This window comes from Corella eumyota, chromosome 7 (assembly GCF_963082875.1).
Source record: "Corella eumyota chromosome 7, kaCorEumy4.1, whole genome shotgun sequence".
NCBI classification, from domain to species: domain Eukaryota; kingdom Metazoa; phylum Chordata; class Ascidiacea; order Phlebobranchia; family Corellidae; genus Corella; species Corella eumyota.
In genome coordinates, this window is record NC_137496.1 from 9,222,461 (window position 1) to 9,363,335 (window position 140,875).

Consider the following 140,875-nt stretch of genomic DNA (forward strand, 5'->3'; position numbering starts at 1 on the left):
CTTTGTGAAAATACAATTTTCTTTTTTTAATAAAAAATTTTACGTATAAAATTGTTAAAATATTATTCTGGTTAAATTTTTAAGTTCCCGTGGTAGGAATTTTCGTAAATCAAAACATTTATGTTTTTTTCTATACCTGTAATGCATTTTCAATACTTATTTTTGCCTTCATAAAAATGACGTAACAATCCGGTTTCGTCAATATTTTTTATACTTTTTTCTCGTACTAAGCGGAACGAAAACAAGTTAAGTTTACGATGACAGAAAAAGGTGACCTATTTATGTCTAAATATTTAATTGTCAATATTTTTATAACTTTTTATCCTTTACTAATAACTGCAACGTACATAAAAAATTGTACTTTAATGTAAGAGGTGGACTAAAAAAAGTTAATATTAACATGAATCAAAGCTAATTGTTTAGACAACTAAATCACCCAGGTGGTAAAGGAAAACATTTTTTTAAATATATTGTAACGTTCGAGTCTTTTATTCTTTCGTATCATAAGCCGTATTATAATTTATAGTTTATTATATCGAAAAGATACACATACAAAACGTTCACAAACTCGTCACCCGAATACTACCCCCGTTCAGCCTGCTCTCAAACTTAAATCAATCCCGTGACGCCCTTATCAGCGGGTGTAGACCAATCATTAATTTAAAGGCAAATTAAGTGATAACGCTATTTGTTACATTCCTACCTTTCCGATGAAGGAATGCTTTACAATATAACAAAAACATACACAGTAAACATAAAAGCGGTAAACATTAATAATAAATCAGAGGATACAGAACATTATACGTTTAAAGTTAATACTAATAGGATTTGCCAGGTAATTCATGAAATTTAATTAACCTGATGTCTCTAACTATGTGATAAGACATAAACTTTACAGATCGGATTAAATATGTTATATCGTTAATACGTTTAACTACTTTATATGGGCCGCAAGGCTTATCCCCAAATTGTCTTAGCCATACATTTTCACCATTAAAAAAACATTTGTATGAGTTCACGTTGTGATTATAATTATATTTTTCTTCTTCCACAGTAAAATTTTCTGCTCTTAACAATTTAAGCACGTCGGACCTACTAAAATACCAGTAGTACCTTCTGTGCAGATGTTTTAGCGCCATTTTAGGCGTGTGATAATTTTTAATGGTAAAGTTCAATGCAGATTGTTGAAGAGGTCGTGAGACAATCAATTGATAAGTTTCAGATTGATTGTAGGGTGAAATCCATCTTCTATATAATATACCATCCTGCAGTGTAAGGTTGTCCCATTGTTGATAATAGGAATAAGCGGTTTTGCTCAATGAGCCATAGCAAAACGTATTTAAACTTGGTCGTTTTAAACCGGCGTTCTTCCAATAAACAATGCTTTTTATATCTTTGTCCAGATTTTGTTCTTTACGAATTAAGCTTGGCGTCTGCAGGGGAATTTTTTGTGGCGTTGCAATTATTCTTCGTATGTGCACTATTTTCGGCTTATTTTTCATTTCTGTTTCGATCATTTCCTTTTTCTTCCGGGAGTTGTTATCTTTTTTGTCCTTTTTACCTGTAGGCCTATTGAAGTTTGGCAAAACGGTTTTCCCTTCAGGGTGACTAACTTTCTTTGCAGTGTCTTCTTGAATTTTATTTTGGTTTGTTTCATTACCAACAGCATTTAATTTAATCAATTTTAAAACTTCTGTCCTTAAATCATTAATTGATAGTGACATTGTGGTCTTTAACAAAGAAAGCTCTACTTCATTTTTATTCTTTACACTTTCTTGTTCATTTTTCCATTCCTTGAACAGATGTAAATCTTCCTGTAATTTTTCAAACTGTTTCTTCATATTTTCAAAGGTATCCATCACTTTAACCATGACTTTAATTTCAATTTCCTTTTTAATTTCTTCTAAATCGTCATAGGTTACTAGATCGTCGCATCGGCTAATGCTTTCATTTCCATTATAGTATTCTTCAGGTGCGCCAATTTCACTTGAAGTTGCACAATACATTTTAATTTAATATTCTACACAATCTCGGCAGGACCTCCAATGTAACGTTCGAGTCTTTTATTCTTTCGTATCATAAGCCGTATTATGATTTATAGTTTATTATATCGAAAAGATACACATACAAAACGTTCACAAACTCGTCACCCGAATACTACCCCCGTTCAGCCTGCTCTCAAACTTAAATCAATCCCGTGACGCCCTTATCAGCGGGTGCAGACCAATCATTAATTTAAAGGCAAATTAAGTGATAACGCTATTTGTTACAATATCAATAGAAAAGTTATGCCGCTGAAATAGTAACTTGTTATAAATGTTTAATAGTGCCTGGGTTGAGGTAACAAAAGTTACTTTATGTTTAGGCCATGAAGTCGTCCTTTCCTTATCGAGAATAAAAAAATCCAATCAATTACTCTAACATCTTTTTTATTATGTACACAATTTATTCCTTTGACCAAATACGACATAAATGTATATACAAAATTTTTCTATCATCAGGAGCAAAATTTGCAGATGACAAAATTATTGCACAGTTTTTTGATCCCATCGTATTAGCAAGAACAATTTCACAAACATATATTTTATTTAAAAGCGTAGAATGGTCTATATAACATCCAACACATGTAGTAAGTATTAAACAGAAAACAATATAAACTAGATTGATAAAAATACATAAATTTTTTTAATTTAAAGTGAAATTTAGTACCAGAATTCCAAAATATATTAATTTAAACAAATTGTTGATTTAAATTTTTTTAGCTCTCTACTATAAGTTTATAATAAATAAATTAGGACAAGAATTTTCGGTTTTCGTTTTTGCCGAATAGAACTTCACGGATTTCAGGCATCATCTATAAAGTAAAAGTGTTAAAATATATATATTTATCCTCGATGTAGGAAGGTCGACTTTACATGACTTAACATAGAGTAACAACAGTAACCCCAACCTAGTTCCGATTGCCTATGACAGTTTGAAATATAATAGATTATAATTGTCCGATATTTAAGCTGCTGATCAGGTGCTGGTTTGGCAGAAGTCTATATACTCAAGGGTGCTAAAGCATAAGAGAAGTAGGGATCGAACCAAGAACCTGATGTAGTAAAGCCAAGCGTTTTGACAACAACACTACACTGGCGGCAATGGTTTATTAATGAAAGGCTTATGGAATGGTAGCACTGGGAATCAAACCACGGATCCCATGTTGGTCAGAGCCCTACCCACAGCCACTTAAAAAATGTCCCAAAACTCAACACAATCTTACCTGAGTGCCAACTAAGTCAAGCCTAGCGTCCAGAGTATTTCGTACTCGAATAGACCCGGTCACACTACTCATGATAACCCCACCACAAGTGTTGGCTGACAAATAGTCAGTATTGGATATTGTGACTTTAACATCACGTTTGGCCGATTTTGTGTAGTTGGCCACAGCTGAAGGGATAGCTTGCTAAAAATTAAATTTTTTAAATTAAATGATGCCAATAAATATCTATGCCTACAGTTAGAGTGGCTGACTTTATGGCTTATACATAGCGTAACATTTGTTACCCTGACCTAGTCTCAAGTTGACTTTAACAGTTTAAAAAATTGTTGAATAAAATTGCTTAATAATTAATATGCTGATTGTTTTTTGACTAATTAGGAATTTATACCACATAAAGCACATTACTTAAGGGCACTACAGCATGAAAACAGTGGGAATTTAACTGAAGACCACTACAACATGCTGCTAGTCTTCTTACAAAAAAGGACGATTCGTTAAGGGTTTAGTTAATACACCTTAAATTTACTTAATAAAGTAAGTATGCTAGTCTAATTACCTTGACAAGGTCCACTTCCGATTTGAGACATTGAATAATGACCTCGTCTTCTAAAATTTGAAATAAACCCTGGCCAATTAAACCGGACAACAATTCAGAATATTTTTTCGTGTTTCTTTGAATTTCACTTAATCTCTCCTTTGCTTCATCAATAATACCCTGCAATTAAAAGAATATTTTTATGTAAAATTTATCTTCATGGTGTTATCGTTAGAACACTTGGCCTTACTACACGAAGTCCTGGGTTTGATTCCCACTGCTTTCATGCTGTAGCAGCCTTAAGTAAGTTAATATAAACTATATGTACGTCTGTAAAGCCCAAATTCCATTTATATAATAATTATATATTAAACAAAATCCCAAACTGCCAAAGTCGAGACTGGGTTGGGGTAATTGATGTTACTCTATGTATAGGCTGTGAAGTCAGCCTTCCCACATAGAATAAAATGCATTTAAAAATGTATAAGTAATGTGTTTACCTGAATATGGTCTTCTCTGTACTTCAAAATCTTTAAACGAGCAGCATTAACAAGCTGAGATTGCTGACTAAAATAAAAATATAAAATAAATGAAATAAAAATCGCCCAAAAATGGTACATGTTACATAAATACATATATAAGAATTTTTTTTGATTTTATAGGTCCTGGGTTTAATCCCCACTGCTGTAATACCAAAAAACAATTAACAAATGAATTATCGGGCTAATATAATCAATTTTAACACTAGTACCAAAGTCAACTCAAGACTCGGTTGAGGTAACAAATGTAATTTTAAGTTTAGGTAGTAAATTCCGCCTTCCCACATCAAGGATAAAAAATAAAAAAAAACATTTTTTTTGTATTGGTAAAAGCTTTAATAATATTTTATTTTAAAGTGTTATGTTACAGAGTTTTGTAATTTTGTAAGTGATGTATATAGCACGTTAGTATGGTTGACAATGAATCACCAAATGGCTTTAGAACCTTTAAAAAATGTCTGTGGTACTTACAATTTAATTTTCAAAAATACTGGAAAATGATTAACATAAAAAACCAGGTTACCATATTTTTTGTGTGACGTAGAAAGTACTAAGTAGCGTAGTGAATGTATACAAGCTAGTACTTTCTACGTCATCACAAACAGGGCTTCCCTTTTCTTTTCTTTTTTTAAATTTAATTTTTTTTTTAAAGTTGTAGAACTTAAAAAGTAGGTAAAATTATTTAAAGTTAAAATCATTTTTGTGTTAAGTGACACCAACTTTATTAATTTTTGAGTATAAAAATATCGCTAATATATGACTTTAAATTACATTTTCTTTTGCTGATTAAGCTGCTTTTCTTTTTTCTCATAATAAGCCTTAATCTTTTGTCGCTGCTGTTGCACAAGTCGACTTTTTTCAATTTCAAATTCCTCTTCAGCCTGTATTAAAAAAAGTAAAAATATTATTTTTCAAAATCAAATAAAAATAGAATTTTAAGCTTTTCTAAAAAAATTTAGATTTAATAAATTAAAAAAAGTTTTTTTTTTAAATATAAATATTTAAAATATTTATTAAATTAAAAGTTTTTTAAATAAAATATAAAAACTGTCGGCGATAATTTACTGTGCACCACAAATAGCAGTTTTTTTATTTAAAGGCCTATTTAACTGAAAGGTCTATACATTACAGTCAATATATTTACCTTGGCATTTATTTCTTCCACCTTTTCATCTGCTTCCTGGTCAATAAACGCAATCATATGCTCAATCTAAACAAGAAAATGTTATTCAATTAATTTAAAGAAATAAAATTGGTAGGCTATTGTTTGTGCTTTACTTCTAGAAGCAATGAGGATCAAACCCAGGACCCTATGCAGTGAATTTAGGTGTCTAAACTATGGCACTATCCTAATTTGCAAATTTCGGCAGCATGGCATGGCTTTATTACAAACCGGCAGCGTGGTGTAGTGGTAAGAACTCTTGCTACACCACACACGGGGTCGTGGGTTCAATCCCCACTTATTTCATGCTGTAGTGCCCTTGAGTAAGGCGCTATAAACGGTATGAACTCCTGCTGAGCCAGCACTTAATCAGCAGCATAATTATCGGGCAATATTAATCTATAATATCCCAAACTGCCACAGGCAACTTAAGACTGGGTGAAGTAACTTATGTTAAGTCGCGCATTCAACTTTTCCACATCGAGAACAAAAAAAAATACATTAGATTCTGGCTGAATCAAAAATCAATTAGCAAAATTTTTATTGGGTAACTAGAATGAATATTATCCCAGACTACCAAAGTCTACCGGAAACAGGGTAACAAATGTTACTCTATGTTAAGGATAAATAAAAAGGAATTAGTAAGTAATTACCTGTTTTTTAACGTCTTCATCATTTAGGCCCATCTTCATAGTTATATGTTCAACTTAATTATAGAATCTAAACAAAAATGAGAAAGTATTAAATAAACAACGCAAAAAATAAAACTGTTCAAGGTAAGTTTAATAATGCACCAATAATGTACAAATAAGCCGGTATTTTAATATCTCAAAAAATACCTGTTTAAAACACAAAATTTAACTCTTTTTTGCAAAATAACCAATAATATAGGCTATATAATTTAGATTGCTAATACTTTATACAAAGTATAGCCAATACATTTATTATATAAAAATATCAGGTAGTTTTAATGTCGATTTATTAACGAAAAAATGAATAGATGGTTTTTGTAAAAAACAATAAATATTAAATTTTTTTGCGATATTTTAGTAACGAAGTTTAATAATAAGGTCTTCTTGGATTATTTAAAGGATTTGGACGAAATCTATACGCCAACATCATACGTTTACGATACGCTGAAAAATCATCATCGTCTCTAGACAGTTCAGCTGGTTTTTCGATTCCCAAGCCACGTCCATCAATCGATTTTTGGCCTTGATTGACAGGTAGTTTAATACCCTGGCCTTCGTTACCCAGGCCTTGTCCCTCGTCCCATCCCATTTTTTGAAGCATTTTGAAACCGATGTTGTCGCACTGGATTTTAAATTCTTTGTAGTCAGAATAATCGGGGGTTCGACCTTCTTTGAGTGCTTTAAATGTTTCCATAAATTTCGCTAATTCAGCGGGGGGTAGAAAGTCGCCGATGAAATGCTTTCCAGTTGCCTCGTCAGTTAATTTCTCGGCTAGTGCTTGAGTCTTTTCCATTTCCTGTCTCCTCTTAACATGCTCCCAAGTTCCTCCTTTTTCATCGATCTCTTCATCACTGTCATATTCATGTTGAACTTTCATTTGCTTCGGAGTTGCAGCAAGCTGTTGCTGAGTCCTGTTAGCCATAATCAACGAATACATAGCTTGCATTTCTCTTTGTTCGTCTAATTGTTTTTTCTGATCAGCACTTAAAGTCTGAAGCCCAACTAAACCAGGAGGTCTATAAGCTTGCAGGAGACCGACAGGCTGAATCGGCATAGTTGGTAGATCAGGGACACCTGCTATGCTGGCCATTCCGACAGGCGCAATTTCAGCCAAATCTATTTTCTCCCCCCATCGATTTTTACGAGGTTTAACCTTGGCCGGAGTAACTTTAGAGTTCGTGGCCACGGCACTATTTATTTTAGCTGCGGCTGCTTGAATCCTGTATTGGATATTTGCTGGGCTTGTGATTAACGCAGATGGGGCTGGTTTTTGTGGCAGAGAGTTCGGAGATTTTGCCTTTGTTCCAGAAGTTTGTGGTATTTTTGTTTTATTTGATTCTTCGTCACTACTGCTATTATCATTTCGGAAACAAGTGGCTGTTACGGAAGTGGGTGCCTCTACTTTTACAGGTTTAGCTTGAGTTTTCTTCATCTGTTGAAACATGCTCGAAAATCTGGATTTTTTACCGGCCAACCCCTTACCCGAAGATAAAGGGCCCGCCCCTCTTTTAAGACCCAATTCCGTTTTACCCTGCTTCGATTTCAGAAAATTTTCCATAAAGTTTCCATCGTTGCTCGGATTTTTTGTTGACGACGTCGGTACCTCAACATTTTTCTTTTTTTCACTTTTCGCTTTTATTTCTTCAATTTTTTTAGCCAACATTATTTCTTGCTGATTAAGCTGGTCAAACTTGGCCCCCGCCGACTTTGCCCCAGACATGTTACCCCGCTTTTAATAGAGAACTAGGACATAAAATTAATTTTCCTATAACATTAACGCCGCCCAAACCTACGGTACACTCAAGAAAACATTTTAATTTTGGGTCGTTAACTATAAACCTTAAGTTACAAACCTTCATTTTCAGTGGTAAAGACGCTTTAAGAACAATTAAAAATTGGTAATAAATAGTTTTTTGGCAGTACAATTAAACTTAAACATTTTTTAAACAGGAATTGCACGCAGACAATATAACCGCAAAAAATATATCTTATTAGGCAGTCAGGCAGTGTGGGTACCATATCAAAATAAAATAATCGGAAAAATTGGCAAAATAAAATTTAATTTATGCTTTTAATATTTGAATTTAATATAAAAATGTATCAACTATATTTGGAGCTCTATTAGCGTCGTCAGCTAAGTTTTTAAAATACGCAAAGGACTAAATTTTTATAACCTTATCCCAATTTTCCCTTGAACATTCTGTCATTTCCGCATTTATTTTAGTACTACTCGTTTAAGTCGGCGACGACGACGCTAGAGCTCCAGTTTTTTTATTCTTTAGGGATACTAGCAGTCATTTACTTTTGGTTTTTATCTAATTACGTTAAACTTTCTGAACTTTAGCAGGTTAAATAAATTTTTTTTTTAATTTCTAAAATATCTTTTTTTATTATTAATCTTTTTAATAGAACCCTTAAAAAACTAAATTAATATAAAAATGTACACAGCATAGCCTACGAAATGTCATAGTAATTTAATTAAGCCACATTAGAATCATAATTCCAGTTTGTTAAACAAAAATAAACGAAACTTTTTTTGTTTACGGAAGAATAAATTCGCTCAGTCACAAAATTCGTGACATCACGTGATTAATAATCACATCGATTCAAGAAATGAGTCAACAAAATTTTAAGTTTTATTTAAATATTTATTTCAATATTAACACATTAGTTTTAAAATTACTAAATTAAACTAAGAAATATTTATTTTTAACATTAACTTACCCACAATGGACGATTAAAAATAGTGTTATTTAAGGCTGCAGGTCCTTACTAACAAATTCTGTTAATACAAAAAAATAAATTAATAAAATATAATATTACTGTCTAAAATAATAGTTACAATATAAATTTAATAAACTTTACTACTCGGCCTGATTTGGATAATCAATTTTTTAAATTAGGAGGAATTAAACTAAAAATCATTAATCACAAGTAGTCCCATGACCAAAGTAGAGGGCGTTAAAGAGCTTAACAATTTTTTTATCCTCAAAAAAAGGCTACAGACTATTAAACACCAAAAAAAAAAATAGAATAACTTTTTAAAAATAAGTTTTGTAAAACTTTTAATGAATATAATATACATGAAAAATATATATATAACAAATAACACTGCCATTTTAACAACGAAAAATAGACATACAAAACAATTAAAAAAAAAATTTAAAAAAACTTTGTGTACATATTTAAAAAAAATACAAATATATTTTAATCTTTTCAAGGCAGAATTTTTAGTACGCAGGAAGAGAACTACTGCTAATGCTATTAAATGGTACATAAATATTGCAAAAAAATCTAAGAGGTAATATATTGCAATTTCAATTCAAAAAAAAAACAGAAAACCCAAAAATTTTACAAAAAAAAAAATTTAAGGCAGTAGTGGGCAAGTTTAATGTAAGTTAAGGCAAGTTTATATTTTGGTTGCAAAAAAACATCAAAATTTACAAAATTAACACAAGCAGCATAAATAATCTATTGCATTTTTAAAAACCTACTTAAAAATTTTAAATACAGACACAAAAATAATCAAAAAATACAAAAAAATGCTTTTGGTTTACAAATTTACTTTTAAATATACTTGAATTTACAAAAAAGACTGATTTGACAAATATAGTGATTCTACAAATACAGATGTTGGCAGTAACAATATAAATATTCGGTAAAATTTTTTTAGTAAAATCCGAGACGTGCGATTGTCATTTCCATTCTCAGTCTCACTACCTCAGAATATATTTGTGAAACTAAAATACAAAAAATATATAAATATATATATGTACATGTAAATAAATTTTAAAAGTACAACTGGCAGCATGGTGTAGTGGTTAGAACTCCTGACTTTACCACATGAGGTCCTTGGTTCGATTCCCACCACTATTATGCTGTAGCACTCTTAAGTAAGGCGCTATAAATATTATAAACTTCTACTGAGCCAAAAAAAACAATCAGCAAATTAACTATCAGAAAATTATGTTTAATAATATCCCAAACCACCAAAGGCAACTCAAGACTGGGTCAGGGTAACTGATGTGACTCTATGTTTATGGTGTTAAGTCAACCTTCCCACATTGAGAATACATATAAAAAATGATGCTTTTACTAGCAAATTTAGAAATTATAAGAAAAAAATTTTCTGTCAAAATTTACAGTTGTAACTATTAGATTAAAATGCCAGAAATATTTTTGTTCAATTAAAATATTATTCTCCAAACCTTATTTTATAAAATGTTATTTAAAAAGTCATTTACAATATACTTACTGTTGTGCTTTACAATTCCTTGCTTCAAGTAACGAATATATTGTAAAAAATCGCAGACTGTTGTAATCTAAAAACCAGAAAATATAATTAAGGATGGTAAATAAAATAATTTTTTATACACCATTGTAAACATGCTTTGCGATGAAGACAATAATGTGGTCTAAACTGGCAGCGTAGTAGGTAAAACAATTGGTTTAATTGCATAAGATACTGGGTTAAATTTTTGCTTTTTATACTGCTAGCTTTTGCAAGATATTGGTAAGTTATGGGTAACACAAGGTGTAATTAAGGGCAATACAAGGTATGGGTAAGTTATGGGTAACACAAGGTGTAATTAGGGGAATACAAGGTATGGGTAAGTTATGGGTAACACAAGGTGGAATTAAGGGTAATACCAGGTATGGGTAAGTTATGGGTAACACAAGGTGGAATTAAGGGTAATACCAGGTATGGGTAAGTTATGGGTAACACAAGGTGGAATTAAGGGTAATACCAGGTATGGGTAAGTTATGGGTAACACAAGGTGGAATTAAGGGTAATACAAGGTATGGGTAAGTTATGGGTAACACAAGGCGTGGGTAAGTTATGGAAAACACAAGGTGGAATTAAGGGTAATACCAGGTATGGGTAAGTTATGGGTAACACAAGGTGGAATTAGGAGTAATACCAGGTATGGGTAAGTTAAGGGTAACACAAGGTATGGGTAAGTTATGGGTAACACAAGGTGGAATTAAGGGTAATACCAGGTATGGGTAAGTTATGGGTAACACAAGGTATGGGTAAGTTATGGGTAACACAAGGTGGAATTAAGGGTAATACCAGGTATGGGTAAGTTATGGGTAACACAAGGTTGAATTAAGAGTAATACCAGGTATGGGTAAGTTATGGGTAACACAAGGTCGAATTAAGAGTAATACCAGGTATGGGTAAGTTATGGGTAACACAAAGTGGAATTAAGGGTAATACCAGGTATGGGTAAGTTATGGGTAACACAAGGTGGAATTAAGGGTAATACCAGGTATGGGTAAGTTATGGGTAACACAAGGTGGAATTAAGGGTAATACCAGGTATGGGTAAGTTATGGGTAACACAAGGTGGAATTAAGGGTAATACCACGTATGGGTAAGTTAAGGGTAACACAAGGTATGGGTAAGCTATGGGTAACACAAGGTGGAATTAAGGGTAATACCAGGTATGGGTAAGTTATGGGTAACACAAGGTGGAATTAAGGGTAATACCAGGTATGGGTAAGTTATGGGTAACACAAGGTGGAATTAAGGGTAATACCAGGTATGGGTAAGTTATGGGTAACACAAGGTGGAATTAAGGGTAATACCAGGTATGGGTAAGTTATGGGTAACACAAAGTGAAATTAAGGGTAATACAAGGTATGGGTAAGTTATGGGTAACACAAGGTGGAATTAAGGGTAATACCAGGTATGGGTAAGTTATGGGTAACACAAGGTGGAATTAAGGGTAATACCAGGTATGGGTAAGTTATGGGTAACACAAGGTGGAATTAAGGGTAATACCAGGTATGGGTAAGTTATGGGTAACACAAGGTGGAATTAAGGGTAATACCAGGTATGGGTAAGTTATGGGTAACACAAGGTGGAATTAAGGGTAATACCAGGTATGGGTAAGTTATGGGTAACACAAGGTGAAATTAAGGGTAATACCAAGTATGGGTAAGTTATGGGTAACACAAGGTGGAATTAAGGGTAATACCAGGTATGGGTAAGTAATGGGTAACACAAGGTGTGCTTAAGTTATGGGTAACACAAGGTATGTGTAAGTTATGGGTAGCATAAGGTATGGGTAAGTTATGGGTAACACGAGGTATGGGTAAGTTATAGGTAACACAAGGTATGGGTAAGTTATGGGTAACATAAGGTATGGGTAAGTTATGGGTAACACAAGGTATGGGTAAGTTATTGGTAACACAAGGTATGGGTAAGTTATGGGTAACACAAGGTGGAATTAAGGGTAATACCAGGTATGGGTAAGTTATGGGTAACACAAGGTGTAATTAAGGGCAATACAAGGTATGGGTAAGTTATGGGTAAGTTATGGGTAACACAAGGCATGGGTAAGTTATGGGAAACACAAGGTGGAATTAAGGGTAATACCAGGTATGGGTAAGTTATTGGTAACACAAGGTGGAATTAAGGGTAATACCAGGTATGGGTAAGTTATGGGTAACACAAGGTATGGGTAAGTTATAGGTGACACAAGGTATGGGTAAGTTATGGGTAACACAAGGTGTGGGTAAGTTATGGGTAACACAAGGTATGGGTTAGTTATGGGTAACACAAGGTGGAATTAAGGGTAATACAGGGTATGGGTAAGTTATGGGTAACACAAGGTGTGCTTAAGTTATGGGTAACACAAGGTATGTGTAAGTTATGGGTAGCATAAGGTATGGGTAAGTTATGGGTAACACACGGTATGGGTAAGTTATAGGTGACACAAGGTATGGGTAAGTTATGGGTAACACAAGGTGTGGGTAAGTTATTGGTAACACAAGGTATAATTAAGGGTAATACAGGGTATGGGTAAGTTATGGGTAACACAAGGTGTGCTTAAGTTATGGGTAACACAAGGTATGTGTAAGTTATGGGTAGCATAAGGTATGGGTAAGTTATGGGTAACACCAGGTATGGGTAAGTTATAGGTAACACAAGGTATGGGTAAGTTATGGGTAACATAAGGTATGGATAAGTTATGGGTAACACAAGGTATGGGTTAGTTATTGGTAACACAAGGTATGGGTAAGTTATGGGTAACACAAGGTATGGGTAAGTTATGGGTAACACAAGGTATGGGTAAGTTATGGGTAACAAAAGGTATTGGTAAGTTATGGGTAACACATGGTATGGGTAAGTTATGGGTAACACAAGGTATTGGTAAGTTATGGGTAACACAAGGTATGGGTAAGTTACAGGTAACACAAGGTATGGGTAAGTTATGGATAACACAAGGTATGGGTAAGTTATGGGTAACACAAGGTATGGGTAAATTATGGGTAACACAAGGTATGAGTAAGTTATGGGTAATACGAGGTATGGGTAAGTTATTGGTAACACAAGGTATGGGTAAGTTATGGGTAAGTTATGGGTAACACAAGGTATGGGTAAGTTATGGGTAACACAAGGTATGTGTAAGTTATGGGTAACACAAGGTATGGGTAAGTTAATGGTTACACAAGGTATGCGTAAGTTATGGGTAACACAAGGTATGGGTAAGTTATGGGTAACACAAGGTATGGGTAAGTTATGGGTAACACAAGGTGTGCTTAAGTTATGGGTAACACAAGGTATGTGTAAGTTATGGGTAGCATAAGGTATAGGTAAGTTATGGGTAACACGAGGTATGGGTAAGTTATAGGTAACACAAGGTATGGGTAAGTTATGGGTAACACAAGGTATTGGTAAGTTATGGGTAACACAAGGTATGGGTAAGTTATGGGTAACACAAGGTATTGGTAAGTTATGGGTAACACAAGGTATTGGTAAGTTATGGGTAACACAAGGTATTGGTAAGTTATGGGTAACACAAGGTGTGGGTCAGTTATGGGTAACACAAGGTATGGGTAACTTATGGGTAGCATAAGGTATGAGTAAGTTATGGGTAACACAAGGTATGGGTAAGTTATGGGTAACACAAGGTGTGGGTAAGTTATTGGTAACACAAGGTATAATTAAGGGTAATACAGGGTATGGGTAAGTTATGGGTAACAAAAGGTGTGCTTAAGTTATGGGTAACACAAGGTGTGCTTAAGTTATGGGTAACACAAGGTATGAGTTAGTCTTGGGTAACACAAGGTATGGGTAAGTTATGGGTAACACAAGGTATGGGTAAGTTATGGGTAATACGAGGTATGGGTAAGTTATAGGTAACACAAGGTATGGGTAAGTTATGGGTAACATAAGGTATGGGTAAGTTATGGGTAACACAAGACATGGATAAGTTATGGGTGACACAAGGTATGGGTAAGTTATGGGTAACACAAGGTGTGGGTAAGTTATTGGTAACACAAGGTATAATTAAGGGTAATACAGGGTATGGGTAAGTTATGGGTAACACAAGGTGTGCTTAAGTTATGGGTAACACAAGGTATGTGTAAGTTATGGGTAGCATAAGGTATGGGTAAGTTATGGGTAACACCAGGTATGAGTAAGTTATAGGTAACACAAGGTATGGGTTAGTTATTGGTAACACAAGGTATGGGTAAGTTATGGGTAACACAAGGTATGGGTAAGTTATGGGTAACACAAGGTATGGGTAAGTTATGGGTAACAAAAGGTATTGGTAAGTTATGGGTAACACAAGGTATGGGTAAGTTATGGGTAACACAAGGTATTGGTAAGTTATGGGTAACACAAGGTATGGGTAAGTTACGGGTAACACAAGGTATGGGTAAGTTATGGATAACACAAGGTATGAGTAAGTTATGGGTAATACGAGGTATGGGTAAGTTATTGGTAACACAAGGTATGGGTAAGTTATGGGTAACACAAGGTATGGGTAAGTTATGGGTAACACAAGGTATTGGTAAGTTATGGGTAACACAAGGTATGGGTAAGTTACGGGTAACACAAGGTATGGGTAAATTATGGGTAACACAAGGTATGAGTAAGTTATGGGTAATACGAGGTATGGGTAAGTTATTGGTAACACAAGGTATGGGTAAGTTATGGGTAACACAAGGTATGGGTAAGTTATGGGTAACACAAGGTATGGGTAAGTTATGGGTAACACAAGGTATGTGTAAGTTATGGGTAACACAAGGTATGGGTAAGTTATGGGTAACACAAGGTATGGGTAAGTTATGGGTAACAAAAGGTATGGGTAAGTTATGGGTAACACAAGGTGTGCTTAAGTTATGGGTAACACAAGGTGTGCTTAAGTTATGGGTAACACAAGGTATGTGTAAGTTATGGGTAGCATAAGGTATAGGTAAGTTATGGGTAACACGAGGTATGGGTAAGTTATAGGTAACACAAGGTATGGGTAAGTTATGGGTAACACAAGGTATTGGTAAGTTATGGGTAACACAAGGTATGGGTAAGTTATGGGTAACACAAGGTATTGGTAAGTTATGGGTAACACAAGGTATTGGTAAGTTATGGGTAACACAAGGTATTGGTAAGTTATGGGTAACACAAGGTGTGGGTCAGTTATGGGTAACACAAGGTATGGGTAACTTATGGGTAGCATAAGGTATGGGTAAGTTATGGGTAACACAAGGTATGGGTAAGTTATGGGTAACACAAGGTGTGGGTAAGTTATTGGTAACACAAGGTGTGCTTAAGTTATGGGTAACACAAGGTGTGCTTAAGTTATGGGTAACACAAGGTATGAGTTAGTCTTGGGTAACACAAGGTATGGGTAAGTTATAGGTGACACAAGGTATGGGTAAGTTATGGGTAACACAAGGTATGGGTAAGTTATGGGTAATACGAGGTATGGGTAAGTTATAGGTAACACAAGGTATGGGTAAGTTATGGGTAACATAAGGTATGGGTAAGTTATGGGTAACACAAGGCATGGATAAGTTATGGGTGACACAAGGTATGGGTAAGTTATGGGTAACACAAGGTGCGGGTAAGTTATAGGTAACACAAGGTATGGGTAAGTTATGGGTAACACAAGGTATGGGTACATTAGGGGTAACACAAGGTATGGGTAAGTTATGGGTAACACAAGGTGTGAGTGAGTTATGATGGGTAACACAAGGTATGGGTAAAAGTATTTAATAAAATAATTACCCTATTTCTAGAAGATTGTGAGATAGGATACCACGTCTCATTGTCCCCCAGTTTTATTCTATGTTTGCAGTACGTCTTAACTCCAGAAAGAGTACATTTCCTAAAAAAAGAATCGATTTTAAACTTTAATAAATATAAAATTTGTTGAAAAAACATTGGTATTAATTAGCGGGCAGGGTGGTGTAGTGGTTAAAACACCTGGTTGTACTACAGAAGATCTTGGGTTCAATCCCAATGCTTCCATACTGTAGTGGCACCCTCAAGTAAGGCGCTATAAACGATATAAACTCCTGCTAGCCTGAAAACCAAGCATTAGATTCTCAAATATAATCATTAATCTTTTTATTTGCCAAGTCAACTCAAAACTGAGTTAAGGTAACGGATGTTACTCTATGTTTAGACCAATAAGGCGTCCTTTCCACATTGAGGATAAAATTAAATAAATACAAACAAAATTATTAAAGTGTTATGTTACAGAGTTTTGTAATTTTGTAAATGATGTATTTGGACGTTAGTATGGTTGACAATGAATCATAAAATGGCTTTAGAACCTTTAAAAAATGTCTGTGGCACTTACAATTTAATTCTTAAAAATACTAGAAAATGATTAACATAAAGAAACAGGTTACCATATTTTTTCATGTGACATAGAAAGTACTAAGTAGCGTAGTGAATATATACACGCTAGTACTTTCTATGTCATCACAAACAGGGCTTCCCTTTTCTTTTTTTAATTAATTTTAATTTTTTTTTTTAAGTTGTATAACTTGAAAAGTAGGTGAAATTATTTAAAGTTAAAATCATTTTTGTGTTCAGTGACACCAACTTTATCAATTTTTGAGTATAAAAATATCGCTAATATATGACTTTAAGGGAAAAAAATAACATAAAAAAAAATTGTAGGGCAATAATTTAGGCCGATACTTTAGTTTTGAAACTAGTTCAGGAAACTATATTATTGTTTGATTCTTGATTAGTCATAAGATTCATTTATGCTTTTTTATGATTTCCTACTTTATATTGCCCATTAAAAAAAGATTTTTTTAAATTGTAAATTTAACAAAAAATTGAAAATACAAAAAAATAGCTTTTTTTTGATAAATGAATTTAATTATCGAGCATAGATAATTTACAATATCTAAAACTACCACAGTCAACCCAAGACTGGGTTGGGGCAACAAATGTTACTCTATGTTTAGGCTGTGAAGTTAACCTTTCTACACAAAGGATAAATAAATAGGAAAAAAAATTGACTAAATTTACACTACTTTAAAGATATGTTAGAGTTATTAATCCAATATCATAAGTCAATCGTGCCAACTATGTTTTTATAGTCATGCTGACACAGTATGTAAACATGATTAATTAACATACCAATCATTAATCATTACATGATTAAAAAAGGTTTAAGAATATTTAATTTTAGAAATTTATGAATGCACAATCAAAATAATTTTTCCCTAATTTAAATAATAATAGTGAAAATTTAATTGCGATATATAATTTAACAGTTTTTTTATGAATGAAAAACTTAATAAAAAATAACTTCAGTTACCCCGACCCAGCCTTGAGTAGACTTTGACAGTTTGGAATATTATTGATTATAATTGTTTGATAATTAATCTGCCGATTAATTTTTGGCTTTGCAGGAGTTTATACCATCTAAAGCGCTTTACTTTTTTTTGTATATATCTTTATCCTTAATGTGGGAAAGTTGAATGCGCAACTTAAATATAGAGTAACATCAGTTACTCTGACCCAGTCTCGAGTTGCCTGTGGCAGTTTGGGATACTAGAGATTATAATTGCCCAATAATTATGCTGCTGATTAAGTGCGGCTCAGCAGGAGTTCATACCGTTTATAGCGCCTTACTCAAGGGCGTTACAGCATGAGAGCAGTGGAGATTGAACACACGACCTCATGTGTAGACCACGCTGCCGTTTTTTTTAACTTAATGATATTACACCATTAAGGTGGTAGGGATCAAACCCAGCACCTCTTGTAGTAAAGCCAAGTGTTCTAACCACAACATTATGCTTTTAGCAAATGTATATCCATGTGCCTTTATTAAAAGATTACCATATTTTTGGAGGGTACTAATTATTGATTCAAAAATTTAAAAAAAACTATAACTCACTCAGGTTTTTCAAGATGCGGCAATGCCTCCACGCATAAATTATTCTGATGTATACATTTTGAAATTTCGGGCAATATATCAATATTACAAAAAGCCAGGCAGGGTAGGATATCTTGATGACAAACTCTGTCGAAAAAATCCGACGTTTTAACTGTAACGCATTCGCTTAAATCCAATTTTGGAAGCTGGTCGTCATCACAATCGCAAAAGTTTTTATTTGATGTTGTGTTTAGGGATGGTAAGTTGTCGAACCATTCTATTATTTCTTCGTAAACTAAAAAGTCTGTCTGCAAAATTAACACAATGAAATTTTTTGTATTTATTTATCCTCGATGTAGGAAGGTCAACTTCACAGACTAAACATAAAGTAACATTTGTTACCCCAAACCAGTCTCAAGTTAACTTTGGCAGTTTTGGGATATTGTTGATTTTAATTACCTGATATTCAAGGGTACTACTGGATAAAGGCAGTAGGGATTAAACACAGGACCTCATGAAGTTTGGGATATTATTTAATATAGTTTCCTGATAAATATTCTGCCTATTTTTTTGGCTAAGCAAAAGTTTGTACCATTTTTATCATAAAAGTTTGTACCATTTTTATCATTAAGGGTACTACTGGATAAAAGCAGTAGGGATTAAACCCAGGACCTCATGTAGTAAGGTCAAGTGTTCTAACCACTACACCATGCTGCCAGTAAAGTAAGCAATGTTAATATAATTAAATAAAAAAATAAACACATTCAAGTTATTAATAAACCAAACATATTTGTTTCAATTTTTATGTAAAATTGTATATATATATCTTCTTCTTTATCTTCGATGTGGGAAAGTCGAATGCGCGACTTAAACATAGAGTAACATCAGTTACTCCGACCCAGTCTCAAGTTGCCTGTGGCAGTTTTGAATATTATAGATTATAATTGCCCGATAATTACACTGCTGATTAAGTGCTGGCTCAGCAGGAGTTCGTACCGGTTATAGCGCATTGCTTAAGGGCGCTACAGCATGAGGTCAGTGGGAATTGAACCCACCATCTCATGTGTGGTGTAGCAAGTGTTCTTACCACTACACCACGCTGCCGGTTAATTAAAAAGTATGACTTAAATTTTGCTATATTTTTTTAAATTAAGATGTATATACCATGTATTAAAAATATTTTCTTACCTCTTTACTCATTTTTGAAGTTGTTTTAGGAGTTGGATCGGTTTCAACTTTAGGTTCTTCAACAATCTCTGGCGATCTCTTTTTTGGCGTAAACTCAATGCTGTTGAAATGTTTACGAAGCGAAAATCGCTTCGGCGAAGGAACTGATAAAAAAATAACTTCATTAAACTGTTTGGTATCATAACATGAGATCAAGGGTTCGATCCCCAATGTTACCATCTCATTAAATTTACTGGTAAGACACTAAATGTGTTTTTTTTTGCCAAATTTACTGGCATATTACCAAAAAAATGCATTTTTATATTAAACCCCACCCTAACCCCAACCACTCTTCTGGGAAATACCCTTTTAATTTTTCAAAAAAAATTGACCTGAATTTTGGTAAATTAATAATTTAAAAAAAAATATTTAATTAAAATATATATTTAGTATTCTTGAAAAAAATGTGTAACAGTTTATTAAAAAAGGTAAACTTAAATAAAAAAATTTGATTGCCAAAAAAAGTATAATTATAAAATCAAAAAAGTTTTCACCTGCTTTCTTCTTTAATAATTGTGGATGGGAGTTTGGATTTGGACAACTGGGCGTAGAAGTTAAAACAAGAGACTTTAATGCATTTACCTCTGTTTGTAAAGCTTCAATCTAACATAGTATATAACTTAAATTTAAAGGGGAACTCAGATAATATATATAGCAATAATTAAAGATTTAAAAAAAATAATAATAAATAAAAAATACAATTATAGTAACTGGCTGCGTGGTATAGTGGTAAGAACTCTTGGCTTCTCTACTTGAGATCCTAGGTTTAATCCCCAATGCTCTCATGCTGTAGTGCCCTTAAGTAAGGCACTATAAACGGTATGAACTCCTGCTGAGCCAACACTAATCAGCAGCTTAAATATTGGGCAATTATAATCTATAATATTCCAAATTGCAAAAGGCATTTTAAGACCGGGTCAGGGTAACAAATGTTACTGTATGCTTAGGTTGTGAAGTCAACCTTCCCACATCAAGGATAAACAAATATTAAACCTAACTAATATGACCAACAGTTGGAAATTCAATGACTTCACCTAAAAATTACTAAACAACAAGAAAACAACAAAACAAACAACAACAACAAAAAAATGCCCACACAGTTATTTTGTTAAATCATTTGCACAATTGATAAAAACAACAGACAAAATATTAAGGATGGGCCAATCGAATCCGAGTTCGAGTACTCGGTCCGAGTATTAAGAATATTTTAATACTCGTGCTCGTCTAGCATTTTTTATGCATAATAAATTTGAGACTTTTACATTTTCATTTAGACTTAAAATGATATTGCTATCAGTGGTAGGTAGTTTTGCCAACGTTAAATACTTTATAAACCATAAACGTGTTTTTTGGCAAATTTTGCAGTTTTAAAATTATGCGGGAAAGATTCTCGTAACCAGTTATATACGTTCAAATGACGTCATAACCGAGTACTCGGACTCGGCCGAGTATTGAGACAAAATACTCGGGCTCATCGAATCCGAGTAATTTGGATTTCAGCCCATCCCTACAAAATATATTTTAGACCATATTATAGCAAGAGATAAAAAAAAAGAATACAATTTTTTTACCTCTCCATTGGCCTCTGCTAATTTTTTCTCCATTTTATGACGACCTAAATTAGCGTCGTACACCATTTTGTTGGCTTCCTCGAACAAACTAACTGTTAAATCTTCTAATTCTGATTCGACTTTTTCACGAATATTTCTTAAATTGTCGCATTCTGTTTTCTTGGCTTTTAATTCCTAGAAAAGTAAAAAAAAATCAACATTCATAGAGTAATTTTTTGTTATTTATAATTTATCTTTGATGTGGGAAGGTGAAATGCACAACCTAAACATAGAGTAACAACTGTTACCCCGACCCAGTCTTGAATTGCCTGTGGCAGTTGAGATATTATACATTATAATTATGCTTGTTTCTCAGGTGCTGGCTTAGCAGGAGTTTACACTGATTATATTGATTTTCTTAAGGGCGCTTTAGCATAAGAGCAAAGGGGATTAAACCCCTGACCTCACATGGTGTATCAAGTGTTCATACCACTACACCACGCTGCCAGTATCTTAATCTCATTTAGATAATGTAAAAGTTTAAAATCATTTATTTTTTAGTGTTCTTAAAAAAAAGAGGACCTTAAGCCAAAACACATGACACCCTTATTTTTTACATATATCTTTATTTTTAATGTAGTAATGACATTAAGTACATGGCCTTAACATAGGGTAAAATTGTTACACCGCCCTAGACTCAAATTGTCTTTTTTTACACATTCATTAACATAAATAACAAGATAATAAATATTACATTAACGCATCAGAAAAAAATTACAAAATCAATTTTATAATTTAAAACATGCCATAAATAATAATATTTACATAAAGATTTTAAACAACCAGTAGCGTGGTGTAGTGGTCAGAACACTTGCTACACCACATGAGGTCGTGGGTTCAATCCCAACTGCTCTAATGCTGTAGCGCCTTTGAGTAAGGCGATATAAACAGTATGAACTTGTGTTGAGCCAGCACTTAATCAGCTGCGAAATTACCGGACAATTATAATTTATATAATATCCCAAACTGCCACAGGCAACTCGAGACTGGTTTGGAGTAACTGATATTTCTTTATGTTTGTGTCCACATTCGACTTTCCCAAATCGAGGATAAAGATATATACGAAAAAAATGTTACGGCATAGTCAACAAACCCAGGCCTCAGCAATATGATATGAAATTTGGCATTTAGTATTTAAAAATGATGTTAAAAACTGTAAAATGTCAAAAAGTTAATTTTAATTTTTGTTATTCTATATGTAAAAAAATTTACCTAGACAAAACTTCAACAGCACGAATAGAGTAACTTGGCAGAAAATTTTACCAGTTAGTGTCTTACTAAAAAGCACTACAGTAAATTAATAAAAAAATAACAACAATTTTACCGTTTTAATTCGTTCCAGTTCTTTCTGCAAACAGTTAGCATTTTCGTCCAAATTCTCCGAAATTTCGCTGCTACAACCGCTTGTTCCTGACAAAGACACGTTACATTCAACATCTTTTACTTGTACATTATTCGAATCTCCCATATTAGGCGTACAACTATTAGAGACTATTAATATTAAAACAAATATTAACGTAAACAACAAACGACATGTCAGTTTTTCGATGACTAAAAACAAAAATAGACTGCGCGTCCTTTTTCCTTTTCGGGCGATTCTCTTTTTTCCCAACTCTCTCGCGTCAAATATCTGTGTCATTTTACCGAAAAATAATTAACCGGGATATAAACCGAAAATCTTATGCACGAATACGCTTTTTTAACAACCAATCCTTTTTTTAAGACCTTCCCACCCCGTCCTTTATAAAAATGCTCTTTCATTTCTAAAAAAATTCGACCTAAATATAGTGGTAAACCAGTTATGGCGTCGGACTACGAGCCGAAAGGTGTCTGGTTCGAGCCGTTTCAACGTCACGGTATCCGCCCTGAGCCCGGCGTTCACGGATAGCTTAGTCACGTCCCAAACCGCACACCCTTACCCGATAAAAATATTTAAAAAAAACTATCCCCTTAAAGGGATATGGGGAAAAACAACTAAGAAACACTTGCTACACCACAGAAACACTTGCTACACCACAGATGAGGTCGTGGGTTCAATCCCCACTGATTTCATACTGTAGCGCCCTTGAGTAAGGCGTTATAAATGGTACGAACTCCTCCTGAGCTAGCACTTAATCAGCATTATAATTATTGGGCAATTATAATCTATAATATCCCAAACTACCACAGGCAACTCGAGGCTGGGTCGAAGTAACTAATGTTACTCTATGTTTAAGTAGCGCATTCGACTTTCCCACATCAAGGATAAACATATATACAAAAAAAATAACACAATTTAAAATAAAAATCTTATTTTACAAGCGTTTATAAATATATAGAATTAGGCAGGCAAATATCTCAACCTAATAGACAAAAAAACTAATTTTTTTTCCATTCTGTTTATTCAATCTCCAACGAAAATCCACCAACACATTTTACTGTGAAACAATCAGCATTTTTTACAATTTTTTATTTTTTTTTTAACAAACTCAAACCAAAGAACTACCAATGTAGAATCTGGTAGGCAAAGGGCTTAGAAAAAAATCCCAACAAAAATTAAATCCCCCAAAAAAGTTTTAACAAAAAAAGTTGGGTCTTATTATATTTGTTTTATTTTTTTTCGAAATTTTTCCAATTTTTTTAAAAAACATTTTTGAATATTTTGACTGGCAAAAAGCCGATACTTAATCTTTAGCAGCGAAAAAAATATTTTGTAAGGATGGTTATCTTTAAAATGGTGTAGCAACAGCAAAAAAAATTCCTTTAATTATCGAGAAAAAAAATTGCTAAAATCCGAAACCCCCCAAAAAAAAAAAAAATTTGATTTTTAATTTATTCCTGAGCGACAGCTACTTCTTGTTGCCCGGGAACAGTCTGTCGGGACTGCTGTTGTCGTACTTTGACCTGATGCGCTTGCAAAACAGCGACAGCTTCTTCTACCTTAGCTTTAAGAGATTCACGAGATTCCAACATGTGCAAGAGCTCGGAGTTGTCAATTTCCAGCAACATCCCAGTTATTTTCGAAGCCAAATCGGGGTGCGTTGACTCGATAAGAGGGTACAAGCGTTCACCTAAATAACAAAAAAAAATTTTGTTAATTAATTTTACAATTCTGGAATTGAATTATTATTTTTAAGCAAGCAACATAATGTAGTAAATAGATAACACTTTGCCTTACAACATGAGGTCATTGGTTCGATCCCCACTGCTTCCATGTTTTTAGCATCAGTTAGTTATGCAATATAAATACTACGAACTTCTTAAAAGCTAAGAACTAATCACCAATCATAATCAGTCCGGCAGCGTGGTGTAGTGGTAAGAACACTTGCTACACCACACATGAGGCCGTGGGTTCAATCCCCACTGATATCATGCTGTAGCGCCCTTAAGTAAGGCGCTATAAACGATATGAACTCCTGCTAAGCCAGCACTTAATCAGCAGTATAATTACCTGGCAATTATAATCTATAATATCCCAAACTGCCACAGGCAACTCGAGACTGGGTCGGAGTAACTGATGTTACTCTATGTTTAAGTTGCGCATTCGACTTTCCCACATCGAGGATAAAGATATATACAAAAAAAAATTAATAAATCATTTTTTTAGCAAAATGACCGAAAAAAATGTGCTGCACTGTAAAAAAAAGACAAGTGGAAATATTAGATATTCTTTAAAACTTACCAAGCATTTGTTTTTGCTCTTGGGGTTGTGCAGCAGCAAGCATTGTAGCAGTAAGAGGTTCTTGGCCTTGAACGTGGACAGCTTGTTGAATAGCAGCCTCATTCTGTTGTTGTTGCGGCTGCCCTGCCTGCGCAAATCCCATGGACGGGTTTCGAACACTCTGGGTGTATTTAAACGGCTAGAAAACAAAAAGGTGGAAATTTATAACATAAAATATGGACTACAGTACAGAAGACCCTAGGTTTGATAACCCTCTGCTTGTAATTTTAAAAAATGCCAAAAAAAAAAAACCAAAATGTTTTGGGTTCGAGCCGCACCAATGCCACACTATTCGCCCTTGCCCCCCTGCAACTCGAGACTGGGTAGAAGTAACAGATGTTACTCTATGTTTAAGTCGCGCATTCGACTTTTCCACATCAAGGATAAAGATATATACAAAAAAAAGGCAATTTGGATTAAGGTCAGGGTACTTCAAAAGTAGTTCAAAAAGAAGACAATACCTGCATAGCTACTGGATGTTGCATGATTTGATGTTGAGAACCGTGAATACCTCCTCTTGCCCCAATTGGTGTCGTCATGGGTCGAATTGCGGGACCAGATGGGGCCCTGGGACCTACCGCACTTCTCATATCACCCATCTAAACAATAAAAACATTTTTTTACGTCAAATACAAACATTTTTTTTCACGTTTTTGTGTTTTTTTTTAAATAAAATTCAGACCTGGAATCCAGCTTGTGGGCTGTGCTGCCATCTTGGGGTTGCTCTAATGAGCTGACCAGGCACGTACGTTCGCTGAGCCCCTTGGAATGGCATAAAGTACCCTTGAGCCCCAGCAGTCGCAGGGAAAGTCTGCCCGATCATCTGATTCGGGGCAGCGACCCGATGAACCCCCATTGTACTTGTCATTCTCTGCATGTACTGCGCTGTAAGATGAGCCTTTCGGTCTTCACGGCGCTGTGCCAGTGCCACGTAGAGCGGCTTCGAGCCAAGAATGCGGCCGTTCATCTCTGTGACAGCCTTGGTTGCCTCTTCTGGACAACTGAAGCACACGAAACCGAATCCTCGAGATCGTTCACCATCAGCCATGATCTGTATATAAAAATATAAATGTCATCACCTTTATTCCTTACAATATGACTAAACTACAATTTCAATAATAGAGCAAATTTTCTCTAAGTAGTCTTAAGATACAGGGTACGAATTAACGGTTAAAAAACAATTCGCTAAAAAGGAGGTCGCATTTTTAGAGCAATAGTTAGGTCCAAGTCATGATCTTCGTTTTTTTAAAACACTTGACGCGTTGCATGGCATTTTTAAAATGTAACATATTGTTAAACAATCGTTAATTATTTTTTGCACAAAAAACAAGACATCAAGACTGTTATGTATATAAAAAATTGCGCAACTACTTAACTAAACAAAATGCGAGAGTGAAAAATACGCGTTGTGAGATCATGAAAAGTTTTTGTTATTAAATGACCTGTAGTAACCTACATTTACGCAGAATTATATTGATGTAATTATAAATGTGTGGAACCATTAAAAAAAAATTGAAAGAATACACAAATATACACGAAAGTTTTAATGTCGGTTGAATTTTTTTGGTTGATTCGCTAATTCTAATATATTTGTGAAAAATGATTCACAAATTTTAAAAAACGATTCAAGGCTTCACTAATTAAGGTCTTGGGTTTGATTTCCACTGCCTCCATGTTGTAGTTCCCTTTAGTAAGGTGCTAAAAACGACCCGTTAAGCCAAAAACCAACTGTCAGATTAATTAGTGAGCAATCATCTTTAAAAATATCCCAAACTGCCTTAGCTAGTTCAAAATTAGGTTGGTGGAACAAATAATATTTTATGTTAAGGCCGTAAAGTCTGACCTTAGCACTTGTGATTGTTCCATATTGAGCGAATGTCTCCCTCAGTTCATCATCCTTCACATGGTCGTCCAAATTTTTAACGTACAAATTCACGCCCTGGAATTTCTGGATTCGCTCCTGTTTCTGCTGCTCAAACTGACCGCGAAGTTCTTGCTGGCGTTCAGTTTTCTTCTGCGCACGTCCGACATAAAGAAGATCAGTGGTACCTACGCAAAATTAAAAATTTATATTTATGACTCATACACAGAGTAACAGCTGCTACCCTGACCAAGTGTTGATTTTTTGTTGCCAGTTAGATTTATTATTGACTGTAATGGCCGCTAATTAATCTGCTGATTGATATTCAGCTTGATAGGAGTTTGTATTTTTTATAAGGCCTATTTAATTTTTTTTGTATATATCTTTATCAATGTGGGAAAGTTAAATGCGCAACCTAAACATAGAGTAACAACAGTTACTCCGACCCAGTTTCGAGTTGCCATTAGCTGTTTGGGATATTAAAGATTATAATTGTCCAATATTTAAGCTGCTGATTAAGTGTTGGCTCAGCAGGAGTTTCTACCGTTTACAGCGCCTTACTCAAAGGCGTTGCATCATGAGGGCCGTGGGGATTGAACTCACGACCTCATGAGGTGTAGAAAGTGTTTCTTACCACTACACCAGGCTGGTGGTTCAAGCCTAACAATGCTACAGCCCGAAAGCAATGAGGATCAAACCACGAAACTCATGTAGTGAATGAAGCCAGGTGTTCTAACCACTACACCTCATTGAGTTCCATTTTATGTTTGTGTCTTATCTTACCTTCTATTTCTGTCTGGTTGAGATTTTCACAAGCCAATTGAGCTTCTTCATGGGTGTCGTAAGCAACAAACCCGAAACCTCGCGAGTTTCCGGCAGGATCCTTCATTACAGCAACGCTACGAACAGTTCCATATTCCTACAAATAAAATATTTTTGACATTTATTAGTTTTAAATTTATTTTTTTTTAAATTTACCGAAAAAGTAGCAAGAACAATATTAATTATCGAGATTTTTAAATAATAATAACATATCATTAAACAAACTAGTCAATGGCCTGCCCTTAGGTCGGCATTATTTTTGTCATAAAATGACAGCAACTAATATTTGCCAGCGATAATTTACCCGTGCACCACAAATGGCAGTTTAATATAATTTTAAGGCCTATAAATTGAACATCATTCAAAAATAAATATCGTCCACTAAGCTCCCTTTGTATAGATAACATAAATTCAAAAAAAAAACATCTTATTTACTGTTTAGGTTTTAGTGGATTAAAATAGAAAAAAAAGTTAAAAATATAAAATAATGACAGTTCTTTTTACCTCGAACATGGTACGAAGGGTCTCTTCGTCAAGTTTGTCACTAAAATTCTTGATGTAAACGTTCGTAAACTGACGAACCCGTTCACCCATTTTTTTGACCCTTTCGCCACGAGTCAAAAACTTGCCGACAAACACCTTTTTGTCATTGAGCAACATACCGTTGACCTATAAAAAAATTTTTAATGATTATTACATTTTTTATTTTTTTTGTTTTGAATTAAAAAAATTTTTATAGGTTTTTCTTAAAGGGAATTAGTTTAAAATCAATTAAGTAGCATGGAAAAAATTGTACAGATGCTAGTTCTATTAACTAGGTTATAAAAATAACAGCTTTAAAATACAGCTGTTACTATAATTTTATTTATGTTAAGGTAGAAATACGAGAGAACTTTTAAAACAATTTTAAGAAATAACATGCTATCAAATAAGCTACCTTTTCAATAGCGTGAACAGCAGCTTCTTCAGTCTCAAAATGAACGAATCCGTAACCTTTCGATCCGTTCTCATTTGACGATACCTATAAAAAATAACTTTGTTTTAAAATAGTGTAAAAGCAGTTTTCATTAGGTTGAAAATATTTAAAAATGACAAGTTAAGCAAAAAGCATGTCTATATGAAAGCTTAGCTTTTACCAACAATATGACATTTTCTATCAAACATTTTTTCGTCCCCCCCTTTGGGTATATATATAATTTCTTTTGATTAAAAATAATGTTAACGTGCTATATCAGAAAATTTTGAGATTTTGTAAGTGATGTATATAGCATGTTAGTATGGTTAACACTGAATTACAAAATGGCTTTAGAAACTCTAAAAAATGTCTGTGGCACTTACAATTTAATTTTTTATAAATACTGGAAAATGATTAATATAAAAAAACAGGTTACCATACTTTTTCGTGTGACGTAGAAAGTACTAAGTAGCGTAGTGAATGTATACAAGCTAGTACTTTCTACATCATAACAAACAAGGCTTTTCTTTTTTTTTTAATTAAATTTTTAATTTAAAGTTATGTAACTTAAAAAGTATATAAGTTAAACTATTTAAAGTTAAAACCATTTGTTGTGTTCAGCGACACCAACTTTATTAACTTTTGAGTAAAAAAATATCGCTAATGTAGGACTTTAACTCTAATTTTAGTAAAAAAAGAATATGTCAAATCAGTCAAATAGTTAACCCTGTTATAACTAAAAAAACAAAAAGACTTAGACTCACCTTGCAAGAGAGAATGTTTCCAAAAGCAGAAAAAGTGTCGTACAAGGCCTTGTTGTCGATGGACTTGTCCAAGTTCTTGATAAAGATGTTACCAACTCCAGATTTTCGAAGGGAGGGGTCACGTTGGCTCCACATGATCCTGATTGGCCGCCCTTTGATGGGGTCGTAGTTCATGGTATCCAAAGCACGCTCAGCTGTAAAACAAAATTTTTTAAGTTTTATAAAAAAAATATTAAATCGATATTAGGTTTTTGAATATGCTTATCCTTGGTGTAGGTAGGTTGATTTTGCAGCTAAACATAGAGTATATAATATTTGTGACCCCAACCCAGTCTTAATTGACGTTGCCAGTTCGAGAAATTATTAAGAATAATTCCAAATAGTTAATCTGCTGGTGGTTTTTTGGCTTAAAAAAAAGTTTATATTATTTATAGCGAGCGGTTGGGGAATCTACAGCATGAAAGTAAGGATTGAACCCAGAAACTTTTGTAGTAAATCAACTGTTCTAACAAATTTCACAAAAAAGTGCTTTCACTTGCTTCACCACATGAGATCGTGGGTTTTATTCCCACTGCTTTTATGCTGTAGCGCCCTTGAGTAGGGCGCTATTAACGGTATAAACTCCTGCTGAGCCAGCACTTAATCAGCAGCACAATTACCGGGAAATTATAATTTATATATAATATACCGAACTGTCAAAGGAAACTAGAGACTGGGTCAGAGTAACTGATGTTACTCTATGTTTAGGTCATGCAATCGACCCTTCCACATCAAGGATAAAGATAAATACAAAAAATAAAGTAAATTGTACCATCAGCTGGTTGTTGGAAATTGACGTAAGCATAGCCCAGCGATCGACGGGTGATAACGTCACGGCACACTCGAATAGAGAGGACGGGCCCAGCCTGGGAGAACTTCTCATACAACATCGCCTCGGTGACATCTTGGTGAAGATCGCCGACGTAAAGTGAGGCCATTGGGTAGCTCGATGCATTCGTATTGGTGTTCATTTTTTATCTAAAGAGGTAAGTTTTAGAGGGTGTGATGAAAGTTTTTTTTAACACAAACACTTTCAACTTTTGGGACCTTATCTGTTAGCGTACCAGTCTGGAAAGTAGGGCGGTTTTCGACGAGATCTTGTGCGTGCAAGCGAAAAAAAATGGCGTGATCGCACGTGCACTACGATTTTCGGTCTACGCGTGCACGCATGATTTATGTTGGCGTGCTTTACTTAAATCTCGCTTAAATTTACAAGGCGTCAGCATTGCCCATGCACAAATTTTTTTAAAAACCAGGTGTGCAAAACGTTAATTTCGAGCAAGCATTTTTTTCACCGAAAAAAATCTCGTACGTGCACGCTGCCTTACTTCACAGACTGGCCTATCGCAACCTGTTTATTAAAAAGTTAGAATAAACTTTTAACAACAAAAATTTGTTGAAGTAATCTTTTTATAAATTGGTCATATTTAGTCACAAATTTTATTTTGTTTTGTCCATAATGCGATACGATTATATTAAATTTTTTAGGATTTTTACAAACTTTAACCAAACTAATAAATGCTTAAATTAGATTGTAGCTCTTAAACTAACTAAAACATAAAATTATTAGTGATAATCTACAAATTGCGAATCAATTTCATGACTTTTACTTCTAAAAAATTAAACTTTTTTAGAATAAATTAAAAATCGTTTTTCACTTACCGTTTTGTATCCTTTCTTTGCAGAAAATCTCGAATACAAATTTTTTTAATGTTTTTAAATTTTTTTGTACGTTTTTCAACGATTTTTTATAGTTTTTATAATTTTTTTTGTACCTTAGTAGTAATCTACAAGACAACAAAATTTTATTCTGAACTCTACACGCTGCGAGAGACAGAATAGCGGAAATTAGTCTCGAAACAGCAGTAATCAGCATTACGCAATAATATGGTAACCGCAAATAATTAAGAACAAAAGAATTAATTTTTTAAACATTATTTGACACTAATTTTATAACTAAATAAACCAAAAATTTATTAAAAACTTAGTATAATTTAAAATTTGATTATTTAATCCTTAAAATTGATAAATTAACAGTAAAAAATGTTTTTTCTAAATAACTTTACAAAAAATACCAAAGTCAGTTTTAAAATAAAATAATTAACACTAAAAGAATTTTAGGTTTTAAACCTATACACAAAAAGACCTAAAATTAAATTAATTCTTGTTTTTAAGTCTAGTAACGTTTCCGCTGGCCTGTTAAACTTCCTTTATCTTAATAACAGCAGTTGCTTAAAACATGTTTTTAAATTCCTTGCACATTGACATAACCTTCTAACTTATAAAAAATGATATAAAAATCAAATATTTTTATCTTTTGTGTAATGTTCTTGTATTTAAACAAAAATGCAGCTTTTTATGGGCCTTAGCTAATATAAACAATAATACGAAAGGCAACGTACTTTTCATAGTATCTGCTCATGGTACCAAAAAACAAAATTTTAAAAACAACTTTTACCAAAAGCTTAGTCAACAAAATCAAGATTTTTTTTTGTATATATCTTTATCTTCAATGTGGGAAAGTCGTCAGCATGAGATCAGTGGGGATTGAACCCACGACCTCACGTGTGGTGTAGTAAGTGTTCTTACCACTACACCACGCTGCCGGTTAAATTATTTTTCAGAGATCAAATTTAAGTAAAAGAATATGTATAATTATCCGTAAAATGGCGTATTCAGTATAACGTTTTCTGGTAAAATGGGTTTCGGTGATGTAAGAGTAAACCAATTAAATATAAGTAGTATTTACATGTTTATTTCAAAAGTTATTATACACGCTTATCGAAGCTTTTACAATAAAAAATACGCAAAAATAAGCATTTAAAAAAAAATGAATAAAAAAAATATTTAAAGTTTAAAAAATACAAAAGGTTATGTATAAAATAGATTATAGGGGTTTAATCCCCGCTGCTTCCATGCTGTAGCGTCTATAAGTAAGGGGCTATCAACGGTACAAACTCCTTCTAAGCCAAAAACCTATTGGCAGTTTAATTTTAAGAAGTTGTAATCTATAATAACTTAAACTTCCCAAGTCAACTCGAGACTGGGTTGGGGTAACATATGTTTACTCTATGTTCAGGTAGTAAAATCGTCCTTCCCACATCAAGGATAAATATATACGAAGAAATATATTTTACAGTTATGTTGTTGACGTAGAGTACCGCTGTAGGGCCGATTTTCTGTTTTTTACCGATTTTCGATTGCTAATACACACATGGTGTAACACAGCTGCCCTTGAAGTAGTGCCGCTAGTACTACTATCCTTACTATGACTGTTGGTTATTTCTGTGTCTGGTGTTTTCGTTATTTTGCAACCGAATAGCTTTCGAATAGACGACGTCCAAAAAACGAAAACTGGTCTTTTTTTAATGCAGAGAATGTAGAAAAGAAAAGCACCCTAAAAAAATTTAGATTTTTAATTTTTTTTATTTTGTAATTATTATTTTTTTGGCGTATGCTATATTCCTTAATTTGAGAGGTCGACTTCACAGCTCAAGCATTGCAAAAAACATAAACATTTGTTACCCCGACCCAGTCTCGAGTTGCCTGTGGCAGTTTAGGATATTATAGATTATAATTGCCCGATAATTATGCTGCTGATTAAGTGCTGGCTCAGCAGAAGTTTATATTGTTTATACTCAACGGCTCCAGCACGAGAGCAGTAAGGATTGAATCCACGACCTCATGGTGGTGTAGCAAGTTTTCTTACCACTATACCACGCTGCCAGATTGTAACGTAATTAATTATAATTACTAGATAAATAATACGGTAATTGGATTTTGGCCAGCTTAAATTTGTACTGTCTACATCGCTTTACTTAAGAGACTTTTAGCATTGAAAACGTGAGTATCGGACCAATGACCCCGTGTAGTGTATATCTGGGTGTCTTCGGGTTGGGGGGAGGGATTCTTGGGGTAACAAATGTTACTCTATGTTTAGACCGTAACGCTGGCCTTCCACATCGAGGATAAATATTTTAAAAAATTAATGTAGCCTCAAACCTACTTGAAAGGCGTTGAAAATCGAAAACACCCAGCTAATAATCAAGTTGTAAAACACATCGTCGCAAAATAAGAAAAGAATTCCCGTTATCCATGTTAAACCCAAACAGATGGAAAAAACAAAGGCCATTTTTAAGTGGTCTATTGTATTATGTTCCCTTGCTGTAGACCTTACCTTAAAACAAAAAAATGACAATACAAAACGTTATTTATTTTCGTATATATATATATTTTTTTTGTATATATCTTTATCCTCGATGTGGGAAAGTCAAATGCGCGAATTAAACATAGAGTAACATCAGTTACTCCGACCAAGTCTCGAGTTGCCTTTAGCAGTTTGGGATATTAAAGATTATAATTACCTGATGAGTAAGCTGCTGATTAAGTGCTGACTCAGCCCGGGTTCATACCGTTTATAGCGCCTTACTCAAGGGCGCTACAGCATGATAGCAGTGAGGATTAAACCCACGACCTCATGGTGGTGTAGCAAGTGTTGTTACCACTACACCACGCTGCCCGTAACTATCTTTATCCCTTTATCCTCAATGTGGGAAGATAAAATGCGCGACCTAAACATAGAGTAACATCAGTTACTCCGAATTAGTTTGGAGTTGCCTGTGGCAGTTTGGAATATTATATACATTATAATTGCCCGGTAATTATACTGCTGATTAAGTGCTGTCTCAACAGGAGTTTACACCGTTTAAAGCGCCTTACTTAAACGAGATACAAAACGAGAGCAGTTATTTATATTTTAATTAAAGGTACCTTAATCCAGTCTCAAGTTGACTTTGGTAGTTTGGGATTTTTTGAATATAATTGCCCGATAATTAAACGGCTGACTGTTTTTTTAATTCAGCATGAGCTTATACCGCTTATAGTGCCTTACCCAAGGGTGTTACAGCTCGGCAGCATTGAGGATCGAACTAAAGACCTTATGTAGTGTAGCCAAGTGTTCTAATCACTACACCACGCTGACTTTCAATACATAAAAAAAATTTACAAAAAAAGTTTTTATACCCGGTTCCGATTACAAATATTTAACATAACCCTGCACATCACAGAAATGTTGTAGAGTAATATTAAACCAATCCATAATAGGAATCCGAAGTAAAGCGAATACCCGTGCAGCCAGCAAAAATTATCGGCCCGGTAGTAAGACTTTAGATGATTCGCTAAAAAAATAATAGTTAAATATTTTATGTGCTTATTTATCCTAAATGTGGAAAGGTCGACTTCACAGCTTAAACATAGCGTAAGATTTGGCAGCGTGGTGTAGTGGTAAGAACACTTGCTACACCACCATGAGGTCGTTGGTTCAATCCCCACTGATCTCATACTGTAGCGTCCTTCAGTAATGCGCTACAAACAGTATGAACTCCTGCTAAGCCAGCACTTAATCAGCAGCATAATTACTGGGCAATTACAATCTATAATATCCCAAACTGCCACATGCAACTTGAGACTGGGTCGGAGTAACTGATATTATTCTATGTTTAAGTTGCGCATTCGACTTTCCCACATCGAGAATAGAGATATATACAAAAAAAAACTTGTTTTTTGAAATTAATTTGTTTTTTGACTTAGCAAGAGTTTATTTTGTCTATGGCAACTTAATGAAACGTTTAACAGCAGGGAAACAGTGGAGATCGAACCCAGGACCTTCTGTAGTAAACCCAAGTGTTTAACCATCACACCATAGGCTGCAAATTTCAATAAAAAAATTAAAATAAATTTTTTTTTTACTTTTTGAGTAACAAATTAACGGATTCTCAAAATGATGGTCAAAATATCCAAGAGTTATTCCACAGCTTATGACAACTATTAATAAAGGACACCCGTAAGCAAATAGCATTGAAGTTCTCATAATACTTGCAGAACTGCTATCAAAAACCTAAAAAGAAAAACGATATTTTAGATTCAAAGACAATGTTCCGATTCAGCCTTAAGTTGACTTTGGCCGACTTGAGTTGCCCTAACCAAGTCTTGAGTTGTCTTTGGCAGTCTTAGGTTGTCTTGACCAAGTCTTGAGTTAACTTTGGCAGTCTTAAGTTGCCCCGACCCAGTCCTAAGTTGACTTTGACCTCTTGAGATGTTTGACCCAGTCTTGAATTGACTTTTGCCAACTTGAGCTGCTCGACCCAGTGTTGAGTTGACTTTGACAGTCTTGAGTTGCCCCGACCAAGTCTTGAGTTGAATTTGACAATCTTAAATTGCTCTGACCCAGTCTCAAGTTGACTTTTTCAGTCTTAAGTTGCCCCGTCCCAGCCTGGAATTTACTTTGGCAATCTTAAGTTGCTTCGACCCAGTCTTGAGTTGACTTTGGCCGTCCTGAGTTGCTTGACCCAGTCTTGAGTTGACTTTAGCCGTCTTGAGTTGCCCTGACCCAGTCATAAGTTAACTTAAGCAGTTTGAGGTAATATAGATTATAAATTTGACGAAAAATAAAACTACCGACTGGTTTTCGGCGTAGCAGGGGTTTATACCATTTAAAGCAATTTACCAAAGGTCAATACAACAAAAAACGGCAGGAATCGAACCCAGGACCGTAAGTAGTAAAACCAAGTGTTGTTACCATATATTCTTACCTTCACAAGAGCTGAATAAAGCTGATTGCTATACACAGCAATCCAAAACCAGCCGGAAAGCATTGTGAACTGAAGGCAAGCTGTTATAAAAGTACACCAGGCATGTTGGTCAACTAGTTCAATCCCAAACAAAAATATGATGTTTCCCAGAAAGAGATTAAGGCAAATATGAACTTGGATTTGAGCCGGTATTTTTGTACGTGATTCTCTAAAAAGTCATATTTTGCATCTTTAGAAAAGAGCTGGTGGCATGGCTTAGTGATTAGAACACTTGGCTTTACTACATAAGGTTCTGGGTTTGATTCCAGCTACTTCTATGCTGAAGCATTTTTAAATAGGGGGCTATAAACAGTAAAAATTCTGCTTAGCAAAAAAACAATAGGCAGAATAAATACCGGGCAATTATAATCATTAATATCAGTTTTTTTGTATATATTTTTATCCTCGATGTGGGAAGGTCGAAAGCACGACCTAAACATAGAGTAACATCAGTTACTCCGACCCAGTCTTGAGTTGCCTTTAGCAGTTTAGGATATTATATAGATTATAATTGCCCGGTAATTATATTGCTGATTAAGTATTGGCTCAGCAGGAGTTTATACAATTTATAGCGCCTTACTCGAGGGCGTGAGGGGATTGAACCTTCAGCATGAGAGCAGTGGGGATTGAACCAACAACTTCATGGTGGTGTAGCAAGTGTTCTTACCAATACACCACGCTGCCGGTTAATATCCCAAACTGTCAAAGTCAACTTGAGACTGGGTCGGGGTGAAGAATGTAACCCTAACATTAAAAATAAATATATATAAGGCACTCATAGTTACTTGTGCAAAAGCAAAATTAATCCAGATAGAAAGAAACCAGCAGCAGATAAAGTTGATCCAATATCTGATACCAGAGAAAGATAAATATCAGCTGGCACTTCATCGTCAGACTATAAACAAAAATAAATTTAAAATTTAACATAAATATTGATTTTTAGTGCAAGTTGTAATTAAGAATTAAAATTTAACATTTATATTTCCCTGATGTGAAAAAGACGACTTTATGGCTTGAACATAGAGTAACATTTGTTACCCTGACGCAGTCTCAAGTTGACTTTGACAGTTTAGGATATTTTTGATTAGAATTGCCTGATAATTAATCTGCTGATTGGTTTTCGGTTTAGAAGAAGTTCATACCATTTATAGTGTCTCACTTAAGGGCGCTACAGCATGAAAACAGTGGGAATCAAACCGAGAACCTCATGTAATAAGTTTACTTTAACAGTTTGGGATATTATAGATTATAACTGCCCGGTAATTATGCTGCTGATTAAGTGCTCAGCAGAAGTTTAAACCATTTATGGCAACTTACTCGAGGGCGCTACAGCATGAAAGCAGTGGGAATCAAACCCAGGACCTTATATAGTAAAAACCAAGCGTTATAACCATTACACTATGCTGCGAGTTTTCAAGAAATAAATAAAAAATAGAAATAATTACCACTAAAATAGAAAAGCTTGTTAAATGATCACATTTACAGAGAGGTGGAAAGGCATCGATATCTAAACAACATCCTTCATGAGACCAAATGTTTTTCTTATCGTCCCAATAAACACAGGTTTGTGTAACAAATTTCACCTTTATAAAACAACTATTGTTAAAATTATTTCTTAAAATCATTAAAAAACATATTTTTAAAACCAGTAAAACCATTTTTGCACCATTTTAACCATTTTTTAAAACCATTTTCCACCATTGTTTAAAACCATTTTTCACTATATTTTAAAACCTTTTTCCACCATTTTTTAAAACAATTTTCCACCATTTTTTAAAACCATTTTCCACCATTTTTTAAAACCATTTCCCACCATTTTTTTAAACCATTTTTCACTATATTTTAAAACCATTTTCCACTATTTTTTAAAACCATTTTCCACCATTTTTTAAAACCATTTTCCACCATTTTTTTAAACTATTTTCCACCATATTTTAAAACCATTTTTCACCATATTTTAAAACCTTTTTCCACCATTTTTTAAAACCAATTCCCACCATTTTTTTAAACCATTTTTCACTATATTTTAAAACCATTTTCCACTATTTTTTAAAACCATTTTCACCATTTTTTAAAACCATTTTCCACCATTTTTTTAAACTATTTTCCACCATATTTTAAAACCACTTTTACCATATTTTAAAACCATTTACCACCATATTTTGAAACCATTTTTTACCATATTTTAAAACCATTTTACACTTTTTTCAAAATTATTAAAACCATTTATGCACCATTTATTTAAACCAATAACACAATTTTTTAACCATTTTCCACATTTTTTTAAAACCATTTTACACTATTTTTTAAACCAATAAATCTATTTTAACTATTATTTAAACCATTAAAACCATGCTTTAAAACCAGTAAAACCATTAAAACCATTTTTCATGCAAGTTATTAAACCGTAAAAAGTCGGCAACGTGGTGTAGTGGTTAGAACACTTGGTATCACTACATAAGGTCCTGGGTTTAACCCCCAATACTTTCATGCTGTAGTGCCCTTAAGCAAGGCGCTATAAACAGTAATCAACTTCTGCTGAGCTAAAAAACAATAAGTAGTTTAAGTATCGTGCAATTATAATCTCTAATATCCCAAGCCAAAGTCAACTTGAGACTGGGTCAAGGTAACAAATGTTACTCTATGTTTAGGCTGTCAAGTCTGCCTTCTTACATCACGAATACAAATATAAAAAATAAATAATACCTTCATATTAGATTGCCTATCTTTCATTTTTCCATATTTTGTTGTTTCCATGACATGTCTGATTTCAACAGGTTTTGTTAGATTTGTTATCGAGTTCTTGCCCCCAACAACAGCAGAAACAACCTAAAAAAATAATAATATATTTATCCTTGATGTAAAAAGGTCAATTTTACAGCCTTAACATAGATAGAGTAACGTTTGTTACCCTGACCCAGTCTCAAGTTGCCTTTGGTGGTTTGGGATATTATAGATTTTTTTTTTTATATATCTTTATCCTCGATGTGGAAAAGTTGAATGCGCGACTTAAACCTAGAGTAACATTAGTTACCCCGACCCGGTCTCAAGTTGCTTGTGGCAGTTTGGGATTAATGCCGTTTATAGCGCCTTACTCAAGAGCGCTACAGCATAAGATCAGTGGGGATTGAACCAACGACCTCATGTGTGGTGTAGCAAGTGTTCTTACCACTACACCACACTTCCGGTTTAGATTATAATTACCCGATAATTATGTTGCTGAATAAGTGTTGGTTAGCGGAAGTTTATACCATTTATAGCGTCTTACTAAGGGTGCTACAACATGAAAAAGGTGGGGATCGAACCCAGGACCTCATGTAGTAAAGCCAAGTGTCCTACTAAAAAAATTATTAAAACATTTAAATTTAGTTTCGAATTTACCCATTTCGGAGTTTGTTCAGCAGGGTATAATCCACTCCCATTAAAAACAGTAAAAACCACCCGAACACTTTCATTCTTAGTTTTTTCACTGATTTTGAATGCTTCTTTTGGAACAGAAATAAGAATAGGGGTAGTTTTATTTAGTTCAAATGTTGGTTTATATTCCACGTTGTCGATAATGTCTTTCGTATTCACATCAGCTATCTAAAACATAAAAATAAACTTTATTTACAAATTTATTTTTGTACATCTCTTTTTTTTATAGCGTAAACATAGAATAATATTTGTTTTTCTGAAGTGACTTTGGCAGTTTTTTTTGCCAGATATTTAAAATGCTTATTGGTTTTTGGCTCAGCAAGAGTACAAACCATTTGTGGTGCCTTATTTATAGGTTTTACAACATAGAATCAGTTGGGATCAAACCAACGACCTAATGGTGTAAAGCCAAATGTTCTAACCACTACACTAACTGTTAAAATTTTTTATTTTTAAAGAAAAAATTTACAATATGTAGTGCTTTAAAAAATGGTTTTACTACGTAAAGTCCTTGGTTCGATCCCTACTGCTTCCATGCTGTAGCTCCCTTAAGTAAGGTGCTATAAACGGTATAAACTTTTACTAGCAATAAAACAATCAGTAGATTAGTATAATCAATAATATCTCAAACTGCCTAATTCAACTCGAGACTGGGTTGTGATAACAAATGTTACTTTATGTTTAGGCCATAAAGTCATCTTTCCCACATCGAGGATAAAAAATACAAAAATAGCAAAGTTATTTTGAAATTGATAAGTTTTTATCTAAAAGCCTACCTGTAGTTGGATATTGTTCGTTGATATGTTCAAAACAGTAACATTATTAAGATCTACTTCTAGTGTTAGGTTGTCCAAAGCATTTACGATTGAATAGGATTCAGAAATTGATTTTCCCAGATCAGTTTTCAGTTTAGTAAATGAACCCGATATTATAGAAGCTGTGTTGGTAACCTTTTCTAATAAATTTGAAGAAACCTAAAAACAGTTAATTATAATTAAATAAAGGGTGAAAAATACTCATATTTTTGGGCTGATTTTATAACCTAAACATTGAGCAACATTTGTTACCTTGACCCAGTCTTGAGTTGACTTTGCCAGTTTGAGATATATATTTTTTTTGTATATATTTTTATCCTCGATGTGGGAAAGTCGAATGTGGACTTAAACATAGAGTAACATCAGTTACTCCGACCCAGTCTCGAGTTGCCTATGGGCAGTTTGGGATATTATAGATTATAATTGCCCGATAATTATACTGCTGATTAAGTGGTGGCTCAGCAGGAGTTCATACCGTTTATAACGCCTTACTCAAGGGTGCTACAGCATGAGATCAGTGGGGATTGAACCCAGAACCTTATGTGTGGTATAGCAAGTGTTCTTACCACTACACCACGTTACCGGTCACTACACCACGCTGCCGGTCAAATTATTGATTATAATTGCCCAATAATTAATCTGCTAAATGGTTTTTGTCTTTGCAGGATTTCCAACTGCTTATAGCTCCTTACTTAAAGGCACTACAGCATGAAAGCAGTGGAAATCAAACCTATGGTCTCATTTAGTAAATTCAAAAAAAATAACAACACAAAAAAATTTTAAAATTATTTAAAATGATATTAAAACTTTACTGATAAATTGTTGTGCTGAACAGCCGTTGAAATGTGTACAATTTGATTGGAGATTATAACTGTATTATTTTGAGTTATATTTTTTTGACGTATACTAGTTACTGCACCAAGTTGTTCCACTGCCAATGTTAATTCCTTCTCAGTTTTGGCTTCAAACTAAAATTTTTAAAACAACTTTATTACTAAACTGGCAGCATAGTGCACCGGCAGCATGATGTAATCGTAAGTACTCCTGCTACACCACACATGAGGTCGTGGGTTCAATCCCCACTGATCTCATGCTGTAGCGCCCTTGAGTAAGGCGCTATAAACAGTATGAACTCCTGCTGAGCCAGCACTTAATAATTACCGGGCAATTGTAGTCTTTATAATATTCCAAATTGCCACAGGCAACTTGAGACTGGGTCGGAGTAACTTATGTTACTCTATGTTTAAGTCGCACATTCAACTTTTCCACATTGAGGATAAAGATATATACAAAAAAAAGTGTAGTAAATTAAACACTTGGCTACCCTACATAAGGTCATGGGTTTAAACCCCACTGCTTTCAAGCTGTAGCAACCTAAAGAAAGGCGGTATAAATGATAAATACACCTGCTAAGCCAACACTTAACCAGCAGCTTAATTATCAATCAATTTTAATTTATAATATCCCAAACTGCAAAGTCAACTTTATAGACTACGTCAAAGTAACTAAATTTACTCTTATGTTGTGAAGTTGACTTTCCTTGACTTTTCCTTGACTTTCAAGTTGAAATTATAAAATATAAAAAAGGATTCTGTAGAAATATTAAAAATAACCAAATAATTTATTTTTATAAAAACAAAGAATTAACATATCATTAATTAAATATGCCTTGCCCACTTAAAATTATGAATTTTATTACCGTATCATTTTCAAAATGACAAGTTGACACGTTGACTTGACCAAATTTTGTTTCATTTGAAATTTTTTCACATGCAACTTTAGCTGCAGGTCTACCTAAAAATTTACAAATTATTGGTTTTAACGTAGAGTAATATTTTTCCCCAATCCAGTTTCGAATTAACTTTGGGAGTTTGGATTATTATTAATTATAATTGCCTGAGAATTAAACAGCCGATTGGTTTTCCGATTCAACAGAAAACCCGCAGTGTGGTGTAGCACACGGCAACGTGGTGTAGTGGTAAGAACACTTGCTTCACCACACATGAGGTCGTGGGTTCAATCCCCACTGATCTCATGCTGAAGCGCCCTTGAGTAAGGCGCTATAAAAGGTATGAACTCCTGCTGAGCCAGCACTTAATCAGCAGTATAATTTTAATGCAAGTATAATCTATATATAATATCCCAAACTGTTATAGGCAACTTGAGACTGGGTCGGAGTAATTGATGTTGCTCTATGTTTAAGTCGTGCATTCGACTTTCCCACACCGAGAATAAAGATATATACAAAAAAAAAACAGAAAATTTGTACCGTTTATAGCACCTTACTCAACGTAACTACAGCTTAAATGCAGTGGGGATTTAACACATGACCATCTGTATTATAGCCAAAAGTTTTAACCACTACACCATGCTGTCAGTTAAATATATTTTAGATGCTTCTAAGTCACGTCCTAAAGTAAGGCACTGAAGGTATACAGTAGATAATGATTACTGCCAATCTGACATATTAATGATCAGGAAATACAAGTAACGTCAATTATATCAAAAAATTTATAAAGGAACTGAAAATAGGGTCAGAATAACAAAATTAGAAGGCTATATATAAGATTACTAAAATTTAAAATTTTTTTTTTTTGTTAAAAAATTTTTTTTATTAAGTTTATACCATTTTTACATTTTTCTTTAGAATTTCGACTGTTGTTGATTAAAGTTTCGTTAAAATGAAATCCAATTATAAAATCAGCATTACATTGATCTGTAAAAGTTAAAAATAAATTTAAAATTAGTGTTAAAACCAGCCAAGTGGTGTAGTGGTAAGTGGTCTAGTGGTATATCTTTATCCTCGATGTGGGAAAGTCGAATGCCCGACTTAAACATAGATTAACATTAGTTACTCCGACCCAGTCTCGAGTTGCCTGTGGCAGTTTGGAATATTAAAGAATATAATTGCCCAGTAATTCTGCTGCTGATTAAGTGCTGGCTCAGCAGGAGTTTATACCGTTTATAGCGCCTTACCCAAGGACGCTACAGCATGAGATCAGTGGGGATTAAACCCACGACCTCATGGTGGTGTAGCAAGTGTTCTTACCACTACACCACGCTGCCGGTATGTATGATCTCCACTGCTTCCATGCTGTAACATCCTTAAGTAAGGTGCCTTAAACAGTTTAATCAGCATCCAAATATATTCAATAATATCCCAAACTGCCAAAGTCAACTTGACACATTAAGTAACAAATGTTACTTAATTTTTTAAGTTGTCCTTTAAACATTTTAATTAAATAAATTGCTATAAACTTTTACTGTAAAAATACAAAGAAAAATACCTTTTTTTTTGATTTCCTGGCAAATAAATCCAAACATTCGAATTTTCTTTGGAGATGTCATCCATTTTCCCAAATTGACAGCACTGGAATTTGACCTTTCTGCAGCTAGTATATGTACTCCTACCAATTCCCCATTTAGAGAAGAATTCGAACAGTTTTTTTCTAAATGGTTTGAATAACCTTGCTGGTTCGACTTTGGTATTGTTGTATTATCTGACCATTTTAAAGGACCATTCTTTTTTCTATTACCACCTCCTAGCCAATAACTTAGACGAATTGTAGATGTGTTATCATGCGCAGAAATAATTGATTTGGACATGTAGTCTGTTACAATTTTTTGAATTTCAGAATTTTTGATGATCAACAGTTCGCTGTTTTCAATTTCACATTTTCTCTCAGCTTCGTAATGAGTAGCACCATTTAAGGGCGTGTAGAATGTTATGTTTAAGCCATTGTATTTAACAACAGAAAATTCTGGAAATATCAAAAAAAAAATTACTCTTACATTAGGAATAGTTTATTTTGTTTTTATTTATCCTCGATGTGGAAAAGTTGACTTTAAGGCCTTAACGTAGAATCATTTTTGTTACCCTGACCCAATCTTAAGCTGACTTTGGAAGTTTGGGACATTATCGTTTATCATTGCCCGATAATTATTTTGCTGATTAATTTTTTCATGTGTCAGCAAAAATTTGTAATATTCATAGTGCTTTTCTTAAGGACACTACAGCAAGGATGTAGTGAAAACCAAACCCAGGACCCCAACCTAGTTTTTTAACTTCCATACCATGCCGCCGGACAAAAAAGATGGCTAATAATATGGTACATTAACGCAACCTTGCTTATCACAACAAAAGGACCTGGGTTCGATCCTTACTGTGTTCCTTGTGTTTTAACTCCTATACTATGTTACCAGACAAAAAAAAAGGCTGACAGTATAGTACAGTAAACCAGGCCTTAACTATCACCACCAAAAGGACCTGGGTTCGATCCTTACTGTGTTCATGTCATAATATTAAAGCTGGCCTTTTTAAAAACAAAGATAAATCTTAAAAATACTCGGAAACCTAATAATTCATACCTGATGTGCAGTTATCATCATAATATCCCTCCAAACAATTACAGGAATAAGTTGATCCATTTATAAAACAAGTTCCGTTGTTTTGACAGGGACCCAATCCACAAGGATCTAAACAACAATAAAACATCAACAATTTTAGCCAGCTTTGAAATAGTTTAATTTAAATTAATTTTTTTTTCTTATATTTTTCCATATTGCCTTAGGTGATAGGTTTTTATATTTTTTATTGGGTAGGGGTGTGATATTGTAAAGTGTTTGAGCTATCCGTAAACGCCGGGCTCAAAGGCGAATAGTGTGGCAATGGTGCGGCTTGAACCCGAAACCTTTCGGCTCGTAGTCCGCTGCCATGACCGCTTAACCACACTAGCGGACTTAATTTAAATTTATTGATAATGGAACTTGGAAAATAATATAAAAAGATGCATGTATATTGAATTTATAGGCTAACAAAATAAATAAAACTGCCATTTGTGGTGCGCAGTAAATTGTCATGAACAAATTTAAGTTGAGAGTTGTGACCATATTATGACAAATAAAATCGCAACCAATTTGGCTATGGATACTAGGCTTCACCACATTTTTTTTTGTATGTATCTTTATTCTCGATGTGGAAAAGTCGGATGCGCGACTTAAACATAGAGTGACATCAGTTACTCCGACCCAGTCTCGAGTTGCCTGTGGCAGTTTGGGATATTATGGATTATAATTGCCCGGTAATTATGCTGCTGATTAATTGCTGGCTCAGCAGGAGTTCGTACCGTTTATAGCGCCTTACTCAAGGGCGCTACAGCATGAGATCAGTGGGGATTGAACCCACAACCTCATATGTGGTGTAGCAAGTGTTCTTACCACTATACCACGCTGCCGGTAAAAAAAAACTCCGTTTCAAGAACAGGTAACTTACCTTATTCAAATAGAATACTTACCAGAACTATTAAAAACCCTTTCCTTTTTTACACAGGTATAACTTCCCACAGTATTTACACAATTTGAATCAACTAATGAACAACGATGAGAATTAGTTGAACACTCATCAATATCTACAAATAAAAATATACATATTTTTTTTATTTAGTGTTTATGTAGGGCCTTAGTATAAAGTAATGCTGGCGACATGGTGTAGTAGTTAAAGCACTTGGCTTTACTTTGAGAGGTTCTGGGTTAGATTCCCAATGCTTGTATGTTGTAGAAATTTTGAGTAACATGCTTTAGACAATGTAAATTACTGAATTTCAAAACCAATTAAAAGATTAAGTTTTAGGTAATTATTATCAATAAAATCCCAAACTGCAAAAGTTACTTTATGTTTAGGTTGTAAAGTCAACCCACATAAAAAAATACTTTTGACACTACGCCCCAGTTGCCTTCACCATAAAAAACATGACCTGCCAATCATGCCTTTAACATTTTTAATTATAAAATTTTTTTTTTTTTTTTTTAGTAATTAGTTTTCCTTACTTAGGCGGATATTAGTTGTATTATTACAATCTTACTAAAATATGTTAAGACTTCAATAAAGTACAATGTTGTCTTTTTGTTGCGCAAAGTTTTATAACAGCGTGGTGTCAAAGTTCTATAACACCGGCAGCGTGGTGTAGTGTTAACAACACTTGTAACGTCACCATAAGGTCGTGGGTTCAATCCCCACTGATCTCATGCTGTAGCACCCTTGAGTAAGGCGCTATAAACGGTACGAACTCCTGCTGAGCCAGCACTAAATCAGTAGCATAATTATCAGGCATTTATAATTTATAATATCCCAAACTGCCACAGGCAACTCGAGACTGGGTCGGAGTAACTGATGTTACTCTATGTTTAAGTCGCGTATTCGACTTCCACATCGAGGATAAAGATATATACTAAAAAAAAACTGATAAGATTTAATTCCAAAATAGCAGCACAAGTTTTGAATTTTAGTCATGCAACTTTAAAAAAATTTACCTAAAGAAATTTGATGCAGAATTATCCGAAGAACTCCTTCAATTTCTTTCTTTGAAATCCGTCTTAAAGAAGACTTTTTACTTCGTAAATATCTTTAAAAAAATACTTTTTTAATTAATTTTTAACTGCCAGTTTTTTTTTAGTATTCATTTATTCTCGATGTAGAAAGGTCAACTTCACGGCCTGACAGGTTTTATTTGTTACCTTAACCTGGTTTTGAGTTATCTTTGACAGTTTGAAATAATATCGATTATAATTGACTAATATTTAAATAGCTGATTGATTTTTGAGTCAGCAGGAGTTCATGTCGTTTTCAGTGTCTTACTTCAGGACAGCATAGCATAAAAGCATTGAAAATTAAACCCAGGACTTCATGTAGTGAAGCCAAGTGCTTTTTAAGGTTTTATTAATAAAAGTAACAAAAAGATATAAAATACATAATTTGATGACCATGCCATAATGTACTATAAAATCTTTGTATAAACATTATTACTTTTGGCATGTTTTAAATCATTAAATTGATTTTGTCATTTTTTCCCATCGCATTGTTGAATTTAATTACTAAAAACATGCCATAAATAGTTTAAACCACTTCACCACTCTGTAGATTTTGGTTTACAAATCTATATTACATAGAAAAAAAATAACATTACCACAACCTGATTTAAGGCCCTGCGTTTAACCCCACCTTGTTACAACATGACTTAATCTCTAAATTCAGAAAAATAAAAGACCAGAAGTGTTACTAACTTTGACAGCAGAGTATAGCCCAGCAAATTTCCTTTAATATTTTCTCCCTTCAAAACCATGATGTTGTCGGTTGAATCTAGAGACATGTCACGAACATCAAACTGAAAGTCAGTTGCTGATGATTGCCACAACTAACAGTAAAAATATTCATTTTTATATATCTTTATCCTTAATAAGATGAAGCCTGACTTCATAACCCAAACAGAGGGTAACATTTGTTACCCCCATCCGGTCTCAGTTTGGATTTGCCAGTTTGAGATAATATTAAATATATTGGCAGATAACTAATCTTTTGATAGGTTTTGATCTTAGCAGGTTGTCATACCGCTTATAGCGCCGAACTCAAGAGCGATACAGCATGGGAGCAGCGGGGATTAAACCCATAAACTCAAGTTGTAAGGCCAAGTGTTTTAATTACAACACTTTGTCGCCTGCAAATTTTAAATTATAAAATACAAATAAAATATATATATATACAAATCACATTAAAAAAGGGCTATAACACAAAACAATTATTTGACATTGAAAAATATGTTTTTCTTACGTATTGGTTAGTAACTTTATAGAACACCTCACAAATTGTAGCATCTGTTTTATCTGTTATTTGAAAGACTGAATAGGAGAGTGAAAAATTGTTTTTCGTGAAACTTCCATTAGATCGATATAACTTTCCTTTGCCATCAGAACCAAGATTACCAATAACCTAAAAATTGTTGGCATATATTTATCCTTGATGTGAAAATTCAAATTTCGACTCAAAACATAGAGTAACATTAGTTGCCTGAACCCAACCTTAGTAGTTTTAAATAATATTAATTATAATTTCTCAATTACCAACATTTGCTAATTATGTCTGGCTTAGAAGTAAACAAATACTACTGAATTTATTTTTTGGTTATAAAGTTGCTTACCCGCATTGAGGATAAATATATATATAAAAAAATTACTAATATAAAATTTAAACAATTGTTACATTTAAGGAATATGATCTGTTGTTGATTCCATCTTCTCCATAAACAAATGTCAATGCATGAAAAGGTTGTGAAGCATTTGATATAAACTCATGGGTGGGATAACTAATAAAAAACACTGTTAACAAAGCTCACAAGATAACCCCATTTTTTTTTGGTAAGAACACTTGCCACACCACACATGGGGTCGTGAGTTCAATCCCCACCGATCTCATACTGTAGCGCCCTTGAGTAAGGCGCTAAAAACAGTATGAAGTCCTGCTGAGCCACCAATTAACCAGCAGTATAATTATCGGGCAATTATAATCTATAATATCCCAAACTGCCAGAGGCAGCTCGAGACTGCGTCAGAGTAACTGATGTTACTTAACTGATGTTCGAGTAAAAATACTTAATGTTTAAGTCGCGCGTTCAACTTCCCCACATCGGGATAAAGATATATACAAAAAAATATATATATATAAAAACAATGGTGAACAAAAGACCTTACGTAAAAAACACAAAAGTTCTAACTATTACATATCTAAGCTGCTTAAAAACGTATAAACTAACCTGTAATATTTTCCGTAGGTGACGTTTAATTTGGTCTTAAAATTAACTTCTGTAATTTGGACCTAAAAGCAATAATATAAAAGTTTCCTACAACGTGTAAGTAATTTTAAAACACACAACCTAAAAATATGGCGCTATTATTTGCCGCTCTTTTTCTTATTACACAACTATTTATATTTTAAAAATTTCCGTTTGTCCCCAAAGTGACAATCTAAATTTAAGATTATTTTCGTTTTAATAACCCAGTCTTGAATTGTTTTGGCTTTTTAAATAAGATTCATCTCATTAGTAGTGATATATACCTATAATTTGTGGGTTTAGTCGTGGGTTTAATCCCCACTGATCTCATACTGTAGCGCCCTTGAGTAAGGCGCTATAAACGGTATGAACTCCTGCTGAACCAGCACTTAATCAGCAGCATAATTACCGGGGAATTATAATCTATTATATTCCAAACTGCTAAAAGGTAACTCGAGACTGGTTCGGAGTAACAGTTGTTACTCTATGTTCAAGTGGCGCATTCGACTTTCCCACATCGAGGATAAAGATATATACAAAAAAAAATTAATCGGTACATCGTTTTTTTTTTCGCTACGGTGTGAAGGCAAAATATGCTACGACTTATAGACAAGTTTTCTATATTTAACTAAAATTTCATTCTAAAAGACTTACGATATTGCCATTATCAAACATGTCGTGCCCTCCATCCATTATACTATCACTGCTAACTACTCCTGCAGAGTAATTATAGGAATAATAGTTAGGGATTTGAGCAATCATTTCAGATGAACGGGAAACGATATTTTCCATAACAACTTTTACAAACTGGCCTTCAACTAGAAGTAAAATGTTATGTCAGTACTATGAAGCATTTTAAAAATTAAGATTGTTATATTTTCTATAAGTACTAACCATTTTTAATTAACATCAACAACAATATGTTCCAAATACAAAATATCTTCATTTTCGATAATATTCAAAGAACTCTTTAAACAAGGCTTTAAAAACAATTATTTTTAAAGAAAATAAAAACCTAATCTAAACTGAAAAATAATCAAAACTAACTATGTGAAAATTTTAATGTTTTTTTTTTCTATTTCCTATGGGAAGTCGCTCTGATAAAACAAAAAAGGAAATGTCGATTTGGATTCACAAAAATGCGCGCAAGGAAGTTTCAAGAATTTGATATAAGATGACAAGATGTCTCTCAGGTTAGTATTACCTTGGTTAAAATTCTAGGCTGTCACGTAGGCTACGGAAATGCATGTTGAAAATAACGTGCGTTTTAATCCACAGATGAAGGTAAAAAAATTTAGGTTATCTAAGGTTAGAACAATGGACTTACTTGTAAAGGCCTTGGGTTTAAACCACATTGCTTCCATGTCGTAGCAACCTACATTTACTAGCTTTTGTCAAGTGAAAATTTATTTACAATTAACAGGTTATTTATAGGTCAAATTTCTTAATAAATCTAAGACAAAAAATTACAAAATAAACTTAAGACTGGGTCAGAGTCACAAACGACACTTAAAGTATTTTATAAATATTGTTTTTTTTTTATTTAAAGTAAATAACTTTCCAAAAAAGAAAAATCAAAAGTGTAGTCTTAAATGTTTTATTGGTTATGTTGATATTTCTTTGCTTTCTTTATTAAATATATTAGCTGCAGTTGTAGGTATAGGTTCATTTTCTTGTCGTAATTGTTCTTTTAAACGCTGTGTGTATATCTCAAGTAAAGGGGTTGGTTCCTAAAACATATTTGAAATAACAGTGTTTTTTTGTATATATCTTTATCCTTGATGTAGGAAAGTCGAATGATCGACTTAAACATAGAGTAACAACTGTTACTCCGACCTAGTCTCAAGTTGCCTTCAGCAGTTTGGGATACTATAGATTATAATTGCCCAGTAATTATGCCGCTAATTAAGTGGTGGCTCAGCAGGTGTTCGTACCGTTTATAGCGCCTTACTCAAGGGCGCTGCTGCATGAGAGCAGTGGGAATTGAACCCACGACCTCGTGGTGGTGTAGCAAGTGTCCTTACCACTACACCACCCTGCCGGTTCGTTAAATCACTTGGCTTTACTACATGAGGTCCTGGGTTGGATTCCCACTGCTTCATACTTTAGCGTCCTTAAGTAAAGTGCTACAAACTGTATAAACTTCTACCAAGTCAAAAATCAAACAGCAGATTAATTATCAAGCAATTATATCAATGATATTCCAAACTTTCAAGTCAATTGGAGACTATGTCGGGGTAACAAATGTTACTTTATGTTTAGGCTGTAATAAATAATTATGAATAAAATTTACATGTGTGCCATTTTTCTTTTCTAATTCCCATTGCTTTTTCATGGCCTCTTTTAAACCCAACCCAATCCATGGAATTTGATTAGGGTCTATTATGTAACTTTTATATTTGTCGTAGATCCTGTCTCTGGTTTCTGGATCATCTGGATACATTTTGTTGTCTTTGTCATCAAGTGCGTACAGCATATCACGTTTTAATTGAGAACCGAAATCTAATAATACTTTCCATGATGTCTGTAAAATAATATCAAAAATTAAATCAAAAAAAACAGCAGTGTGGTGTAGTGGTAAGAACACTTGCTACACCACATGAGGTAGTATGTACAATCCTCACTGCTCTCATGCTGTAGCGCCCTTGAGTAAGGTACTATAAACAGTATAAACCCCTGCTGAGCCAGCGCTTAATCAGCAGCATAGTTATCGGGCAAATATAATCCACATAATAATTCAAACTGCTAAAGGTAACTCAAGACTGAGTCAAAGCAACTGATGTTACTCTATGTTTAGGTCGCACATTCGACCTTTCAACATCGAGGATAAAGATATATACAAAAAATGTTTTTTTAATGCTTTTTTTAAGCTTTTTGTAATGATCTAATAGTGATCATTTTTGTCAAACTTTTTTCTACATATCTTTATCCTAGATGTGGCAAGATCATATTCTAAACATAAAGTAATTTTTGCTACCCTGACCCAGTGTTAAGTTGGCTTTGGCAGTTCAAGATATTATTGTTTATATTTGCCTAATAACTTTTTTCTTGTATATAGATCTTTATCCTCGATGTGAAAAGGATAAATGCGCAACCAAAACATAGAGTAACAACAGTTACTCAGACCAAGTCTTAAGTTAAGATTGACAGTTTGGGATAATATTGATATAATTGCTTGATAATTATTCTGTCTCAAGTTGCCTTTAGCAGTTTGGAATTTTGTACAGATTATAATTGCCGGATAATTAAGTTGCTGATTAAGTTCTGCTGCTGATTAAGTTCTGGCTCAGCAGGAGTTAATACCGCTTAAAGCGCCTTACTTTAAAGCGTAGTAAAATTAAAAGTCTTATGTTCTATTGGGTATGATATAATGACAACAAGCTCTTACTTGTAAAATATAAAAATCCAGACCATATGCATCATCAATTAGGTCAAGTGCTCTACGAGTGACTACAATATGAAAAGTTTGATCCAAAATTTCACTATAAACTGGGTAATCGTGTTTTAGTAATGGTCTCCACACTTTAGGATTTCTTGAGTTCATCTGTAAGTTGAAATGGGAATATAAAAATCAAAATTTTTTTGTAGAAATCGAATTTTCAATCAAAGTTCAAAGTTTTTTGTATATATCTTTATCTTCGATGTGGGAAGGTCAAATGCGCGACCCAAACATATAGTAACACCAGTTACTCCAACCCAGTCTCGAGTTCCTGTGGCAGTTTGAAATATTATAGATTGTAATTGTCTCATAATTAAGCTGCTGATTAAGTGTTGGCTCGGCTGGAGTTAATACCATTTATAACACAAGGGCGCTACAACATGAAAGCAGTGGGGTTTAAACCCATGGCCTTATGTGGTGTAGCAAGTGTTCTTACCACTACAACACGCTGCCTGTGAAATTAAATCAAAACCGTTTTTAACATCCACAAATTTATTCTTAAATACTTAAATTAAAAAAAAAATTTAATAACACCAAAAATTAATTACCTTATTCCCCTGTCCGTACTTCAGACCCCTAATTTCACCCTCACCTCCCCACAGCCCCTTCCTACACTCCTGGGTGTAAGTTACTTGAATTGGAGAAGTAAAAACACGTCTTGGGTCTTTAAAGTTATCGTTCCATAAACCTCTGTGTTGGGGACGCTTTGTACCCACGGCAACATCCTGATGTACTAGAGGAATTTTTTCTTCATAAACCTCTCTCCAATGCTTTGGCAGTCTAAATTAATAAAAAGTTAAATTAAATTATGTATTTTTATGTTTGTAGGTTTTTATTTTCTTAATGCAGAAAGGTTAATTTCACGCTCTTTACATAAAGAAACATTTGTTACCCCGACCCAGTCTTGAATTTACTTTGTCTTTTTTTTGTATATATTTTTATCCATGATGTGGTTAGGTCGAATGCACGATCTAAACATAGAGTAACAACTGTTACTCCGACCATGTCTCGAGTTGCCTTTGGCAGTTTGGGATATTGAATAGATTATAATAGCTCAGTAATTATGCTGCTGATTAAGTGCTGACTTAGTTTATACCGCTTATAGCGCCTTACTCAAGGGCGCTATAGCATGAGAGCAGTGGGTTTAAAACCCACGACATCATGCCTCATGGTGGTGTAGCAAGTGCTCTTACCACTACACCAAGCTTCCAGTTTTAAAATGATATCTTTTTAAAAAAAAGCTTGTCTTATTTATAAACCAACAAAATGCACAGGTAAATTATCACGGAAAAATATCAGTTAAGAGTTGCAAATACATTATGACAATTAAAATCAACTAAATAAGTTAACTATAATTACTTAAAAAATTATCTGTTGTATACTACTGCTGATTAAGTGCTGGCTCAGAAGGAGCTCATAACATTTATAGCACCTTACTCAAGGGCGCAAATAATGAACATAGAGTAACATTTGTTACTTCGACCCAGTCTCGAGTTGATTCTAGTAGTTTTAAATATTATTTTTTTTACAAATGCCTTATAATTAAACTGCTTAGTTTTTTAAGCTCAGCAAAAGTTTATACCGTCTTACTAAAAGCACCCTGATGTAAAAGCAATGGGAATTAAATTAATGACCCTATGATTTAAAAAACAGATCTAATCACTACACCACAATTCTACAATTTAAATTATAATAATTTAAATTCAACGGTGTCAGTTACTCCTTGTATATTAATACAGTTATAAAGTAACCCAAAAATTTTGTTTTAAAAAACCTGTTGTAAATTGGAAATTTAACAGCAGGATCCCATAGCAGAGCCTTTCTAGGAATTTTGTGGGTGTAAGGTTTTCTCGAAGGCAGGTAAGAACCAAGAGGTATTCGTAAAGGACTGAAACAAAAAATTAAAAGTTAAACATAGTTCTTTGTAACTAATTAGTACCACGGTTTGGTGGTTAGAAGATTAGGGTCACAACATGAGATTCTAGGTTTAATTCTCGCTGCTAATATGCTGCAGCGCTTTCAAGCAAAGATGGCACCAAACAGTTAATATGCATATATCGTTATTTAATGTATTTAAATTTTTCTTTTACATTTAACTTTAAAAATCATTAGTGGACCTCTTAACTTTTGTTATATTGTGCATTTGTTAAAATAAGTCTTTGGTAATATTGGGATAAATACTTTTATTATTGTCATTTATCGGGTTTAATCGTTTTTTTTTTGTATATATCTTTATCCTAGATGTGGAAAGGTTGAATGCTCAACCAAACAAAGAGTAACATCAGTTACTTCGACTAAGTCTCGAGTTGCCTGTGGCAGTTTGGGATATTATAGATTATATTTGCCCAAAAATTATGCTAATGAATAAGTGCTAGCTTAACAGGAGTTCTGAGTTCATATTAATTATAGCACCTTACTCAAAGGAGCTACAGCATGAAAGCGGTGTGGATTGAACCCACGACCTCATGGTGGTGTAGCAAGTGTTGAGGCCGTGAAGTCGGCCTTCCTTTTTACATCGAAAATAAAAAAATAACATAAGTAAGCCAAATACCAAACAAATAAACATAAAAATACCTAATAAATAGTGAAAAACACAAAAAACAGTATAGTACTTCCTTTTATTTGTTTTTATTTCTTAAAAATTAAGAAAAACTTACTTATATTTGGTCGCCATCTTTATCTTAGTACACGACTTTAGAAAAATATATCTGGGGAATCACCAACTTATTCGTGCGTGTATTAGTTTGTCCTCAAAATATCTTTTTTTTTAATTAAAAAAAAAAATTAAAAAAGGTAACCTTTAATAAAAAAAACGCCAAATTTATAGCACAGTCATAAATTAATTTTATTTATTTTACTAATGTTTCTTCTAATGCTGTATATTAATTTACCGGCAGCGTAGTGTAGTGGGCAAGAACACTTGCTTCATCACACATAAGGTTGTGGGTTCAATTCAATCCCCACTGCCCTCATGCTGTGACGCCCTTAAGTAAGACGCTATAAACTCCTGCTAAGCCAGCACTTAATCAGCAACATAATCACCGGGCAGTTATGGTTTCTATGATATCCCAAACTCCCACAGGCAACTCGAACCACTACCTTTCTGCCAGAGAGCAGCAGAGAATTTTGCTTGGGCGGATAATTATAAAAAATAGTGATTCCAAATATTTTATAATCGTACAATACAAAAAATAACGGGGTCCCTTTAAAGAGAACAAATTAAAACCAAACCTAACATAGAATAAGTTGGCAAAGTTCTTAACACTTTAAAATTAAAATAAAATTAAACAAAACATTAAAAAATTGTTAAAAGCAGGAGTAAACTTTTGTACTGAACTGAAATACGTGTTATTACTGACGTCACAGATCGGGGGTTTTGACAACTTACCTATCATGTCGCTCCAATTTATTTTTGATATTTTGTAAAGAACAACGTACCCAACCACGACATATCTTCAAAAAAGTGAACAAAATATTAGAAAGTGGTTAAATACAGGTGTAAACTTGGTATTTTCGTAATATACGCCATATAAGTGACGTCACAAATCGGGGGTTTTGACAACTTACCTATCATGTCGCTTCAATTTATTTTTGATATTTTGTATAGAACAACGCACCTAACCACGACATACCTTCAAAAAAGTGAACAAAATATTAGAAAGTGGTCAAATACAGGTGTAAACTTTTTATTTTCGTAATATACGCTATATAAGTGACGTCACAAATCGGGGGTTTTGACAACTTACCTATCATCTCGCTCCAATTCTTTTTTTATATTTGGTGGAGGACAACGTACCCAACCACGACATATCTTCAAAAAAGTGAACAAAATATTAGAAAGTAGTCAAATACAGGTGTAAACTTTGTATTTTCGTAATATACGCTATATAAGTGACGTCACAAATCGGGAGTTTTGACAACTTACCTATCATGTCGCTCCAATTTATTTTTGATATTTTGTAAGGAACAACGCACCCAACCACGACATACCTTCAAAAAGTAAACAAAATATTAGAAAGTGGTCAAATACAGGTGTAAACTTTGTATTTTCGTAATATACGCTATATAAGTGACGTCACAAATCGGGGGTTTTGACAACTTACCTATCATGTCGCTCCAATTTATTTTTGATATTTTATAAGGAACAACGCACCCAACCACGACATACCTTCAAAAGAGTGAACAAAATATTAGAAAGTGGTCAAATACAGGTGTAAACTTTGTGTTTTCGTAATATACGCTATATAAGTGACGTCACAAATCGGAGGTTTTGACAACTTACCTATCATGTCGCTCCAATTTATTTTTGATATTTTGTAAAGAACAACGCACTTAATTACAACATATCTTCAAAAAAGTGAACAAAATATTAGAAAGTGGTCAAATACAGGTGTAAACTTTGTATTTTCGTAATATACGCTATATAAGTGACGTCACAAATCGGGAGTTTTGACAACTTACCTATCATGTCGCTCCAATTTATTTTTGATATTTTGTAAGGAACAACGCACCCAACCACGAAATACCTTCAAAAAAGTGAACAAAATGTTAGAAAGTAGTCAAATACAGGTGTAAACTTTTTATTTTCGTAATATACGCTATATAAGTGACGTCACAAATCAGGGGTTTTGACAACTTACTTATCATGTCGCTCCAATTTATTTTTGATATTTTATAAGGAACAACGCACCCAACCACGACATACCTTCAAAAAAGTGAACAAAATGTTAGAAAGTGGTCAAATACAGGTGTAAATTTTGTATTTTCGTAATATACGCTATATAAGTGACGTCACAAATCGGGGGTTTTGACAACTTACCTATCATGTCGCTCCAATTTATTTTTGATATTTTATAAGGAACAACGCACCCAACCACGACATACCTTCAAAAAAGTAAACAAAATATTAGAAGTTGTCAAATACAGGTATAAACTTTGTGTTTTCGTAATATACGCTATAGAAGTGACGTCACAAATCGGGGGTTTTGACAACTTACCTATCATGTCGCACCAATTTATTTTTGATATTTTGTAAGGAACAACGCACCCAACCACGACATACCTTCAAAAAAGTAAACAAAATATTAGAAAGTGGTCAAATACAGGTGTAAACTTTGTGTTTTCGTAATATACGCTATATAAGTGACGTCACAAATCGGGGGTTTTAACAACTTACCTATCATGTTGCTCCAATTTATTTTTGATATTTTGTAAAGAACAACGCACTTAATTACAACATATCTTCAAAAAAGTGAACAAAATATTAAAAAAGGGTCAAATACAGGTTTAAACTTTGTATTTTCGTAATATACGCTATATAAGAGACGTCACAAATCGGGGGTTTTGATAACTTACCTATCATGTCGCTCCAATTTATTTTTGATATTTTGTAAAGAACAACGCACTTAACGACGTCATATCTTCAAAAAAGTGAACAAAATATTAGAAAGTTGTCAAATACAGGTGTAGACTTCGTATTTTTGTAATATACGCTATAGAAGTGACGTCACAAATGGGGAGTTTTCAAGATATGTGGTGGTTGGGTACGTTGTCCTCCACAAAATACCAAAAATAAATTGAAGCGACATGATAGGTAAGTTGTTAAAACCCCCGATTTGTGACGTCACTTATATAGCGTATATTACGAAAATTCAAAGTTTGCACCTGTATTTGACCACTTTCTAATATTTTGTTCACTTTTTTAAAAACAAGTCGTTGTTGGGTACGTTGTTCTCCCCAAAATATCAAAAATAATTTGGAGCGACATGATAGGTAGGTTGTCAAAACCCCCGATTTGTGACGTCACTTATATAGCGTATATTACAAAAATACAAAGTTTACACTTGTATTTGACCACTTTCTAATATTTTGTTCACTTTTTTAAAGATATGTCTTTGTTGATAACGTTGTTCTTTACAAAATATCAAAAATAAATTAGAGCGACATGATAGGTAAGTTGTCAAAACCCCCGATTTGTGACGTCACTTATATAGCGTATATTACAAAAATACAAAGTTTACACTTGTATTTGACCACTTTCTAATATTTTGTTCACTTTTTTAAAGATATGTCTTTGTTGATAACGTTGTTCTTTACAAAATATCAAAAATAAATTAGAGCGACATGATAGGTAAGTTGTCAAAACCCCCGATTTGTGACGTCACTTATATAGCGTATATTACAAAAATACAAAGTTTGCATTTGTATTTGACCACTTTCTAATACATTGTTCACTTTTTTAAAAATATGTCGTTGTTGAGTACGTTGTTTTACCCAAAATATCAAAAATAAATTGGAGCGACATGATAGGTAAGTTGTTAAAACCCCCGATTTGTGACGTCAGTAATAACACGTATTTCAGTTCAGTACAAAAGTTTACTCCTGCGTTTAACAGTTTTTTAATGTTTTGTTTAATTTTATTTTAATTTTAAAGTGTTAAGAACCTTGTTAACTTATTTTACATTAGGTTTGGTTTTATTTTGTTCCTTTTGAAGGGGCTATTTTACCCCGTTCTTTTTTGTATTGTACGATTAAAAGATATTTGGAATCACTATTTTTTATAATTATCCGCCCAAGCAAAATTCTCTGCTGCGTAGCAGCGGAAACCTTGTTTGCTGAACTAGAAAAAAGGCTTTTAGTTTATAACACTTCACGGTGGAACTCTCTTTATGGCTCAGTAGTCCGTTTAAATAACATTCTTTACTGTAATAGACCTGCTCTTCATAAGTGCATGACACTGCTTAAACTCAACAATTTTAGTGACCAGGATATTGAATTACTAAAAAGGTATGCAAAGGTAACCTATTTATTTTCTTATTTTACCGTTTTTTTATTTTTTAATAAAAAATCTTAACATGACCTGTTTTTATAACTATTTTTTTAGCCTTTTTTGTAGCAATAGATCTTTAGTGAACTAAATTATTTTATTTTACCAGGTAATGGCACCCATTGCTCTTGCCTTAGATAAAATACAAGAGGAGGACCGGGTTAACTTGAAACTCTTCTTCCAAATATTGCTGCGACTGTATTGAAACTTAAAGAACTTGAGTCTAAAAATGAAGGAACGGAAATTGAAGGAACGGAAAATGAAGGAACCGAAAATTGAAGAAACGGAAAATGAAGAAACCGGAAAATGAAGGAACGGAAGTTGAAGGAAAGTAAAAAAAGGAAAGGCGGAATCCTTAAAAAATAAAACGCGGAAATTCCGTTGACTTTTATTTGTATTTAAGTCAATATTATTTTAGAAATTAACTGGCATTTTATAGAAGAGAGTTAGGGTATGCTGGGGTAATAAAAATTAACTTATTATCGCTTATCAGTTTTCGAATAAATGATAGTAACCCTAAATAAACAGTCAAGAATTCCGCGAATTCCGCCTCTCCTTTTTTCACTTTTCTTCAATTTTCGTTCCTTTATTTTCCGTTTCTTCATTTTCCGTTTTTTTTTCCGTTCCTTCATTTTCCGGATCCTTTATTTTCCGTTCTTTCATTTTCCGTTCCTTCAATTTCCATTCCCTCACTTTTAGTCGACTCGGCGATAAGGCGATATAAAAACGAAACGCACAAATGGCGGCTAATGGTGTCCAACTGAGTGTAAAATTGCATTTAAAATTAATGGAAAATATAGATTGGTTTTTCATACAAATGGACGTAACAATCCGGCCCCAAATGACCGAGTAAACAACTAAATATACGAAGTCATTTCACAAAAAAAACAAAGTACATTATATCAAAAACGAAACTAATATACACTGTAAGCATGCAGCAAACAGTGACGTGAAATAAAACTTCAAGAAAGAAAACATTACATTATAATAATACACGGACACATCAAAGGGCAAGAAAATTCATAAGTTTACATAAGTGACATGAGGTGAAATGATAATGATACATGCAATAATGAATGAAAGAAAAAATGCGTTGTAAGTCATTGCTGCGCTTCGAGAAGGCACAGCTTTCGAATGTCCCGCCAAAGAACCGTTGTGGCGGTTTTTACACGCACGCGTCGTACAAGTCCGTTATAGTCACTTTGACATTGTTCTATAATTCCCTTTGGCCAGTATCCTCTCTTAGCTGTGTCATCCACAATCAACACTACGTCACCTACAGCAAAATTTCTCATGGGCCGAAGCCATTTTTGTCGTAATTATAGAAGCGGCAAATATTCCTTTAGTCATCGCGTCCAAAATTGATCGACAGCAAGTTGAGTCAGGCACCATGACTTTTTATAACCATCCGCTTTTATAAATTCTCCAGGGGGGCAATGACACATCGATTGCTCCTTTTAAAATACTTGGAGAAAGCGTTTCCAAATCTCGTGGATCATCACTAATGGGGTTAAAGGTCGGTTATTCAAAATTCTTTCTACTTCAGTAAGCAATGTCATGAGACCGTAATCGTCAAGAACTCGCTCACTGGTGATTGAACGTATAATTTTTCGAACAGTTCTTATTATATGCTCCCATACTCCGCCTTGGTGGCTTGCAGCAGGGGAATTTAAATCTCTAATCTATTTCATTTTGCAATATGGCAAAGTGCATTTGTTTTTTATTTCATTTTCGTTTACCCATAAGAAGTTCACGTTCGGCACCGACAAAATTAGTTCCATTGTCGCTAAATATCTGCTTTGGTGTTGGCTTTCTTGCGATGAACCTTCTGTATGCATCATACAGATTTGCGCGACTGTTGCGCGACTGCGCAACCTCAATATGAACTGCTCTGATGGCCATACAGGTGAAAACATGAGCATAGCGCTTAACTTGGCTCCGTCCTAGCTTGACAGGTATGGGGCCCATATAATCGACACCAACACATGTAAATGGTGGCTTGTTGGCAGTAACTCTTGATGAGGGTAATGCAGCCATCATTTGTTTTTCAATTTTTTCGTTCCATCGTCTACATTGTCTGCAGTTTCGTAATACCTTGCGAACTGCTGCCTGGCCACGCAAAATCCAAAAACTTTCCCGGATAGAGGCTAACACATGCATGGTTTCCGGAATGACCTTGGCGTATAAAATGAGATGAAATAATTAAGGCAGTGACAGTGTGGTCTGAAGGCAAAAGATCATCTGATGCTTTGCATTTCTATCAACCAAAGACTTTTGTAATCTTCCTCAATCAAGATTTAACGTTGACGATGCCAACTCTGCAGAAGGAACAGAAGCAAGTATAGTTTTGTCGTTACTAATAAACTTAGTTAAATGGAAGCCACCGATTTTAACAAGCGGTTGAATATCATGTAACAAATGCAAGGCTTCATTAACACTCTTACACGATTTTAGCATATCGTCAACATAAAAATTTTGCCTTACGGTACTTAGAGTTTGTTTGTTTGCACCAGTCAGATTGCCGTCAGCTGTTTTATGTAATGCGAATGCAGCGCAACTCGGCGATGATGTCGCTCCAAAATGTGAACGTTCATGCGGTAATCAACCGGAGTTCGCGGAAGGTCGTTCTCTGGCCACCTCAAGAACCTGAAGGCATCCCGATAACTGGGATCAACAAACACCTGGTGAAACATGCCCTTTATATCCGCTACTAAAGCGATTTTTTCCTGGCGAAAAGCACGCCAACCAGGTTATTAGTTAAATCAGGCCCCTGTAACAAATAGTCGTTAAGAGATAGGCCTAAATGTTTAGCAGCACAATCAAAAACAATACGAAATTTAGGCCCTGTAAGATGAGGTATATATGATTTAAAGTTACTTAAATTCCTAATTTCACCATCTAGAATCATTGTGGCATGGCCACTATTTACATATTCAGTAACCTTATCTCTATTTCTGGAAAAAAGTTCAGGGTTAGCCTGTAATTTCTTCTTTAAGTGCTGAAGCCTACGTTCAGCCATTTTGCGATTGTACGACGGTCTTGCAAAATCGTCCTTCCACGGTAATCCCATCTGGTAATGACCGTCAACCTTTGCAACGGTAGAAAATTAATTTTTCGCGCGTTATTATCTGACCTTTCTGAGTAGTCATGATCAAATAGTGTCCAGCCAAGCGCTGTATGCAAGCCAAATGGCTGACCAGGTTCACCGACACGTTGCTCCTTTAATCTAAAGGCTTCATGCACATTGTTACCCAGAAGTAATTCAATTTTCGCGTTCTTAATTTCGGAAACTTTAGATCTCTAAGATGCGCATAGCGGTTTGCTACATCTTCAGTGGGTATGCTCTCGCTTACATCAACCAAGTCGTTTAAAACAATAAGTTCGTTTACACTGAACGATTCAGGCTCGTTAAGACCTTGAATATGCATACCTTTAACAACAGTATCATACTCAGTCAATGAATTTGCTGTAAATAGCTCTATATGACGCTCGACTTTCCTGAGCCCCAATTGACGGGCTAACTTTTCGGTACACATACTGGTATCGGAACCATCGTCTAAAAATGCGGAAGTTCAGACGGCTTTGTTTGGGTCGCTGCCCCAAACTTTTACTGGTAGCACCTTGAAAAGTTTAACATTTTTTCGTTTCTGTGTGACGCAAGCGGTGACAGCATATCAACGGTGTTCCCGTTGTTTGTAGGTGCGCTTGGGTTTTTATGCGATTGTGGTTTGTTATAATGCAGCAAAGTGTGGTGTCTTTTGCAACATGTCTTGCAGGCCATTAATGTAGGACAATTGTTATTCATGTGGCCTTCTCTTGAGCAATTGAAACACAACCTTTTATTTTTCACGAAATCGTATCGATCGATGGTCGTTTTCATTTTAAAGATTTCGTAGCGCCACAGCTGGTGTCCTTTCTTACACAAGACAGCATGCAATCGATAATGGCGCCGTACCTTTCTCCTTTACATTAAAACGTTTGCTGGCAGGCCGATTTGATTCGATTGAAATCGCCTCCCTTTCATGTCAGAAATTTTCTTATCGCATTACTCGAAATGAATGCACTGGTAGTAATGCCTTAATAATCGGGCCAAATCCCTTACACACTATAATAAATCATCAAAGGTTGTTTTTCTACCAGTTCGTTCTCTATCTTTTGAGATTTTAATAAAATCACGCCTCACTTGTTCGGGCAATCGTCGATAAACTTTGCTTATCGTCTCACGGCTGTTTATTTCGGACTCATAACCTCCCGCATTCAAAGTACAGCTGCAGTAATACATGCTGTCTGCCAATTTATTCCAAGCGTCGGAATCTGACTCAGATATAGGAGGCCCAATCAGTATGGTTTCCATTGCCGCCTCCATGATTAGATCACTGGCGCAAAACTTTTCATCGAGTCTCGACCTCGCCTCTTTGTAGGCCTCCGTTAGGTTACGTATAACTTTGCAACCTTTAATTGCCTCAAAAGCCTCGCCAGTGCAGTATTTCAACAAAAACTGTAATTTTGCGCCGTTATCCGATATTTTACTATCAATAAATTCATCAAACTGCATGATGAAAAAATCATACTCCAGAATGTCGCCACTAAAATTGTCAATCGTAATCCTTGGCAACGTGGCATCTTGCGCAAGGTAGCTTGGCATATGTTGGCTACGGGTCGCTCTTTGTTGGGCTTCTTTTATAATTCGCGTTGAGTCATATGCCAGCCCCGTTTGTGAAACTAAAACAGAAATATGCTGCCCTCTAATTCGGCTTTGGCTTCAAGAACTTTGGACTGAGCCCTTGAAACCTCTTTTTCCAGCTCAATTTGCGCACCCATGCTTTTGAAGGCCGCAGTCTTGCAGTGCGCTTTTTCCTGCGAGCCCTAGCTTATGCTTCACGAACTTCTTCCTCTGCATCTTCCTCTTCTTGTTGCTTTTGTATTTCAAGCTGACGTAAACTCAATTCAGCTTCCTTTTGTATTTGTTCGGCTTGACCCTTGAGCGCCTCGATGCTACCTCTGCTTCTTTGCGAGCAAACAGATCCAGAATGGCGAGACCCAGATACTGAAGGAACTCCTTGTATTGGTGGAGAAGAGGTTACACATAAAGAAAGAAAACTTTGATATCTTTCGTTCATTGCTTTTAACTTCATATCTATTCATATATCGTATATCTATTCATATATCTATTTATATATCTATTCATATTCATATATCTATTCATATATATATAATATCTATTCATATATCGTATATATATTCATATATCGGCTTTTAACTTAATCAATTTTAGCCTGTGCCTTTGGCTTTTCATCTTCTGTTTGAACAGCCAAAAGTTCGTGGCACGCCGCTAAACATTTATCGTAGGTTGTCGAAAACTGCTTTGCATCCAGTGGCCAGCTTTGCCTCCTTCTGTGCATTTATTTCTTTAAGGAGCTGGTTCTCAATTTGAGTAAAGCTTGTCAAAGCAATTTTTCGGGCAGACTTTGAATCGACACTCGGTTCTTCGACGGGCTTCGATGTCGAAGCTTGACTGCTGGTACTTGGTTCCAAACTCATTTTTTATTTGTAAATCCAATAAATTCTTTTAAAATTATATATTTCAATTTATAGATCCAAACTTGACCTTATGTCAAACAATCTACAAACTGACAAATTTAACTATACTGCTATGACAAAATGTCATACCATTCATAAATCAAAATGTGGGGCTTATCTAACCTTACCCCACGTGACCAACAATAGGTTGATCGAAAAATAAAATACGCCCCTTGATCACAGATTGATCCCAGTTAATATAAAAATAATGCCGCTAATGGGCCCAGAATTGCAACTGTCTAACTGGACTGACACAACAATTAAAATACTCTACAATGTATTCCAATTCAGTACACAAGAAAAACAATTAACATAAACAATACTGGCTTAACACTTACAAATCGATATTACTTTTAACAAAAACTAACTAAAGACCATTTATGAATTGTTAGAACAGGGTGAATCGTATTCTAAAATATATGACGTACTTAAAATATAACTCCGAAATCATTACAAGTTAACATACGAAAAATATTACACAAAAAAGGCAAAACACAAATCACGTGACGTCATAGGAACGTTGAAAAAGGGGAAAAACCTAAATGACCAGGTGATAAGGCGATACAAAAACGAAACGCACAAAGGCGACTAATGGTGTCCAACTGAGTGTTAAAATTGCATTTAAAATTAATGGAAAATATAGATTGGTTTTTCATACAAATGGACTTACCAAAAGTATTAAGTGAAATAAGATTTACAAACTTTGATGTGCAGCCCTTCCGATACTGCGGGGTCTTTATATGTTTCATCATTTTTTGTATATATCTTTATCCTCGATGTGGAAAAGTCGAATGTACGACCCAAACTTGGAGTAACATCAGTTACCCCGACCCAGTCTCGAAATTGTTGATTAAGTGCTGGGTCAGCAGAAGTTGAACCGTTTATAACGCCTTACTCAAGGACTTTACGGCTTGAGATCACTGGGGATTGAACTCAAGACCTTGTGTATGGTAGGAGAGTGTACTGACCACTACACCATGCTGTCAGTAATTTGTTTCAGGTATCTAAAAACACCGGCAGCATGGTAAGTCAGAACACTCTCCTACCAACGACAAAGTCCTGGGTTTGATCTCCAGTGATTTTATGCTGTGGCGCTTTTAAGTAGGCGTTATAAACAGTACTAACTCATTATTGGGCAATTATAGTCAATAACACCCCAAAATGCCACAGGCAACTCAAGACTGGGTTGGGGTAACTGATGATACTTTATGTTTAGGTCTTGCATTCGACCTTTGCACATTAAAGATAAATATATATACAAAAACCTTAGGGGAATGTTACATTAGTTACATTGTGGTTTCTAAAAAAGAGATGAATTTAGATAACTTAGTTACATGGCAGTATTTTTGGTCAATTTCTACTGCTTTTTTCTCTTGGGAAATTCTTATAATTTCCAAGGTGCTTAAAGTGGTGTGCAACGTATTTTTCTTATTTTTCAATGCTTTTGCTTTAAATACCATCACATTTATAATTTGTTTCAGGGATTTTGACAATTTTAGTGGTGCTATGTTTTTTGTGACTAACTTTTTAAAAACTACGTACAAAATTTCGTGCTAGTAAATTTTCTTTTTAATTTGGGTTTCAAGGTTTTTAACATTAGTAAATCTGCTTAAAGCAGCTGTGTAACAAGAATATAAAACAAACCTTTACGTTATTTTAATAAGATTTTTTAATGAAATAAAACTGTTGGGAGTTACAAATAAGTTTAACGTCACGTGAAGCTTTTTTGCATAATTTAAATTTAATATATAAAGTAGTCCTTCATCTCTCCAATTAAGCGCGATTTATGGAAAAGCAAAATAAATAAAGTTAATAAAAATGTATAGGTAATTTCGATTGTTACATTGATGTTACTTTTTGCTTTAATAAGATAATTAGATATATAGTTATTTATTCCGTAGCTTTTGATTTTCTGAACAACTAGACATCGTCGTTGTCAATCATAAAACAACATCATTTTGTAAAGTTGTGGACCTGAAATAAAATCTTGTTCTTTAGTAGTCAGTTGTGAACCAATATCTTTTTAATTAAAAAATTAAAGATTGTGTCATTTATGTGAAACACATTATTTTTGTGAAACAATTGTGTCATTTAAAATTGACACCAAAATTGTGTCATTTTATATTTTTGACACAAAAGTTGTGTCATTTCTTGTGACACAAATGTGTCATTTTAAAATTTTGACACAAAAAGTTGTGTCATTTCTAGTGACACAATATTGTGACAATAAAGCCCGCGACCCCTGTTGGCTGCCCTCAAGTCTACTTGTCAGGCAATAAACTTATACAAATTTTCTTGAAAACTTTTCTTAATCAAAACTAAAAGTATTTCTTAATATTTAATTCTTTAAAAAAATACAAAAAATGTTTTAAACTTGCTGTTTTAGCTTTAGCGAGGCTTAAGAGCGACCTTTCCGTCATTTCTTTTATTTGATAATATACCCGACCGAACAATTAACATTTTTATTTTTTAATTAAAAATATTTTTAAAACCTTAAAACCTTCTTAGATATTGAAACACTATATTTAATAGCTAAACAAAAAAATTTGTAAAAATATACCATTTGAAATTACCAAGATATAGCGCAAGTCTGTGATGGTTTTAGTCCCTCTTTTTTGATTCAAGTTCTTAACTTTTCTTTTAAATTTTTTAATCTTAACGGCGAAATCGAGTTTAAGATATTTTTTCGTTGGCAGACACTGAAATTAGTCACGTATTTACGCTACGTTTTTCGGAAATTTTTGTGTATTTTGTGGCTAAAAAAACAGGAGCTATTTTTTATTTTTTTTAATTATTTAACTAAAAGTATAGTTTCAGCCCCATTAGCCCCCATAAATGTCAACTAAACTGCACAAAAGGCTGTCCGTTTTTTTATTAATGTTATGAAAAGTTACGATAAGTGAAAGATTAGAAAAAAAATTCTATAATTACAAATAACAAAAAATAAACATTTGTAAATATTCACGTTTTTGACTTTTTAATTTATGTGTTAAGGGTTTTTAAATGTTTGTAACTATCATAAAAAAAATTTATTTTGTATTTTATAAGAATGTTAAAGTAATTTTCCTAAAATTTTGTGGAAGCCCGTGCATTTGATTTATAGGTACTCTTCTCATGTTTCGTATGTACTTTTTGACCATATTCCGGTAAAAAGGGAATATATCTCGATAGACTAAATGAATAAAATAGTTGTTAAAATAAAATTTTATTGAGATGCAAAATATTAATAGTTAATTTATCAAAAAGACTTTTATTGATAAGCTAATTAATTTAATGGAATCTTTTTGATCTTGGTTTAACGTCTGCACGTGTTGGCTTTAAAAATTAAAATAAAGAAATGTTACCGGCAACAGTTGGTGGAAAAAGGTAGACTGTAACATATGATTTGTCGTTGTCTTAATGATTCTTCGCTTTCAACAGCTCCTCCGACTTTAGCTCTTCTCCAAGCTAGAATTCCTCTTTCTTTTTCGGTACCTTTATGTTAAAGTTGTAGTTATGGCACAACATTTTTAAATTAACCACCTTTTATTTAAATATCGTTTCCGTTTTTTCCCGAAATTTTCTTTAAAGCAAGTTTTTTACGTGGTTGATACATTTATTGGTATTATAAAAAAAACATGATAAATAAAAGATTTGTTTAACGTGCACTATAGTAGATATGGTTAAAACCTAACTTTTTTATATTGTTAAAATTTAACCGTTTAAAAAAATCCGAATTTTGCAACATTTTGTGCTTCAAAGTTATTTTTGCTTTATGTATTTTAAGTTATATTGCGTAAGAACGGTAACCTACACAGTTTGTCACCATAGGTAAAATTCTATTACTTATAAATAACTTAATATATAATATTTAATAACACCTTTTAGCATAACAACTTACCTGGTATTGTGTTGTCAAATAAAAAAGCCAAAAATCCGCCTACGAGCATTGAAGTCTGAAGTAACACCGTTATTATTTGATTAAATTCGTCAGAATCGGTTTGTATAATTCCTGGATTAATTTTCATCCACTCAGGAATTGTTAAACCCATGAACAAGGAAAATCCAACAATAAACAAATTTCTAAAATAAACATTTCAAAGTTATTAAAATATAACTTCTGTAATCATTAATCTTTTGCAAAAGCAGCTGGTTTCTTATATACTATCAAATCTCCAAATATACCTTGGGGAATCAAGGTCTACGTATTGTAAGTTACTAATACCGACAGCGGATATCATTCCAAACATCACACAAAACAAACCACCTATTACAGGGTCAGGAATGGTCACAAATATACTACCAATTTTGCTAAGCATTCCCAATAAAATAAGTACACAAGCTGCTACTTGTAAAACCTGTAAATATTTAAAATAGAATTGGTGTTTATCATATTGTTTTGTATTGTTATTTTACCAGTATTTTTGTTTTACCCGTCTACTTCCAACCCTTGTTATTCCAATTGCTCCTATATTTTCGCTATATGACGTGGTTGCTGTTGCAGTTCCTATTACCCCCGCCAAAACGCAACCAAAACCTTCAGCAAGAATCCCCCTGTAAAAAAGCATTTTTTTTAATTGCAGTAACTTTCTAGTTTAACTAAAATTTAAATAATTTTAATAGTCACTTAATTGGTTTCTATATAATAACAATTTTTTAGTAATATAAAATTACCTATTTATAGCGTGTGCTGGAGGGTTTGGAGCCCCCGAAAGCCTAGCACATGCGTAGTAATCTCCAATTGATTCTACAAAACCCGCTAACACTCCTGCAAACATTCCAATTACTCCCGCCGCAGTTACCACGGGTAAGCCCCATTGACCCGGATATGGGAATTTAAACCTATAGTTTAGTTTGGTAATTTTTTTTATTAATATTATCTTGCAAAAGATACCAATTTTAATTTTGTTAAATGCTTTACCATGGAGCGTTTTTTATGACTGCTGATCTTAAATCTGTTCTTGCCCTATACGAAGGATGTTGTGGATCGTTTGGAAACACATCGGTAACTGTAAATATATAGCTTAAAAGCCATCCTAAAATCAACGCAAAAAGAACCTGTTTTAAATAATAATTTTAATTAGTAGTACTTGAAGTAGTATTATATATAATGCAACAAAAAAATTAAAAAAAAAACAACACAAAATGTTTCTGTACATAAGAATTTTTTTTTTAACCAGCAAAACTGCTTTTACCTAATTTTTTAAATAACAAATATTTTTTATATTAATTTAAAAGCAAAAACTCATACCGGAAACATCATGAATATCGGCGTGTAGGTCACATGGCATCCTTTGGATTTTGAAAACGTTGGAAAAGGCAATTTAATTCTTTTTAAATATTGTGAGCACAAAATAAGTACAAACGCTGTGCTACAAATTTATTTTAAAAAAAATGAAAAAACTATTTACGAAAAAGTTGTAATGCTCATACAAGGCAAAGAGTTATTAAACTGCAAGGCAAAAAGTTATTAAGCTAAAAAGAGACTTACAACATTGCTATGCCCCACTGCGGAGAGGAATTTCCATATGCCACTGAAAAAAGGTCTAAGCCAATCAAAGCAATTGCTGGTGCAATAGTTACAGGCCCAATAAACCGCAACAAAAATCCGATTAACCCAGTTACGCCAAGAACCACTTGCAGTAACGAAGCCACTGCAATTGCCCCTTGTACCTTATAAAAATGGTTACAAATTAAATAACGCCTAAAACATTAATGTTGTAACTTGTTTGCGCAATATTAGCCTTTTAATTACTTCTCTCATTCGCCTTTGCCATAATTCAGTTCCATCTACAATGGTTCCATCATTATCAAGATACTCAGTAAAATTATTAAGGGTGCTATTATTGGGCAAAGGCGCCGGGCACTTGTTTCTTGGTAACAAAAGAATTGCAAAAGTAGGTGGCAAAAAGCTAAATGTTCCTCCTTGTAAAATTGGCAATCTGCGTATGTTTTATTACACTTAAATAACGCTTAACAACTAATCGTACTTTAATTTACATTAAAAGGTTTATACTAACCTAATACCAATTGTTGTTTGTATCAAAGTAGAGATTCCTGACGTAAAAAACAAACTACTTATTATAAGCGCTTTTGCAACATTGCCTTCGTCATCGTCTGGAATACAAAGAGCTGGTGCCAAAATCAACGGAAGGCCAATAATTCCTCCTATTGCAACTAAGTAGTGCTACATAATGCCAATACATTAAAATTATATTGGATTTGACAATATTATGTTTGCCATAATAACTTTGTTAAAAAAAGGAATTGAAAGTTAAAAAAAATTAATTGTTTTATAGTACGTTATGCTCTTTTTAGAAGCTCATAGCATAAAGGTGTAATATTATATTCTTGAACTATAAGTTATGTCGTATTTTGAATATGTTGCTAATTTGTCCTTAGGGTATGGTCAAAAATTTTTATAACTTTTAGAAAATGGACAAAAACATTATCAAAATGTAGTTAATGTTTAACCTGTATGCCTAGTACTATACATGAATACCAGGGTGGTGTATCTTCAATTCCGTATAACAAATTTAGTTCTTCGTAATTATTCTTTGGTGTTTGATCGATTCTTTTGTTTGTTTCTTTATTAGTAACTTCGTCTTGTATGATGTTAATTTCGTCCCCCTAAAAATATGCAAGCTTACAAATTTATCAATTGTGCTTACACTTTTAAACCCTAAAAATACTTGTAACTTACTTTATCGAAAGCGATATTTGTTGTACCTTGCCCTTCCGCATTAAGATCTTCCATGCCAAATTTTAATGGTTACAAGACTAAAACAACACTATTTCTGTAAATTGATAACATAACGTTATTAATAAACGGGTAACATAACATTAACAACTTTAAAACGCCAACGTTTTTTGAACAAAGGTTATAGTGCGTTTTACAAAAACGTTATTATTACCACTGACGTTAATTTAAAAACCTGTTTAACAACTATAATGTTAACAAATCCTTGAGAATCGTTTCTGATGAAGAAGGTTTCTATTCGCAGTTGTAGCATGCATGATCGATTTGGCAAAAAAAGTAGGTTGACCGGTATTTATTCTAAACTTTAGATAAATATATGTGACTTCGACTTTTATTTACCTAATATTGTAATAACCTATGTTTAAATGTAAACTAGCAATAGCAGTTTGATAAAATTTTTGATTAATTACTTTTCTACTATAAGAATTATAAATAAATAAAAATATATATGTAGGTATACACAAGAAAAATTGTGACGTTAAATTTGTACATAACTTTTGAGAAAAAATTACTAACTTTTAAGTTACTTAACTTTATTATGCATTAATCTCACACATAAAACCCCAAAAAATCACGCATTTGAACAAAGAAATGCTGATTACGTTAACTTATGTTAAGCATTGGCGGCTTGTGTATGTGGCTAATGAAGCTAAAACCACCAACTTTTTTTTAATGTTTTTTTTAAATTTTATATATTACTTTTTTTAAATAATATTTGTTTTTTCTGCGATGTGTTTCGCTAAAATTAATTAAAATATTAAAAAAAAGCATCTATTTTGGCCACGAAATACGCAAAAATTTTAAAATACGTAGCATAATCATGTGAGGGCTTAACCAAAATTAGCCCAACCGGCTGCTAAATACAAAATATCTTAACGCCGTTTTTGCTGTCAAAATTCCAAAATTTGAAAAAAAGTTAAGAACTTAGATCAAAATGTGGGGCTAAAACCACCTTAGAGTTTCCAAATATTTTGGCAATTTCAAACGTTGTATATTACCAAAACTTATTGTTTTTGTTTAACTATTGAACAAAAATTAAATAGACGTAAACTTAGTATTGCATTTTTGTTTGAGGAAGTTTTAAGGCCTTAAATAATATTTGTAAGTTAAAAAAATAGAAATAATAATCGTTCCATCGGGTAGTCAAAAAAATTTAACTCGGCCGACCATCGCCGCAAGCCCGATTTTGCTAGGGCCATGCACGATTATCCAGCTTGGCCCATGGTTCTGCTTTGCATGGAAATGTTACATCGGCCGTGCTCGATTATGCGAGCTTGGCCCATGCACGACTGTTCGTGCACGGGCCTAGCATAGAATGGGCCACGCTTGGTTATACTACTATTATGCTAGGCTCACTGCCGCTTTCCCTAGGTGTTGCCAGGCCTGCCGACGCTAGTTTGATTGCGTAATATTGCGTCAGTTGACGTTGCTTACAGTTGGGAAAATAAATCACAAGTAATATAAAGAATGCACAAAATAACCAAATTGTCAATAATAGATAAAAAATCAAAGAGATGATGTATATTACCTAAATAAAAAAACAACTTAGTTCATTGTAACATGCGGTAAATTAATTATCGCACTGAAATTGTTGTTTGTGGTAATTATCTGCAGTCTAAAATAACATATAAATCGCACTACATTTCTTTCGGTAATTTTATCTTCAGCACCTAAATAAAAAAACGTTAACATTAAACAGATAAAGTTCTCCTGTTTTGTAGTTCTTGTATATGATAAATAGTCCCGTTTTTGTTAGTAGTTTAATGATGTAAATTTTCACATAAATACTTATTTTACAGTAGTACCATTTATAACTTTTAGTATTTTTTACCTTTGTTGAAAATTATAAATCCCTTTAGTTGATGGTTGCTATAGTGCTTTGTCGTATTGTAGGTTAAAGGTTTTCGATTGGTTGTCTTCTTACAGTTTGACAATCTTATAGTTGACTAAACGTACATTCCAATGTTTTAAATCCAAAAATGTTTCTAATAATTTTCAATAGCCTATTGATAGTCCTCTTTATAAATGTATAAAAACAATAACAAAACTGTAAATAAGAAATTATAGACCAATATTCTATATAGGCCTACCGACTTTTAGTCCCGCTATTTTTAAACGATTTTAAACTAGAGCAAAGACCTAGTGCGCAAACAAAAAAACGGAAAAATGTAAAGTACATAGTTTACTAATGACTGTAAATATTTAGTCATAGATTATGATGCCACATACCTGTTAAAACTCACAATGAAAAAATTGAAAGAACATGGACACATTCTAAGTAACTTTATCTAACCGCTGACATATTTTAATGTGCATATTCAGGTATGCAAGAAGTTAATTAAACAGCTAACTTTTGTAATCGAGGAATATTTTGGTATTTTGCAGTTAATAGCTTAGTTCGATCATTTTACAGGAGCATTTGGTAAGTGCAATATCCATTAAATACACTTTTCCGTCTGTCTGTTTAATATTAAATCTGTATTGGTGGAATACACTAACAAAAGTAAGGTTGATTTTATTGCAGCTCAAGCAGATGAATTGATTGATATTAATAGAATTTTTTAAATTTTAATCGTAAGATTTAGTCCCTAGGTAATTATTTAGCATACAGCCAAGTCTGATACTTTTAAAATATATTTATTCAAGAGAAGTTTAATGGATTACTAACAAAATGTTTATAATCTGTTGTGTCTAAATTAAAGATTTATCATGTTATTTTATAGAAGAGCTGACAAGATGAACAAGAACGATCATTAAATTGTTTTTTTTATATCGTTTCTTTTAAATGTATTGTCAGTTGTTATATAACTTAAACCAATATTTCCCCACGTTTTAAGTTTTGAACTTAATAGACGTTATAATAAAATAAATCTGTTATGCTACTTTGCTTTTTATTGTGTCAATTCACGCTCTTTTAGAATAGGAATTTAAAAATATACAAACTACAATTTATATTATAAAGGACTATAAAAAATAAATAAAAATTAAGTTAAAAAATTAAGATAAAAATCTTGCTAACCTAATATTCATAAGTATTTTTTTTAATTCTTTTCAACACTGGGTAGGAAAATTTTTTTAACTTAACTCCTATTCACACGATAGGTAACGTTGCGTTACGTAACTTTACGAGTTCTAGGAATTTTTTTTAAAAATTTTTATAAAAAATATCTAATAAAAGTATACTACTTACGAAATCTCGCGTGAATTTAGCTCTATACACAAAACTTTACGAAATCTTACGTAACTTTCGTACGTGTGAACGACTCTGTTCATTTTAAATGGTTGCGTAATCTCGCTTATGTTGCATACGCCGTGCGAATGTGCCTTTATTTTAAACAAATAACTGCTAATTGTAAAAATAGCGTGTTTACAGCAAATAAATTCAAACATGTTTTGGGGGAGCATCCCGGACTCCTCTAGCGGTGTTGTGATCTTTTAAAATTAGCTTCCCCCATTTATTTGACCCACGAGCCGCGACTGATGTTAAGCACATAAATTTCAATTTGAATTACTTACACAGTTAAACAAACAAAATTTATCGTTAAAATATATGTATTAAGCCTAATAATATAATAAAAATATGTATTAAGCCCAATAATAACTTAAAGATTTTGTTTTACGACTTGGATAACGTAGATATGACAGTTGCATTATTAATATTTTTGGTTTACAGAGAGTGTCATTTGTCGTAACTGATGTGTGTAAACCAGTCATTTGATGTTCGTTACTTTTACTAGAAAATTCTTACTAGAATTTTGTTATAATGGCAACGCCAGCATACTTTTTAATTTGCTTGTACAGCGTACATTATTGTACCAATTCTTTTTGTTATAACCCGGGACAACTTTAGTGTGCGTAATTCTGAACTTTAATATTTGACCCAACAAATGTCTTATGCCATTTTTCTGTAGACATTTTTTATATCAGTGGCCGTTAATAAAATTATTATAAACAATAAATAATTTAGTCAGGCGCAACCTACTTACGTTGTTAAGTAACTTTTATAATTTTTAATTTTACAAGCAATTAATTGTTTGTTCATAGAAATTTAAAATATCTCGGTGTTGAATAGATCTTATTTAAGAGACGGAACTGTTTGTATCTTGTCTGTATTTTGCCAACACTATTCACTCTGCTGAAAGAAGACATGTATGTCACTACTCAATAGTGATCTCAGTTCAGTAAATAATTCTTTGATTTGTTTTTGTAGGCGCTGGATATGTGTGTATATCTCTTACTTTTGACAGTTTTGCCATTTTCTAATTTCGTGGTGGAGATAACGATAAAAGTTTACCAGAACGATGAACAGACATCGTGACGTCACGCAAATTCTTTGTCTAAGTTTAGTTGCAAAGCTGTATAAACTGACAATAGCAAAATCTTTTGTAATATCAATAAAACAACACATTATTTCTTTATTTTCGTAAAATAATTTGACAATGCCCACACTAACACAATTTTACTTTTATTTAAAGATAGTTTTAATGTTGAATTTAAATTTTACTATTACAAATAATGGTTTGTTATTTTAATAACTTCGTGACATAAAAACATAAAAAATTAACATACGAAGCTAATAAATTAAAGGTTTACAAGAAAAGTTTGCTGCTCTTTAAAATTATGCCAAAAAAATTAACAAAATAAAGTTTTAGAAGTATTGTATTACGGGGTTTTCGTTAATATTTTTTAATAAAGAATGGAAGTGGAGATTGATTAAAATTGTTGTACAAAGGCTGGCTAACACGTAACGACCTTTTTTTGGTTTCGTTCACTGAAGAACTTTTAAATATAAACAAATTTGTTTTGGTTGTTGGTGGTGGTACACAGGGTGGTAAGACAACAAAATCTGGCGACATTGGACATTGCTCTTTATCATCTGCCATTTTTCTCTCGCAAATATTTTCCTTAGGTTTAGTAATTGAGTTGTTAGGTATTTCACTCGAAAACTCATTACGACGCGGAAACAAAACATTCTTGTCTACTGGAACCCCATTTACTTTAATTCCAGAATAGCTAAAGCTTGAAGTTGCGTTGGCTAACCTGGCGTTATTTAATTTTCTGGTTTGGCCGCCGTGAACCCAAGATATGGCAGGTTTGGGGTCAATTCCTTTAGTTTTTCGGTATGAACACTTTTGAATCAAATCGCGCTTTCCATAACTTTCATAAGGGTTTTTTTGTTCTTTTTGCTTACACGACTGACCTGTGTATAAACGTTTTAATTGTAAGTGTCCTTCGCTACGCATTGTTTGTTTTTGTCATAATTTATTAAATAATGAACGCACCTAAACTTATAGATTCAATTCCATCCTCGATGGGATCATACTCAAAAACTGATCTTGGTTCAACTCTCCATGCTGTATAGTTGTATTCTGCAGACAGTAAGTATACAAATAAAAGTTAATATATTAAAAGATGTTTAAGTAACATTTTAGTAGTAAAATAAAACGTTTGTTGTAAAGAAGCAATAATATGAACAGTCAATTTAAAATGGTTTAAATGAAAACAGTGCCTTAACAATTAGCTTTCTTGCAATAAATAAATTTAAGCAATATGTTTTTCATCCAAAAATAAAAGATAAGTAAAAAATTGGATTTTTACTGGTAAAACTATTTGTTACTTTTATTCTTATTGTAGTCTTATAAAAAGAACCAGTGTCTAAATTAAAGTATTTTATTTTTCCACCAAATATCCATCTTAACTTAATCAAGATAATTGTCAAACTAAGATTAACATCAAACTGGCAAAACTTCAATAAAACTTACAAATAAAATCTTAAATACCTGGCGTTAATGAGCTACGGTCCATTTAAATTTCACTAAAAATTAAATAAAGATGTTGATAAAAATAGTTTTGCTTTTAAAATCTGCTTTCTAGTTAGTCTATTCATAAAATAAAAACTACTTTAAAAATTGCTGTATTTATTAACCTTTTTTTGACAATTATTGATGATAGCAATGACATTGATACAAAGCACAAGTTTGTCACCTATTTTATTTATAACGTGTTTCAAACGAACTTGCTTGATCTGTTTACGATTTTATATTTTTTATTTAACTTTAATTTAAAATTGTTTGTTGTATGTTATTATTTTATATTTTAGCAATAAAAATAAATAGCCATGCGTTTAGAGGACCCTAATTTTTTATTTAATATAACTTTGATAAATATCAGGTTTTACGTAAACGATATTAAAAAACATATTTGTCATTAAATATGCAGAACTTTTGATTGTAGTAAATTTGGGGTAACACTATAATAAAGATTATAAAAAATAATGATTCCAAATATTTTTTGATCGTACACTACAAAAAAGAACGGGGTAAAATAGCCCCTTTAAATAAAACAAAATGAAATCAAACCTAATGTATAATAAGTTAACAAGGTACTTAAAAAACTGTTAAAAACAGAGTAAAAAATATCAAAAATGAATTGGAGCAACATGATAGGTAAGTTGTCAAAACCCCCGATTTGTGACGTCACTTATGTAGCTTATATTAAGAGCGTTGTTCATTACAAAAAAACACAAAGTTTACACCTGTATTTGACCACTTTTTAATATTTTGTTCACTTTTTTGAAGATATGTCGTGGTTGGGTGCGTTGTTCCTTACAAAATATCAAAAATAAATTGGAGCGTCATAATAGGTAAGTTGTCAAAACCCCCGATTTGTGACGTGACTTATATAGCGTATATTACGAAAACACAAAGTTTACACCTGTATTTGACCACTTTCTAATATTTTTTTCACTTTTTTGAAGGTATGTCGTGGTTGAGTGCGTTGTTCCTTACAAAATATCAAAAATAAATTGGAGCGACATGATAGGTAAGTTGTCAAAACCCCCGATTTGTGACGTTACTTATATAGCGTATATTACGAAAACACAAAGTTTACACCTGTATTTGACCACTTTCTAATATTTTGTTCACTTTTTTAAAGGTATGTTGTGGTTGAGTGCGTTGTTCCTTACAAAATATCAAAAATAAATTAGAGCGACATGATAGGTAAGTTGTCAAAACTCCCGATTTGTGACGTCACTTATATAGCGTATATTACGAAAATACAAAGTTTACACCTGTATTTGACCACTTTCTAATATTTTGTTCACTTTTTTGAAGATATGTCGTGGTTGGGTATGTTGTTCTTTACAAAATATCAAAACTAAATTGGAGCGACATGATAGGTAAGTTGTCAAAACCCCCGATTTGTGACGTCAGTATTAACACGTATTTCAGTTCAGTACAAAAGTTTACTCCTGCTTTTAACAATTTTTCAATGTTTTGTTTAATTTTATTTTAATTTTAAAGTGTTAAGAACCTTGCCAACTTATTCTATATTAGGTTTGGTTTTAATTTGTTCCCTTTAAAGGGGCTATTTTACCCCGTTATTTTTTGTATTGTACGATTATAAAATATTTGGAATCACTGTTTTTTATAATTATCCGCCCAAGCAAAATTCTTTGCTGCTCTCTGGCAGAAAGGTGGTGGTCAACTCGAGACTGGCTCGGAGTAACTGATGTTACTCTATGTTTAGGTCGCGCATTCGACCTTCCCACATCGAGGATAAAGATATATACAAATATATATATTATAATATTACTAACACAAAAACTTTTTTAAATTTTGTTTGTTTATTATAATTAAATTCATAAATGTTAAAAAAACAGCAATGATACATTTTGAGACTTCAGTTAGAGCTGGGTTAGAGATCTTTTTTACGAAATGTTTACGAATGACAATCTGGTTAAAAAAGCTAGCTCAATATATGTACAATATGGTGCAATAAAAATGTGAACTTTCTAGAACAATTATAAGGTTATGACTGTGTACTTATTAATAATTAAGAACTTCAAAGTTTTTGGTAGCAATACATATTTGACTTCATTCCCTTCTTTGCTGATTGGTCTGTCTCAAAATCGAAACCATACTGATCGCAGACTACTTCATCTATTTTCTTCCAAATTTTATCCTCACTCAATGACGTCATAGTGTTATTAAACTTAGTTACGTATTCCTTCGCAGTGGAGTTGTTACGTACTGAAAATATAGCCCATCCACCTTTCTTGATAACACGTACCATGTCCTACGAAGAATTTTTTGTAGGTTTAATTTAAAGGGTCGACTGAAAATGAGGAAATGGAATTTAAAGGAACGGAAAATGAAGGAATGGAAAATGAAGGAACCGGAAAATAAAGGAACGGAAAATAAAGGAACCGGAAAATGAAGGAACGAAAAATGAAGGAAACGGAAAATGAAGGAACCGGAAAATAAAGGAAAGCAAAAAAGGAGAGGGCGGAATCTTAAATACTAAAACGCGGAAATACCGTTGACTGTTTATTTAGGATTACTGTCATTTATTCGAAAACTGATAAGCGATAATGAGTTAATTTTTATTACCCCAGCATACCCTATCTCTCTTCTATAAAATGACCGTAAATTTCTAAAATAAAATTGACTTAAATACAAATAAATAGTCAACGGAATTTCCGCGTTTTATTTTTTTAAGATTCCGCCTCTCCTTTTTTCACTTTCCTTCAATTTCCGTTCCTTCATTTTCCGGTTCCTTCATTTTCCGTTCCTTCATTTTCCGTTCTTTCATTTTCCGGTTCCTTCATTTTCCATTCCCTCAAATTCCGCGTCCCCAATTTTAAATAAGTAATACTGCATGTAAGCTTTAGTGGTCAATTTACTTGGCCTGACTACATGATGTCTTTAGTACGATTCCCGCTGCATCCAAGCTGTAGCACCTTTAAGTAAGACGCTATAAAAGGTATGTATTCTCGCTTAGTCAAAAATCAAGAAACAGATATATTTCGGGCAAATATATTCCATAATATTCTAAACTACCAAAGCAGTCGAGGAAACTTATGTTGCTCTATGTTTATCCTGTAGAAAAGCTCAAAAAATATAAAAATACCGTCTTAAATCATAACCGAACTGGCAGCCTACAGAAATGTTCTTACTTTAACAACTTCTGGTTCTAAATGACCATAAGCAAACGCTGCACAGCAAACAGCAATGTCGTAAGAGCAATCCTTATAAGGTAGTGGATTTTCTGGAGTAACAATCTGGGTAGTAAGATTCCTTTTAAAAAAATTTAGTTTGTAAATTGCTTAATGGAGAAAAATTGATATAAACATTATAACCTATTTATTTACCTATACAGGTTTTTGTCCCTTGCAACACTTAGCATTTTAGAGCTTCCGTCTATACCATCCATAAAACCTTGAAACCCTTCCTTATGAAGTTCATCAGAAACTAGCCCAGTACCTAAAATATAAAACGTAGTACTGTTTTTTTAACATGCATATATGTTGCAAATTTATTTATTAGAACTGTTTATGGTTGTTAAATAGTACAAATATATTAAATTCCGGCTAATTTTTTTATGTTTATTTGGTGAATTTACGTTATGTCTAAATCTATGTTTATTTGGCGACCGTTTAGTAATACAATTTTTTTTTGTATATATCTTTATCCTCGATGTGGGAAAGTCGAATGCGCGACTTAAACATAGAGTAACATAAGTTACTTCGACCCAGTCTCGAGTTGCCTGTGGCAGTTTGGGATATTATAGAGACTATAATTGCCCGGTAATTACGCTGCTGATTAAGTGCTGGCTCAACAGGAGTTCATACCGTTTATAGCGCCTTACTCAAGGGCGCTACAGCATGAGATCAGTGGGGATTGAACCCACGACCTCATGTGTGGTGTAGCAAGAGTTCTTACCACTACACCACGCTGCCGGTTTGTCTTGTCTGTTTTTTTTAAAACAAACATTTGCACTTTATATAAACCGAAAATGGATCGTTTAAATTATATAGACAATACTAGATAAACCAGTTTAAAGAAGTACCTCATGCAAAACGAGTTGTTAAATATAAACCGCAAATTCGATAACAAGTTTATAGTTGAAAGACTTTGAGATATTTATTGAAATGGGGGGGGGGGGGGGAACACACACCAACGCCTTGCCAGCAAATTAATAACAATCCGTTTTAGTTTAATAGTAAAATTTTTTCATATATAAATGTAAAGTAAGCTTTTGCGGGTTTATCCAAAATAAGCCACAAAGAAAATAAACCTAATTTTTTTCACAATAATTTTACCTGCTGCAATGTCCAATAAAGTCGTATCTTTGTTCATGTTAACTGCTTGAGGTAAATGCTTTTTCATTAACAAACAAACATGATTTGGAAGCGAGTATTGCATAGCAGACGATGTAGCTTCGTAAGTTTTAGATCGCTCGTTGAAATTTTGAATAACAGAGTCATTATTTCCGCCAAGAATGTGGTTGTTGTACATTTTATCCCAATTGTGCTTGTCGCTGTTTGAAAAGCTATACATGTTGTAGAATATTTTTATATTTGCTAACTTGAGGCCTGTATCAAAGTCAAATTAAAAAGTTTTTAATATATTTACTAGTTTATTAATTCAAACTCAAAAATTATATTTTTTTATAAATGCCGGCAACATGGTGTAGTAATTTAAAGTTAGAATGCTTGACTTTTCTACATAAGGTCATGGGTTTGAACCTCACTACTATCATGCTGTAGCGCTATTAACTATAGTCGTACAAACGGTATAAACTCCCGCTGAAACAATACTTTACAAGCAGTTTACTTATTAAGCAACTGTTATCATTTATATCACAAACTGCCAAAGGCAACTCGAGACTGGGTCGGCATAACAAATGTTACTCGTTTAAGCCATGAAGTCGACCTTTCCACATCAAACATAAATGAATAAAAACAATTTTCGTAAATTAAAGGTTAAAAAGTAAGAGGTTGCTATAAATTTAAATAAAACGCCTTACAAAATATCATAAGTTATTATTTAATCCTTATTCTCTTACAACTTCATGTTGCCTTATATAGCAGTTGCTAATAATGGTTTTTACAAAGCGGGGCTTAACATATGTTTCAAGTTAAACAACGTGACTTAGATAAGGTAAACAGGTCGGAAACGGAAAACCAAGGTTTTCGAGAAAATGGCTGGGTTGTAACTCGAAAACTAAAATTTAAAAACATGTTGTTTTTAATATGTAATGTATTTTTAAACACCTAGTAGTTCTATATATTTTAAGCAAATTAATAATTTTTTTTGTGATTCTAACACTTGGGCGGATACATTTAATTTCTTTCATGCAATCACCTAAAAATTATCTCAACTGACAAAACTGCATGGTTTAACTTATTTTAACCATTTTTAGGCATTAAATACCATTTTATCACAATTAAACGACCACATTAAAAATACCAGGCGACCATTTTATATTCACAATATTATTATTTTATTTTCAATCTAGCCACTAGTTTCTTACTATCAAATCACCATTCGTTAAAAAAAATATCAAATAATAACAGCTTTACAACCATTTAATTGCCATCAAACCAATATTTTTATTATTAAAATCACCAGTTTGGCATTTTAACTATGAGATAAGTAAAATGTAACAAAGTTCCACATTTCCACTACAAGAAAACAAAATAAGTTCGTTTGTGGTCTGCTATGTAAGAGAAATCCGATGTTCAAAAACGGGGTGGCTTTCCATAACTGGCTTACTCGAAAAATCCGTAGATTAATATATTTGGTTGTAAGCAACTTTACAAAACAACCTCTGTTGTGTAGTGGTAAGAACACTTTTGTAGTGGTAAGAACACGGCTTTACTATTTTGGGTCTTAGGTACGATCCCACTGCTTCAGTGCTACAATCGCCTTAATTTAAGCGATATATAGATACCAAAAGGCAGAATAAGTATTGTGCAATTATAATCAATATTATCCAAAACTGGTTAAGTTAACTCAAGACTGGGTCGAGGTAAATGTTACTCTATGTTTAGAAAAGTATTAAATTTTATTTTTTTTTGTTCAAATTAATGTATACAACAAGTTTTTACCGACATTTAAAAGTATGGTATTAAACAAACCGGCAGCGGTTTGTTGCCGATGTAGTGGTAAGAACACTTGCTACACCTATATGATATCATGGGTTCAATCCCAACTGCTCTCATGCTGTAGCGTCTTTGAGTAAGGCGATATAAACTACTGCTAAGCCAGCACTTAACCAGCAGTATAATAATGAGTTATTATAGTCTCTATAATGTCCCAAACTGCCACAGGCAACTCGAGACTGGGTCGAAGTTATTGATGTTATTTTATGTTTAGGTCGCGCATTTGACCTTCCCACATCGAGGATAAAGATATATACAAAAAACACTTTATTTAATATAAATTATTGTATTTCTAGTTTAAATGCTTTGCTATTTTTTAAAAACGATAACTTTTGTTCTATATAGTTAAATGTTTAAAAATGTATTATGTTGCTGATATTATTTTTTGTAGGGTGCTATTTAAAATAATGGTTTGTATTTATGTTTGTGTAAGCAAGTTTAACCTTTAAGCTAGGCCTTTTATTAGTAAAACTTTCTGCTATTTGTCTAAATGTATTGCAAGATGTATATAAATATATTATTAAAAAAATTAACAATTAATTTCGAACAATGTTTCATTTTTCAAAGTTTAAAATTATTTGATCATTTTTAGATGTTATTTTTTTAATACATCAGTAGTTAATATGACAATTTAATTAATGGTTGAAAGTCCTATAAATAACTTTTATTAAAAACACAAAAAAAAATTAAAAAAATTATGCAATTTTTTTTTGATTAGTAATGTGTTAAACAGGATAGGGGAAAGTATTTAAGTATTGCTTTAGCAATTCTAGCAGAATAAAGACACTTTATTAATATAAAACATTAAAACATAGATATTCTATAGTATTGGCATACCTTTAATGTTTAAATATTTTTATGTTCTTACAAAAAGTACAAAACCATAAATCTGACCTAGTCCCTAATTATAATATAAATCACAGAGATTACAACCAAAATCAATCTAATAGCATTGTAATTGTCAAGTTTAAAAATAGGTAATATTTATTTCCCTTTTTCGTGCCGCTAAAGTTAAATAGGTTAAGGCGGCCGGTTAAAAGTTAAGAATAGACGAATATTAATTAGGATTATAAATAACTATTGGCGTGCGGTAGCCAGTATACTAATAACGTTAACACTGAATTTAACTAGAAATTTATAAGAAGCGTGTATAGTAAATATATATTTAAATATTATATAGTCTAATAGTATGTTATAAGGTTTTGGAAAAGATGGTCGTAAATTAAGATAACTATATTTATAAAATTACGTTAAATTCAACTTAATAAAATAAGTGTAAAAAAACGTTAGTTATAGATTATAGCTTGAATTATACAAAAGAAATGAATTTTTGGACATTTTTGTTAATTTTATGTTGTGTAGCCGAACTTTCTAATGCAATTTCGTCGATAGGTAAGTCACTATAATATATTCGTTTTCTGCTTTACTTTAATAGATAAATGCCCATGGCACAGTAATTTGCTTGCATGTTACCTTTAAAAAGTTGTAGTTATAAATGTTAAGTACTGGCTTTTTTTTGTATCCAGAAATCGTTTAATCAAATAAAGGTTTTTCGAAATATGAAATTTTACAAAATTGGGATCAACATTTTTTGAAAAATTAAAGGGTATTACCCAAAAAAGGGAGTAAGAGTGGCTGGGGTTAATCAAAAAAATCTTATTAGAAATAGAATTATGCTTTTCAGCAAATGGTTTTCGGTCAAATGTGATTTCGATAAAATAATTTCGGTAATATCCTAGTAATCCTATTTTTTTAATCTAAAGTAACTGAAAAATGCGCTAAGTTGTACAATTTATATTTTTGTTTATTTATTAGACGGAGATTGCAAATGTTGGCTACCTTACTACAAACGTGTTGCGTGTCGTTATGGAAACCATTTGGATGACGTCACATGTCAGAGTAGGGGTTGTTGCTATAGCAACCAACACCAATATGCTAGAAATGTACCTACTTGTTACGAACGAACAGGTTAATATAGAAAAACCAAGAATTAAAATTTTGTTTAAATTTTTGTTAAATAATTTTTTATTTTTTTGTACCCAGCAAAAATTTTTGTACCCAGTACTAAACAGACTTTAATATGTTAAGATGTTATTAATAATAGTTGGCTAATAATTACATTGTTTATTAGTTCTGGGCTTGCCAGAAATTTATACCATTTTAGTACCTTAAGGGTTCTACAGTATAGAAGCAGGGGGGATTAAACCCAAGACCTGGCAAAAAGAACCCAAGTGTTTTTACACAACTCGATGTCCACTTTTTAGGGCTTTGCAAGAATTAGAAAATGTTAATGCTGTACGTTATAAGACGTAGAAGCAGTGGAAATTAAACCCAAGACCTCATTATGTGGGTGTTTAACTTTTGATATTTTTAAACTTTTTTAGGGACTTGTCCAGCTCCGAAATGTCAAGTTGATTTAAGCAAACGTAAAGAATGCCCGATTTCCAATCGCAAGTTTATTTCAAAACACGTGTGCCAATCACGTGGCTGTTGCTATGACAACTCCGCCCAACCAACATGTTACAAATCAGGTAAAAATTTAAAATCAAAATTAACTGAAAAAAATCAATTTGAAAAAAAAATTTTATTTTTTTTTTTATTATTTTTTTTGTGAACAATCCAACTTAATAATTTTTGAATTTTTTTACAGAACGTTGGTATTGGCGTAGAATGTAATTTTCCTGTATGTAAACACTAGTTGACTATTAATAGTTATAAAAGCGTAATTTCCCATTTTTAAATTAACCGATTTCAAACTACTTGAATCTATTAATAATTTTTGACACACCCAAATTTAAAAATCGAATAAAAATTTCGGAATTAATTAAAATAAAAATAAATATCACAAGAAAAAATTAACAAATCCGTCGTAATTATTAAGCTTTAAAACTAACACGGATTTAATTTTTAAAGTTATGTAACGTCAAGTCATTTAAAGTTCAAATATTCAAATATAGTTTAATTCGTATTCCCATTTAACTAATAATAAAACGCATCGCACGACTTTGAAATACTATTCAAAATATGATTAATTATTTCGGACTTTGCCTGAAAAAAAATTCCATTTTTATTAATTTAAGACCAAAGGGCGTTGTAATATTTCAGCTAATTAGGGTTTGGTGACCAATTAATTGAACTGGCTTTAATTAAAACCTTTGTCCATCTAACACGAATGTAATATATGTAATTAAAAGCTGCTTTTGATCAAATGTAATTTGTTAAGTAGTTACGCCCGGGAAATGACGTCACGAGAAATTTTAACTTACCAAATTAAAATTTCACATTACATAAATATTCCCACGCATTTGTATATATATATATATATATATCGTACGTAATACAGCAATTTTTTAATTTTTTTTTGACAATTTTATTGGCAACACTACTTGGCCTTATTACAGGGGGTCCAGGGTTCGATTCCCACTGCTCCAAATCTGTGGTGCCTTTAAGTTAGGCGCTGTTAACGGTACAAACTTTTACCAAGCCAAAAACCAGTTGGCAGATTAATTATTGGGCAATAGTACTACATGAAAAGGTCAACTTGGGGCTAGGTCGGGGTAACAAATGTTACTCGATGTTTAAGTCGTCGTCAACCCGTCCTTACCATAATATTAATAAATAAATGGTTGTTTATTACATTTTCGTTATTGGTTTAGATGCAAATGCAAACAAATTCACAATCACAACTGAAAAACCCAAATCAATCTTACCTTCGAATTATTTTTCACCTCATATATTTCGAAAATATGAAAGCATTGGCCCATATAGATTTCTAGCTACATGCGGCACTTTCCGAAGGCGTTGCGGTAGAATAGATGCCACAAGGTAACCAGATCTCCAATAAAACAACTTATTAGTTAATTTTAAGTTGTATTAAAAGTTTAATTTGTTATAAGGGAGCAATGTATTCGTTTTGGCTGCTGTTGGAACCCTGTTACTATCCAACAAAACCTGATGTACCGCCAACCTTCATGTTTTCACGGGAATCGTCATTTAATTACAGTTAAAAGTAAGTGTCTGTATATAAATGAGATTTATTAATACATAAGGAAGCCTTGTACTGCCGTTTGTGGTGAGTAGGTAAATTTTAGCGGGTTAATATTAGTTTTAAACACAAGGAAATCTTTGTTATTTAATTCAATTTCCTTTGGCGGTTTAAAATTTTATAAAATATAGTTGTTTAAAAAGTTTTCTTCTGATTAGTTTTTGCCAAAGGTTTACGTTAGTAAAATCAAATGCCCCAACCATTACTACATGCGGACTACTGGATTTTTTATCTTTTTTTTGTATATATCTTTATCCTCAATGTGGAAAGGTCAAATGCGCGACCTAAACATAGAGTAACACCAGTTACTTCGACCCAGTCCAGAGTTGCCTTTGCCTTTAGCAGTTTGGGATATTATAGATTATAATTGCCCGATAATTATGCTGCTGACTCAAGGGCGCTACAGCATGAGTGCAGTGGGGATCGAACCCACGACTTCATGGTGGTGTAGCAAGCGTTCTTACTATTACACCACGCTGTCGGTAAATTACTTACAACGATTTAATATACCGAACAAATATTGCAGGCAGCTAATTTCTACAGATTGCTATTATTGAATTAGAAAACCGCCATTTTACTTACCTTAACTCACTTTTGAGAACTGTTGACCTAATTTTCAATAAAATTTCTTTTTCCAAAATTCGATTCTTGAGTAAGAGTCGGCCAAATGGTTTTTCGTTATATGGGCATCTGCCGATTTTATACAGTTTTTACAGCAACATTGTTATTTTATGTGTTACATTTTACAGATAACATTGACCTCATGTTTGTTGTTGATGGATCAAATTCTGTTAACTTTGAGTTTGGCTTTCAGAACTTGTTAAACTGGCTATCGTCATTTGTTCAGCTGTTTAATGTCGGCTCTGAAGTTCGAGTTGGAGTGGTATGAACTTTTTTATTAAAATACTTTATCCTCATACAATTTTTATAAATTTTTGTTCTAAGGTTAATGGCAGGTTGGACAGGCAGCCTAATATTTAAAAATCTTATTTTGCTAAAAAAATATAAAAATCCTTAAAACTAACCCAATTGTTTCAAAACTGTATTGTCCTTTGGCGAGACGCTAAAACGGAACAATCTTCTGTTGGGCCAAAATCCAAACAACAGATAAACTATATACAGATAAAGTAGTATTAAAGTGATACCAGCATTCTTACTATAGTAACTGGTTGTATAAATAAGTTAAAGACTCTTATAACTAATATACCATCCATCCATTTTAGGTAAGATTTGGAAGTTCGGCTACGACATCGATACGCCTGGGCCAGTTTACAAGTAGCTTACAATTATCTTCTGCGATTGAAAATATACAGGTATATATTAGATTTGAATTATCTCTGTTGCCAAAATGCATTTAACTAGAAAACCGTTAGGACACATGCTGCATTAGCGATTAAAAAGGCAGGGTAACGGATGTTACTCTATGTTCAGGCCATGAAGTCGAACTTTCCACATCGAGGACAAATAAATATAAAAATTATTAATTGCCATTTTTAGTTCCCGCAGGGTATCAATAATTTCAGCCCCGCGATATTTCTTTCTATTGCTGAGTTTTTTGGCCCAAACGGACGATTTCCAGAAGCCAGAAGAGTAATGGTTCTGGTAACTGATGGTCCTCCTGATTCAAGGTGAGTTTTACGGTAACGAAACCATTTTTGATACCAAACTGGTTTAAACCATCATAAAACCATTTTTAAATGATCATTTTGATGACACCAGACGACCATTTTATTTCCAATACTTTTTTATTATATACCCATTGGTTAATTTATAATCATTTGTTAAAATGATGATGTTACAGCTTGACATTCCCACTACAAGAAAACGAAATAAGTTCATTTGTGGTCCGATTTGGAGTCGAGCTACCATTTCCCAAAACGCCCTGGCTTCCTATAACTGGCTCACTTGAAAAAATATTTGATTTAAATCAATCTAATCCTTCTTCAGTAAATCCATCTCTTTTTGATGCCATAACAACGCGAAAGTAAAAAAGGTCCTTAAATATTTATTTTACAATGATGTACTTTTATTGGTTATACACAACTTTTTTTGTTCATTTTATTGGTTATAGACAGCTTGTAGTAGTTAGAACGCTTGGCTTCCCAAAATGGGATCCTGGGTTCGATCCCCATGGCTTCTATGCTGAAGCAAACTTAAGTAAGGTGTAATCAACGGTTTAAACTCTTAAGACAAAAACCAATTTGCGATTTATTTATTGGGGAATATAAACCATAAGGTTTAAAACTGGTGTCGTAAACTTGAGACTGGGTCAGGGTAACAACTGGTAATATATATAGATATATATATATATATCAGTATGGCCATTTTACAAGCATACAAAATAAATAAAACTGCCGTTTGTGGTGCTTGTGTACATTATTGCAAATATTAATTAAGAGTTGTAATTATATACCAACATTTAAAATTGCGACCGTAAAGCGGACAATATACTAATTTAGTATACCGTAATTGTAAGTTTAACTCAAAATATCTTTTTTTTATTTTAGTTAAAAGATGAAAACAAAAAAAAACTACGAATTATTCAAGGGTTTTTAAGTTTTCTGTTTTGGAAAAAAAAATTTTAATTTTGGATAAAAATTATTTGATTAAACTAATTAAATATAACAACCGTTCTTTAACATTTGAAAGTATTTTTATTAAACAATTAACTTAAAATAAAGTATTTTAATTATTTTCAGTAATGTTGTTTAACTTATACCATAACATTGCAAAAAGGAGTAATCTGAATAAGTTTAAATTTTCGTGCAAAATTTAGTCGAGAAAAGCACGTAAACAAAAAAGAAAAAAGGAAAATAAATAATTATAAATTCTGTTAGTCAAGTGGTACAAATAAACAAAACAACAACAACAAAAAATATGCAAAATTTTTTTTATTTCTAAAGTGCTAAACAGGGTAGGGGTATTTTCTTAAAGACTGTTTTAACAATTCTGGAAGAGCAAGAGTTGTAATTAAACTGGGGCTTTCCCACAGCCGATAGTGTTTACTTATTCGCGATCTTGACATTTGTTTAAGCGTTTTGCAACCGGTCGTTAGAGGGTGCGAAAGCGCAACAGGAATCTCTTTTCTCCCGCCTTGGTCCACCCAAAAACACATAAACTGGCTGTGGGCTCCGCTGCTCCCACTTGCGGTCGAGGAAACGTTTGTTGAACCACCGTTCGTCGCGCTAGGAAACCGCAGGTCGTCGATGGTTAGATTTTGAAGTAATTTGATCGAAAGATGGCTGGTATAATGAAGAATCATTCGAATGACGCACTGCCTACGTTTGTCGTTGGTCTTTGATGACGTCTTCGGGTGACGTGATCGACTGGAGGTGACGTCATCGTGCTCGGAATCGAACCGAAACAGACCGTCTTGGTAAACGATACGAATACTGGTAGGACCTTGTTCAGTTTTTAAACTCAGACTGAAAAGAAACCTAAAAAAAATTTAAAATTACAAATATGTTTTTTTTTTTATTTAATTTAAAAGGTCAACTTTAAAGTAATGTTGATACTTTAAAATTCGAATTAACGTGATTAAGTTTCTGGCTTGAAAATTGACCAACAAAATCAGTTATATAACTTTTTTCGTCATTATAGCCTTAGGCTTGTAGGATTTAATATAATACGAAAAGAAAATGGACAACAACAAAAAAACTACAATCTGAAAAGGAGATAAAAAAAATTAAACAAACTAAAACCCAAATTTTAAAACTTAAACAATGGGGTGAAACAATAGAAAAATAATATCATGTTAAAAAGTGTTAAGATATATGTTATTGTTGTCAATTAGGGTTAGGGTTAGGGCTAGGGTTAGGGTTAGGTAAAAAAAAACTAAAAAGTAAAAAACGGAATAGGTAAAATGTACTACTGTGCGATTGTTTAAGGTATAATTTTTTTTCAATTTTACGGTACCGTCCGATTTTGTAATATCTTCATTTAGTTAAATAAGCCTCGCAATAATCATGTGTCAAAGAAGTACGCTCAGCCTAAACATCGCCCGCTTCTGAGAAGTGTTTGTTTCAATTTTTTCCAAAAAAATCTCACATCTCGTTAAGGTTTTATATCTAGAAAACCGACATTTTCCGCGATTTCGTGACGTCGTTTATCTTATTTCGTTCCTTTGAGTCCGCGGCGAGCGTCGGTATGCGGAATATGAAAGTTACATAACCTACTAAAGCACGTTTTCAGATTTGAACGAATTACTATATAAAAAAGAACCGTAAAAGTAATAAGAACAACAGGCCTATTACTTAAGTATTGGGATTATAAAATAATAAGAACCTATTTTTTAATATATACCAATTGCCAAGTTAGGATTCGCTTATATATATTTTTAAATGATCGTGAAAGTAAGAATAAAACTGTAATATTAACGTTTTTTACTCATATTTTCCTTTTTTTAAATCCTAGAACGTTTTTTATCGTCCATTTTTTATCACGTGACCCCGAAATCCGTTGTCTTACATAACGACAATCTCGCGTAGGTCACGTGACCTTTCTCCCCGAATTCGCTAATCTGTCAGCTACACGGAAAAAGACCAGGCGCGTGCCGCCGATGACGTCATCTTGGCACTTGAAGCGCGTCACAAAATGACTCAGGCGACGATGTTAAATTATAAGTGTTACTCTTAATGCGGTCAGAACTTAAGGCGAAAGCGAAGACCGTAGTTTTCCAAGGAAGGAATTAAAGAGAGGGTGAGACAGGTTTGAATGGATAAAATTAACTCAGGAATTACCGGGTAATGGGAAAAAAACGTGCGTCCGATTTACATAGAATGGTTTGGGCACGTTTTTTCTAGTGTTTAGAAAGATTTTTGACCGCGTGTTCGTTTTTTTTTATTCGACCACATTAAACCTTTCGAAATGATCCGAATTATATTAAAACGAAAAGTGCTCTTTGACATTGCTTAGACTAACTACAAGCACCAATATTCGATTCGCAATGTAACCTTTAACAAAACCAATGGCCTATTTTTAGCCCAATACTTAACATTAAAATCGAAAAGATTACGCATAAAGATAATAAAAAACAACAAAAAAATGAGGTCATATCCGTTTCTTTTTTTTATAATTTTACAAAAGCAAAAAATAGAAACTAACACCGCTTTTTAGTGGAAAAAGTCTTTAAAATACGATAGGAATAATTGGAGTATCGAATGTTTAGAAATTCGAAAGGTTAGCGGGATTGTAAATATCAAAAGTGCGTAAAATTCAGCTGACCTTTTAAATCGAAAAATTACAGAATTTGGCGTTTCCGCTATTTTACATACAAGAAATTGCTTTCACAGAAAAACGCTAGGACGTATTTTTAAAGTGACGTAAACAAAAAATGTTATATTAGTTTCAAAATGACGTTTTTTTACGGCCTACGCGCAATGGCTAAATTTTTTTTGATAATTTTCCTTTCTCACAACTATAGGATTTATGAATTTTTATTTAATAAGAAAAGGATTGACGTAGTTTAAGAAGAAAGAGTATTATCTTATAGCTTTACTGGCATTTTTTAAAACTGTTTTCGAAAACTGGATTTAAAAAAAATTACTCCTCCCCAAAAAAAAATCGAAAATTTTTTTAAAAAAAGGCGAAAAAAAATTTTTTTTACCTTGAATCGCTGCTGTCGCGGAGCAGAAAGGTCCCGGGCGGAGTCCCGCGTAATTTTTTCTTTGCTTCTTGACCCGATAGTGGGCCCCAATACCAAGGACATTCCTCCACAGTTTCAAAAACTTTCCCAAGACGACAGAGCTCCAACGCCGAAGAATCTTCGGTACGAACTCTCCGACGCTCGTGGTGTGGGTAAGTGGGGTGCCTTTTGGGGGTGATATTGCGTTGCAAGGGGTCGTTTTGCATAGATAAAAACGGGTCAAAGTTAGAGTCCGATGCAGGGTCAGGGTATACGTTAGTTAATAATTTCTTTGTGTGACAATACGATATCAGCCTTGCATATGCACGCTTAGATAAGGAAAAATGCGCTAAAGATTGCTGAACAACTGGTTGTACGTTACTAGGAGTCCTACAGAAGGTATCCTCATAATTGTAAGTGCACGAGTCCGAAAAAAAACCAGACGACGTAAAATCTGGTTTGTTTTTAAGTTTGTCGCTGCACCAACACGAAGTGTGGTGGCATTGGCGGTCATTCTTATTATTCATTAAGAGAGGCCGGTCCAATGACAATGCGGGGGGCATAATGCTGTCTTCTGATTGGTTAAATCCGGAGACTGAATGATCGAAGCTTCTGATGTTGGCGTTCTCGGAGGTTCTTTGAAGAGGCAGCGATTGTTTAGAAAACTGGGCGTTGCTATGACAACAGTGGCATATATCTATAAAATTTGAAGAAAAAACAAAAGTTAGAACTATTCTTTAAAATTAGTTAATAGCCTATCCTACGGTGGGGATTTTAATTCTCGTAATATGGTTGCAACTCTAAACTAACATTTGCCAGCGATAATTTTCCCACGCATCACAAATGGCAGTTTTATTTTTTTAAAGGCCTATGTGGTTCACTAAGCTTTAATCCATATACATAACATTTATTATATGTGGTTAGCACTACAAGGTCTTTGGTTCGAATCCCGCTGCCAGAATCTTTAAATTTAAGCTGTCAAAACTGTACGTATACAGGCGAGACTTTTAAACTATAAAAATAAATGCATAAACGTATCACTTAAATGAGAATTATTTAATTTTAAAAACCAACCACTAAATTTAAATACAAACTAACCCAATTGCTAAAACATTTTTATATAAATAAATGTATAAGCACTTAACTGACTAAATAGTCACAATTGACATTTACTTTATGTACATAATGCTGTACATAGAGTACTTAAACTTGAACTATAGTCTATGTAGAATGTAAACTGCTGACTGCTAGTCTTTGCTTTGCTCTAGTATATGATTACGCGTTGGTTTTATTAGGCGTTTTGCCTAAGTAAATGCGAAAAAGAAACACAAAACGAAGGACCTCGAATCTAGGTTCGGCGAAACGTAAATCGAATTCTGACTACCCCATACCACATTCTATTGACTAGTCTGCTATGCTCTGTCTGCTTATTACGTGAAATTTTTTTACACGCTATTTGCGTAATAACCTTCGATTCTGTTCGAAGAACGTGGTTAATAATTAACAAAATTGCGTCACCAGTCAGCTGTTTTTTGTGTCAACTCAACGCCCGGGTGTGTACATGCGTTTTGTCATTCGGTATTTTACAGTAAGCGCTTATCTGAAATTTTTTTTCTAATTTCTTCGAAACGGTCGCTCTGATGAATGGTTTGTTCTTAGAATCCATTACCAATTGTCGAATAATACTGTGTCGGCAGTTTTCAAGCCTATTAGGGTGTTGCCCGCCTTTCAACTGTAACCAAAATTTTCAGAAAAAATCGGTCGGCTCTTGGCTAAGTAAAGCGTTTATTATAAAAACCAGGCGAAAATTTACTTGGAAATAATTCCTTGCTAGGCTTTGAAGCTAGTAATTGAAGCGGACTGCCAGTTATTTTCGTGATAAATTGAAGACAACTGACTATACAATAAAATAAGCAAAAATAATATACTAACACTAATTTAAATATTTTAAACAAACATTTAACTCTTTTACATGCCTCTAAAATACCATTTACCCTTAAATTTTAACAACCATTAGTCTAATGCTGCTCATTTAAAAACATTAATAACTCACCTTCTTTACACTTATAGTAAAGAAAGGGGATTAAAACGTAATACCGACAATTAAGTTGAGTTTAGAAAGATATTTTACGCAATTTATTTACAGGAAACGCAGCATGAGTTAGTTATAAGCTACTGCGTTACTCTATAGTCTAAACAATTCGCTTTTGTGTAAAAAAAAAGCTTAAAAATTTAACTCGTTATTCCAAAAAAGTGCGCGGTTTAAAATCTCACTGAATTCTATAACTTAAATATACAAAAATGTCAACAATACTTAAACAATTTCGGCGATAAAGCTAGAATTTACATATTTACAAACTGCTTTCCCACGACCTTCGAAATTTTAATAAAATACAACCCGAGCCGAAAATCTGTAGTAGAAGTTACTCTATTCGCCTTTAGGCCATTTTTCTTACGCATTACTAGGTTGTAAATAGACTTCTATGCGTATATATGTCGTATAGTAACTGATTTCATGAATTGGATTCGTAGAAAGGCAATTAAAGGTAACTAGGAATCGTCACGTCATAGCGAACATTGTAATTTTCTGAAGTCGCGCAAAGTTCGTTGATATGCTGAAGTGGTTATTACTACAGATATATGTAGTCTTTAGTAGATGGGTATTTCTTTATGCCGTTACTACGTATTGAATTTAGGTCGAAAAGAGTAAATACCCGAATTCCTCGGAACAGAAACTAATAGCTATTAGCGACTACATTTATTTTTATGGGTTTCGGTTTGTTGACCATGCCATAATTCACCTAAATCTTTATGTAAATAGTGATACTTTTGGCATGTTAAATTCAAAAATTGATTTTGTAATTTTTTTCGACATTTTAATGTAATATGTTTTTTATATTTTTTATAACTTTTATTGATGCACGAAAAACCTAAAAAAAAATTATGTAACTCGTAACGCGAAAACAAAACTGGCAAAACGAAATGATTTCTATAAATATATGCCTTATTTCAACAAGTTTAAAAATTAACTAGTCATTCGGTAACTACTTTAGAGCGCCTTCATGGAAATGTCTTTCTAAATTTAAACCCGACAGCTGGATTCATAACACAAACAGAGCTAAGATAGCACTGGCATTTAATACTAGAGAACGACATCTAAAAATGGCTTTCAGTTTTCGATTCACAGGAAATGGATTAAGTATTCGCGGCTTTTACTTGGAAATCGATTTTCGTTTAAAATCGCATCGAATTTCGGCTCTTACATAATAAAAAAATTCCGTCTCGTATTTCAAAAGCCAAAATTAATACAACTAGTTGATGGCCTGCCCTACAGTTGGCATTATAATTTACATAAAACTTTCAACTAATATTTGTCAGCGATAATTTAACCACGCACCACAAATGGCAGTTTTTTTTATTTTAAAGCCAAAAAATTGGAAATAAATATATCATCCACTAAGATGCATTATATATAGATAGGTCTCAACTTTCTCTGTGTTAAACAGCAGGTTATTGAACTATAATTTACTAGAATACGCTTTAAATTTAGTTTGCAAACTTTCGTACGCACAAACATTTTTTAAAACAACCAATCGTAAAATTTTACGACATTTAAAAAAATTCGATTTCGAAATATCACAATAATTTTAAGTTATCACGGACAACAAAAAACATGTTTTTGCGGATTCTGGTATCTTAACAATACAGTGAATCGTCCTTATTTCAAATAAATGTCCAGAAATTAACAAAAAATATATCGCCTGAAATTAAGGAACCACAAATTGGTCATAACGCTTGTTGAAATTACTCCCCCTCCTCTCCTTCCCCCCAAAAATTATAATTTTTAGTATAAAACAATAAAAAAAAAGTTTACCTTTTTGACAGTTGTCTATGACGTCATCAACGGTGACGTCATTGAGATGACGTTTGCAGGCGCGACTCGCGTGGGCCTCAGGGTCCTCGGTGACGCCGTGAAGAAAGGGGTGAAGAGAGGGGGTAGGGGTAAAGTGGGGCAAAGTAGACGGAAATTCTAAAACCCTCGGCTTACTCTGCGCAACGTTATCGTCGGTTATCGTAAATAGAACCGCGGAGGAATATCTTTTACTCGCCGCGCCAACCGTGTGGCGTCGGCAGGTACACATAGTACATGTGTGGCGATCTCTTTTTAAGCAACAACATTTGGTTTCTAGATTTTCCGTCGTTCTTGCTGCGAAATTCGACGATTGTTCGTTCTGATAATCGGGGGACGAGCAACGCAGGATTTTATTTGATCTATTCGCTGTTCTATGGCGGTGGCAAGAATGACAACTAGATTGGTGATTTTTGCAGTAACCATGGTGATGACTGGAAGCACAGTGACGTAGGTGATGTTGTTGACGACGCTTTTGGCAACCGATTTCGTTAGTTTTGGATTCTGAAGAACGAACTTCAGTAAGTTTGTTGCTATTCACTTCTGAGTTTTCTGACTCGCTTATTGAGAGTCGAATTGGTCTTCCTTCATTCATTTCTTTTTCAACAGCAAAAGTATTCGTCGTTTCTTGATTAGTATAAATATTAAGTCCCTTTGAACTAAATTCATTAGATTGCAGGTTCTTCACTTGCCGAGTCTTCTGCTGAAATGATTCCGGCTTGAAGGAATCGCTAGCAGTCGATGGTATGTGTTGTGTAACAGGCCAAATACCATTAGGCTGTGCTATAATTCCAGTCGAAAATTTTGCCTTGGGGCGTTCGTTATATAACAAGATTTCATGAGTATTAGTCTCGTTAACTGAAGCCGCAGCGCCTGGTTCTTGCCTTAGAGTTCGGCATGGGATTTTATTTACGTTTTGGTCATTTTCAACAGTTAAATTAACTATAAGTTCGGACCATGCGCTAACCTCCGAATTCAACTCAGGATTTTTATTGATTTTATCGTTCTCAGGTATATCCAAATCGTCCTTGAGGTCCGAATCGACCGACACGAATGCACCAAGCTTATCCTTATCATCTTCTTTGATGTCTTCGTTTACTCTTTGACCGCTAAGGTATTGGTTTGGCTCTGCGTTGTTTCTTTCGCATAGGAGGGACGAAAGAGCTTTTTTGTTTCGCTTGTTCTAAAAAAGATCAATATTAAAACTTGTACCCAAAAAAAATATTTAAGAAAAAAATAATAATAAACCCAATTAGATGAAGACACTTTTAAAATTACTGCAAGATTGGTATTACTGGAAAAAGTATAATACCTAACATATATAAATTTTAGTGGTAGATTTTTTTATTATTTTATTCCAATATGGCGCTTTTTTTGTTAAAGTTATCATTCCAAATATAACCTTAATCAGATAGTTTGATCTTAGTCATTTTGTGGTCTTATTATCCGTATAAGCTTCCTACGCAAACTAATAAAAGGTATTGAGATTAGGATATAGCGGTTATGGCATCGGACTACGAGCCGAAAGGTTTCGGGTTCGAGCCGCACCATTGCCACACTACACGCCCTTAAGCCGGCGTTTACGGATAGCTTAGACACGTCCCAAACCGCACACCCTTACCCGATAAAATACAAAAAAACCTATCACCTTAAGGTGAAATAATTTAAAAAATAAAAATTAAGTGATATAATCTTATTATCACCCTGTCATTTTGGGTTCGTAGGGGGTAAGAATCGAACTCAGAATCTTATGTCTAAAGCCCTGGGCCGCTGTAAATATTATTTTGCCAAAAAGTGAACTTAACACTAAGAATGTTTATTGTCAAAATACAGAAAATCCTTTTAAAAAGTTCCGTTATCTTATAGGTCATATATTAAAATCGTTACGGCTAATATACTTCTTAAAAAATCCTAAGGAGAAGATAGTTTTAAATACTTTAAACATTTACAGGTAGTTTTCACTTGCGTGTTCGTTAAAATTAGATTTAAAAAATTTCTAAACTGATTTAAAGCGTTGTAGTCGACAGAAAAACTTAAAAAATGACCACATTTTATCGTTAAAAACTTAATAAAAAGACCACATATGTAAGTTTTTTTACTGCTGAAAGCGTAACTATATTTGACCTTGGAAAACCTACTAAATTTATTTCAAAACCTCCTTTACTTATATATCGTAAATACATAATACCTTAAAAAATTTCATTTTAAAAAGATCTCTTCGGTTTTCCAATTGTTGTAAAGTAGAAACGAATGCCATAACTTAACAGAGGTTAAACTTTGTACATGCCGGCTGTAAACCTAAATCTGCACTCATTTACTACGATTGTTCCCCTTTATATAGCAGGTAGCCTGTGAATATTTGCTCACTAACGCTAGACAAGGGCTGGCCTGTTCTACGAATATTTGTTTAAAGGAATGTGTATTCAGTTACTAAAAATGCGATTACTATAAATTGAATTTCCTAAAACAACCCACCTATATTACGAAATTGTCGTTCGGCAATCAATGAAAGTATTATGCTAGATTTCGAATCATCACTAAAACAAACTGCAGCGACTAGTGTAAACAAACTGACGCAGATGTGGGTACATTTTACCGAAAACTCAAGTATTTAAACAGGATAAATGGCGATAGTAGAACAAAAGCAGCAAATAAACTAGTTTCTATTAACAGAATTACAATATAACTTAAAATAGCAGGTCCAATAAATAAAATAGCAGGTCCAATAAATTTTTTAAAGTTAGTTTTACAGAAAAAATTTTAACGAAAAATTTTAAAGATTAAATTTTAACCAAAATTTTTGAAGGCTAAATTTTAACGAAAATTTTAAAAACTTAATTTTAAAGCAAAAAATGGCAATATTCACAACCCCTGTTCAAGAGTTTGGCATGAAAAATAGAAGATTTATTTTTTTTTATTAAAAGACGAAAAAAACAGCCTTTTTGCATTTCCTCGAAATTTCGTTTTTTCCGTCTCTGAAAATTTCAGGAAACTGTGTTTTGAAAAATAACTACTCACAGTAACCCGAAATCAATAACTACAAACACATTTTAACTTAAAACGCCTGAAATTCTTACTCTTATGATTTACCATTGAATAGTTCCAACTAATACGTTAAATAAACAAATATGAGATCATAGACTACCGCAGATATTTTTTGGAACGCCAAGACCACGAAATAAAATTATACTTTTCAGAAATAAATATGATTCATATGACAATTTGTGAACATCAGATGTTTGTAACGTATACAAAAAGTCATGTGTACTTTACGATTCTCCTATATATGTAGGGACCGTTATATATGTAGGGACCGTTGATATTAATTATCGTAATTATAAAGCAGTAATAACCTATTATTAAAAAATGTCTTAATAATGGAGTTACGTTATATATATATATAACGATTTTAGTACAATAATGATTTTTAAAGTAAACTTTAAAGTTAAAATTTTAAGTGATATATTAGCGATTTTTTTTTACCCAGAAATTGATAAAGTTGGTGTCACTGAACACAAAAAAGTGGTTTTAACTTTAAATAATTTAACTTATCATACTAAAAGTACCAAGTAGCGTAATGAGTGTATACAAGCTAGTACTTTTTACGTCATCACAAACAGGGTTTCCCTTTTCTTTTTTTTTAAATTAATTGTTTTTTAAAGTTGTATAACTTAAAAAGTAGATGAAATTATTTAAAGATGAAACCATTTTTGTGTTCAGTGACACCAACTTTATCAATTTTTAAGTAAAAAGTAATCACCAGAACAGGACTTTAAAAATTTTATAATTTAGAAATCTGACAAAATTTGTTTTTACCTTAGTTTCAATGTCGCTGCTTTTTTTGCCTCGACCCAGCAACCTTCTCAATTTCTTGTTCATTCTTTTTTCGAAGAAAGGTCGCTCATTCTTATCCGCGCCAAAAATGTTTACATGTAAACAGCCTAAAAGTTTTGGGCTACGAAATTACTTAGACCAGAAAAAAAAGAGTAAACATATACCCTGATCTGTTAAAAAACACGAAAAAATTTGGTTAGACTAAATAGCACAACATGTTTTCTTTTTATAGGCTCATTCATGTTTAAAACGAGAAAAAATAACCACAAAGTAAGCCTTTATATCTACAATTTCTATACAATTTACGGACTTGTCGAAACCGAACCGCACCAAAATAAATGCGATAATACAAGATAAATTTAATACCAGTTTCTTTAATTAAATCCAGTGTAAAATATGTGATACTAATATACAACTTGCAACCGAAAAAGGTGCGTTGTTTATAATACAGCTTTGATATTGCGGTATTACTAAAGACCGAATCGGGGATTGTTGAAAGGTTAATTTTCTACGGCAAATTCATGAACTATTATATAGCGTGCAAAGCGAAAAGGCCTTTAAACTTTCCAATCGTAAATCGGGCATTGCTTTCGTAGTAATATTATCAACGTGATAGCTCAAACGAAAAAACGAGTTCACTAATTTAAAAGCAGCGAAATTGAAGAAACTAAACTTTGGAGGGCTCTTTCGAGGATGGCTAGCTGCCGTAGGCTAAAGCGAACGTTACATAAGTTTTGACGTTGACCCTGTGACCTGTTTAAAGCGAATTAATCAGGAAATTTAGTACACTAGTTACGTATGTAGACATTTTCTTGTAAACTCAGCCTAAAAACGTGACTCATTATGCAAAATGTCAAGGCCGAATTAAATATAAAAAATACAGGGTTTCCAATTAAAAATAATAGCAACACGCAAAATATTTTTTTCAAATTAAATTAAGGCTTTTGTTTGGGTAAAAATAGTGGTTACGCGGTTACCGTATTCTGAATTTGATATCTTTTGGTCGATTAACTTGACAAAGGTTGTTATTATCGTCAATAAAAACGCGAACCTTATTTCGGGGAAAGGATAATATTTCTTATCCGAGAATAACTTTCCTGACACTCTTGAAAAAAACAGTCGTTCTGATAAACGACTTGGCTCAGAACGCTATGAATCTTTCTTTTGTTCCAGTAACCACTTATTCCAAATCCCGGTGTTTAATTTCGAGTAAACGCAAAGAACTCATTATCCTAGTTATATTTGTATTGTCTTTTATCACTCGTACTGTTATTTTGTTTTCAACCGTTTCATAACCCTATAATAGTACTTACAGATTAACAGTTAGATAACAACCTAGGGCCGTCGGATGTTATAAGGGTTTAAAGCACAATTATAATGCTTTTCTATATATCAAACAGGGCAATTGAACCCATTTGAGCTCGCTGTACTATTTTTGTTTAATTACCTATAACCTGTAATTAATAAACGAGCAGAATGAACTGCCAAAACGGTGCGCTCTAGCAAAAAAACTTGGATTTCATCCAATTCAAGTGGTTATATTTTACGCAGATTTGCCCAAATCCTTACTGGAAAAACGACACTCCCTTTCTTACATTTAAGTCACAACTGCTGGCTGTAAAAAACTCTCTATCTAAATAATGTATTTGCATGTTATATGTCGCTTAATTTTCTTAGTAACAATGCTATCGGCGGTTACCAGGAAAACATTCCGGCCTGCTGTGCTAAAGCACTTTTATTTTAACGCCCAACTGTATAACTTGCTGCTTTTTAGGCTGCCTGTCTTTCAGCAGTTATGTAACTGTCGAAATTATTAAGCAGATTTGAACATCTTAGCTACAGAACTCTATACCTTACGACAGGATTAACCGATCTATGGAAAAGGGTAAGAACTTCAGACCAGGACTTACATAACCAATTTAGCCTCAGGCCCCGTTGCCTCCTTCTAAGCATAATCCGTCGAGGTAGGTTTTACATAACTATGCCACAACTATGGCCCTGTCTTCTGCGTCGCTTGATTTTGATGTTTATTAACGTTATGTAAGAGGCACATTTTTCAACCTTATCATATTATGATAATAGGTTGTTTAATAAAATTTTGTTTTATGCATTATCTTGGCACGGTTGGTAAGTGTGTTGCGATGTCTTATAAAACCACGTGTAAGAAAAGTACAATGGATTTCGTATAATATTTAATGTCACATTGTTTAAACCTCACTATCATTTACCCTAAAGCAACCTTATATAAAAAAGTAGCACTTTTTAAGATTTGTACTTCAAGTTTTTGTTTTTTTTAAAGGGCTATACAATTTCTAAACAAAAAAACGACTGCTTAAAAACTCGAAGCAAAACTCGTAGCTTGTTTAAATGATATGATGACAAGCTTGTTTACTTATGTTAAGAAATAAAATGTTCATTTCCGCCCTCGAAATGTCACTTTCTCTTACAGACCGATTATTTTTAAACGTGTTTCACAATGCTTAAAATTTGTTTACGTTTTCATATTTTTTTATGTTTTATTCTTTAATATTTAACTGTTAAATTTTTTTTTTCATATCACCTTAAGGTGATAGGTTTTATATTTTGTATTATAGAAGGGTGTGCTGTTATGACGTGTTTTAAACTATCCGTAAACGCCGGGCTCAAGGGCAAATAGTGTGACGTTGGTGCGGCTCGAACCCGAAACCTTTCGGCTCGTAGTCCGACGCCATGCCCGGTTCGCCACACTACCGGACTGTTAAATTATTTAAGACTGCTAAATTATTATTGTTATTATTATATAGTAATTACCGAGTTGTGTTAGAGTTTATATAAATATATATAAAATAAAAAAAACTGCCGTTTGTGGTGCGCTTGTAAATATCAAGAGCAAATATATATTAGTTGTGTGTTGCGACCATATTACGAAACTTAAATGCCCTTGTTAAAAATAATTGTTAATTTTTAAGTGCTTGTCGTAATAGCAAATATGAAAACACCCTGTCGTAAAAAAAGGCGAATTCAAAAAGCAAATATCACCACCACCAAAAAACTAATTTTAATAAAAACTGTAACACTTAATATAAATACGTGAAATCATTTTTTCTGCCTCCTTATAACAATCCCAACCACCATTTATTTGATTTATGGTTTCTAGTTCTAATGGAATAGAATTAAAAACACAATTAACGATTCTCTTTCTTGCTGTTGGTTTATTTTAAAATTGCTTTACAAATAAACGTATAAATTAAGCAGTTATAATATATACATATACTATTATATGTCTCGTAATACAATATATTGTAATATGCCCTGTTCTAAAACAGAGCAATACTATTACTGTTTGTAAATTGTGTAAATTAGATTGAACACGATGGCATTCTTGGTAAAATGCACAAACACGTGCCTATCAGATTTCCAGAGACTACACTTCTGTTAAATGAATGAGTCATATTACCACATATATTCCGTAGTAATCAACGATATAGAATTAAACAAACGGTTGTAGTGGGAATTATATACAGCGCTAGTCAGGAATTTATGTTACTTTTTATGACAAGAAAGACGACTTTATGGCCTTTTTTGTAAATTGTTAAACTATTAAATTTTGTAATAAGCGGTCGTGACAATGCTATTAATATTAAAAGTCGACTGCCCGCCTTAAAGGTTAAATTTTAATTGGTTTAAAATTGTCGCCACTTGCAACTAATATTTTCCCATGGTAATTCAGCCAGCACCCAAATGGTCAGCCTTTTATTTAAAAAACCTTCAGATTGGACATACAAGCTATAATTTTTTTTTCTATCCCAACTTTACCAAAAAGATGATATTTTAATGTTAAACTTAAAAAGTTTTTCAAAGTGAAAAAAAAAAAATTTTTGTGAATAAATTTTTTTTTATTAAAATTTTGTGCCATCCGAAACTAAATTCAATTTTTTTAGCTCATCATTTTTACGAAATTTTCATACTAAAGCGACAACTAGCGAAAAAAAATTAACAAATCAAACAAAAAAAATTCGTCGAAACTGGACTTTAAAATTTATCTATATACCATCCATCAGTTTTTTATATAACGACAAACTCAAAAGTGAAATATAAAAAGGTTGAATGCCATATTTTGATTGACATTTCCATTGAAACAGAAATTTAAATAACAATGTAATCTCTACAGTATATTAGATCGAAAAACCGCATTGTAAATACCGCAATATTTGGAAAATCTAAACCAATCTAATTAAACAGTTGTGTAACGTATACACTAACAGGAAGTTTACGATTGCGTAAAACTCCCTAATAAATTGAAATATTAGTCAAACAAAAAAGCATTGTACATACTTAACTTTTATACGGTTGATATTCTGTCATTTAATTCATCATATTTAACTAAAATACTATTATATGATTGCTCTTTAATTTCTAACAAAATTTTGACCTAAATTTTAGAAAAAAAGCATATTTGAAATTTGAAACTTTTAGTCAATTTTCAGATATATAGGCTTATCTATACCTAAATGTTTGCCTTATAATTTTCATAGAGCTTGTGCAATATACTTACAGAACCTGCCGCGTATAATATCCTATAATCCCATTTACAGGATATATAAATTCCGATTATGTAGCGGCTCGTTACATAGACATGTATAATAGATGCTGTACGTGAATGACGTGTGCTATAGTGTTTAAACTATCGTATTGTTGTGCTACAAAAAATGTTTAAATTGGAAAATAAGCTAATTTAAAATTTTTACACATGAGGTCGTGGGTTCAATCCCCACTGCTCTTATATTGTAGCGCCCTTAAGTAAGGCGCTATAAACGGTACGAACTCCTGCTGAGCCAGCACTTAATCAGCAGCTTAATTATCGATCATTTAAAATCTATAATATCCCAAACTGCCACAGGCAACTCGAGACTGGGTCGGAGTAACTGATGTTACTTTATGTTCAGGTCGCGCATTCGACCTTCCCACATCAAGGATAAAGATATATAAAAAAATAGCTTTTACATATACAGAATACTAGTATATAACCGAAAATTGATAATGATTACAAAGTTTAAATTTTATTAGTTATAAATACTTATATGTTAACTTAGTATTAAGTAATCAGTAAAAAGGAGCAGTTCCCCGGTTACACATTATCCAGTTCGAGCTATAAACTATAAATTTAATTACAACATTGTATAAACTCTAAATAGACCAATTTTTACCAACCCGTACGAATTATACCCAAAATACCCGACTATAGGACTCTGAAATTAATTACGAAACGAATTCAAATTTTGAATACTGGTGTATCAATATTTATTCTGGTTAACTGTTCCACGAATGTCAATTCAAAAGAGACTGATTCATAATATCATAAATATAAAATTGTCAACCACAATTTCAATTTGAAATTTATCACTTTTTTACTAACTCCTGTGCTTCGTAATTTGAAACAATATTCATGTTTATAGGAAGTCTTACTGTACTAGATAAAAATGTTCTAATGAAACATATACCTTTATTGTACACAGTGCTATCTTTATTACCCAATCCTGGTAAATATTTTTAAAGAACAAGTTTCAGTAAAAAGGTCATATCGTTACAAGCAGCGTAGACGTAATTATATAAACACAGTCAACCGCTGTTTACGCAAACAGCGAAGCCTAACTTTATAAAACGTATTAGCCCGTCATTCTAAATTTAAAACAGTTGACTAAAAAGTACACCTTTAAACAAAAATGACTTCGTAATCTAGTCGTTATTATATAACACCGTTATGTAAATTTTTCACCTTGAAATTCGGTTATTATAAACTTATGTAACCACACCTTTAATATTATGTAATGAAGTCTTATATAATATTTCGGTTTTGCCAAATTTTTTACATGTCAAATTTGTACACACTTAAGAAATATATTTTTGGTAATAACATGACCAAGATTAAACCAAATTATTTTTTTTCTTGATTTTATATTACTTAAATCAAATATTCTTCTAAAAAATGAAAATTATTTTTTGTTTTCTTGATTTGCACTTACAATTTTGTTTTTACAACAATTGTAAAGTATTCTAAAAAACTTTTAAAAAATACTTTTTTTCCATACCCTTAAAAAGATAGGTTTTTGTGATATTTTTTAATAAAGAGATTGCGATTTGTGTTTAAGTTATCCACAAACGCCGGGTTCAAGGGCGAATAGTGGGGCATTGATGGGGCTCAAACCCGAAACCTTTTCGTGTGTTTGAGCTATTTGTAAGCGCTGGGCTCCAGAGCGAATAGTGTGGCATTGGTGGGGCTCGAACCGAAACCTTTCGGTTCGTAGTCCGCTGCCATAACTGATATTCGACTACAAGTCCGTAAAGTCTAACTTTCCACATCGAGGATAAATAAAAATAAAATATAAAAATAATAAAAACCTAATAATAACACACGATTAAATTGTTTTTTTTTTGTTGATTTTATAATTGCAAGCACATGGTAGTAAACACGTTATCATTTGTTACATTGTTTTTCAATTGAGCTTTTGTAGGATGGCGATATAGGAAGGTGTATGCAGAAACTAAAAAAAAACAAAAAATTGATAAAAAAACTTTTTTAAACTTTGCAATTTTAAATAGATGGTTGGTAAATATAAATACGGTATGCACTAACAAAATATTGTAAATTAATAACGTCTTACCTGCAGCAACTACTTTGAAAAGGAAGACCATACGCTTCTTTAACTGATACAACTGCTTCATCTAAATAGTTTTTGTCTGAGGTTTTACCAACAACTATTCCTCTTTCTTCAGGTGTACCTAAGAAGTCAATGTAAAACGTTAAACAAAAGTTAGAAATTACTCCAAGATCTCACAACATATTTACTAACAATATAATGTTAATCATCAAATATTATTCTACAAATTGATTTCTCTGTTATCGATCAAAAACAATGAGAACCTGGCAAAGTGTTGTCAAGAAACGCTCCAAGCAAGCCACCAACGAGCATAGCTGAGCTTAATAGCACGGTTAAAACTTGATCCAGCTCACTTAGCCCCGTTTGAATTGCTCCTTGGTGTGATTTGGTCCAGTTGGCTACCGACATGCCCATGAATAACGTAAACCCAATTATAAAGACGTTTCTAAACAATTATGAAAAGCAAAAAATGTTGAAGCTATATTTTAAAACGATAGTCAAGAAACTACTTTTCTAAAAAGATTTTCAGGTCCTTGCAAATATTTTTAACTAATAAAAAGCTATAGGACACACTTTAGATTATTCCAAAGCCAGTATTTGTAAATATAGTTAAGTTTATTACAACTTGTAGCCTGCGTTTGATTCCTAATGCTTTGCGAAGCAGTAATCAAGACGCAAACATTACTTACATTTGCTAAATCCAAAACCAATAAAAAGATTGATAATCTATTTACAAGTGTTTAACAGCTTGAGGTAACAATTGTTACCCTTTATATATATGCTGTTAAATTAGCTTTGTTACGCATTGATAGACCACTTACAACAAACAAAAAACAGGAACATTTGCTAAACTACGTAAGGTCCTAGGTTCGATCCCCACTGCTCTTATGCTGTAGCGCACCTAAGTAAGGCGCTATAAACGGTATGAACTCCTGCTGAGCCAGCACCTAATCAGCAGCCTTATTATTAGGCATTTATAATCAATAATATCCTAAACTGCCAGAATCAACTCGAGACCTGGTCGGGGTAACAAAGGTTATTCTATGTTTAGTCGACCTTCGAGGATAAAGATGTATAAAAAAATTTGTAAAATTGTTATACCTTGAAGAACGTAAATCCACATCTTTAAGGTTGGAAAGTCCGATAGAGGCTATCATTGAAAACATGACAAAAAATATTCCAGCCATCACGGGGTTAGGGATTGTTACAAATATTGCACCAAATTTTCCAAACGTTCCAAGAACGATAAAAATTATTCCAGCCGATTGCAAAACCTAATTTTAAGTTTAAAAAATGAAATATCGCAAAGACTTTTTTTAAATATTACTTTTATTATTGAAACCGCAGCGTGGTGTAGTGGTGAGATCGCTTGACCACACTACATGAGTTCTTGGGTTTGGTCTGGTAGTGTGGTAAACCGGTCATGGCGTCGGACAACGAGGTGGGAGGTTAAGGGTTCGAGCCGAACCAATGCCACAATATTCGCCCTTAAGCCCGGCGTTCAGGGAAAGCTCACAAACGTCCCAAACTGCACACACTTACGCGATAAAGAATATCAAAAACCTATCCACATAAGGGGATGTGAAAAAAAATTTGGGGGTTTGATTCCCACGGCTATTAAATTCATCACCTTAAGGGTATAAATACAATAAAAAAAAAATTTACAAGAAAGGGGGTCGCACCCCCAGATATCTGATTCGATAACTCACCCGTCTGCTTGCCACTTTTGTTATTCCAATTGCAGCGATATTTGCACTAAACGAGGTTGTGCCCGATGTCGTACCAACCAACCCGGCAAATATGCATCCAATACCTTCCATCATTATACCCCTGCAATAAATATTGCAAGTAAAATAACCTAAGAAAACAAAGTTTAAAAGAGAAGCATTCAAGAATAAATCATATAAAAATCGACTTTCTAAGATTATGATATAAAGTTGACCTTCTTTCATTTGGATATATTAACCACACATGAGGTCGTGGGTTCAATCCCCACTGATCTCATACTGTAGTGCCCTTCAGTAAATCGCTAAACGGTATTTACTTTTGCTGAGCCAGCACCTATAGTCAGAAGCTTAATTAGCAGGCAATTATAATCAATATTATCCCAAATTACTAAAAGGCAACTCGAGACTGGGTCGGAGTTACCCTATGTTTAAGTCGCGCATTCGACCTTCCCACATCGAGGATAAAGATATATACAAAAAAAAAAACTGTCAACGTGTTTTTTTTTTAAATTGCCAACTTTACGGTAATTTTTTTTTGGGTGTTTTTATTTTTTAAATACAATTTATTTAAAGAAAACACCACACCTGTTGAAGGCATGACTTGGCGGTGGTGGCGCTCTGCACAAAGTTGCGCATGCGCTGTAGTCCCCGATCGATTCAACCGTACTCGCAATAACGGCAGCAAACATTCCGAATACTCCTGCGATTGTAACTTTTGGCATACCCCACTGGCCAGGATAGGGTAAACGAAACCTTGTTTAGAAAAGTTTAATAATATTAAAAAAAATTTTGACCATGTTTATTCTATGGTTTTTCAAGTAAAATTTATGAGATTTTAAAAGTGTTACACGAAAAAGAACATTTATATTTATTTACTTTATAAAATATCATTCCTATTAGTAAAGATATATATATTTTTTGTTTATTTCTTTATCCTCGATGGGGTAAAATGGAATGCGCGTTACTCCCACCCAGTCTCAAGTTGATTTAGCAGTTTGAGATATTATATTTTTTTTTGTATACATCTTTATCCTCGATGTGGGAAAGTCGAATGCGCGACTTGAACATAGAGTAACATTAGTTACTTCGACCCAGTCTCGAGTTGCCTGTGGCAGTTTGGGATATTATAGATTATAATTGCCTGATAATTATGCTGCTGATCGAGTGCTGGCTCAGCAGGAGTTTATTGCGCCTTGCTCAAGGGCGCTACAGCATGAGAGGAGTGAAGATTGAACCCACGACCTCATGGTGGTGTAGTAAGTGTTCTTACCACTATACCTCGCTGCCGGTTCAAAATTATAATTGCCTGAAAATAAAGCTGCTGATTAAGTGCTTGCTCAGCAGGAGTTTTTACCGTTTATAGCGCCTTACTCAAAGGCACTAAAGCATAAGAACCGTGGGGATCGAACCCAGGATCATATGTGATGGAGAAAGTGTTCTATCCACTGCACCACACCACCGATTATATATATATATTGAATACAAAGTTCAAGTATATATATTAGATGAACTTTAAAATCGTAAAGTACCCATGATTCGTAAATTTTAACAAATTAAAATTTAGACTAAAATAAAAACAGTTTTGTTAACTAAAAGGCACCATTTTTACATTAACGATAAAGTGCGCAGTATAGAAATTTATAAAATAATAAATAAACACATAACTGTCATATTTTCGGTTTTGACATATTAAGTAACAACTCCTCTTACCACGGGCTGCTTTGCAAAATGTCAGTTTTTGTATCAGTCCGAGCTTCGTAAAACACGTGTTTAGGATCATCTGATATTACATTTGTTACGGTCAAAATGAAACATAGAAACCAAGAAACACCAAGCGCTATAAACAGCTGTAAAAAAAACTTAAATAAGGCTGTACTTACGCTGCAAACTCCTGCTAAAAAAAATACGCCAATGCTATTCAACAATATCTTAAACTGCCAAAGTCAACTTTTTTTTCTGTATATATCTTTATCCTCGATGTGGTAAAGTCGAATGCGCGACTTAAACATAGTGTAATATCAGTTACTCCGACCCAGTCTCGAGTTGCCTTTGGCAGTTTTGGATATTATAGTTTATAATTGCCCGATAATTATACTGCTGATTACGTGCTAGCTCAGCACGAGTTCATACTGTTTATAACACCTTACTCAAAGGTGCTACAGCATGAGATCAGTGGAGATTGAACCCACAACCTCATGTGTGGTGTAGCAAGTGTTCTTACCACTACACCATGCTGCCGGTTAGTTATTGATATTAACGTATTTAGGCTATAGCTAGGTTATTCAATAATTTAATTTTTTTGCAACCAACCGGGAACATTTTAAAAAATTCGACGCGCACGATGTGAAATCCATCTTTTCTGTTAAAGGCGGGAAAAGGAACTTTTTTGTTATTTAAGTATTGTGACGTCACAACCATCGTCACAGCTCCCCTGTAAAGTTATCAGATAGGAAAGATCAGGTTATAAGATAAATCCTAATCGATATAAGCAAAAAAGAAGGCATTGTTTTAAAATTTTGGGCTCATTAATATATCTATGTTTATCCTCGACGTGGGACGGTCGACTTCACGACCTAAACATAGATTTTTTTAACAACCGTTACCCCGATTCAGTCTCGAGTTGTCTTTGGCAGTTTGAAATAATAAAAATAATAAGTTCTTGATAATTAAATTGCTAATCAAGTGCTGGCTCGACATAAGTTCATAGCGTTTATAACGCCTTCTCAAGGACGCTACAGCATGGAAGTCGTTGGGATCTAACCCAGGACCTCATGTAACGTAATAAGTGTTCTGACTACAACATCACGCTGGTGGTGTAAAATTTAAAAACTTTATTTGTAAAAAATATCTTACAGTAATGCGATTCCCCACTGCCCGTCGGCTTTGTCGGCAGCTATTTCAAACAAGTCCAGTCCTATCAGTGTAATAGTTGGCATTACTGTTAACGGTCCTATAAATCGCATCAACCAACCGATTAGTCCCGAGAATCCTAAAACTACTTCAAGTACAGCTGCAACTGCCATTGAGCCTTGAATCTATTTTGAATAATTTAGCGAATAACAATTATGAATAAGTCTGCCTGTTTTTAACCAGCTATGTAGCTATGAACCGGCAGCATAGTGTAGTGGTAAGAACACTTACTACACCACACATAAGGTCGTGGGTTTAATCCCCATTGCTTTTATGCTGTAGCGCCCTTTAGTGAGGCGCTATAAACGGTATAAACTCCTGTTGCCAGCACTTAATCAGCAGCATAATTCGGGCAATTATAATCTATACAATATCCCAAACAGTCACAGGCAACCCCATATCGTGGATAAAGATATATATAAGAAAAATTAATATGTTATTTAGTTTATCTTTAAATAAGAAAACGGATTTAATGAATAAATAATTTTGTATTTTTACAACATTTTTTTGCAATCTCTAATAAGGTAAAACGATTTCCCAGACTTAATGGAGAAATAAACTAAAAAATACTTCTATCTTGTACATTTATTTAAACAGGTCGTCTGAAAATGAGGGAACGGAAAATGAGGGAACGGAAAATGAAGGAACCAGAAAATGAAGGAACGGAAAATAAAGGAACCGGAAAATGAAGGAAACGGAAAATGAAGGAACCGGAAAATGAAGGAAAGCGAAAAAGGAGAGGGCGGAATCTTAAATACTAAAACGCGGAAATACCGTTGACTGTTTATTTAGGATTACTGTCATTTATTTGAGAACTTATGAGCGGTAATGGGTTGATTTTTATTAACCCAGCATACCCTAACCCTCTTCTATAAAATGCCTGTTTATTTCTAAAACAATATTGACTTAAATACAAACAAACAGTAAACGGAATTTCCGCGTTTTATTTTTTTAAGATTCCGGGTCTCCTTTTTTCAGTTTTCTTCAATTTCCGTTCCTTCATTTTGCGTTCCTTTATTTTCCGGTTCCTTCATTTTCCGTTCCTTCAATTTTAGTTCCTTCATTTTCCATTCCCTCAAATTCTGCGTCCCGATTTAAACCGTACTCAGTTAAAAAATGGAGTTAAGACGGTTGTGCGTCCATAATATTTAAGGTTTTACATTTTTTAGTTTAGTTCAGCTTTAAATCTTACAAAATATAATATTAAGTCACCTCTCTTATTCTTTTTTGCCATAACTCATCACCGCTTACTGTTTCGCCATCCATATCCTTATATAACAACATAGTTGAGTTTATTGAAGAAGGAATTGGGCCTGATGGACAGGTGTTGTGAGGTAAGGATAGAATTACCAAAGTCGGCGCAAGAAAAGCAAATGAGCTTCCTTGCATTATGGGCAGTCTGCAATAGCGAAAAATAAATCAAGTTTAAGCACCTGTCAGTGTGTTTACGCATCGTCGGATTCCGCTATTAATGTAAACTTAAAGTAATCTATTTTAACTTACCTATTTCCTATAGTAGTTTGTAAAACTGTGCAAATGCCCGACACGAAAAATATGCTGCATATCAAGTTTGCACGAACTAGATTACCATTCACATCATCATTTAAGCACAAATGATCTGAGACTATTAGAGGTATACCAACTACTGTGCCAAGCGCTAGTAGATAATGCTAAAATAACAAGACATTAAAACCCTTTTCGATATGCAAAATATTATCAACAGCTTGATGTAGTGGTTTGAACAATATGTTTTGCCACATTTCTGCAGCAATTAATTTTTATGGTAAAATGTTAATTGTAAAGTTAAGAAACATTTAAATACCTGTAAGCCAAAAGCAATACATAAATACCATGGCGGTACATCTGTTAAGCCATATAAAAGATCATTTGATTTTTCAACTTTAGCATCAACTTTGTTTTTGCGATTTCCTGTTATTGGTTCAGTTTCTAAGACAGTTATTGTAGCGTGATCCTTAAAAATAACTCTTTTGTTATACTTTTATTTATTTTTTAGCTTACATTTACCAATAACATCCTTTTTACCTCATTTTCCATTGCTTGAGTTTACGAACCAATTTATTTAAATAGACTTAGCTGTTATTAAAACAATGTATAAACTTTAAATAAACGGTCAATATCGTCGTTCAGTCCGAAGTAAATGCCTGTGGGTGAATTAGTCCAGATCAATATTTTATGCTTCCCTGCATACCAATTTTTAAACTGGGAATAAAATTGCTAAGGGCCTTAGTAAAACATAGCAATGCGAAAAATTATATAAATTGGTTTAAACGGAATTTATTACCTAAAGTTTGCAATGTCGAAAATTTAGACTTATTAACATTTTTGTTTGTATATAACAAAAAATAACTTAAAACTATAAATGTGAAGTATAGTCTAAATGGTATAAATATTAACTTCATGATGCGTTTATTAGGTATCAAATTTTTTTTCGCTTTTGCTACGTTATTTTTTTATTTAATAAAACAATATAATTGGCAAAGGCATTTTAATATTAAACAAAATTTAAAGGATAAATAATACTATTTTAAAAATGTAGAATAATACCGGCAGCGTGGTGTAGTGGTAAGAACACTTGCTACACCACACATGGGGTCCCCACGACCCTTATGCTGTAGCGCTCTTGAGAAAGGCGCTATAAGGTACAAACTCCTGCTGAGGCAGCACTTTAGCAACAGTTTAATTATCGGGCAATTATATTCTCTATAATATTCCACACTGCTTAAAGGCAACTCAAGACTGGGTCGAAGTAACTGATGTTACTCTATGTTTAAGTTGCGCATTCGACATTCCCACATCGAGGATAAAGATATATACGAAAAAAATAATAATACGTAAACCCACTGCAGTTATACTACCTATTTAAACATATTTAGTAACAACTGCTATCGAAAAATGATGTGTACACTTCAAAAAAAATTGAGAAAAAAGTTTTGAATATAATTTATTAAATGATAACCGGTAATTTACTAATTTAAATGCTTTTTAGATATACTTGGGTAGAAAACTTGGTAAAATGCCAACTCCAAACAGGCTAAGGGACTTGATTCGCAATATTCGTAGCTGTAAGACCGCCGCCGACGAGCGATCTATTATTCAAAAAGAATGTGCCGATATAAGAAACGGTTTTCGCGAAGAAGATGGAGTTTTTAGATGTAGAAATGTGGCGAAAGTTCTCTATATTTACATGCTTGGCTATCCTGCACATTTTGGACAGGTGAGAATTAAAAAGTAAGATAATAGATTTAAACGGCAGCGTGGTGTAGTAGTAGTGGTAAGAACACTTGCTTCACCACACATGAAGTCGTGGGTTCAATCCCCACTGATCTCATGCTGTAGCGCCCTCGAGTACGGTGTTATAAACTGTACGAACTCCTGCTGCGCCAGCACGTAATCAGCATCATAATTATCGAGCAATTGTAATCTTTATCCTGAACTGCCATAGACAACTCGAGACTGGGTCGGAGTAACTGATGTTACTCTATGTTTAAGTTGTGCATTCAACCTTTCCACATCGAAGATAAAAATATATATATAGACAAAAAAAATTTCCACTGCTTTCATGCTGTAGCGCCTTTTTAAGTAAGGCGCTATAAACGGGATAAGGTCCTGCTGACCTAAAAACTAATTATCAGTTTATTTAAAGTGTAATAATATTTTATAATATCTTAAACTGCGAAAGTCAACTTAAGACTGGGTTGAGGTAAAAAATGTTGTTCTATGTTAAGGACGTGAACCAGCCTGGAAAGAAGTGCAGCGTGCACGCATAAGATTTTTTTCGGTGAAAAAATGCACGCCCAAAATTAACGATTTGCACGCCTAGTTTTTTAAAAAAAATTTGTGCACGCGCAATGCTGACGCCTTGTATATTTAAGCCAGATTTAAGTAAAGCACGCCAACATAAATCACACGTGCACACGTAGATCGAAAATCGTAGTATGCGTGCATGTGCGCTCATGCTATTTTTTAAGCTTGCACGCACATATCTCGTCGAAAACTGCCCTACCTTTCAGACTTGGACCTGAAGTAGGCTATTCCACATCGAGGATAAATAAATACAAAAATACTACATTTCAATAAACGTTTTTAAGAGTTTTAATATCTGGAAATTAAGTTTGTTGTTCTGACATTTATTGTTTACTTTAGCTCGAAGCATTAAAGTTAATTGTAAGCGGAAGGTTCACTGATAAAAGAATTGGATATCTCGGTGCCATGTTGCTATTGGACGAACATAGGGAAGTCCATCTTCTGATGACGAACTCGCTTAAAAAGTATGTGGTGTTTTTTTTTTGTATATATCTATATTCTCGATGTGGGAAAGTCGAATGCACGACTTAAACATAGAGTAACATCAGTTACAATGACCCAGTCTCAAGTTGCCTGTGACAGTTTGGGATATTATAGATTATAATTGCCCGATAATTATGCTGCTGATTAAGTGCTGGCACAGCAGGAGTTTGTACCAGTTATAGCGCTTTACTCAAGGGCGCTACAGCATGAGATCAGTCGGGATTAAACCGACGACCTTATGTGTGGTGTAGCAAGTGTTCTTACCACTACACCAAGGTGCCGGTATTATATGTAACAATGGTGTGGTTTAGTAGTCAGAACTTGGCTTGAGTATATAAGGTCCTGGGTTTAATCTTCACTGCTCTCATGCTGTAGCACCCTTAAGTAAGGTGTTATAGACAGTATAAGCTCATGCTGAGTCAGCACTTAATCAGGATCTTATAATTATCAAGCAATTATAATCTATGATATCCCAAACTACCAAAGTTAACTTAAGACTGGGTCGGGGTTACTAACGTTACCTATGTTAAGGTCGTGAAGTCGGCCTTTCCACATCGAGGATAAATGTTTGTCAAAAAGAAAAAAATGTATTAATGTTGTGCCAATCATATTTTGTGGCAAAAATCGCTTATTTTTTAAAATACTCTTGAGTTTTCCAATCTTGGCTGGTGATTATAAGGGGTCATTAAACACGACTTTATTACAAATTGATGATTATAAGCGGCCATTAGATTGGTGAATATAAGGGGTCATTAGACCCGATTTTATTGCAAAAAAATGCCGACCCTAGGGCAGGTTAGTTATAGAAACAACCTAAAAGTAGCAATATTGAAAAGAATTTTGTGAAACTTATTTTTCATGTATTTTTAGTGATATGGAGAATCCTTCTCAGTATGTTCAAGCATTAGCCTTGTGCACTTTGGGTAACGTGTGCTCCAATGAGATGGCTCGGGACTTAACTCCTGATGTGGAAAAGTTAATGAAAAATGCCAATGCGTATGTCAAGAAAAAGGTTCGTTTAATTTTTAAAACTGAAAATTTTTTAGCTAAAAATATTTATTTATTTCCAATGTGAAAAACACAACATACAGCCAAAACATGACCCAGTCTTAAGTTGACTTTTGCAGTTTGGGATATTATAAATTATATTTGCCGATAATTAATCTGCTGATTGTTTTTTTGACTCAGCAGAAGTTCTTGTCTTTATAGCACTTTACTCAAGGCCGCTACAGCAGGGGACCAGAAGCTTTGGCCGTGAGAAGCTTCGGCCAGAAGGTTCGGCCTGCAAAAAACGCGGGGGGGCAGTGGCGAATTTGCCGCATAAAATGTCAGCTTAAGACCATATTTTACCGATATTCAAAATAAAAAGCTTCTGGCAACCGCTACAGCATACCAGTTGAGATTAAACCTAGGACCTTATGTAGTCTTGAGTAAACTTTAAGTTTACCTTACAAAAGCAATTAGTGCTGTTGTTAAAGTTAAGGATATTTAACAATTATATTCTGTTTTAGGCTATTTTATGTGCTTGCCGAATCGTCAGAAAAGTTCCTGAAATGATGGAGAATTTTATTCCGCTGACCAGACCATTACTTGCTGACAAAAACCACGGTTAGTTCATCTTAAAACAAGGGGTGGTAGATTAAACTTGGTTTTACTGCAGAAGGTCCTGAGTTTGATCCCCACTGCTTGCATGCTGTTGGGCTCTTAAGTTGATCAGCAGCTTAATTGTCGGCAATTATATTCTATAATATTCCAAACTGCCTAAGGCAACTTTTGTAAAAAGATCAAGCCAAATATTAACCCCCCCCAAAAAAGTTTTTTTTTTTGTATATATCTTTATCCTTAAGTCGAATGTGCGACCCAGTCTCGAGTTGCCTTTTAGCAGTTTTGGATATTATATAGATTATATTTGCCCGATAATTATGCTGCTGATTAAGTGCTGGCTCAGCAGGAATACAAACCGTTTATTGTGCCTTACTCAAGGGCTACAGCATGAGAGCAGTGGGGATTGAACCCACGACTTCATGGTGGTGTAGCAAGTGTTCTTACCACTACACTACGCTGCCGGTAGTTACATACTTTGGTTACTTTTTTAAAATTATTTTTGTTTTTATTAAGGTGTGATGCTAACTACTGTTGCACTAATAACTGAAATTTGCCGAAAAAGTTCGAGCGTCAGAATAAACTTCAACAAGGTATTAAAATAGAATTGCTTTTACGATATCGCAAATATGACAAAACAAAATTTTATTTTATTTATCCATGATGTGGGAAGGTCGATTTTGCGACTTAAACATAGAGTAATATCTGTTACTCTGACCTAGTCTAGAGTTGTTTTTGGCAATTTAGAATATTATTAAATTTAAATTAGCATACGAATTGATTTTTGAATCAGCAAGAGTTTAAATCATTAAAAGCGACTTATTTAAAAGACACTACGCCATGGAAACAGTGGGGATCAAACGCAGGACCTCATGTAGTGAAGCCAAATGTTCTAACCACTACATCAAGCCGACAAAGTAAATTACAATAAAAAAAAACTAAATTTTAGAAAATTTTTAAAGTCATATATTAGCGATATTTTTATACTCAAAAATAAAAAAAGTTGGTGTCACTGAACACAAAAATGATTTTAATTTTTAATAATTTCACCTACTTTTTAAGTTATACAACTTTAAAAACAAAATTCAAATTATATCCTTACAAAAAAGAGAAAAAGAAAGCCTTATTTGTTATGATGTAGAAAGTACTAGCTTGTATACATTAACTATGCTACTTAGTACTTTCTACGTCACACAAAAAATATGGTAACCTGTTTTTTTATGTTAATCATTTTCCAGTATTTTTTAAAATTAAATTGTAAGTACCACGGACATTTTTTAAAGGTTCTAAAGCCATTTTGTGATTCAGTGTCAACCATACTAACTTGCTTTATACATCACCTACAAAATTGCAAAACTCTGTAACTTAACACTTTAAAATGCTTTCGACATTTAAATTTCGAATCAGGTTAAATTTATGTAAAAAAATTTTGGGTTTTACCTAATTTAAAATCGCAAGAATTTTTCACGCACTCGTGGCTGCTTTCAGTTGGTTCCTTCGCTTGTCCGAATCCTCAAAAATCTGATCATGGCCGGATATTCACCAGAGCATGACGTCAACGGAATTAGCGACCCTTTCTTACAGGTAAAAAATATTTAAAATTACAAAATTTTTTTGGGAATAAAAATAATTAAGAAAAAAATTAAGAAAAAAATATTTGCTTGTTTTTACTTATACTATAACATTTCCACAATTTTTTTGTACTTTACAGTCCTTATTTCATATTTTTATGGGAGATGCTAATTCTCTCTAATACTTTACTTTCTTCGGTAGTTCTATTTTAAGAGCTAATTCTTTTTTGTATTTTACAGTTTTTTCTAATTCTCTCTCGTACTTTACAGTTTTTTTAACTCTCTCTTGTAATTTACAGTTCTTATTAATTTTCATCTTACTTTACAGTCTTTTTTATAATTTACTGGCTACACCACACATGAGGTCGTAGGTTCAATCCCCACTGCTTTCATGCTGTAGTGTCTTTAAGTAAGGCGCTATAAACGGTATGAACTCCTGCTGAGCCATGACTTAATCAGCAGCATAATTACCGGGCAATTATAATCTATAATATCCCAAACTGCCACAGGCAACTCGAGACTGGGTCGGGGTAACTGATGTTACTCTATGTTTAAGTCGCACATTCGACTTTACCACATCGAGGATAAAGATATATATAAAAAAAATTTTATTCTGTACATTGTGGCCTTTGATAATTCTTTCTCGTACTTTTACTGTCCTTGCTAATTAATTTTTCCTTAGACTTTTTGGTCCTATTTTTTTTCAAGAATTGCAAGTTACAGATGATTTTAATTACATTTCGAATAATTTTCAGGTTCGCATAATTCGGTTGCTTAGAATATTAGGTCAAAATGACGGAGAAGCAAGTGAGACAATGAACGACATCCTCGCCCAAGTGGCCACAAACACCGAAACGAGCAAAAATGTCGGAAATGCTATTTTGTACGAAACTGTGCTTACGATAATGGACATTAAGTCAGAGAGTGGACTACGGGTAAATTATCTCTTTTTTTAAAAAATAATTTATCCTCAATGTAGGAAGGTGACTTTACAGCCTTCTCATAAAGTGATATTTGTTACCCCGACCCAGTCTCCAGTTAACCCTGGCAGTTTAAAATCTTATTTTTTTGTATATATTTATCCTCGCTGTGGGAAGGTCGAATGGGCGACCCAAACATAGAGTAACATTTGTTACCCCGACCCAGTCTCGAGTTGCCTGTGGTAGTTTGGGATATTATAGATTATAATTGCATGATAATTATACTGCTGACTAAGTGCTGGCTCAGCAGGAGTTCATACCGTTTATAGCGCCCTACTCAACGGCGCTACAGCATGAGATCACTGGGGATCGAACCCAGAATCTAATGTAGTGTTGCAAGTGTTTTGACTACTACACCACGCCACCGGTTTTATATAGAATTGCCGGATAAATAATATGCTGATTTTTTTATTTGCCCATCAGGAGTTTATATCATTTAAAACACCTTATTTAAAGGCCACTACATCATGGAAGCAGCGGGGATTAAACCCAGGGCCTTTTACCAATTTTTGTTTTATTTAACCCGCAGCATGGTGGAGTGGTCAGAACACTTCCAACATTACATGAGGTCATGGGTTTAATCCCCACTGATCTCATGCTGTAGCGCCCTTGAGTAAGGCGCACAAACAGTATGAACTCCTGATGAGCCAGCACTTAATCAGCCAAAAAAAGCCAACTCAAGACGGGGTCAGGGTAACAGTTGTTACTCTATGTTTACGTCACGCATTCAACCTACCCACATTACGGATAATGATTTTTATATACATAAAAAAATTAATTGGAAAATACAGTTTAAATATTTAAACATTTTTGAGTAATTTATGTATCTTTTAAAACCTCTCTTTATGTGTTTTAAAATTTATTGCAAGTATAATACCATCATAAATAACTTATTTGTTGATTTAGGTTCTTGCTATTAACATTCTAGGACGATTTTTGTTAAACAACGACAAGAACATAAGGTTAGTTAATTATTTTTAGCGTATTAAGTTATCCTCAATGTGTTAATTAAAATACTGTTAACTAATTTACAGTCTAAGTAGGATTGTGCGAAGAATTAACAAATAAAAGTATACGTAACACTATTTTAATTATGACGTTACTATATTCTTAAAAAGTTTATAGAAATCTATGTGGTTAAGGCATGTAAAGTGCGTGTTTTTTGTGATGCAAAACAAAACCGGCAGCGTGGTGTAGTGGTAAGAACACTTGCTACACCACACATGAGTCGTGGGTTCAATCCCCGCTGCTTTCATGTTGTAGCGCCCTTGATTAAGGTGCTATAAACGGTATGAACTCCTGCTAAGCCAGCACTTAGTCAGTAGCATAATTATCAGGCAATTATAATCAATAATATCTCAAACTACCACAGGCAACTCAAGACTGGGTCGGAGTAACTGATGTTACTCTATGTTTAAGTCGCGCATTCGACTTTCCCACAATGAGGATAAAGATATATACAAAAATAAATGTTACATAGTTACCGATCTTCCAATTTGAACCTTAATTGGGTGATCGCAAAATATCTTTAAAAATCGGCGATTTGCAATCACCATTTTGATCGGCACATCACTTTTAAAACATACCTTTTTATTTTGTGTTGTTTTAATATTTTTAATTTACTTTTAGATATGTGGCTTTAAACTCTTTGTTAAAAACTGTTCATACTGATATGAACGCTGTACAAAGACACCGGACTACTGTTCTAGACTGTCTAAAGGACCCTGATCCATCTATATTAAGGTTAAACTTATTTTTTTTACTTGTTTTTAATAAAACGACATGTTTTTTTTGTATATTTTTATTTTTAATGTGGGAAGGTCGACTTTCTATTTATAAAATTAGGTAACATCTGTTACCCCAACCAAGTCTTAAGTTGACTTTGACAGTTTGGGATATTATTGAATATAATTGTCCAATAAATTATCTACTGATTAAGTGTTGACTCAGCAAGAGTTTGTTCCGTTTATAGCACCTTACTCAAGGGCACTACAGCAAAAGAGCAGTGAAGATCGAACCCAGGATCTCATGTAGTAAAACCATGTATTCTGACTACTGTTCTGTTACCACAATTTCATTATTTCTGCTATTGTTCTGTAAGCTTGTAGTTTACAAAGTGATGGTTCGGTCGCAGAGTTTCTTTTTTAAATATGTTGGAATTTTTCCAACTTGCTTGAGGATACCATTATTTTAAAATTTGGCCAAGTATTTTTTGAGATATCGGGATTTGAAGGTAAATATTGTAAATAGGGAAAGTCCCAATGCTCGCGAGTCACATGACGCACAAAGTCATCGTCATAAGTTCATATGCTGGCAGACACAGGAAAATGACCTTATTTTGTCCTCTCTGTGCCGTTTGTTGTACCTTTTTTTAATTTTTTTTGCAGAAAACAAACTTAACATAAAAAGCAATATTTCAAAAACTACTTGACCAATTTTTAAAATAATGGTATCCTCGTGCAAGTTGGAAAAATTCCAACATAGTTAAAAAAAGAAACTCTGCGACCGAACCATCTCTTTAAGTTAGTACTGATAGTATTTTGCAAGAAATAAAATAAACAGGCAAAAAGTAGTATTGATATTGTGAATGTTTTTATAGGAGGGCGATGGAATTATGTTTTGCTTTAGTTAATGGAACAAATATTAGAGGGACCATGAGAGAATTATTAAACTTTCTTTCCAGGTGATTTTTAATTTAAAAAAAAAAATTTTTTTAATGTGTTTGGTTGTTTTGTATTGTAAAAAATTACCCCATCTAATTTTTGTCGTAATTTTTTTATTCTTGATGTGGAAAGGACGACTTCACAACCTAAACATAGAGTAACGTTTGTTACCCTGACCCAGTCTCAAGTTAACTTTGCCAGTTTGGATTATTTGAGATTATAATTGCCCGATAATTATAAGCTGCTGATTAAGTGCCGGCTCAGTAAAAGTTTATACCGTTAATAGCGCCTTACTTATGGATACTGCAGCATGGAAGCAATGAGAATCGAACTCGGAACCTCAAGTAGTCAACCCAAGTGTTCTTACCACTACACCACGCTACTGGTTGAAAATTATTAATATAAAATTAAAAAAATTTTTTAAATATATTGTAGGTGTCCAATCGATTTTAAATCGGATTGCTCTTCTGGTATATTTAACTGCGCCGAAAAGTTTGCACCCAACACTAGATGGCACATTGACACTATGCTGAAAGTCCTAACTACTGTGAGTGAATTTTTTTTAATGTTTTTTATGATTTAGTTATAAAATATATAGTCCGATAATATGGTATACCAGTCATGGCATCGAATTATGAGCCAGAAGGTTTTGGGTTCGAGGTGCGCTAATGCCAAACTTTTTACCCCTAATTCTGGCTTTTACGGATAGCTTAATAGGTTCCGGGTTCAAGCCATACCAATGCCACACTATTCGCACTTGAGCCCGGCGTTTACAGATAGCTTAAACACACCAAAAGGTTTTGGGTTCAAGCCACACCAATGCCACACTATTCGCACTTGAGCCCGGCGTTTACAGATAGCTTAAACACACCAAAAGGTTTTGGGTTCAAGCCACACCAATGCCACACTATTCGCACTTAAGCCCGGCGTTTACAGATAGCTTAAACACACCAAAAGGTTTCGGGTTCAAGCCGCACCAATGCCACACTATTCGCCCTTGAGTCCAGCATTTACGGATAGCTTAAACACACTTAAAAGTGTCACACTATTCGCCCTTGAGCCCAGCATTTACGGACAGCTTAAACACACCAACAGGTTTTGGGTTTAAGCCGCACCAATGCCACACTATTCACCATTTAGCCCGGCATTTACGGATAGCTTAAACACACTAAAAGGTTTCGGGTTCAAGCCGCACCAATGCCACACTATTTGCCCTTGAGCCCAGCATTTACGGATAGCTTAAACACACCAAAAGGTTTTGGGTTCGAGCCGCATCAATGCCACACTATTCACCATTTAGCCCGGCATTTACGGATAGCTTAAACACACCAAAAGGTTTCGGGTTTGAGCCGCACCAATGCCACACTATTCACCATTTAGCCCGGCATTTACGGATAGCTTAAACACACCAAAAGGTTTCGGGTTCAAGCCGCACCAATGCCACACTATTTGCCCTTGAGCCCAGCATTTACGGATAGCTTAAACACACCAAAAGGTTTCGGGTTAAAGCCGCACCAATGCCACACTATTCACCCTTAAGTCTGGCGTTTATGAACAGCTTAAACACACTTAAAGGTTTCGGGTTCAAGCCGCACCAATGCCACATTATTCGCCTCTGAGCCCGGCTTTCACAGATAGCTTAAACACACCAAAAGGTTTCGGGTTAAAGCCGCACCAATGCCACACTATTCACCCTTAAGTCTGGCGTTTACGAACAGCTTAAACACACCAAAAGGTTTCGGGTTTGAGCCGCACCAATGCCACACTATTCACCATTTAGCCCGGCATTTACGGATAGCTTAAACACACCAAAAGGTTTCGGGTTTGAGCCGCATCAATGCCACACTATTCGCTATTTAGCCCGGCATTTACGGATAGCTTAAACACACCAAAAGGTTTCGGGTTTGAGCCGCACCAATGCCACACTATTCACCATTTAGCCCGGCATTTACGGATAGCTTAAACACACCAAAAGGTTTCGGGTTCAAGCCGCACCAATGCCACACTATTCGCCCTTGAGCCCAGCATTTACGGATAGCTTAAACACACCAAAAGGTTTCGGGTTCGAGCCGCACCAATGCCACACTATTCACCATTTAGCCCGGCATTTACGGATAGCTTAAACACACCAAAAGGTTTCGGGTTAAAGCCGCACCAATGCCACACTATTCACCCTTAAGTCTGGCGTTTACGAACAGCTTAAACACACCAAAAGGTTTCGGGTTCGAGCCGCACCAATGCCACACTATTCACCATTTAGCCCGGCATTTACGGATAGCTTAAACACACCAAAAGGTTTTGGGTTCGAGCCGCACCAATGTCACACTATTCACCCTTAAGTCTGGCGTTTACGAACAGCTTAAACACACCAAAAGGTTTCGGGTTCAAGCCACACCGATGCCACACTATTCACCCTTTAGCCTGTACATAAGAACAACCAAAATAATTTTTTGTTTTAAAATTTTTTTTTTAATATTTTTTTATTAAAAAATTGTCGCATTAAACATATAAAATTTTTAATTCTGAATTCAAAGGCTGGAAATTATGTAAGGGACGATGCAGTTCCGAGTTTAATTCATCTTTTATCGGCAAGCGAAAAAATGCACAGCTATGCCTCACAGCAGTTATATCAAGCTATTAGTGACGTGAACGACTTATCTATACAACCACTTACACAGGTACTTTTATATTAAACCGCCTACTCTGAAATATAGTTTTAAATTTTTGAAAAAAAAAATTCTATATTCATTTATCCTCGATGTGAAAAAGTTGACTTCACAGTCTAAACATAGGGTAACATTTGTTACCCCGACCCAATTTGTTACCCTGGACCGAAAGCGTGGTGTAGTGGTAAGAACACTTGCTACACCACACATGAGGTTGTGGGTTTAATTCCCACTGATCTCATGCTGTAGTGCCCTTAAGGAAGGCATTATAAACAATATAAACTCCTGCTGACCCAGCACTTAATCAGCAGCATAATTATCGGGCAATTATAATTTATATATTATCCCAACCTGCTTAAGGCAACTCGAGACTGGGTCGAAGTAACTGATGTTACTCTATGTTTAAGTTGCGCATTCGACTTTTCCACATCGAGGATAAAGATATATACAAAAAAAATAAAATCTCACGTTTACTTTGCCAGTTTGGAATATTTTTAATTATAAGTACCTAAAAACTAAGCTGCTGCTTTTTTGGGCTCAGCAAATTATAACGCCTTACTCAAAGGTGCTACAGTTTGGACGCAGTGAGAATCAAACCCAGGACCTTACGTAGTAAACACATGTATATATAAATTGTAAAATATATTTTAAATTTAGGTGGCATGTTGGTGTTTTGGTGAATATGGTAATGAATTGGTGTCTGGACAAACCATTGAAGATGAACCAATACAGGTATCAAGATTTTATTAAAAAATTTAAAATATTAAAAGTTATTTCTTTAGAAATTTAAAAAAACATTTTTTATTTTTTGATTAAAAGTATAAGTAGTTACAACACTTTGTTTTTCTGCATGGGGTCTTGGGTTTGATCCCAACTGCATTCATGCTATAGAAGTAGCACTTTTTAAGTAAGGTGCTAGAAATGATATAAACTTCTGCTAAGCCAAAAAAAAACAATATCACAAACTAAAAAAGGTAATTTAAGACTGGGTTGGGATATTAAATGTGACTCTATGTTTAGGCCAGGAAGTCAACTTTTTTTTGTATATCTTTATCCTTAATGTGGGAAAGTCGAATGCGAGACTTAAACATAGAGCAACATCAGTTACCCCGATCCAGTCTCGAGTTGCCTGTGGCAGTTTGGGATATTATTGATTATAATTGCCTGGTAATTAAGCTGCTGATTAAGTGCTGGCTCAGCAGGAGTTCATACCGTTTATAGCACCTTACTCAAGAGCGCTACAGCATGAAGTCAGTGAGAATTGAACCCATAACTCCATGTGTAGTGTAGCAAGTGTTATTGCCACTACACCACGCTGCCGGTTCAACATCGAGGATAAATAAATACCCCAAAAAACAAGAAATAAAATTAATTATTTTAAATCAAAATAAAAAATTAAGGTTTCTGAAACTGGAGTCTTGAATCTTCTAAACAAAATTCTTTCGACGTCATTGACCAACAATGTCACCAAATCTTATGCTATCAATGCTGTCATGAAGTTAAGTGCTCGATTTTCTTCCCAAACAAGGTAAAAAAACAACATTTTTATAAAAAATATCACAAAAAAACCTACTGAAGAATAATCTATACATAATGGCGCTTAGTGAATGATATACTTATATATATATATATTTGTGGTGCCCGTAAATAATTGCAGGCAAATATTAGTTGATAGCTACTGCCATATTATGACAATTTGACCATAGGTACGCTGGCTGTTGACTGGTGCTCAATAATACTTAAAAGTTTTTTGTTTTTTTTTGTATATATTTTTATCCTCGATGTGGGAAAATCGAATGCGCGACTTAAACATAGAGTAACATCAGTTACTCCGACCCAGTCTCGAGTTGCCTGTGGCAGTTTGGGATATTATAGATTATAATTGCCCGATGATTATGCTGCTGATTAGGTGCTGGCTCAGCAGGAGTTCGTAACGTTTATAGCGCCTTACTTAGGGGAACTACAGCATGAGATCAGTGGGGATTGAACCCACGACCTCATGTGTGGTGTAGCAAGGGTTCTTACCACAACACCACGCTGCCGGTCAAAAAGGTGATATAGTCAACTAGAGACTGGGTTGCAGGTAACAAATGTTGCTCTATATTTAGACCGTGAAGTCAGACCTTTGAGGATACTCTATATATAATAAAGCTACATGGATAGTCTGTTGAATTTATAGGCCTACAAAAAAAAAACTGCCATTTGTAGTCCTCTGGAAAATAGTAAATATTAAAAAATTTTCAAAGTTTAAAAATATTTTTTTCTGAAATTTCAAAGGCAAGTGCAAGAGATCATTAGCCAGCATTCGACGTCGCACAACATGGAAATTCAACAACGTTCTGTTGAATACACCGCTCTGTTCAACAAACATGACGTTTTAAGACCTGGGGTTCTTGAGTCAATGCCCCAATTTGAGAAGCCCCAAAAACTCGATGAAAATGATGAAAATGAGGGTGAAATAGGAACCGAAGTTCAAGCCCCCAATTTACCCAACTCTCCCCCACCTGTTGCTCAACAACAGGTAGTTTATTGAATAATTTTAAAACCAATCGTATAGTGGTTACAACACTTGGCTTTACTACATGAGGTCAAGGGTTCGATCCTTACTGCTTCTATGTTGTAATGACCTTGAGTTAGATACTATTTTTGTTGTCTGCCAAATTTTTTTTTGTATATATTTTTATCCTCGATGTGGGAAGGTCAAACGTGCGACCTAAACGTAGAGTAACATCAGTTACTCCGACCCAGTCTCGAGTTGCCTGTGGCAGTTTGGGATATTATAAACTATAATTGCTCGATGATTATGCTGCTGATTAAGTGCTGGCTCAGCAGGAGTTTATACCGTTTATAGATCTTTTTTCAAGGGTGCCACAGCATGAGAGCAGTGGGGATTAAACCCACAACCCATGGTTCTTACCATCTTATGATAATGACATCAAATGGTAATCAAAGCGTGAGCTTTAAAAATTTCCCATTTAAATTTTTTTTGCAACTTTAAACTTTGATTTCTCGAAAATTATTTTGCCCATTCTTAAAAAATGATATCTTTGTGCAAGTTGGAAAAATCCTGACTTAAAAATCCTGAAAAGTCATATATCAGCGATATTTTTATACTCAAAAATTGATAAGGTTGGTGTCACTGAACACAAAAATGATTTTAACTTTAAATAATTTCACCTACTTTTTAAGTTACACAACTTAAAAAAAAAAATTAATTAAAAAAAAGAAAAGGGAAGCCCTGTTTGTGATGACGTAGAAAGTACTAGCTTGTATACACTCACTACGCTACTTGGTACTTTCTACGTCACACGAAAATATATGGTAACTTGGTTTTTTATGTTAATCATTTTCCAGTATTTTTGAAAATTAAATTGTAAGTACCACAGACATTTTTTAAAGGTTCTAAAGTCATTTTGTGATTCATTGTCAACCATACTAACATGCTATATACATCACTTACAAAATTGCAAAACTCTGTAACGTAACACTTTAATTAGAAAATAAATCCTGCATTTTCACTTTCCCTTTAAATTGTTTATTTTTTTGGCAGAGCAACGTCGACCTCCTATTGGACCTTGTTGATTTAGGGGGTTCCCCTGACGTGACACAACCCCAGGCGGCCCCGTTATCCATGGGAATGTCTGACTTGGGCAGCTTGTTGGGTGGGTTGTCAATGCAGCCGAACCAGCAACCCACAGTTAACGGGTACAACACAACATCTGCTAACAACGCTGGGTTAGATCTAATTGGCGGGAACACTTTGATTGACAGTTTAGGCTCCGCCCAGCCGCCTTCCATGTTAAATGACTTGACATCTCCTCAAAGTAATTTTTTAATTTTTTTGATTAAATTTTTTGTTATTGTAGGTATAGTTGGGTCATCTAACTTTTTTTTAAACGGCCTAAACATAGAGTCTTAAGTTGATTTTGGCAGTTTGGAATATTATTAACTAAAATTGACCTGCAGCGTGGTGTAGTGGTAAGAACACTTGATACACCACTCATGAGGTTGTGGGTTTAATCCCAACTAATCTCATGCTGTAGCACTCTTAAGAAAGGCGCTATAAACGTTACGAACTCCTGCTGAGCCAGCACTTAATCAGCAGTATAATTATTGGGCAGTTATAATTTATAATATCCCAAACTGCCACAGGCAACTTGAGACTGGGTCGGAGTAACTGATGTTACTCTATGTTTAAGTTGCGCATTCGACTTTCCCACATCGAGGATAAAGATATATACAAAAAAAAAATTGTCTAATAATTCAGCTTCTGATTAAATGTTTGCTTAGCAGGAGTTTATGCTGTTAATAGCACCTTACTAAAGGGCACAGTATACAAGCATTGAGGATCAAACCAAGGACCTAATGTAGTAAAGCCAAGTGTTCTTACCACTACACCACTACACCTAAAACTTGAAAAAAATGTTCTTATGCCGCAAATAAACTATAATCATATTGTTTTAGAATCAGAAGAAATTGTTGCTTTTGATAAAAGTGGTTTAAAAATTAATCTAACATTCGATCGTGACCCAAAATCTTCTGTTCTTACTGTTCATATATCTGCCAAAAACTTGAATCCTTTTGACTTGACTGACTTCATTTTTCAAGCTGCAGTTCCGAAGGTAGTTTTGTTATTTATTTAATTTTTTTATTTCATCATAAGGTGATCAGTTTTTAAATTGGGAAGAGTGTTATTGTTGTAACGTGTTTAAGCTATCTGTAAATGCTTGGCTAAAGGGTAAAAAATGTGGCATTGGTAGGGCTCAAACCCTAAACTTTTTGGTGTGTTTAAGCTATCTGTAAACGCTGGGGTAAAGGGCGAATAGTGTGGCATTGGTGTGACTCGAACCCTAAACTTTTTGGTGTGTTTAAGCTATCTGTAAATGCCGGTCTAAAAGGTTAAAAAATAGGGTTTTGGTGGGACTCGAACCAGAAATCCTTTGATGTGTTTAAGCTATTTGTAAACGCTGGGCTAAAGGGTTAATAATGTGGCATTGGTGTGACTCGAATCCTAAACCTTTTGGTGTGTTTAAGCTATTCGTAATTGCCGGGCTAAAGGGTAAATAGTGTGGCATTGGTGCGGCTTGAACCCGAAACCTTTTTTGGGGGTTAAGCTTTCCGTAAACGCCGGGCTCAAGGGTGATTAATGTGGCATTGGTGCGGCTCGAACCCTAAACCTTTTGGTGTGTTTAAGCTTTTCGTAAACGCCGGGCTCAAGGGCGAATAATGTGGCATTGGTGCGGCTTGAACTCGAAACCTTTCCGTAAACGCCGGGCTCAAGGGCGAATAATGTGGCATTGGTGCGGCTTAAACTCGAACCCTTTTGGTGTGTTTAAGCTATCTGCAAACGCCGGGCTCAAGGGCGATTAATGTGGCATTGGTGTGACTCAAACCCAAAACCTTTTGGTGTGTTTAAGCTATCTGTAAACACCAGGCAAATAGTGTGGCATCAATTCTTTTGGCTTATAATCTGTTGCCATGACCGGTATACCACACTTCCCATCTAATTCAACTTTTTTATTTTAGTCGTTCCAACTACAAATGCTTCCACCTAGTGGTGGTCATCTGAGTGCAAACAGTGCAAATGTCGTCACTCAAATCATCAAACTCAACAACCCAAATAAGGTAAATACATTAATATTGCAATTTGTGTAATTTTTAGAACATTTGGTCTACTGAGGTATATGTTTTGATCCCCACTGCTCTTATGCTTTATCACCTTTTACATAAGTTGCTATTTTTTTTGTATATATCTTTATCCTCGATGTGGAAATGTCAAATGCGAGACCTAAACATGGAGTAACATCAGTTACTCCGACCCAGTCTCGAGTTGCCTTTAGCAGTTTGGGATATTATAGATTATAATTGCCCGGTAATTATGCTGCTGATTTAATTCTGGCTTAGCAGGAGTTCATACCGTTTATAGCGCCTTACTCAAGGGCGCTACAGCATGAGAGCAGTGAGGATTAAACCCACGACCTCATGGTGGTGTAGCAAGTGTTCTTACCACTACACCACAGTATTAAATTTTTGCTGTGCCAAAAACCAATCAACAGATTAATTATCGGTCAATTATAATCAATAATATCTCAAACTGCCAAAGTCAACTCAAGACTGGGTCGGGGTAAAAAATGTTACTCTATGTTTATCCGAGAAGTCACCCTTCCCACATTGAGGATAAATAAACACAAATAAATAACGGATATTTTTGAATTTATTAAAGGCTGCACCTAGACTAAGGATGAGAATAACTTACAAAAATCAAGGACAGCCCATACAAGAAATGGGAGAATTTAGTAACTTTCCGCCTTATACTTACCAATAAGTGGCAATCTATATTATAACAGTTCAAAAATTAACATTTTGCAAATATGCATTTAAAAACATCTACTCTGTTTTTGCTTATATGACTAAAAATCTTTTTTTTTAATGGACATATATATCCTTAGAACGACATTTTAATAAATTTTAGATTATTTTTTTTTCTCTGAAATGTAGGGTCTTTCTATTTCTAGAAACCGTAAACCTAACGTGGTCTCAAATTTGTTTAATTGTCCAAACGTTGTAATCTATCTGTATTATAAAAAGAGCTGTAAATGAATTAAGTCATACCATCCAATCAAATTAAATCTTGTTTATTTATCATTTACAGTTGGGTATTTGCTTGGGTGCTGGCTACTACACCCCGACTAGTTGGAATATATTTAGTAGCGTGTAATTATGTATCTAACTTATATTATAGCGTAACAAATAAATACTATTATGTGCAAATGCGAATAAATATTATATGTACAGATCTTTGGGGTAGCATGAGAGCAGTAACATTAATTGAATATAGACAAAAAAGTAAGCGCAAATTTATAATTAAATAGCAACGATAGTGTTCACCCCTAAGCTAAAGGAAATGAGTTTGTATTGTGAACTGGCACAGCGAAAGAAAACGAAGTTAAACAAAGTAAAATTTCTATTTAAAACTGATTAATTATCCAGTTTTGATCAAAATTGAAGCAGATTTTCATTTTCTATTCTAAATTGATTGGGAGTAGTCAGAAACGTACGGAAGAAGTCGTTTTAAATTAATCTACCAAACCTTATCGGGCTTTGTGCTTGAATATATCAAACCGGGGTAGCTGACAACAGAAAGAATATTAATTTTAAATTTTAGCACATTGCGTTTTGTTACTTTTTTTGCTTTGCCACGTAGCGTGTTAGTTTTGTAGGCTTTTCATTGGTTAAGAAACTTAAGTTATTTTAGTCTTACTACAAGCCTTTTCCTTTTTTTAAACGTAGCAATAAAGGCAAAAAACATTATGGAAAAAGCCTAAGCGTTTTTTTGTTTAATTTTTTTAATAGCACAAGCAAGTTGTAGATAGCTGTTCACATTGCTATAAATATTAAAAATTACTTAAAACTTAATACACGATATATTCGCATTATAAATAAGTATTTAATACAAATTTAATTATATTAAGCCACCTTATTTGTTTTGTAACTTGTTTGGTTTGTTATTTAATATAAATATTTGGAATTTTAAAACCTTTGTTAAATGTTTGTAATTTTTAAAATTTGAAAAAATATATTTTAACAGATTTTTTTTATTATTTAAAAAAGTTTTGTTTGTTATTAGCATTTTCTATATTTCTACTAGCATTTTATCTTACGGTTCAATTTTTCCTAACATTGGGAATTTTGAAACTCTTAAACCAGAATTACAAGTTAATACAAATCTGATGTTTCTAATATTACAAAAACCTTTAAAAATATACTAATCAAGTCAAAAAATTAATTAAATGCTTTTAAATTGTTAACAGTAGTTTGTAACATACATTTAGAACATCATAGAACTCCCAGTTTCAAGGCGTAGTTTATTATTGTTTATATCTTTATCCTCGATGTGGGAAAGTCAAATGCGCGACTTAAACATCGAGTAACATCAGTTACTCCGACCCAGTCTCGAGTTGCCTGTGGCAGTTTGGGGTATTATAGATTATAATTGCCCGGTAATTATGCTGCTGATTAAGTGGTGGCTCAGCCGGAGTTTATACCGTTTATATCGCCTTACTCAAGGGCGCTACAGCATGAGAGCAGTCTGGATTGAACCCACGACCTCATGTGTGGTGTAGCAAGGGTTCTTACCACTACACCACGCTGCCGGTCGATTGTATAAGTTCTTTGCTAACGCCTAACTTATCTCTGACCAAGTACTATAGTAGTTATACAGTGCATATATATATTTATATATTATGATTATTGCAACTTTAACTTTTTGTATTTGAATACGGTTTATTTATAGTAAGGAATTAGAATTGATGATAACTTAACTAATAAGTGATGTACTAGCAAAACCTCATCAGCAAGTATTTAAATAATTAGCAACCAATTTTTGCTTTTACGCTCTCGGAAATAAATTTGTAATGTTAACTGGCACAGCAAAAGAAAATGAAATTTTATTTGTTTATTTTATTTACTTAAAGAATCACACAAATTATTAAATCTGTTATAACTTTTATTTCCGATTATAATTTACTTTATCTGGCATGTTTACCCATGCTAAATGTAAGCTATTCCAGGGTATAGCTGACCTATGTCATTTGGTTACTCAAGATCGAAATAACATAAAGGTACTGGTCTGTGAACAGTGCCAATTGGAGTGTTGAAAAACCCTCCGTGTTTGGAAAGGCGATCCATATTCACCTTAAACCAAATAACTTGAATTATTTTTAAATTCAAGTCGTAATATACTTTAAATACAATTTACAGAATTCAACACGATGTAGCAAACCACTTGGCTTCATTACATGGGTTCAGAAAACTTGGCTCCCAATATGAGGTACCTGGGTTCGATTCCGACTTTTCTTCTGCTGTGGCGTCAATGAGTTATGTGCTTTAAATTGTGTAAACTATTGCTAAGCCAAAAACTCTCAGCAGGTTATAAAAATCCAACAAATATATTATTTTATCTATAACATTACAAACTGCCAAAGCTACACGAAACTGGATCGGTGTAGCTGATGTTACTGTTTGTAGGTCGTAAAATTGCATTTCCCACATCGAGGATAAATAAATATATAAAATAAAGCATGTTATAGTTACCAAAAATCCAATATAAGTGTATCCGGATTTCTTTTGTGGAAATCCTGGCTGCCACAAACCTTTTCTTGGGATCCAAGTGTCACCGCTGTTGAGTCGAATTCCATTGTTCTAAAATTAAAAACAATGAAAACTTGAATCTTTTGTTGAAATTCGTGGTTTAAATGGAAAACTAACAAACACAGTTTAGAAAAGTCAGTTAATTATGTAAAATTTTAAAATACTTACTTCGTATTTTGAGGCTAGTCTAATATTGACGTATTGCCACCACCCACCCAAATACGTGTTCCAGTTATCTTGAACATAACTGTAGAACAAGTCGTACTGCTCTTCCGAAGCAACCTCAGCCAGTTTTCCACCATGGTGTTTGCAGATATCATGAGCTTGGGCTAAAGTAAAGCCATTCGCTGGAGCAACCGTGTAGATTAACCTGTAGCACTTGTTATTGCTCACCACACCATCGCAATTCCGATTTGCTAAATAAATGAAAAAGAAATGATTAATTTTAAGAAAGTTTTTGTGTAAGTTAATAACGCCATAGTGTATCGCTATAAAAGTTACAAGTCGGGCATTAAGTTTAAATATTTATTTTAACCTAATTGGTATTAAACGTTGTTTTATTAAAAATACTTGAACCTAAATTGCCTCTCCCATTCACCAGTCCTAGACAAATCAACGAAATTGCGATAATAACTTTGAAGAACATTTTTCTCACAATATCTTCTTAATTAAAACGAATTTTTCAATCTGAAATATTGCACAACTTAATTATCACTTTTTGGTAGAAGCGCACAAGTAAGTGATCAAGTGTACACTGCTTACCTTGTTATATAGCTTTACTCCAAGTCATTATTGACTATTGAATTAACTATCGGAAGCTTTACTCAGAAATTTTGATATCAAATGAAAATTTTCTATTCACACGTCCCAATTTGATAAACAAATAGTGTTAATAATGAAATATGTGCAAAAAGGTATGAGCAAATATATAATTAATTAGCAACAAAATTTTCGCTATTTAGCCTGCGGAAATGAGTTTATATTGTGAACTGGCACAGCGAAAGAAAAATGAAGTTAAACAAAGTAAAATTTATATTAAAAACTGATTAATTATCCAGTTTTAAACAAAATTGAAGTAGATTTTCATTTTCTATTCAAAATTGATTGGGAGCAGTCAGAAACTTACGGAAGAAGTCGTTATAAATTAATCTACCAAACCTTATCGGGCTTTGTGCTTGAATATATCAAACCGGGGTAGCTGACAACAGAAAGAATATTAATTTTAAATTCTTACCACAATGCGTTTTGTTACTTTTTTTGCTTTGCCACGTAGCGTGTTAGTTTTGTAGGCTTTTCATTGGTTAAAAAACTTAAGTTATTTTAGTCTCACTACAAGCCTTTTCCTTTTTTTAAACGTAGCAATAAAGGCAAAAAACATTATGGAAAAAGCCTAAGCGTTTTTTTGTTTAATTTTTTTAATAGCACAAGCAAGTTGTAGATAGCTGTTCACATTGCTATAAATATTAAAAATTACTTAAAACTTAATACACGATATATTCGCATTATAAATAAGTATTTAATACAAATTTAATTATATTAAGCCACCTTATTTGTTTTGTAACTTGTTTGGTTTGTTATTTAATATAAATATTTGGAATTTTAAAACCTTTGTTAAATGTTTGTAATTTCTAAAATTTGAAAAAATATATTTTAACAGATTTTTTTTATTATTTAAAAAAGTTTTGTTTGTTATTAGCATTTTCTATATTTCTACTAGCATTTTACCTTACGGTTCAATTTTTCCTAACATTGGGAATTTTGAAACTCTTAAACCAGAATTACAATTTAATACAAATCTGATGTTTCTAATATTACAAAAACCTTTAAAAATATACTAATCAAGTCAAAAAATTAATTAAATGCTTTTAAATTGTTAACAGTAGTTTGTAACATACTTTTAGAACATCATAGAACTCCCAGTTTCAAGGCGTAGTTTATTATTGTTTATATATCTTTATCCTCGATGTGGGAAAGTCGAATGCGCGACTTAAACATAGAGTAGCATAAGTTACTCCGACCCAGTCTCGAGTTGCCTGTGGCAGTTTGGGGTATTATAGATTATAATTGCCCGGTAATTATGCTGCTGATTAAGTGCTGGCTCAGCCGGAGTTTATACCGTTTATAGCGCCTTACTCAAGGGCGCTACATCATGAGAGCAGTCTGGATTGACCCACGACTTCATGTGTGGTGTAGCAAGGGTTCTTACCACTACACCAAGCTGCCGGTCGATTGTATAAGTTCTTTGTTAACGCCTAACTTATCTCTGACCAAGTACTATAGTAGTTATACAGTGCATATATATACTTATATATTATGATTATTGCAACTTTACCTTTACATTTGTAGTTTATTATTGTTTATATATCATCTTTATCCTCGATGTGGGAAAATCAAATTCGCGACTTAAACATCGAGTAACATCGGTTACTCCGACCCAGTCTCGAGTTGCCTGTGGCAGTTTGGGGTATTACAGATTATAATTGCCCGGTAATTATGCTGCTGATTAAGTGCTGGCTCAGCCGGAGTTTATACCGTTTATAGCGCCTTACTCAAGGGCGCTACAGCATGAGAGCAGTCTGGATTGAACCCACGACCTCATGTGTGGTGTAGCAAGGGTTCTTACCACTACACCACGCTGCCGGTCGATTGTATAAGTTCTTTGCTAACGCCTAACTTATCTCTGACCAAGTACTATAGTAGTTATACAGTGCATATATATATTTATATATTATGATTATTGCAACTTTAACTTTTTGTATTTGAATACGGTTTATTTATAGTAAGGAATTAGAATTGATTATAATTTAACTAATGAGTGATGTACTAGCAAAACGTCATCAGCAAGTATTTAAATAATTAGCAACCAATTTTTGCTTTTACGCTCTTGGAAATAAATTTGTAATGTTAACTGGCACAGCAAAAGAAAATGAAATTTTATTTGTTTATTTTATTTACTTAAAGAACCACACAAATTATTAAATCTGTTATAACTTTTATTTCCGATTATAATTTACTTTATCTGGCATGTTTACCCATGCTAAATGTAAGCTATTCCAGGGTATAGCTGACCTATGTCATTTGGTTACTCAAGATCGAAATAACATAAAGGTACTGGTTTACGAAGAGTGCCAATTGGAGTGTCAAAAAAACCTTTATTCTTATGATTGAGTTGCATACTCACCTTAAATAAAATAATTTTAATTATTTTAAATTTACATAATACAACATGGTGTGGAGGTCAGAATACTTGAATTTACTATATAAGGTCCTGGATTCGACCCACACTTCTATCATGCTGAAGCGCCATTAAGTAATGCGCTATAAATTGTGTAAACTCCTGCTAAGCCAAAAAAATTCTGCAGGTTATAAAAAGTCAACAAATATATTACATTATCTATAACATCACAAACTGCCAAAGCTATTCGAAACTGGATCGGTGTAGCTGATGTTACTGTTTGTATAGATCGTGAAATCACATTTCCCACATTGAGGAAAAATAAATATAAAAAAAGCATGTTATAGTTACCTGAAACCCTATACCTGTCCATCCGGGTTTATTAAATGGGTGTCCTGGATGCCACAAAGCTTTTCTTGGTTTCCAAAAGTTACCGTTTTTAAGTCGAATTCCATTGTTCTAGGAATAAAAACAATGAAAACCTAATCTTTTGTTAAAATTCGTGGTTTAAATGGAAAACTAACAAACACAGTTTAGAAAAGTTGGTTAATTATGTAAAATTTTAAAATACTTACTTCGTATTTTGAAGCTAGTCTAATGTTGACCCATTGCCACGCCCCACCTAAATACGTGTTCCAGTTATCTTGAACATAACTGTAAAACAAGTCGTACTGCTCTTCCGAAGCAACCTCAGCCAGTTTTCCACCATGGTTTTGCAGATATCATGAGCTTGGGCTAAAGTAAAACCTCTCTCTGGAGCAACCGTGTAGATCAACCTGTAGCACTTGTTATTGCTCACCACACCATCGCAATTCCGATTTTCTAAATAAACGAAAAAGAAATGATTAATTTTAAGAAAGTTTTTGTGTAAGTTAATAACGCCATAGTGTATCGCTATAAAAGTTACAAGTCAGGCATTGAGTTTAAATATTTAACTTAACCTAATTGGCATTAAACGTTGTTTTATTAAAAATACTTGAAACTAAATTGCCTCTCCCATTCACCAGTCCTAGACAAATCAACGAAATTGCGATAATAACTTTTAAGAACATTTTTCTCACAATATCTTCTGAATTAAAACGAATTTTTCAATCAGGAATATTGCACAACTTAATTACCACTATTTGGCAGAAGCGTACAAGTAAGTGATCAAGTGTACACTGCTTACCTTGTTATATAGCTTTACTCCAAGTCATTATTGACTATTGAATTAACTATCGGAAGCTTTACTCATTAAGCGGAGTTTGAAATTTTGATATCAAATGAAAATTTTCTATTCACACGTACCAATTTTATAAGACAAATAGTGTTAATAATGAAATATGTGCAAAAAGGTATGAGCAAATATATAATTAATTAGTAACAAAATTTTCGCTATTTAGCCTGCGGAAATGAGTTTGTATTGTGAACTGGCACACCAAAAAAAAAAAGTTATACAAAGCTAAATTTATATTAAAAACTGATTAATTATATAGTTTTGATCAAAATTGAAGTAGATTTTCATTTTCTATTCAAAATTGATTGAGGGTAGGCAGAAACTTACGGAAGTCGTTATAAATTAATCTACCAAACCTTATCGGGCTTTGTGCTTGAATATATCAAACCGGGGTAGCTGACAACAGAAAGAATATTAATTTTAAATTTTAGCACATTGCGTTTTGTTACTTTTTTTGCTTTGCCACGTAGCGTGTTAGTTTTGTAGGCTTTTCATTGGTTAAGAAACTTAAGTTATTTTAGTCTCACTACAAGCCTTTTCCTTTTTTTAAACGTAGCAATAAAGGCAAAAAACAATATGGGAAAGGCCTAAGCGTTTTTTTGTTTAATTTTTTTAATAGCACAAGCAAGTTGTAGATAGCTGTTCACATTGCCATAAATATTAAAAATTACTTAAAACTTAATACACGATATATTCGCATTATAAATAAGTATTTAATACAAATTTAATTATATTAAGCCACCTTATTTGTTTTGTAACTTGTTTGGTTTGTTATTTAATATAAATATTTGGAATTTTAAAACCTTTGTTAAATGTTTGTAATTTCTAAAATTTGAAAAAATATATTTTAACAGATTTTTTTTATTATTTAAAAAAGTTTTGTTTGTTATTAGCATTTTCTATATTTCTACTAGCATTTTACCTTACGGTTCAATTTTTCCTAACATTGGGAATTTTGAAACTCTTAAACCAGAATTACAATTTAATACAAATCTGATGTTTCTAATATTACAAAAACCTTTAAAAATATACTAATCAAGTCAAAAAATTAATTAAATGCTTTTAAATTGTTAACAGTAGTTTGTAACATACTTTTAGAACATCATAGAACTCCCAGTTTCAAGGCGTAGTTTATTATTGTTTATATATCTTTATCCTCGATGTGGGAAAGTCGAATGCGCGACTTAAACATAGAGTAGCATAAGTTACTCCGACCCAGTCTCGAGTTGCCTGTGGCAGTTTGGGGTATTATAGATTATAATTGCCCGGTAATTATGCTGCTGATTAAGTGCTGGCTCAGCCGGAGTTTATACCGTTTATAGCGCCTTACTCAAGGGCGCTACAGCATGAGAGCAGTCTGGATTGACCCACGACTTCATGTGTGGTGTAGCAAGGGTTCTTACCACTACACCAAGCTGCCGGTCGATTGTATAAGTTCTTTGTTAACGCCTAACTTATCTCTGACCAAGTACTATAGTAGTTATACAGTGCATATATATACTTATATATTATGATTATTGCAACTTTACCTTTACATTTGTAGTTTATT

The 140,875-nt window shown here is 33.6% G+C and overlaps 15 protein-coding genes across 17 annotated transcripts; 1 reads left to right on the forward strand and 14 right to left on the reverse strand.

The window, feature by feature from the left end:
* Positions 1 to 2,418: 2,418 nt before the first annotated feature.
* Positions 2,419 to 9,043, reverse strand: LOC145760579 (V-type proton ATPase subunit E-like). The gene is made up of 8 exons (XM_082574499.1): positions 8,918 to 9,043; positions 6,155 to 6,221; positions 5,484 to 5,549; positions 5,111 to 5,220; positions 4,301 to 4,367; positions 3,822 to 3,980; positions 3,266 to 3,448; positions 2,419 to 2,854 (listed from the first exon to the last, which is right to left on the reverse strand). The coding sequence occupies exons 2-8, from the start codon at positions 6,191 to 6,193 to the stop codon at positions 2,792 to 2,794; spliced, it is 687 nt and encodes a 228-aa protein (XP_082430625.1). The 5' UTR covers positions 6,194 to 6,221; positions 8,918 to 9,043; the 3' UTR covers positions 2,419 to 2,791.
* Positions 6,236 to 8,724, reverse strand: LOC145760578 (SURP and G-patch domain-containing protein 1-like). Its single transcript, XM_082574498.1, has one exon. It carries the CDS (start codon positions 7,911 to 7,913, stop codon positions 6,561 to 6,563), a length of 1,353 nt encoding a protein of 450 aa, XP_082430624.1. The 5' UTR covers positions 7,914 to 8,724; the 3' UTR covers positions 6,236 to 6,560.
* A 287-nt stretch (positions 9,044 to 9,330) lies between the features above and the next one.
* LOC145759688 (guanine nucleotide exchange factor for Rab-3A-like) lies at positions 9,331 to 22,768 on the reverse strand. The gene is made up of 8 exons (XM_082573537.1): positions 22,497 to 22,768; positions 21,134 to 21,307; positions 20,057 to 20,165; positions 19,524 to 19,666; positions 18,357 to 18,643; positions 16,220 to 16,319; positions 10,449 to 10,515; positions 9,331 to 9,933 (listed from the first exon to the last, which is right to left on the reverse strand). The coding sequence occupies exons 1-8, from the start codon at positions 22,638 to 22,640 to the stop codon at positions 9,863 to 9,865; spliced, it is 1,095 nt and encodes a 364-aa protein (XP_082429663.1). The 5' UTR covers positions 22,641 to 22,768; the 3' UTR covers positions 9,331 to 9,862.
* Positions 22,769 to 23,604: 836 nt separating this feature from the next.
* On the reverse strand, positions 23,605 to 31,147 carry LOC145760479 (polyadenylate-binding protein 4-like). Its single transcript, XM_082574380.1, has 11 exons — positions 30,976 to 31,147; positions 30,086 to 30,291; positions 29,275 to 29,468; positions 28,493 to 28,576; positions 28,060 to 28,224; positions 27,517 to 27,652; positions 26,716 to 26,921; positions 25,555 to 25,923; positions 25,334 to 25,471; positions 24,834 to 25,011; positions 23,605 to 24,222 (listed from the first exon to the last, which is right to left on the reverse strand). The coding sequence occupies exons 2-11, from the start codon at positions 30,282 to 30,284 to the stop codon at positions 23,984 to 23,986; spliced, it is 1,908 nt and encodes a 635-aa protein (XP_082430506.1). The 5' UTR covers positions 30,285 to 30,291; positions 30,976 to 31,147; the 3' UTR covers positions 23,605 to 23,983.
* Positions 31,148 to 32,242: 1,095 nt separating this feature from the next.
* LOC145759915 (adhesion G-protein coupled receptor G6-like) lies at positions 32,243 to 43,577 on the reverse strand. Its single transcript, XM_082573770.1, has 13 exons — positions 43,462 to 43,577; positions 42,801 to 42,890; positions 41,874 to 41,968; positions 40,987 to 41,142; positions 40,136 to 40,333; positions 39,324 to 39,527; positions 38,649 to 38,771; positions 36,728 to 36,837; positions 35,904 to 36,111; positions 35,062 to 35,209; positions 34,336 to 34,490; positions 33,320 to 33,490; positions 32,243 to 32,710 (listed from the first exon to the last, which is right to left on the reverse strand). Exons 1-13 carry the CDS (start codon positions 43,520 to 43,522, stop codon positions 32,453 to 32,455), a joined length of 1,977 nt encoding a protein of 658 aa, XP_082429896.1. The 5' UTR covers positions 43,523 to 43,577; the 3' UTR covers positions 32,243 to 32,452.
* A 46-nt stretch (positions 43,578 to 43,623) lies between these two features.
* LOC145760301 (uncharacterized) lies at positions 43,624 to 49,790 on the reverse strand. Its single transcript, XM_082574169.1, has 11 exons — positions 49,669 to 49,790; positions 49,429 to 49,592; positions 48,757 to 48,818; positions 48,207 to 48,309; positions 47,778 to 47,936; positions 47,234 to 47,364; positions 46,484 to 46,575; positions 45,465 to 45,582; positions 44,543 to 44,685; positions 43,760 to 43,935; positions 43,624 to 43,674 (listed from the first exon to the last, which is right to left on the reverse strand). The coding sequence occupies exons 1-11, from the start codon at positions 49,718 to 49,720 to the stop codon at positions 43,624 to 43,626; spliced, it is 1,251 nt and encodes a 416-aa protein (XP_082430295.1). The 5' UTR covers positions 49,721 to 49,790.
* A 389-nt stretch (positions 49,791 to 50,179) lies between these two features.
* On the reverse strand, positions 50,180 to 54,892 carry LOC145759798 (large ribosomal subunit protein bL28m-like). Its single transcript, XM_082573650.1, has 6 exons — positions 54,871 to 54,892; positions 53,988 to 54,101; positions 52,762 to 52,993; positions 52,163 to 52,318; positions 51,068 to 51,298; positions 50,180 to 50,504 (listed from the first exon to the last, which is right to left on the reverse strand). The coding sequence occupies exons 1-6, from the start codon at positions 54,885 to 54,887 to the stop codon at positions 50,379 to 50,381; spliced, it is 876 nt and encodes a 291-aa protein (XP_082429776.1). The 5' UTR covers positions 54,888 to 54,892; the 3' UTR covers positions 50,180 to 50,378.
* An 8,252-nt stretch (positions 54,893 to 63,144) lies between these two features.
* LOC145760302 (uncharacterized) lies at positions 63,145 to 63,594 on the reverse strand. Its single transcript, XM_082574170.1, has one exon. It carries the CDS (start codon positions 63,592 to 63,594, stop codon positions 63,145 to 63,147), a length of 450 nt encoding a protein of 149 aa, XP_082430296.1.
* A 3,993-nt stretch (positions 63,595 to 67,587) lies between these two features.
* On the reverse strand, positions 67,588 to 71,395 carry LOC145760431 (solute carrier family 23 member 1-like). The gene is made up of 13 exons (XM_082574319.1): positions 71,302 to 71,395; positions 71,073 to 71,228; positions 70,619 to 70,785; positions 70,354 to 70,540; positions 70,090 to 70,271; positions 69,850 to 69,970; positions 69,520 to 69,656; positions 69,273 to 69,440; positions 69,032 to 69,152; positions 68,784 to 68,956; positions 68,500 to 68,681; positions 67,964 to 68,093; positions 67,588 to 67,791 (listed from the first exon to the last, which is right to left on the reverse strand). Exons 1-13 carry the CDS (start codon positions 71,353 to 71,355, stop codon positions 67,686 to 67,688), a joined length of 1,884 nt encoding a protein of 627 aa, XP_082430445.1. The 5' UTR covers positions 71,356 to 71,395; the 3' UTR covers positions 67,588 to 67,685.
* Positions 71,396 to 76,034: 4,639 nt separating this feature from the next.
* On the reverse strand, positions 76,035 to 77,183 carry LOC145760303 (uncharacterized). Its single transcript, XM_082574171.1, has 3 exons — positions 77,139 to 77,183; positions 76,641 to 76,727; positions 76,035 to 76,558 (listed from the first exon to the last, which is right to left on the reverse strand). Exons 1-3 carry the CDS (start codon positions 77,161 to 77,163, stop codon positions 76,035 to 76,037), a joined length of 636 nt encoding a protein of 211 aa, XP_082430297.1. The 5' UTR covers positions 77,164 to 77,183.
* A 2,020-nt stretch (positions 77,184 to 79,203) lies between these two features.
* LOC145760304 (methyltransferase-like protein 27) lies at positions 79,204 to 81,701 on the reverse strand. The gene is made up of 4 exons (XM_082574172.1): positions 81,464 to 81,701; positions 80,513 to 80,624; positions 80,318 to 80,438; positions 79,204 to 79,437 (listed from the first exon to the last, which is right to left on the reverse strand). The coding sequence occupies exons 1-4, from the start codon at positions 81,699 to 81,701 to the stop codon at positions 79,204 to 79,206; spliced, it is 705 nt and encodes a 234-aa protein (XP_082430298.1).
* Positions 81,702 to 89,990: 8,289 nt separating this feature from the next.
* LOC145758941 (uncharacterized) lies at positions 89,991 to 100,885 on the reverse strand. 2 transcript variants are annotated; one of them, XM_082572636.1, is made up of 4 exons: positions 100,703 to 100,885; positions 96,851 to 98,069; positions 92,959 to 93,673; positions 89,991 to 90,790 (listed from the first exon to the last, which is right to left on the reverse strand). In XM_082572636.1, exons 1-4 carry the CDS (start codon positions 100,763 to 100,765, stop codon positions 90,259 to 90,261), a joined length of 2,529 nt encoding a protein of 842 aa, XP_082428762.1. In that variant the 5' UTR covers positions 100,766 to 100,885; the 3' UTR covers positions 89,991 to 90,258. The 2 variants fall into 2 exon arrangements, with proteins under 2 accessions (XP_082428762.1, XP_082428761.1); XM_082572635.1 differs by lacking the exon at positions 100,703 to 100,885 and adding an exon at positions 99,075 to 99,195.
* Positions 100,886 to 107,174: 6,289 nt separating this feature from the next.
* On the reverse strand, positions 107,175 to 114,050 carry LOC145760305 (solute carrier family 23 member 1-like). The gene is made up of 13 exons (XM_082574173.1): positions 114,039 to 114,050; positions 113,818 to 113,967; positions 113,499 to 113,665; positions 113,208 to 113,394; positions 111,939 to 112,120; positions 111,396 to 111,516; positions 110,796 to 110,932; positions 109,671 to 109,838; positions 109,068 to 109,188; positions 108,460 to 108,632; positions 107,622 to 107,803; positions 107,362 to 107,479; positions 107,175 to 107,241 (listed from the first exon to the last, which is right to left on the reverse strand). The coding sequence occupies exons 1-13, from the start codon at positions 114,048 to 114,050 to the stop codon at positions 107,175 to 107,177; spliced, it is 1,785 nt and encodes a 594-aa protein (XP_082430299.1).
* An 899-nt stretch (positions 114,051 to 114,949) lies between these two features.
* Positions 114,950 to 132,581, forward strand: LOC145759821 (AP-1 complex subunit gamma-1-like). 2 transcript variants are annotated; one of them, XM_082573672.1, is made up of 19 exons: positions 114,950 to 115,230; positions 116,160 to 116,284; positions 117,174 to 117,315; positions 117,815 to 117,911; positions 118,422 to 118,498; positions 119,364 to 119,489; positions 120,232 to 120,411; positions 121,363 to 121,418; positions 122,086 to 122,199; positions 123,056 to 123,139; positions 123,555 to 123,666; positions 125,654 to 125,797; positions 126,443 to 126,517; positions 127,186 to 127,313; positions 128,063 to 128,306; positions 129,336 to 129,609; positions 130,250 to 130,407; positions 131,312 to 131,410; positions 132,009 to 132,581. In XM_082573672.1, exons 1-19 carry the CDS (start codon positions 115,030 to 115,032, stop codon positions 132,108 to 132,110), a joined length of 2,538 nt encoding a protein of 845 aa, XP_082429798.1. In that variant the 5' UTR covers positions 114,950 to 115,029; the 3' UTR covers positions 132,111 to 132,581. The 2 variants fall into 2 exon arrangements, with proteins under 2 accessions (XP_082429798.1, XP_082429799.1); XM_082573673.1 differs by having other exon boundaries at positions 114,952 to 115,230; positions 119,394 to 119,489.
* A 1,744-nt stretch (positions 132,582 to 134,325) lies between these two features.
* On the reverse strand, positions 134,326 to 135,649 carry LOC145760055 (uncharacterized). The gene is made up of 4 exons (XM_082573920.1): positions 135,512 to 135,649; positions 135,104 to 135,351; positions 134,879 to 134,986; positions 134,326 to 134,479 (listed from the first exon to the last, which is right to left on the reverse strand). Exons 1-4 carry the CDS (start codon positions 135,579 to 135,581, stop codon positions 134,381 to 134,383), a joined length of 525 nt encoding a protein of 174 aa, XP_082430046.1. The 5' UTR covers positions 135,582 to 135,649; the 3' UTR covers positions 134,326 to 134,380.
* Positions 135,650 to 140,875: the final 5,226 nt, after the last annotated feature.

Excerpts from the sequence above, each read along its gene's own strand:
- LOC145760579 (XM_082574499.1), bottom strand. The coding sequence starts at position 6,193 with ATGAAGATGGGCCTAAATGATGAAGACGTTAAAAAACAG. Across the intron at positions 5,221-5,483 it reads TGGAAGAAATAAATGCCAAG|GCTGAAGAGGAATTTGAAAT; the intron begins GTAAATATATTG and ends TTTTTAATACAG. Across the intron at positions 2,855-3,265 it reads TTGACTTAGTTGGCACTCAG|ATGATGCCTGAAATCCGTGA; the intron begins GTAAGATTGTGT and ends TTTACTTTATAG.
- LOC145760578 (XM_082574498.1), bottom strand. The coding sequence starts at position 7,913 with ATGTCTGGGGCAAAGTCGGCGGGGGCCAAGTTTGACCAGCTTAATCAG.
- LOC145759688 (XM_082573537.1), bottom strand. The coding sequence starts at position 22,640 with ATGGGAGATTCGAATAATGTACAAGTAAAAGATGTTGAATGTAACGTG. Across the intron at positions 18,644-19,523 it reads CTTCAAAAATGAGTAAAGAG|ACAGACTTTTTAGTTTACGA; the intron begins GTAAGAAAATAT and ends TTAATTTTGCAG. Across the intron at positions 10,516-16,219 it reads CACAATCTTCTAGAAATAGG|ATTACAACAGTCTGCGATTT; the intron begins GTAATTATTTTA and ends TCTGGTTTTTAG.
- LOC145760479 (XM_082574380.1), bottom strand. The coding sequence starts at position 30,284 with ATGAACACCAATACGAATGCATCGAGCTACCCAATGGCCTCACTTTAC. Across the intron at positions 28,577-29,274 it reads GAAACATTCTCTCTTGCAAG|GTATCGTCAAATGAGAACGG; the intron begins GTGAGTCTAAGT and ends TATTTTTTATAG. Across the intron at positions 24,223-24,833 it reads AGAGCAAAAACAAATGCTTG|GTGAACGCTTGTACCCTCTT; the intron begins GTAAGTTTTAAA and ends TTTGTTATTTAG.
- LOC145759915 (XM_082573770.1), bottom strand. The coding sequence starts at position 43,522 with ATGACATCTCCAAAGAAAATTCGAATGTTTGGATTTATTTGCCAGGAA. Across the intron at positions 35,210-35,903 it reads TTTATTCAGCTCTTGTGAAG|GTTTTTGATAGCAGTTCTGC; the intron begins GTAAGAATATAT and ends TTTTCTTTTTAG. Across the intron at positions 33,491-34,335 it reads ATATTTGTAATCGGAACCGG|GTAAGGTCTACAGCAAGGGA; the intron begins GTATAAAAACTT and ends TTTTGTTTTAAG.
- LOC145760301 (XM_082574169.1), bottom strand. The coding sequence starts at position 49,720 with ATGAAGATATTTTGTATTTGGAACATATTGTTGTTGATGTTAATTAAA. Across the intron at positions 47,937-48,206 it reads ACAGATCATATTCCTTAAAT|GTTATTGGTAATCTTGGTTC; the intron begins GTAACAATTGTT and ends AACAATTTTTAG. Across the intron at positions 47,365-47,777 it reads ATAAAGTTACTAACCAATAC|TTGTGGCAATCATCAGCAAC; the intron begins GTAAGAAAAACA and ends TTTTACTGTTAG.
- LOC145759798 (XM_082573650.1), bottom strand. Across the intron at positions 52,994-53,987 it reads AAATTTCCAATTTACAACAG|ACTGCCAAAGCATTGGAGAG; the intron begins GTTTTTTAAAAC and ends TTATTAATTTAG. Across the intron at positions 50,505-51,067 it reads AAAAGAAAAATGGCACACAT|GAACCAACCCCTTTACTTGA; the intron begins GTAAATTTTATT and ends AATATGTTTTAG.
- LOC145760302 (XM_082574170.1), bottom strand. The coding sequence starts at position 63,594 with ATGCAGTTTGATGAATTTATTGATAGTAAAATATCGGATAACGGCGCA.
- LOC145760431 (XM_082574319.1), bottom strand. The coding sequence starts at position 71,355 with ATGGAAGATCTTAATGCGGAAGGGCAAGGTACAACAAATATCGCTTTC. Across the intron at positions 70,786-71,072 it reads GTATAGTACTAGGCATACAG|CACTACTTAGTTGCAATAGG; the intron begins GTTAAACATTAA and ends GGCATTATGTAG. Across the intron at positions 67,792-67,963 it reads TTTTCCACCAACTGTTGCCG|TCTATCGAGATATATTCCCT; the intron begins GTAACATTTCTT and ends TTATTCATTTAG.
- LOC145760303 (XM_082574171.1), bottom strand. The coding sequence starts at position 77,163 with ATGGACCGTAGCTCATTAACGCCAG. Across the intron at positions 76,728-77,138 it reads CCGTAGCTCATTAACGCCAG|AATACAACTATACAGCATGG; the intron begins GTATTTAAGATT and ends TACTGTCTGCAG. Across the intron at positions 76,559-76,640 it reads AATTGAATCTATAAGTTTAG|GTCAGTCGTGTAAGCAAAAA; the intron begins GTGCGTTCATTA and ends GTTTATACACAG.
- LOC145760304 (XM_082574172.1), bottom strand. The coding sequence starts at position 81,701 with ATGTATAGCTTTTCAAACAGCGACAAGCACAATTGGGATAAAATGTAC. Across the intron at positions 80,439-80,512 it reads AGGGACAAAAACCTGTATAG|GAATCTTACTACCCAGATTG; the intron begins GTAAATAAATAG and ends TTTTTTTAAAAG. Across the intron at positions 79,438-80,317 it reads TAGAACCAGAAGTTGTTAAA|GACATGGTACGTGTTATCAA; the intron begins GTAAGAACATTT and ends AATTCTTCGTAG.
- LOC145758941 (XM_082572635.1), bottom strand. The coding sequence starts at position 99,143 with ATGGCATTCGTTTCTACTTTACAACAATTGGAAAACCGAAGAGATCTT. Across the intron at positions 93,674-96,850 it reads CATAGACAACTGTCAAAAAG|ATATATGCCACTGTTGTCAT; the intron begins GTAAACTTTTTT and ends CAAATTTTATAG. Across the intron at positions 90,791-92,958 it reads CGCGACAGCAGCGATTCAAG|GTTTCTTTTCAGTCTGAGTT; the intron begins GTAAAAAAAATT and ends AATTTTTTTTAG.
- LOC145760305 (XM_082574173.1), bottom strand. Across the intron at positions 112,121-113,207 it reads GGCAAAAAAGAATAAGAGAG|ATTCAAGGCTCAATGGCAGT; the intron begins GTGACTTAATAT and ends TATTCAAAATAG. Across the intron at positions 107,242-107,361 it reads TTTCAAAGTAGTTGCTGCAG|TTTCTGCATACACCTTCCTA; the intron begins GTAAGACGTTAT and ends GTTTTTTTTTAG.
- LOC145759821 (XM_082573672.1), top strand. The coding sequence starts at position 115,030 with ATGCCAACTCCAAACAGGCTAAGGGACTTGATTCGCAATATTCGTAGC. Across the intron at positions 120,412-121,362 it reads AGTCAGAGAGTGGACTACGG|GTTCTTGCTATTAACATTCT; the intron begins GTAAATTATCTC and ends TTGTTGATTTAG. Across the intron at positions 127,314-128,062 it reads CGATTTTCTTCCCAAACAAG|GCAAGTGCAAGAGATCATTA; the intron begins GTAAAAAAACAA and ends GAAATTTCAAAG.
- LOC145760055 (XM_082573920.1), bottom strand. The coding sequence starts at position 135,581 with ATGTTCTTCAAAGTTATTATCGCAATTTCGTTGATTTGTCTAGGACTG. Across the intron at positions 134,987-135,103 it reads GACTAGCCTCAAAATACGAA|AACAATGGAATTCGACTCAA; the intron begins GTAAGTATTTTA and ends TTTTAATTTTAG. Across the intron at positions 134,480-134,878 it reads ACACTTATATTGGATTTTTG|GTGAATATGGATCGCCTTTC; the intron begins GTAACTATAACA and ends ATTTGGTTTAAG.